Here is a 142,985-nt window from a genome sequence, read left to right on the forward strand (position 1 = left end):
TTTGGTATGTTACATTCTGTTATAAAGTCATCACGCGATATTCTTATTATTGAAGTGTTCTGTGTCATAGAAATAACTTTATTTGCTCGTCAATTGCACCATAATGAACTCTCATATTGATGGGGTTTTGGAATATAGGTGAGGTTCTGTGGGGTGAGGTCTCGAGCCAACAACTAAGAAAGAATTCTTGAGATGTCTTTGGTGAAAAACTGGTTTTATTAAAGCACGGGGACAGGACCCATGCAAAGAAAGCTGCTGCACCAGGGTTGTGAGGGGTGGCTGATTATATACTTGGGAGTTGGGGGAAAGTAAGGAAAAGGGAAGTTTCAAAAGAAGTTTCATATGCTAAAGACGACGGATCTACAAGATACCTACAAGATACCGCAGGCCTTGCCATTGTCAAGTTAAGGTTGTTTTCCCCTCTAGCAAGGTATTAACATTAAGATAGTTTTGAGATCCCTGGAAGAATGTCACACAAGTTCCACCCAGGAGTGGGGGTGGGGGGTGGGGGGAGGTTGCAGGGTGTCAGCTGATGCTTTGTCTTCAGCTAGCCTTCTGCTCCCTCATCAATGTCACATCATTAACAATGTCCATTTCTGAGTTTTTGTCATTTATAAGTGTTCTGATGCTCTTATAAAACATGTTTCATCTTCAGGGCGCCTGGGTGGCTCAGTTGGTTAAGCAACTGCCTTCGGCTCAGGTCATGATCCTGGAGTCCCGGAATCGAGTCCCGCATCGGGCTCTCTGCTCGGCAGGGAGCCTGCTTCTCCCTCTGACCCTCCCCCCTCTCATGTGCTCTCTCTCATTCTCGCTCTCTCAAATAAATAAATAAATCTTTTTAAAAAAAAAAAAACAAAAAAAACATGTTTCATCTTCAAGGAGATTCATAAAAAGGACTTTTAGGACAAATACAGGTATTTGATATCTTTAAGATCATAAAACTGAAATGGGTAAGAATTTCCAGAACTAAAAAGCTGCACTCAAACTAAATAAGAATTAGTAACATGGGACTAAATGAATTGTGAAATATGATTATAGTTTTTGTGACTCTTGTTTAAAATATTGCTGGTTCTCTAATGTTCTTCCAGATTGAGGAAACTTTCTCTTAAGATATCTATGACTTAGAAAAATATGATAAAATCTTCCTTGGTGAACAAACTGAGGCATTTAACTTTTCTCTCTACCAGAACCCTCTGAAATTCAAAGTCTTAGTAAGTATGCTTTCTTCCATGGCAATCATAGTCATTTGCATAAGTTCAATAAGAATCCGTGCTCCTTGTAACACGACACCTTTGGAAACATTGATTATTACCAAGGCTTTCACTGGAATGTCATATTTGAGAGAGACATGCATAGACTCAGATATGGCCAGACAGCTTTTAAGGAATTGAGTTTGACTTTATGAAAAATGGAGCCATAAAGCCCCTTGGAAATGTTGGCCTGAGACCTTGCTTACAGAGTTCCCAGCAGCCTCACCAGGTGAGTAAAGAATGTCACTTCCTGGTAGGTGCAGGAACCTCAGGATACTTTGGGGACCTCGAGAAGAGGAATTCACCCAAATCTACAGGTATTGCAGGCATGTCTGATGGCAACTACTTGGCTTGGCTTCTGGCCTTGAGAGACTATGAAAAGTTCCATCTAGATTCCTTATGAAAAGTTCCAGCAAAGCCGATTTTGAAAAATCTGCATGGCCAATTGCTATTGTTGCTGAACTTATGTAAATAATTAGGCCATGTTTGTTAAAATTGGACTTGTTTTTCAAACAAATTAGTCTTGATTTGGCTATCTCTGGAATTAGAGATGATTATAGAGAGAAAGAATTATGTTTCAATAACACACCTCTGTGGCTGTTAAGTTCTAGTTCTGATTGTGTTTAACCACTGTTTGCCCAAGCTAGACAACTTGAGGTAACCTAGCACCTTGACCAATTCTGTATGACTGGAATGACAATATCATTCCCTAAAAGCCAGAGTGTACCCCACTCCATGGGGGTAACTATGGACTTGCGGAGATAATGGATGACCCCACTTTCCTTATGATTGGATTAGATGATGCACTTGGGGCCCTTATCTCCTGAGACAAGTCTTCTCCCACTTGCCAGTGATTTCTCCTAATTAGGATATTGTTGAGGCTAGACCTAAAACAAAGAGGGCTTCTTGATGGTTTTATCCCTTGGCCATATTTGTCCTAGGAACTACCTCTATTGATGTAAAATTGCAAATAGAGGCTTTAGCCAAGCATACAACAGCCCTCCTGGTAGAAGAAGCCTCAAACCTTGCTATGGGACAGTTCCTGACAGTGATGACTCCGCATCAGGTTCAGGGTGTCTTAGAGACCAAAAGCCACCAATGGATGATGGGAGGCTGACTTATTAAATACCAGGCTATGCTCTTAGATACACCTGAAATAATACTTAAAACTTGTCAAACTTTAAACCCAGCTACCTTTATGCCCAGGCCTGACCATCGCATTTCCATGTTAGAACATGACTGCTCAGAGATTATTGATCTTGTTGATTCTAGCAGACCAGATTTAAAAGATTCCCCTATTGAAAATGCAGATGACAGTTGGTTTACTGATGGCAGTGGTTTCATGGAAAAGGGGATAAGAAAAGCTGGGTACTCTATAAGTCAGTCTAATTCAGACTGTTGAGGCCAAAGCCCTCCCAGTATACATGTCTGCCCAAAAAGCAGAGTTAGTAGTGCTCATTCATGCTTTACAATTAGCAAAGCCCTCAAAATTAATATCTATACTAACTCTAAATATGCCTTCCTAGTCCTATAGGCCCATGGAGCAATTTGGAAGGAAAGGGGATTGAGGAGCCATAACTCCCCAGTCAAATATGGGCCTGAAATTATGACTCTTCTTGAGGCTGTACACCAACTAAGGAGGTGGCTATAATTCAGCTCAAAGGACAGCAAAGGATATGACCTTAGAATCTGAAGGCAACAATTTGGCAGACTGTGCTGCTAAGTAGGCAGCACAAAATAAACAAATTTTTTAAAATTGGTGTCCTTATATATATATTTTTAAGATTTTATCTATTTATTTGCCAGAGAGAGAGAGAGAGAGCATGAGAGGGAACACAAGCAGAGGGAGCGGCAGGCAGAGGGAGAAGCAGACTCCCCGCTGAGCAAGGAGCCCCATGTGGGGCTCCATCCCAGGACACTGGGATCATGACCTGAGCCAAAGGCGGCTGCTTAACCGATGAGCCACCCCGGCGTCCCAAAATAAACAAATTTTAAGTCTTTTTGTTGTTGTTGTTAAAGATTTTATTTATTTATTTTGACAGAGAGAGAGAGACTGCAAGAGAGGGAACACAAGCAGGGGGGAATGGGAGAGGGAGAAGTAGGCTTCCTGCTGAGCAGAGAGCCCGATGTGGGGCTCCATCCCAGGACCCTGGGATCGTGACCTGAGCCGAAGGCAGACGCTTAATGACTGAGCCACCCAGGCGCCCCACAAATTTTAAGTCTTATACCAGTCTTACCTCCAATAAAGTCCATAACTCCAGTCTGTTCAGACCAAGAAATTCACATAGCCCAGGAATGAGGATATTAAAAAAATGCACAGGACTGGCTTCTTGATAATGAGAGAAAAACCTTTACACCCACAAATAACTAATGGAAGGTAATCACCAGGATACCCATTTGGGTAAAAAGGCCCTGGAACAAATGGTTAAAAACACATTTATGGAATTAGCTCAACCGGGACCATTAAACAGGTCTGTCAATCATGTGCTATTTGCACACAAGCAAATCCAGAGGGTGCAACTCACCCCCACCCTTTTTTAAGGCCAGTCCAAAGGCGGAAGCCGTATCCTGCAGAGGACTGGCTATTAGATTTTACACAAATCCCACCTTGTAAAGGATATAAGTAATTATTGGTTTATGTAGACACCTTTACTGGATGGATAGAGGCCTTTCCTTATAAAACAGAAAAGATCACTGAGGTGACAAAAAACTTTGCTAAGAAATATTGTCCAAAAATTTGAACTCCCTCTGTCCATACAAAGTGACAACGGACCATCTTTTATTGCACAAATAACCCAGCAAATAGCTCAGGCCTTAAAGATTAATTACTATTTACATTGGGACTGGCATCCACAATCCTCTGGAAAGGTGCCCCTCCAAAACCAAATAGCCTTGAACTCCTGACTGCAGTTCAAGGAGGCCCAGAATTAAGATAGCTGGCTCCTAACAGGACCCAGCAGCTATGCGACTCTGACTCATGGCCATGGCTTTCCCCAGGCTGGATAGGCCACTGTACTCTGGGTTTTGCCTGGATGCATAGACACATTATTAAAACCATTACCAACTCAGCCAACCTTCCAAATTTAAAACAACGGTGGACACGTTCTGTGTTTCATTGGTATGACCACCTAGCATCCATCTTTGTTCCCTCTTTGGCACTGGAGAATGTCGTTTGGCGTATGGAAGCTCTTAATAAGTAAGCAGTCAAAGCCCTCAATGACACTCAACATAGCATTTGCCTATTAAATACTGAAGTAACACAAATGAGTAAAGCAGTTTTACAAGCTAGAATGGCATTAGATGTTTTAACTGCTGCACAAGGTTGAATGTGCGCTGTCATAAAAACGGAATGTTGGGTGTACGTTACGTTCCAGATTATCACAAAAACATTTCTGGGTTTCTAACTGACGTGAATACTCAAATTGGCACTTTAAGCGATCCGATCCCTCTCTTTCCTTAAATGATCGGTTCAACTCCAGGACTCAAGAGGATTTTTGTCAACTATCGAAGGACTTCTATTTGGGCTTCTTTTTTTCTGTTATTCTAATCATGTTTTGCTGTTTTCTCCCATGCCTCTCCACCTGGTGCCGAGACTCCTTTACTGCCATAACCTCAAGCCAACAGATGCTCCTTTCTACTCCGGAAGATCCATACGTGTGGTCTCCCTTGAATTCAGCTGCCTCTGCCTTCCATAACTCCTATATATATATAAGCCCCCAACTGACCAGTGTTGACCCACAGCTAGGGACATTTCCATGCCCCTGTTCATCAGAAGGAAGTTACAGAAGATAAGACCTTCCACCCTCAGCAACCTTAAAGATTTAAGGGTCAAAATTATTAAGGGGGAATGATGCAGGAAACAAAGGCAAAAGAAAAATTAAATTTCCTTACTACTTACAGCCCATTGACAAGTCTTTTGAAGAGGCAGAGTGACCTTCCTCTGGGAGCTCAGCTGCCTCAATATTGACACTTTGCTAAGCACAAAAGGAAATCTTAGCCTGACACCCCCCGCCCCCCAGGATCCTGTGAGTCTACTTTAAACATATAGAAATTCCTTTGGAAACTTCCTTTATGTCTACCCCCCAAGATACATGTTAGCAATCACCCTCTAAGCATATGGCCCTCTGATATACATCTGAACGGTCTCATGACTGAGTTTTCACTTAACAGTAATAAAGAACCTTTTCCAAACAATAGCTAGCCCCCTCAGGATCCTGTAAACCTTGTTTTCCAAAACACCTTGGAGGTTTGTGCTGTCCCTAACCCCCTCCCAACTTAAAAGTATACAATTGGCCACTTTCTCATGACCCCAGTGCAGCTCTTTGTGCCCATGGGTCCTGTCCCTGTGCTTTCATAAAACCACCTTTTTGCACTGAAGACATTCTCAAGGATTCTTTCTTGACCATTTGCTCTGAACCCCAATATTTCCACATCACAAGAGACCCAAGGCTTTAGCTAAAGCTGTTAAGGTGCATATAAATTTTTTCCTTTTGTCTTGTTCTATGTCCTAAGAGCTTGGCTTTGTGACCAATGAGAATATTCTCTTTGGTCTCCATCATCTAGAGGGTGTACTTACCAGCGTATAACTTGGTGGCCAGTCAAAACAACTGGGGATCTCACTCTGACTCTCTCTCTCTCTCCCCAACCTTTCATCCTGGGCCTTGCCACCTCTCAGTGGTGTTTGTCATGAGAGGTTCTAGACCATAGGAACCTTTGTCCTCTCAACCTTCATTGCTTATGAATGATGGAAAGTTCCATTTCAATAGCACCTGCCTAGTGCCACAGATTAGCGGTCTGTGAATGGAGGTGTCTTATGATTTTGTGGGAGACCAGAGACACCATTTTCAGTACACCATCCTTACTGCCTGTGCAGTGAAGACCTTTTCTTTCTTAGACTAATCTTGGGAGTAAACTTTTGGATCATGGGGGCTGCATCATCTATGACCTCCTTGAATGCCTCTTGTGTCTTTGGTTAAGCCATTAAAAGGCTTATTAGTTTGAGTTGCTGTTAAGAGATCCTACTCCTCAATGGCCAGATGATGGATCCTTTAAATTGGCTATATTTAAAAGAAAAATATTCTTTATAGAGAGTTCTCAATTGTCTTATTAGTATAACAGATAGCCTTAGGGATTCCTTTGACAAGATGAAAGAACAGAAATTAGACTTAAGACAAAAATAAATGTTCACATCCATTGCAAATTTTCCTAAAATCTGCTTGTTTTAACTTCCCTTTCCGTACAAGATGTACGGGGAGCATCCAGCCTATTCTCTAGGTTCAAAGTATGCAAGTTGCTTATGTAAATGCTGAATGCCAGGAAATGAACTTAATAAAAGCACCCAAGATTGGCAGTGAGGCTGGCTTTGATCCTACCTCCCGGGGCTCTATAATCAGTATCTGCCAGCTCTAGGCTTTCCTTGCCAGGTCCTTTACAGGTGTGTCCTAGATCCCCCACTGCAGAAGAATTCTTTTGCCTGGACAGCAGCAGATCTTTTAAATTATAAAGGCTTCCCCCCCCCCAAAAAAATCCTACCAAATTTAGAGAGAAATTGGTTGATGACTATTCATAACCTCCCTTCCACAGAGGATACAGGACCAAAATTTCTCCAAGGCCCTCCTACAAATGATCTCAAAAGGCTAATATTCGGGGACTAATAGAAGCCAAGGTTAAATTGTGTACCTAGAAAAAAAAGGCTTTTGTTGAAATGCTTTATACAGACTTTACAAAGGCATAAGTCTTTTGATTCCCATTTTACTTAAAAATCCTCCTGATATAAAGAAGCAAATTTAGTTTAAAAAGCAGCCAGTCCCCTGATATTCAGGCTGTAATCCAGTTCTTTGGGGGAATTAGAAACAACTGTCTTTGTCTTACAAATCTCTAAAAAACCAGAAATGCAACTCTAAAAATAAAAGTCAAAACCCACCCATCTTTATCAATCCCCAAACCTCACCTATTCCTCTCAAAATGTTTGTAGATATAAACACAATATCAGAACAAAATTCCCCTGTATTAAAAAAAAAAAAAAGTAAATTTTTGATAGCAATTACCCCGAAATTCAAGGGGAAAAACATTTTGCATTCTTTCTCTGTCCCTTGAAATTATAAATATTATCATGTCTTTAAAAGGTAAATACAGCCCACCATCACCTGAGACTGAAGGGAAGAAAAAGGAGGGTGGAAGCCTTTTTAAAATAAAAACTGCTAAAAGGGCTCTCATGCCCAGACTCCAGCACCTCTGATAATAGGCAGATACGTTCCCAATCTCCACCTCGGAGAGAACTTGGATACTTACTCTGAGCCCGTGTGATGCAAATTTTCTACCCCCATCTTCCCTAGTACCTAAGAGCCATTCTTTGAAATACAAACTTGAGAGTTTTCCATCAAAATAAATAAATGGAGGTATTTAAAAATTGGGTCTTTCTGTCTTGTCCACAAATATTAGTAAAAATAAAAGCTCTAAGATTTTATTTTTCTCGAGTGTGTGTCCATATATGTTGTAAATATGAGGTATTTTCTCTACCTCCAGGTGGTATTGCTAAAATTAATTTGCCAAAGAGCTCTTTTAAGTTGGTTTTAAGGCAAGCATTTGTAAAACCTGGACATTCTTAAGCTCAGAAAGAGAAACTAACCCAAATGTTTTTCCAGTTCACATGATCTTGGAAAATATTCAGTATTAAAAAGCTAATTTGGGGGCGCCTGGGTGGCTCAGTCGTTAAGCGTCTGCCTTCGGCTCAGGTCATGATCCCAGGGTCCTGGGATCGAGCCCCCCATCGGGCTCCCTGCTCGGCGGGAAGCCTGCTTCTCCCTCTCCCACGCCCACTGCTTGTGTTCCCTCTCTCGCTGTCTCTCTCTCTGTCAAATAAATAAATAAAATCTTTAAAAAAAATAAAAATAAAAAGCTAATTTGAAGTTGTTAGTTTAATTAAAATAGACATATCTTTAGAGTTATCAGCATTAAATGTAAAATTTTTATTCTGCCTATATTTACTGAAAGTCAAATAAGTTCATGCTGTATCAGTTGCAGAATTTGCCAAAAGAAAAAAAAAATCTTCAAATAATCATTGACTTTGTCTAATGCCTCATGTCTTGTGGGTAATCTAAACACAATTGTTAAGAACAAGTAAATTAAATAGATGTAAATAAGATAAAAGGTTTGTAGGTAAACTTTTAAATAGCTTCCAAAATCTTTCATAACCTGAAACTTTATAAAGTTTTGCTAAATTAAATTTGTTGAATATCTCCATCATTTCCAAATAAGATAAAATAATAAAACATTAAGTACTGAACATTGGTTTATTTACTTTTGTTTAATTACAGAGAAACTAACGTAAATTCAGGTCTGCTAGTAAAGATGATTTGTGCTTTATTGAAAGGTTGTACTATGAAAAAGCATACATTTCTGGAAATTTTAAAATGTATTCATAAATTTGCCAACCGAAAGAATACTGGTATAACAGTTCACAAATTGCTTACTAGAGTTTTCATTAGAAATTAAGGTTTCTAAGAGAAAATTTTTAATAAATGTAATTAAGACTACTGAAAATAATAAAGGAAATAACTTTGTATCCAAGGAAAGTAAGATGTGTGTCTGGGAATAAAAAAAAAAGAAGAAGAAGAAGAAGCATGAGGAATGGGAACACATTTTTGTTGAGGGAAAAGAAAGTAATTTTGCCCTAAAGTGAGGCTGGTTATTTAAAGAGGGAAAACTTAGGACAAAATCCGAGTGTAAAAATGTTGCAGGTTTATGGAAAAGGAATCTGGAAAGGATTTTTTTTTTTAAAGATATCTTTTATTTATCTATTTGACAGAGAGATAGCACAAGTAGGCAGAGTGGCAGGCAGAGGGAGAGGGAGAAGCAGGCTCTCCGCTGAGCAGGGAGCCCGATGCGGGCCTCCATCCCAGGACCCTGGAATCATGACCTGAGCTGAAGGCAGCTGCTTAACCAACTGAGCCACCCAGGTGCCCCGAATCTGGAAAGGATTTTATGTGTAGTTGGTACTGGCTAAGATTAGAGTCAATTTAAGTAAGTAAATGAGTTTTAATATTAAAAATACACTGAGGCAAAATTAAAATTTTGTCTTTCTCTTTGGTAAAAGGACAAATTTTCTTGAACTATTGGTCTGCTCTTAATAAAAAGTTGCAAACAAAAGTTTTCTTCACCTTTAAAGTTATCTGCCTGGAAAACAAGCATTCTGTGTTTTGCCAAAATAATTTCCTACATTTATCAAGTCTGGTTACTTAAGAAAACTGAGTCTTTATATTTAAAAGGCTAAATTTTGCTAACAACTATTTAACCTCCTGTATTTGCCTTTGAAATCTTTTATTGCCAATTTGGTTAAATACATAATTAAATATTGTTTCATAATAATTTATGATCCCAAAATGAAATTCTAAAATGAAATCTTTTGACCACACTCTAACTGACATGTTCCCAAGCACTCCTGGAACATTTCATAGATTTTGTGAGAAATTAAATTAAGTAGGCTTATTTGGCATGTTAAATTACATGGGAAGCATTGTCAAGTAAGTGATACTAAAGCCCTCGGGTTATATTTATGCAGATATCTTATTAAACTAAGTGTTCTAAAAATTGTATGAAACTCCTAGAAATCTGATGTCCCGGTATGTTATTATCTTGGACTGTTGTCTGTCACAGCAATAACCAAATTTCTTTGTCAATTGCATTGTAATGAAGTCTAATCAGATCTTTAACTGTGGTCATTTGTAAGTCTTGTCATTTACAGTTACTGTTTTACTTCAATGCTATTGCAAATGTGTTTCACCTTACGTGGGACTCATAGAAAAAAACTGAGTACAGGTTTCTGATAATCTTAGGATCATAAAATTGAACTAGGTAAGAATTTCCAAAACTACTGGAAAAACTGGATTCAAAGAATTAACAACTTGGGACTGAATGAAGAGGATAATTATCATTTTTATGACTTTTTGTTTTAAACATTGCTGACATTTTTAAATGTTTCATTTTTCCATATTTCAGGAACTTTTTCTCTTAAGCTGACTGACCTATAGCAGTGTGATAAATTATACCTTTGTAAGCAGAATTGGAACATTTATCTTTTCCTCCCTACCTTGTCCCTCCAGAATTTAAAAACTCTCAGTGAGTATTCTTATATTTTCATGGCAATATATTTATTATCCCAGTTCAATAAGAAACTGTTCTCCTTATAACAAGACACAGTTGGAAACATTGGTTATATTACCAAGACTTTTGACTGGAATTTCCTATTTTAGGGAGACATACATAGACTCAGATATGGCCAGACAGCTTTAAAGAACTAAGGCTGACTTTATGGAGCCAACAAAGTCCCTTGGAAATATCAGCCTGGTACCTTGCTTTCAGAGTTCCCAGCAGCCTATGCAGTGAGGAAAGTCACTTTGTGGCAGGTACAGGAATCTCAGGATATTTTGGGGACCTCAGGAAGAGAGGAGTTAACCCCAAATCCACAGGTATTACAGGCAAAATCTGATGGCAAGTATTTAACTTGGCCTCTGGCCTCAAGAGACTGTTAAGAATTCAGTCTAGATACACCTTATGAAAACTTTCAGCAAAGCAGGTTTTTATTTATTTTTTTTAAGTTTTATTTATTGAAGAATCTCTACACCCCACATGGGACTCAAACCCATGACCCTGAGATCAAGAGTTGCAGTCTTCCGACTGACCCAGCCAGGTGCCCCAAAGCAGGTTTTTGAAAAGCCTATACGGCCAACCGCTATTCTTTCGGCACTTATGTAAATAATCAGGCCGTGTGTTTTTTGTTTGTTTGCTTGCTTGTTTTTTTTAAGATTTTATTTGACAGAGAGAGAGCACAAGCAGGGTGAGTGGCAGGCAGAGGGAGAGGGAGAAGCAGGCTTCCCGCTGAGCAGGGAGCCCGATGTGGGGCTCGATCCCAGGACCCCAGGATCATGACCTGAGCCAAAGGCAGTCGTTTAACCAACTGAGCCACCCAGGCGCCCCTGCTTGCTTGTTTTTGAAACTAGACTTATTTTGCAAACAAAATATTAATCTGGCTATCTTTGGTAGAAATGGGGGTGATTATAGAGAGAAAATAGAGTTCAACAACAGACCTGAGTAAATATTAGATTCCGATACTGTTCACTGTAAACTAGACTAGATCCGGACTTCTAATGTCCTCCAATGCCTGACTACAACCCTCCAAACTAATGTTTTTGATTTTTCTCTCACTTCCTGAGGTGGATTCATTTGAGAACTAAAATGCCCTTTTTCCTGAAGCCCTGCAAACTAAGTATGAACAACCTGATGTAAACTTCAGAGAAATCACCACAACAGCTCACATATAGGCCATCTTCATGCCTGCTGCTTTGTGGGCAGAAATATCACCAAAGACATTCACACCACAAACGAGGAAAATCTGTCACTGGCTGTTTTCACACTATCTGAAGATACTTCAAGCTTGACAGCTAGAAATTTTCTCTACTGTCTACCCTCAGAGCTCAGAAACCGGTTTATAACTTGATCCAATCATTAACTATTGTTTTTCTTTCGTTTCCATAGAAATGCCTCTTATTTAATACCTCATTGTTTAAACCACAGGCCTAACTTTGAGGACACACCTGAATTACCACCTCCTGAAATGAGTTTAACTAAACTGACCTATTGCCAGGACTGATTCAATGAGCTGAAACAATCTACCAGCTCAACTTTTAATGTGTCAGGGAAGTTTCAGAGGAGGGAACCGCAGACTGCCCCAAGATGGGCCACTATGGCATGAACATTATCTTGAATTAAAAGCTGTCAAAACCCAGCAGATTCAGGTAAAGCTCTTTATCTTCCCCTCAACTGCCTGCTTATACCCAGAAGAGAGCTATAGATGTGATTCCTCTTTACTTAAGAAACTTATCTGCATAATAGGACAATCTTTGTTTTCCAAACATCTCCTTTCACCCTCCTGCTAATGTTTCCCCCCATCCTTTGTATCCTCAGAACCCTGTCTCCTTAGCTCATATAAGCCTCATGTTGCCTCACTGTCTTTGGAATCCATGTCTGTGTGGATTCCCCATATGTACAAAACTAAACTTGATTTTCTCCCATTAATCTGTCTTTTCTCAATTTGATGATTAGTCCAGCTAGAATGACTTTGAAGAGCAGAGGAAATTCTTCCCACCCTCCACAGCCTCCACCATAGACTTCTATCATATCACTAGTAGATCTTTATACATTTCGTTTACTTCCCCTGAAGAAATTCCAGGACTTAGAAAGCATTTTATTTGCTTTTCATTCATGGGACCTGACCCATAGTAAGTACTAAATAAATGTTAGCAGGTGAAATCTCCCCTCAGCCATCATATGGCATGTATGTCTCTTTTCCTCCTTCCTACTTAGCCCTTTTGGGGGCTGTCTGTGGCCAGGCTGCTGGGTTTCATTGTGTGAAGGTGGATGAGGCAGTCTGACCTCTGCTATCAATAACCATGGTCAAGAATGTTTTGTCGACACCTAAGGCCTAGTTTCCCAGTGTTCCCAGAGCTCTGTGCCACTTCTGGGGTTGCCAGATTAAACACAGAATGCCCAGTTAAACCTGAATTTCAGATAAACAATGAATACTGTTTTAGTATAAGTATATCCCATTTAGTTGTAGGGAAGGAAATTTTACCACCCCAAGATATGTCTTTTTGGCACACTGATTATTCTAAGTTGGTTATTTTTAATAAACCACGGGCATAAGAGAAGCTCTGAAAACCAAGTAGCAGTTACCTTTTTGTAAGAGACATTTACATGTATGAGGGAAAAATCTCCATTTGTAAGGGTGTATCCCTCAGTACCAGGAGGAAGGAGGTGACTCTAATTCTCTAGAAACTGTTATCAGTGGAGAAAGCAGAAACCCCAGATGTTAAATCTGCATAACAACCTTACACTTGAGTACTGTGCTTTTCCTGGTAACTTCTCATACCTGACTCCCCACCCACAACATCTTTTGTTTTTAGCTGGAGACGGTATTTCAGGGGTAGCTTCAGCCTTTTTAGGGCGTTAGTTTTCCTGGATCTCTCCCATGTATATAGGAGGCATACATGTTATTAAATTTTTGTTTTGACTTTCTCCTGTTAATCTGTCTTATGTCAATTTGATTCTTAGACCAGCTAGAGAACCTTAAAAGGCAGAGGAAAAATTTTCCTCCCTAACACAATAGTTGAGTTATACATAGTCCCAAAATGTATTTTTTGTTTATATATATATCCATGGTTTATATATATTTGTTGATTATATATATCCTAAAAAATGTATTCTGCAATTCAAATTTAACTGGGTGTCCTGTATTTTTTTTTTAAAGATTTTATTTATTTATTTGACAGAGAGAGTGAGAGAGAGAGAGAGAGAGAGAGCATAAGCAGGGGGAATGGCAGGCAGGCAGAGGGAGAGGCAGGCTCTGTGCTGAGCAAGGAGCCCAATGTGGGACTTGATCCCAGGACCCCGGGATCATGACCTGAGCCGAAGGCAGACACTTAACGACTAAGCCACCCAGGCTCCCCTGGTGTCCTGTATTTCTATTTGCTAATCTGGCAAACCTGCTTCCCATCAAAGGGAAGTGGCTTCTCTCTAATGCTGAAGGCATGGGCACCCTAAAGAAACCCACCCAGCTGAGGCTGCCATGCCACCTTGATGTGCTTCCTGAAAGCTGGACTTAATAACCAAGAAAAAACACAAGATGGGCCAAAGCCCAAATGTGTGAGCTATGTGGTGGCCTTGCTGGAGTCAGCCATCTGAGCTGTGTGGGTCTCTTCCACTGCTCCTCGTGTGCTACCTGTGTTTTACCAAAGTTGCCAGGGAGTAACTTTTTCACTACTGTAGGTGGGCCCTATCTCTCCTTCATACTCAGATGCAAATCCATGGGAGTTAGGCCAAAGGAAAAACCTGAAAAACTGCAACTACAGCATGTTTAGAATTGTCTCTGCCCCACTCCCACTGAGGGACAGGGATCAGACCATGCTCTGGGCCTCATCAAGTACCTGTTCTTTCCCAAGAGGCTCTTGGCTGTCCCACACAAATGGATTCCAGGTAGTCTGCCCCAACAGTCTCCTGGCCACAGACCATATGTGACAGGTGAGGACAGGACAACATACACAGGGCAGTTTATCCTATTCCTAGTCCATTTTCCCCGATCTTGAGATTCCATTAGTTAGAAAAGATGAGAAAAATCTGTCCATTAGGAGTGAGGTCATGCAGAAGAGTTGACAAAGAACTTCTCCCCCACACCTCATTAGATAAACACAGGAGAGGTAAAAGAAAGGAGGGAATGTGGAGGAATCTGTGTTATTGGATAAAATGATATAAAGTGGTGGTCGTGTCCATAGCGTGGAACAAATCTTGGCAGCCATGGCGCAGACTGAGTTCCTAAAAAGTCAGACCTGAGAAACTGGATTGGGATGGTTGGGAAAGGTAAAGAGAAAGGGAGAATTTTATGCATCCTAATATGCTAAGATCCTTTCCTGTTTCAGCATGTTAGCGGTGTTTTCCCAGGGAAGGGAGAATCTCCAAAATGAAAGGGTTCACCCACCTTTTACTCTGAGGTCTTCCCACTCTTCCCCTGGTAGGATTAATTTTCAAAAAGAAGAGACCACTTACCAAAGCTACTAAACAGGCCTGAAAAGCCCCACAGCTGCTGCTGCCTCAGAATTGACAGATGCACCTTTCACGATCCACATCTTATGCCAGATGCATGGAAATTCCTCTTTGGCTACCTCTCCTCACAGTTTTGCCACCCACTATTAGTCCTATCAGATCTGGCCCATCCCTCATGGTCCCTTTCACATTCAGTGTCCTGCTCTTCTCACGTTGCTACTTCTTGACCCATTTATTCAGGTGAGAATGATCAAATCAGAACTTTGGCTGGGCTGGGACATGTGCCTCCAGCTGAAAGGGACCCACTCTGAGTTTGTGAAAACTGCCAGGTTGTGTTTAGGTATTTCACTGAAAGCCTATGCTAAAGTGTACATGGTTGATGCATTACAAGGGATTGCCAGCATGAAGGAGTGGAGCGAACAGCTAGCTTCGTTGCCATGGCAGTGAAAGGAACTTTACTTGAATAGCGAAAATATGACTCAAAACAATTGCTAGGTGAAACATTCATATTTCCTTTTGTCTTATTTATTTATTTATTTTTACTTTGTTGAGAACCACTAGAAGAGGAGTAGGGAGTGGGGCTGAAGGTTCTAACCAGAATGCTGAATCCCAGTGATTTCCCTGGATTAAATCAAGCTGCAGAAAGATAGCAATTTTCTCACTGTTGCAGCACCTCAGAAACACTAATAAAACAGCCAAGTTCACTGAATGCCTATTTTGGAGCAGGGCTAGGGGGATATGCAAAGAGACAAAGATAAAAAGATCCAGTCCACATCTTCTAGGAGCTTATAAGCTAATGAGAGAACCAGGCATGAAGATATGGACATACCATGGATCAATGTTTCTTACATAATTTGGTCAAAGTATGGCACAAACGCATCCCTGAGGCCCTCTTGGGGGTTTGAAAGGTCCACTATTTTCATAATCATACTAAGACATTATTTGCCTTTTTTCTTATTCTTTCATAAGTTTTCTAGAAGCTACAGGTTTTGTGATAATACGAAGCTTATACTTATCTATTCTTGAGTTGAAAAAAAAATTCTCACTCTTGGGTGACTGGCTGGCTCAGTTGGTAGAGCATGGAACACTTGATCTCAGGGTCGTGAGTTCAAGCCCCATATTAGGCATAGAGCTTACTTAAAAAAAATTCTCGGGATGCCTGGGTGGCTCAGTCGGTTAAGCGTCTGCCTTCGGCTCAGGTCATGATCCCAGGGTCCTGGGATCGAGTCCCGCATCGGGCTCCCTGCTCCGCGGGGAGCCTGCTTCTCCCTCTGTCTCTGTCTCTCTCTCTGTCTCTCATGAATAAATAAATAAAATCTTAAAAAAAAAAATTCTCAGTCCTAATTTCTTTTAGAGGGACCTCCACTTATTTTTTTTAAATTATTTTTTAAGTAGTCTCTACACCCAACCTGGGGCTTGAACTCATGACCCCGAGATCAAAAGTCGCATGCTGTACCAACTGAGCCAGCCAGGCGCCCCCTCAGTCTCAATTTCTAATACATCAATATCAATAGTAAAAGCCACATATAGGCACACTTAATTTTATTGCATTTTGCTTTATTGTGCTTTGCAGATACTGTGTTTTTTTATAAATGGAGGGTTTACAGCAGCCCTGCTATCGGCAACGTTGCTCACTTTGGGTCTCTGTTACACTTGGGTAATTCTCCCAATATTTCAAACTTTTTCATTATTATATTTGTTATGGTCTGTGATCAGCAATCTTTGACGTTACTATTGTAATTGTTTTGGGGCCCCACAAACTGTACCCGTGTGAGATGGCAAAATTAATCAATAAATAGTGTTCCGACTCCTCACCAACTGGCTGTTGCCTCATCTCTCTCCCTCCCCTCAGGCCTCTCTATTCCCCAAGACACGACAATATTGAAATTAGGCCAACCAATCACCCTACAATGGCCTCTAAGTGTTCAAGGGAAAGGAAGAGGCCCCATCTCTCACTCTAAATCATAAGCCAGAAATGATTAACCTTAGTGAAGAAGGTGTGTCAAAAGCCAAGGTAGGCTGAAAGTGTTTGTGTGCCAGCTGACCCGGATGTGAATTCAAGGGAAAAGTTCTTGACAGAAATTGACAATGCCACTTTAGTGAACGCCCAAGTGATAAGAAAGCAAAATGGCCTTATTACTGATATGAAGAACCTTTGAGTGGTCTGGATAGAAGTTCAAACAGCCATAACCTTCCCTTAAGCTAAAGCCTGATCTAGAGCAAGGCCCTAAGTCTCTTCAATTCTATGAAGGCTGAGAGGTGAGGAAGCTGCAGAAGGAGCAGAGGTTAGTTGATAAAGTTTAAGAAGCCGTCTCTATAACCTAAAACTTCAAGGGGAAGCAGCAAGTTACCCCGAAGATCTAGCTAAGATAATTATTGAAGGTGGCTACACTAAACAACAGATTTTCTATGTAGACAAAACAGCTTTCTATTGGAAGAAGATGCCATCTAGGACTTTCACAGCTAAAGAGGAAAAGTCCATGCCCGGCTTCAAAGCTTCAAAGGACAAGCTAAACTCTCTTGTTCAGGGCTAATGCTGCTGGTGACTTTAAGTTGAAGCCAGTGCTCATTTACCATTCTGAAAACCCTAGGGTCTTTAAGAATGATGCTAAATCTACTCTCCCTGTGCTCTAGCATTGGAACAACAAAGCCTGGATGACAGCACAGCCATTTACAGAATATCTTAAGTCCACTGTTGAAAACTACTGCTCAGAAAAAAATTATTTTCAAGATATTACTGTTCATTGACAGTGCACCTGGTCACCCAAGGGGCTCTTATGGAGGTGTGTAATTAGATTAATGTTGTTTTCATGTTTGCTAACACAACATCCATTCTGCAGCCCATGGATCAAGGAGTAATTTTGACTTTCAAGTGTTTTTACTTAAGAAATACATTTTGGGGCACCTGGGTGGCCCAGTCGGTTAAGCATCTGCCTTTGGCTCAGGTGATGATCCCAGGGTCCTGGAATCAAGCCCCACATTGGGCTCCCTGCTCAGGGGGAAGCCTGCTTCTCCCTCTGCCCCGCCCCTTCCCCCGCCTGTGCTGTCTCTCTCTCTCCCCCGCCTTAAATAAATAAATAAAATCTTTTTTAAAAAAAAAGAAATACATTTCATAAAGTTATAGCTGCCATAGATAGTGATTCCTCCGATGAATCTGGGCAAAGTAAATTGAAAGCCTCCTGGAAAGAACTCAACATTCTAGTGCCATTAAGAACATTCATGATTCATGGAAAAATGTTCAAATATTAACATTAACAGGAATTTGGAAGATGGTGATTCTGACCCTCATGGATGACTTTGAGGGATTCAAGGCTTCAGTGGAGGAAGTAACAGCAGATGTGGTGGACATAGCAAGAGAACCAGAATTAGCAGTGGAGCCTGAAGATATGGGTGAATTGCTTCAATCTCATGAGAATACTTAATGGATGAGGAGTTGCTTGTTATGGGTGAGCAAAGAAAGTGGTTTCCTAAGAAGTAATTTATTACTGGTGAAGATGCTGTGAAGATTTTTGAAATAACAACAGAAGATTTAGAATATTGCATAAACTTAGTTGATAAAGCAGCATCAGGGTTTGAGAGGCTTGACTCCAATTTTTGAAAGAAGTTCTACTGTGGGTAAAATGCCATCAGACAGGGAATCAATCAATGTGACAAACTTTACTCTTGTCTTATTTTAAGAAATTGCCACAGCCACCCAACCATCAGCAACCACCACCCTGATCTGTCAGCAGCCATCAGCATTGAGGGAAGACCCTCCACCAGCAAAAAGATGAAAACTAGCTAAAAACACAGAGTGGTTAGCATTTTTTAGCAATAAAGTATTTTTAAATTAAAGTATAGATATTTTAAAGACATAATGCTATTGCACACTAAAAAGATTATAGTATAGTGTGAACCTAGCTTTTACATGCACTGGGAAACCCAAAAACTTCACTGGACTCAACTTTATTGTAATATTTGCTTTATGGTGGGGATCTGGAACTGAACCCGCAATATCTCCAAAGTATGCCTCTAGGCAAAAATGGAGAGCCTCAATAATTTTTAAGATTGTAAAGGAAGGAACCCTGAGACCAAAAATTTTGAGAACTGCTAAGACTTAATATATCATCTACCGTTACCCGGTATTCTCATTTCTCATAAATGCATTTTACTGGTTAAAAATTATTTCATCTATTTCATTAAATTTCTTATTGAATGCTTTCTCTATCCTTATTTTCTAGCACAATAACTAATTATTAAAATGTCTGTGTTTTTTTATGTGCCTGTTTGTGTCTAAATGGGTCTTTTGAGCAGCACAATGTGGACTTCATTTTTTAGTTCAGCCAACAATCAGCAATAGTTGATGCATTTGTTTTATGTTCTATCACCTGCAGTTTGTCTTACTCGTTGTTATTTTTGCTTTCTTTAAATCTATGCTTTCTGTAGTGCACCTTAAAGTCTTTTTTTTTTTTTTTTAAGATTTTATTTATTTATTTGACAGAGAGAGAGACAGCGAGAGAGGGAACACAAGCAGGGGGAGTGGGAGAGGGAGAAGCAGGCTTCCCGCTGAGCCGGAAGCCTGATTCGGGGCTCTATCCCAGGACCCCGGGATCATGACCTGAGCTGAAGGCAGACGCTTAACGACTGAGACACCCAGGCACCCTAAAGTCTTTTTTTTCCCTAAAGTCTTTTTTAATCAGATAATAAACTTCCCTCCTCTGTCCATCTTTCTCCATTTCAGCAGCATCATATTTTAAAGCAACTTTTCATTGTTTTCTGTAATTTTGCTATGAATAGGATAGTACTAAGAAAATAAAACTTTAAATTTCCTTCCCTCTGGAGATGAAAATGGGGTCTAGTCTGTAACATGTCTTAGCAGCATAAAGCCCCTTATAAGATTTTGCATATATATCTTGTAGTTCTGTCAGGATGTAATGTCATTTCCCACTTGAATTTTCTTTCTTTTTTTTTTTTTCTTCTATTTTGTCCTCCATAAACCTTGAGCTCTAGCTAGCCCTCAACTGTTGTCAAATCTCCATTGTTTCCTGGAAGTGAACTTCACAGCTATGAGCCTTTGTTGACAAATTATTTCATCTCCTCTGGGTCTTAAATTATTTTCCCCTTACTCTGAAGTGAAAACTCAGTGAGTGTTTCCATATACTGTACTTGGGGTCATAACTCAATTTCTCTTAATCTTCTGTGAACCCCCTAACCCCCACCCTCAACCCACATTCCTCCTCCCAAAACACGGGTATCCATTCTTATCCTAACATTTCAATGGTTTTCCTCAATTCTACCGATAATTTGCAGAATTCTGTATTTGCTCTGTGTTGTGGGAATTTTTATGGTTGGTTAGTTGGTTTGAAGTTGAAAAACTTAACAATAATGTATCTTAAATTCTTTTTTTGAGGACTGTTCCTTACTGAATTCTTGCTACAAACATACCGAAGTGGTTATTTCTATATTTCTGTGATACATTCTAAATTACTAGGGGTTTCCCCCTCTGGCCCTTTGATTGTTAATCAGTCTTTAGCTGGATGTGGGCTTTGGGGGCTAATTTGCTTCAATGGTGTTAGTTCTTTTTGCTTCTGGACCAGATCTCCTCTTCCTTCCATCTTCATGTGTCTTGTTCCTCTATAACATTTACAAGACCCAGTTTAATAGCTTAGTGCCTTTTTTTTTTTTGGCACTCACTATTTCTTCTTTATTTGCTGTTAAAGTAATAAGTGTATGTTCCATTGCACTTGCCTGAGAGTCTTGAACCGGTCTTGGGTTTCCCGCCATCTGGGTTCTGGCTGGCTTGCATTCCCCTTTGATGTTGTAATACTTGTTCATTGAACTTGAGTGTGGGGCTTATAGGGCTTGTTTGCTTTTTCCCCCCCCCAAAAAATGTGCACATTTTTTCCTTCAGCTTATTTTTCTGTTTTGTGCTGTTATTTTTAATTGCTTCCGACTGGGAGGTGGGGCCAAGAGATTTGGCTTGAATTTGGCTTGAATTTGCTATTACTCACATTTCCCCAGAAGCCCCGCACACACTTTCTGTCTGCCTTTGACATACCACTTTTGAAAGGCCGTTGATTCTTGGCATAAGTGGTGTTAAGAGGAAGATGGGCTCTGGGTAGGGATGTTCAGGAATCCAGTCCTGTACAGTCATGAGCTTGGCCATCTGGAAGTCTCTTCTTGCTCAATGAAATGGAGTAAACATTGTCCATTATGAAATCCACCACACAGGCTGCCAGGGACGAATGGGATCCCACCCAAAGCCAATTGCCGCTCTGACAGGGAAATTGGCTAGCACTGCCTGAGACTACTCCAGCCTCCCCCGTCCCTGATGTCACAATTCAGAGGCTGCTGCCTGCCTAGGAGGTTGTAGAAGGCTCTGTAGGTTCTCTCTGTGTGTCCTACAGGGCTCCTCGGGCCAGGTCTCTGTCTGATGGCTTTTATGAAAAAATATCTCCCACCCATTCTGGTGTTCTTCTTGGCCTATCACTACTATTCTGCAAATGAGGAATTCAGACCAGGTAAGTACCAATGTATCTAATTTTTGAGGAATAGATAAAAAACACAGGGGTGGCTGGAGTATTTCTGAGTATCCAGATGAGTTCCTGATCCCCAAAGTTGCTGAACAAGAGGAACCCTGAGGTGGGACTGTATTTCTGTGTCTTCCAGACATGGGCTACGGGTAATAGCGGTGTGGGGAGGGGTAATCATGTAGCCAGCAGATTGCCAAATAGTCCATGCTTTATTTGGCACCCTCAATGGAAAGCAATTTCAGATTCCCTACAAAAATGAGGGTAATTCCAAAATTTACAGCACAGCCAGATAATCGGGCTCTAAGGAGAGACTGATAAGTGGGAGACAAGAAAGGACTCTGGAGTTGATGACTAAATAGAAGTGAGGGAAAATCTCTGGAATCGCTATGAGCACATGTGTTTTGATGACTTTTTGAGTTTTATTTCAATTGAGTAAAAGTGGATAGTCGAGAAATGTCTGGAACTCCAGTGTCTTAGCTGAAGCCTCTGTCTATGGACATTTTTACGAAGGACAGCAAGAAGGCTTGTTTTGAACAGTCAAGCTAAGCCTCCCTTTCAGAGCATGTTTATGAAAGACTTGAACCATTCCTTCATTGATTTATGCAGTTTGAGAATAGTTGATCTAGGCTCATAACCTTTAGACATTGAGATAAGTTTGTCCACATCCAGAGTGGAAGGAAGACTACTGCTGAGGTGGGTGTGGTCCTCACTTCCTTTTGGGTTTCACAGAGATGCTCCAGGGAAAGAAAGTGATTGTCACAGGGGCCAGCAAGGGGATCGGAGAACAGATGGCCTATCATCTGGCGAAAATGGGAGCCCATGTGGTGGTGACGGCAAGGTCTAAAGAAACTCTAAAGAAGGTGAGGGTTCTGTGCCCACAGACACTTGTACCCCCTTATGTCACATACACACACCAACACACGGAAGCTGGCACATCCATACACAGATGCAAACACACACACACAGGTTCAAACACCCACAAGAATATAAAAGTACGGCATTTAAGCATTCATTCCTATGCACACACACATCTATATATCTATATCTATCTATCCATCTATCCATACTCATAGACATGCCTATGTACACACATTTACACATGGAATCATGGATATATAGATATGTGCTTGGATACCAAAATTCCGGTACCTACTCATGAATTCATATTCTCATCCCCATTCAGACTCTCAGACATATACTCAGACTTACAAACCGAAGGATGCAAACATTCACAAACTTAGGGCTACTCACACAGAAGCTAGCATCCATACCAATAATGAATTCAGATACATCTATTCACAGAAACTCATAAGCATGAGTCATGAACTTAAACCCCAGCACAGTGACGATTTCTTTATTTACACCTTACCTGAAATACTTCAGACAGAGGACAAAGATCGTGTCAGGTTGCATTTAGCAACACACACACACACACACATTCACTGAACTCACGCTCACGCGCACATATCCCACCATTTTTCTCAAAACAGGGTTGTGAGCAAGTTCTCATTTAAACCCCCATTACTTCTGAGATTGCCCCCAAATTCTGCAGCCGATGCTGACGCCATTTCTGCTATGTCCCTGCAGGTGGTATCCCACTGCCTGGAGCTTGGAGCAGCCTCAGCGCACTACATTGCTGGCTCCATGGAGAATGTGACCTTCACAGAGCAATTTGTTGCCCAAGCTGGAAAGCTCATGGGTGAGGCCGCTTCTCCTGCCTCCTCTTCTGGACTCTGCTCTAAGGGTCCACCAGGGAGCTTTGGGGAGGGGGAGAATGAGAGGAGAGGTAGCCCCCCCCAGATGGTTTCTCTCAACACAGCCATCTCTTGCAGGGGGACTAGACATGCTCATTCTCAACCACATCACCAACACTTCTATGAATCTATTTAGTGGTGATATCCACCTTGTGCGCAGAAGCATGGAAGTCAACTTCCTCAGTTACGTGGTCCTGAGCGTTGCCGCCTTGCCCATGCTGAAGCAGAGCAACGGGAGCATTGTTGTCGTCTCCTCGAAGGCTGGTGAGTGGGGCAGGGAGCAGTATGGAAGGCAGGAGTGGGAGACATGCCAGGGATGGTGTTGGGGGCTCTGCAGTGAATGTGAATTTTTATCAGTTCCATGCAGAGAAGTAATGCAATATATACCAGCATTTTAAATATTCACAGTGAAAAATCAACCAGTCATTCTTCCCAGTGACATTAAGCAAAAACTGATTCACAGCTTGCCCCTGTGCATGAAGAGGCAGGCGTAGGAATGTGCAGCTTGGGTTTGTCAACTCAATGAGAAGCATGCATGCTGAGTGAAAGAGACCCTGTTAAGAACAAGTGGGACCATAAGAAATAAGGGGCTGTTCAAGGTAGATGGGCTGCAAGATCCCTGGAAGTAACAGAGAAAGAGCAGTAATTCAGAGTACCCACGAGAAACTTGGTGGTTTGTGATCTACAAATGGAAGTCTAAAGGGACATGGAGAGATTGTGGAGATACAGCTCATCCTGATTCTAAGGGAGAGACCTGGTCACGATGGATAAAAATGATTTTGCTTCTGCCATGACCAAAAGCTATAGGCTGATGAAGTTAGCTGATGCAAAGGTAGAACTGAGAAGTGGAATTTCTTTTTTTTTTTAAAGATTTTATTTATTTATTTGACAGAGAGAGACACAGCAAGAGAGGGAATACAAGCAGGGGGAATGGGAGAGGGAGAAGCAGGCTTCCCGTGGAGCAGGGAGCCCAATGCGGGGCTCGATCCCAGGACCCTGGGATCACAACCTGAGCTGAAGGCAGACGCTTAACGACTGAGCTACCCAGGCGCCCCAGAAGTGGAATATTGTAACATACCACGTGTCTGATACGTGCATTAGGCTAAGGCAAAATGAAATGAAGAACAGAAATAAATACACCGTATTAGCAGACCTGCCTAAATTGGGAGTGTTCTCCAAAACCTGAACTTATTACCTTAAAGTCCTATTGAAACACCAATGGGGTAGGGAGAGAGTGTGTACAGAGTTAGATTCATGAAGAGAACACTGTGTGACCAAGAAAGGTCGTTGACTCTTTGGATGGTGGTAGTATCAGAAGTTATCACCAATGAAGAGCTAGAGAGTTTCCAGCTAAAACGGGGGATTCGTTTTGTCATGGGTCCAGAGAGACGTCCCACACCTATTTGTTGATTAGTCAGAAGGATGTGGCAAACACTGGGATTAAAATCTGCAATCTAAATGTGGTTCTTGGCAATGTAAAAACAAATAACCTGAAGACTTTGTAACTCTTAGGTATTTCGCAAACTATTACGAGCTATTACTGTAACTAAGAACACCATCTATGTTGTAAAGAATTCTATTTCCTGGACAGGAAAGGCCTGCATAGTGATGGGATAAAAGGGCAGTGTGTCTGTGCTACCCGCCAAACAGAGTGATTGATATGCATCCCTGTGCTTCCCAGACAACACAGACTCCCCACCCCTCCCCAGACACAGCCTCTCTCCAGGCTGAAAGGAAGGGAGAGCTTCCGGATGCATACTGAGTGGGAGGGTGCTGGGCACATCCCCAATCCATCCTAGGCATTGGCCAAAACCCTCACATCAGTCATGGTGTAGGTGGCTTTAATGATTTAAGTTGATTAAATAATATATCCACTCTAGGCAAAGAGTGTGCTTCATCTTTGGCTAGAGAAACGTAACTTTCTATAATGTACACGGTGTCTTAATGGTCTCAGAAGGAACAAGAATTACTGTAGAAGTCCAAGGGCCTGATGGAAAGTCTGATAACCCCTGCTTCCACACATCTTCTACACCTACCAAAAGTCGCTTCATAATGTGTGTGGACTCAGAGATGGAAATCTAGTTCAACAACTATCCTTCACATCTGCTATTTGTATAGCCCAAAGAGTTCAGCCGGTTTGCTTTGAAACATGTCTGTGAACTTGCAAGGTACAGACACTGCTTTCTCTCCCTAGCTGATGAAGTCTTCTGTTCTATGCTATATTTTTTAAACATTCAGTAAGCGTTAACATTCGTTAATCCTTCATCCTTAAAATCTGAATTCCACAAATGCGGGATGCTAATCCTCAAATTGATCCTAAGGTCAGCCAAAGAGTATTGGGATGGATTTTTAGTCATTCCTTCCAGGGAATGCATTAAGTCATTTATTGAATTATGGCGATAAGCAATTGTTTTTTATCCCCAGTGCATTTCCAGGCATTGCATTACATAGAAATCCTATACTTTTAATACATTCTTTAAAGCCTCAGCTTTAAATATGCTTCAGCATTGAGGCACTATTGCTGCCTCTGGGAGTTTCCTTACCGTACACATCCACCCATGTTTAGGGCACCTACTGATCAAGTTTCTATGTATATATAATATCTAGTTACATTGATTAGTCTCCCCTCCTTCCACCATGTGCTAGTTTGGCTATGAGTTGAGCTACTATAACAAACACCCACATTTACACTGGCTTACACAAATAAAAATCTATTTTTCTCTCATAAAGCCGCCTGGAGTAAGCAGTCCAAGACTGATAATGGTAGTTCTGTCCCAGGAAGTTGTCCAGGAACCTCTCTGTCTCAGACCCGCCATCCCTGGGGCGTTATCCTCACCTGTATGTCCAGTATGGTTCATTATTAGCACGAATCAGAATTCTAGCTACAGAAAATGGAGAAAGAAGGATACAACCTGAAAGCTGTAGACTCCTCTTCTGCCACAGCTGGTGGCTGTCGTGGTCTTTATTCAAAGTGGATTTGTGTCCAGCTGAAAACCAGGGGTTCTAGTTCTGCGAAAGACACCGATGTTGATAAATAACTAGGGGTGTCTCCCGCCAGGCCACCCCATGTGCCTTCTGCACACCCTACACTCACACTCCAGACTTGATCTTTCCAGATTCAAGGTCCGTCATACAAACAAAACCCCTTCCATCAGGCAGCAGTGCGGTACACAGTGGGGCGAGGGGAAGTACAAAAAGAGGATGCCTAGATGGTATTTGTGAAACAAACGGAGACAGAGATATTACTACTCCAATGTGACTGGAAAAGAAATCACTTTGAATTGGGCAAAGAACAGTTGAAAACATCTGGAAAAAGTTTATCGGCCATTAATCAAAATGGGTCATCTTGACTTAGGTTCAATTTTCAAAAAGTAAAGGTCACTGCATTTTCATACCCCTTGGCTCTGTGAACCCTGTAACCGGGGGCCATCACATCAGTCACATGCATGACAGCCAGAATCCAACTTCTAAGGCTGCTTCTCTACCCCTCCGGACTCCTGGACAAAGCCTGCAATCCTCTCTCCCCCTTCTCCTCTCCGGGACCTCACCTCCCGTGAAGTCCTTGTCAGTTCTCGCCAGACCCTTTCCTTTTCCTCTTATCCAATACATTTTGGAAAATTACCTTTAAAATTCTACTTCCTCCCCCTCTCTCTTTTTTAGCTTTATTGGTGATACAGATACTACTAACAACAATTATAATACAAAGGCTAACCGAACCGGGCCAGCATTAAGTGTAGGGATACTGATTCTTCCGTATCAAGAAAAACGTAAGACATATTTTGAAGTGCAACCGCACATAATAAAATCCTGGGTTTCTTTAAATATTCAAAATGAAAAACTAAAGGAGTAAGAGAACCTTGCCAGTCGCCTCGGAATGCCCAGAGCTCTCTTTCTGAGCTCCGTAAGTGTCTCCGGTTACCTATTCATTATTTTCCAAGTAAATCCTCTTCTGAAAAGATCAACTTTCTGTATGAACTTTTTAAAGTCTTATTCAAATGTATTCCTTTTCTGGTTTACTCATTTCCAGCATTGCTTCATACATTTTTTTTACGTAGTTGTATAATATTTCAGGCGTATTATGAGATGACTAGCCAGGGGCAAATACCTCATAAGACAATGCTTTCGTGGGAAAACTCAAACCAGTGTATGAAGTCACTTGTTGGACCTTAACCTGTTTGTGGGTTACGGGCTGCCTGTGTGGTCTAAACCTACTTCAAGAATTCAACATTATAAAGAGGCGGGGGGGGGGGGGGGGGGGGAATAAAACAGGTTTCTCAACTACACATATCAACTAAATTCCAAAGGATTTGGAATACCCGTAATGGTGTTTTGCATCAAGACAAGAATATACAGATGTTAATCTCATCCCTGCCTTCAGCTCTGCATACCCACTTTTTCCTGAAAGGCAGATAATGCCTCAATGTATGGATATGCCTTGGAGTGCGGTGGGGAGAGGAGGGGTCAAGGTCAAGGTCTTGGATGCAAAGGGGCCTGGGAGAGTAGGAAGGGGTGATTTATCCCCTCACCCAATCGTTTTATATTTTTCTAAGATGAATCTTTGCCCTTAAATCCAATAACCTCAGAAGTAATTTTCAGGAACCACACTTTCCAAGGTGAGTGGAAATGTTTATACATGTGAATAGAGGTATTTACATGGGCAGGACGCAGGTGCTGCTGCAGACTTGGACTATTTTGGGGAGAATGGGGGGAGACAGGGGGAGATAGGTATGTGCATTTATAGATATGTCACCTACAGGGTCTGGAAGAAGGCCAAAAAAGAGATTCAAGGAAGAATCAACAACCTGTGCATAAAAATTTCAGGAGCCATGGTTGCCTAAATTCAAGAGGTTGTGTTTAGGCAAACCTAAAGGATTGAGACAGAACCTGTTGGACTCATCTTCAGGTTCATTGTTGTACCAGCCCTGCAAAGGGGCAAGTGGAGATTTGCAAGGGGGATAGATGACTCCTTACTGAAGACAGTAACAATTTAGTACAGGTTGAGAACAAGATAATGCTATCCATAACAACCATTGGTCCACCTTTTCCCCTTGAAAGGCTGGTTAGAGCTTAAGTCATCATGTCTACTTAACCCCGCTAGACTATTGATTTTGTTCCAGTGCATTTCTTGGTGAAAATAGGAGGGTTCTACCATCATGTCTTTACATTTACTTACTGAGGAGTTTGAGAAGGCTGAGAACAAATACACTCTATTTGCAATATACAAATAGAAAACTAGATCTTAAGAAAAGAAGAATATAAGACCTGCTGAATCACTATGTTGTACACCTGAAACTAATGTAACGTTTTGTGTCAACTACAATAAACCCAAAAAACAAAAAAAAAAGTATTTAAAAATGCCAAAATTAGACTCTACGTAGATTCAGTGCTTAAGTTTCCAAATTTGCCTCTTGAATTTTTTTTTTTTGAAGATTTTATTTATTTATTTGACAGAGAGCGAGACAGTGAGAGAGGGAACACAAGCAGGGGGAGTGGGAGAGGGAGAAGCAGACTTCTCGCTGAGCAGGGAGCCCGATGCGGGACTTGATCCCAGGACCCTGGGATCATGACCTGAGCCGAAGGCAGACACTTAACGACTGAGCCACCCAGGCACCCCGCCTCTTGAATTTTTTTTTAAAGATTTTATTTATTTGACAGAGAGAAAGAGAGCACGAGTCAGGTGGGGGCAGAGGGAGAGGGAAAAGCAAAGCAGACTGCCCGCTGAGCAGGGAGCCCAATGCAGGACTCGCTCCCAGGACCCCAGGATCGTGACCTGAGCTAAAGGTAGATGCTTAACCAACTGAACTACCCAGGTGCCCCATACCTCTTGAACTTTCTTAACAAAAAAAAAAAAAAAGAAGAAGAGGGTCAGTATACAGATAAGATTCTATTCAAAAGAGGGAGGTACTATAGGAAGCAAATAATATCTGAAATAAATTTCTCATAAAAGACTGTGAAGTACATGCACAAAGTAATGAAAAGAGCAATGCCCCCAACAACTTTCTTAAATGTTTCCATAAGTTGAAAATTCACACACACACACACACACACACTCTATGAATATCTGAAAAAAGAAGAAAAGTATAAAACTGAAAGTAAAAATCATCCATAACCACGCCAATATTTTGGAGAATTTCTTTCCAGATAGAGATATAAAACAATTATTTTCCTATTGCCAGACATTTAGGTTCCTTTCAATGTTTTGCTATTTTAGAAATCCTGTAATAAATGTCTTCTATGTAAATGTGTGGCTGAGATGATGATTATTTCCTTGATAAATTCTTAGTACTAGATTTACTGGGTGAAATGATAGAAACGTTTTTTGTTTTGTTTTGTTTTGTTTTTTGATTTTATTTATTTGCAAGAGAGACAATGAGAGACAGAGAGCATGAGAGGGAGGAGGGTCAGAGGGAGAAGCAGACTCCCTGCTGAGCAGGGAGCCCAATGTGGGACTCGATCCCGGGACTCCAGGATCATGACCTGAGCCGATGGCAGTCGCTTAACCAACTGAGCCACCCAGGCGCCCCGATAGAAACGTTTTGAAGGCTTTTGGTACATATTTCCAAACTGCTTTAGATAAAAGGAAAAATAAAAGACTAGGCTATTTTTTTTTAAGATTTTATTTATTTATTTATTCGACAGAGAGAGACACAGCGAGAGAGGGAACACAAGCAGGGGGAGTGGGAGAGGGAGAAGCAGACTCCCCACTGAGCAGGGAGCCCGATGCGGGGCTCGATCCCAGGACCCTGGGATCATGACCTGAGCCGAAGGCAGACACTTAACGACTGAGACACCCAGGTGCCCCAAAAAGACTAGACTTTGAAGGCAGACGCTTAACGACTGAGACACCCAGGTGCCCCAAAAGACTAGACTTTTTAAATATGCAAAAATAAAAACAAATTTAGATGAATATGAGCATCATGCCCCATTCCCACCCTAAGTATAGACATGAGTGTTCCTTTCACACCTACTTTGCAGAGTTCACAAAGTTTTCGGCAATTGACAAGTTTGTAGGTACAAGAAAAAGGTGTTTAGTAGTCATAATTTTAATTTATTTTTTTTATTTGTGACATGGAATGTGAGGTCCCTGTCCCTTTGAGAGCAGTGGTGTTCTATTTTTTATTCCATTATATCTTATTTCCTACAGCAGCACATGGCCTATAGTGGATATTTAATAAAAGTCAGGCCAATAGTGAAGTAATTACATTTTCATGTGTTTATGGGATATTAATATTTTCTATTCTGTGAATTGTTTTCCCATGCCCCTGCCCATTGAGATGTTAGCAAAACTTTTCTAATAATAAATACACCTAATTGATTTCATATGCAGGTTCTTGTTGCAAATGTTGACAAAGGCATATCTTTTAAACTCAGCTAAGTATAAAATTAATAAAGTGAAAAGTGAATTTGACAAGGTATGAATATAGACCTTTAGACCGTTGGTTTGAACCAAGGGGAATTCCTGCTGAAATAAGTATTGATTTAAGTAAGTAGAGGTCCATTTAAGATATTTCAAGATGAGGAAGGCCTGGGGAGAGAGAGCATAACTTTACATCTGAGAAATTTATTCTATGCATAAACTTGCAAAAGCGTTCGCGAAATATAGTCATTCATTTATTCAAAAAAATATGAATCGCGGGTCCACTCTGAGCCGCACACAGTGCCAGATGCCAAGGCTATGGCAGGGAACAAGGAAGGCAAGGCAAGGGGCATCATTGTGGAGCCCCCATTCCAGTGTAAATGATCGTTCCATTGCTTATAGTTATTAAAAAACTGAAAGAAATCTGAATATCCACCACTAGCAATAGGTTTCTAAATTACTTTAGAAGTGAAATACTATGTAAGTTTTTACACATACTGACTATAAAAATAATGTTTGAAAGAAAAGTAATTTAGAGAACAGTATATATAGTATGAACCCAACTGTGTTTAAAGAAAGGGGCTTTTGGGCGCCTGGGTGGCTCAGTTGGTTAAGCGACTGCCTTCGGCTCAGGTCATGATCCTGGAGTCCCTGGATCGAGTCCCGCATTGGGCTCCCTGCTCGGCAGGGAGTCTGCTTCTCCCTCTGACCCTCCCCCCTCTCATGTGCTCTCTCTCATTCTCTCTCTCTCTCTCAAATAAATAAAATCTTTAAAAAAAAAAAAAAGAAAGGGGCTTTTACCTTTCATTTTATAGACTTCAGAGCTGTTTATTACACAGTGAGCTTGGGATAATTAGAAAAATTAGAATAATTTTTTAAAACAAAAAGTAAGGGATTGGGCTCTATATGGTAACTGGAACCAAAATATTTCTCCTCCCATAATGGTGGACTTGGTGGGGAGGGGAGACAGAGATTGTGCTCCATCTCACAAGTAAACAAGCAAATTCAAGTGACTGAAACTGCTGCATTACCAAATTCAAACTACTAAATGCCATGGTGGGAGTGGAGTGTTGATTTTTGTTGTTTTGTTTGGGTGTTTGTTTGCCTACAAAATTGTCAATTGCTGAGAACTGTGTTCCCTCCACAGAGTAGCTGTGAGCTGGACATTCTCATATACTCCTGGTGGGGAAGAGTATGTTTTGTTTTGTTTTGTTTTAAATGGTTTCCACCACTGATCTTTAAAAGTCTAGTCCCTCGTTCATTTTGTCTAAAGCAATTTGGCAATATGTATCAATAGCCTCTGAAGTGCTTCCATCATTTCATTCAGCAGACATAATGTTGAGAATCTATCAAGATATAACCATCAATCCAGTCACAGATGTATGTAGGAAAACATTTCCTGGAGGAGTTTTTCCAGGTTGTCTACCAATCTGCGAGCAAAGCTACCAACACTGAAAACAGCCCACTGATGTGTGCCTGAAATCGGCCATCACAGCCAACTGAAAGTTCAGGATCCAATGAATGCATAGTCCATTTTATTATACAGGTTTTAAATTATTTGCTATTTCCCCACAAAGTTGTCTGGTTCAGGAACTCCCATGTAATAGGTGCATATAATAAATCCTTTTTTCTAGCATTAGAAAAGCAAGTAACATTAAATAAAGGTTAAACAATATTTAAAGAATATTATTTTGAAGGGGGGCCGGATCACTGGCCCTCATTGGACATACACCTGTCTCAGCCCATCCCTGGGGAGGTAGCTGGCCTTATGGCAACTGTAGCTGAGACACTGCCAGGCAATCCGGCCAGGCCAGGCTCTCCCCGAGATAGCATGGTTCTGCCATACCTGCTTGTCTCAGCACACCTGCTCCCCTTTCTTCTCCCGCCATTAGCCTCTGCTTCATTTGGCACCTGCTTCAACCTGGCTGCCACAGCCCTTTTCTCAGCCTAACGGCTCTTGTTATGCTTTGAACTTCTGCCACAGGGCCAGCCCTTCTGGTCTCTCAATCTCCCAACTCCAAATCCCCCCCCCTCCAAAAGAAGAGGTATCTAATTGGCTCAGCTGAATATTATAAGTCAATCTGCAACCTGGAACCATTGGAACATTCAAATAAATAATGACAATAACAGATTATAACCTGTAAGATACAATAAAAATCCATGATGAGATAAATAAATGCATGAACAAATGGGGAGTGGAGAAGGCATTTCCATATAATGGAAAGCTAAATGAGAAATATAGGAGTGATGAAAGTAGAAATAATTAGTAATAATTTAAAAAATTAGTAATAATTCAGCCAGAAAGCATCAGTGGATGCCAAAACTAGTAGGTAAAGGTTTAATAAGAACACGGTATTTATACAGTCTTAAGTGCCACTCTACTCAACAACATAAACACAATGATTCAAAAATGAACAAAGGACTTGAATAGACATTTCTCCAAAGAAGACATACAAATGGCCAATGGGTATATGAAAAGATGCTAGACATCACTAATTATCCGAGAAATGTAGATCCAAACCACAATGAGATAGCACCTAACAACTGTTGGGGTGGTCATTATCGAAAATAAAAACAAAACAAAACTAAACTAAATAAAAACCAAAACACCCTACCACCCTACAAAATATTGTAGTAGGTTGAATGGTGACCCTCAAAAAGATGCGTCTATGTCCTAACTCCCTGAACCTATATATGTGACGTTATTCGGAAAAATGGTCTTTGCAGCTGTAATTAAGTTAAGGATTTTGAGATGAGGTCATCCTGGATGACCTGGGTGGGCTCTAAATCCAATGGTAAGTGTCCTTAGACAGAAGAGAAGACATGGACAGAAGGAGAGAGCTGTGTGAAGAGAGAGGCAGAGTTTGGAGTGATATAGCCATGAGGAATGCTGACAGCCACTAGAAGCTAGAGGAAGCAAGGGAGGATTCTCTCTCCCCTAGAACCTTTGGAGGGCATGAAGCCCTTCCAACACCTTGATTTCAGACTTCTGGTCTCCAGAACTGTGAAAGAATAAATTTGTGTTCTCTTAAGGCAGCCAGCTTGTAGTAATTTGTTACGGCAGGTCTAGGAAACCAACAAATTACGTTCCACATTTTGATAGTTGCGTTGTGGTTTTGTCTGAGAATGTCCCTCCATGTAGGAAATGCACGCTAACATATTGAGGGCCATAGGACATTGGGTCAGCAATTACCTCAATTACAGCAATTACTCCCAAATGGTTCAGGAAGGGGAAGGGAGAGGTCCTTTGTACTATTCTTGCAACTCTTTAAGTTTGAAATTATTTCAAAAGAAAAAAAAAATCCTGGGATCTAGTGACTTGGAAGAGGTATGAGGGTGGATTTTGTGGGGGCTTTCTCATGGGGTCCTTGGAGATCTCCTGTAGGAGATGTGCTAATACTTCCTCCAGCTCACTCCCTTTGGCCTCTTCCTCAGCTCCAAGGCTTTGGTCAGCCCATCCCGCTTGGCCCAGTCCACCCCACCATCCCTGGGCAGGTGACCCCAGGCCAGCTCCTCTCCACGGGCTCCACATTTGGTTTCTGAGAAGCCTGATGCTTATCAATATACTTGATCCCACAGTGCACTCAACTAGTTCCCAAACTCCAGTGGACACTTGCAAAGGTCTCCAAATAATCTTAAAGGCTCTTTTGTGATGGGAATGCAAATGCCTCCCTGACCCCCAGTGGATGAACACACATGATAATGACAACTCTCCTTTCTCCAAGCACAACTATTTAGGCTGGATGTGGGTGATGAGGTAATGCTAGTGGAACTAGTAGGGCCCACCCTTCAACTGGGGGGGCTCTTGAAATCTACTCTTTTATTCTCATCTTGGGAGATGTGTTCATGCTCAGGACAATAGGAGGAACCACATTTCATGGCCTTGTACCTGCACAGAAAAGCTTTTGTCTTGCAAAACCTAGTTAACAGGTTTTATCTTACTTATCTCTGCTGCATTTTGCACTGTTTCAACACCATACACTCCTCTTTTGTGTTCTGCCAACCCCCCCCACCCCTGGCACCGGGTGTCATGTCCTCTGGCCACCCTGAATGCCTTGTCTCAGTTCTTCATCCCAAAGTCTTACTGTGGGTTTCCTTAAGATTCTTTCCATCCTGAGTCCTCTTCCCTTCTCACTCAACATACTCTCTCTGGGCATCGCCATTCATTCCCATTGCTTCAATTACCACTGGGCTGTGGGTTGTCTCACTACTTACAATGACACCCCAGGTTCTCCAAAGCCTGGAGTAGAAAGATGGATTTATCTTTAGAACCCGATTCAACCCAAACAACTGAAGAGGTTAGACCCTGAGGGGCCAAGCTCAGGACATTTTTTTAGGAAGAGCTGGATAAAAGCGGCCAAATCCAGGATGAGTTCCCAGCCTCGAAGCCACCAGGGCATGGTGAACCCCAATTTGGGGCCCGCTCAGTAGAAGACGTGGCACATTTGCCTGGGGTCACTCTGAAAGTCTGAAGGCAGGCAGAAATGAAGCTTTTCCATCCTGCACACTTTCTTTGGAGCTCTCAATTCAAGCAGTTTAAAATCTGCCTTTGAAATGGAAATACTGTAATTTCAAAATCTCAGCGGGGCAGTTGGGGATGGAGGGTGTGGAGTGGATGAACAAAAGCACTGAGGCCTGCTTTTGACCTCCTCTTCTCAGCTAACAAGCTCCAGCACACAGCTAAGCTGCCAGCCCTCTGGCTCTTGCTGTTCCTACAGTGGCGAAGTCCCAGCGTTTCTGGGACAGAGCTAATTGCAAACAGTATGTCCCATTCATCACCAAGTCTGCACTCTTACTTGTCAGACTCCATGTCCCATATTTTGCTTCAGAAAATACGATAGCCAGAGCTCTGTTTCTCTGCGGTCTAAAACTTCCCAGGAGAGAAATGGAGCTGACATAGATCTGTTCTGCCCTGATGACTCCATTTCCCCCCACCCCCACCCCCCGCAAATAAAACTTAACCTTGGGCAGAAGCACTCAGGCTTCTACCCCCTCACTTTCATGACAGTTTCCTGCAAATTAGTACATTTATTTACTTGTTCATTTGATTTCATTAAGCTCATACTCTGGCATGTTTTCTAACGGGTAGTTGAACAAGTGAATCTTGTGGGTTGCAATCGGAAAACAATATTCTTTTCCGCAGATCATTTATGGGTTAGCTCATCCCTGAACCTGGATGTGATGGCAGTGCTCTAGGATCATAAAAGATCCTCTGGCTGCCTCTAGTCTCAAGAAAGGTCTCACTTCAATAACTAAAATGTCCGGTCACAAGTAATTTCACTAAAGCTTCTCCCCTGATCAAGCTTGAGCCTGCCTCTAGGAAAGAGATGGGTTCAGCTAGGGGCGCCTGGGTGGCTCAGTTGGGGGGCGCCTGGGTGACTCAGTTGGTTAAGCGACTGCCTTCGGCTCAGGTCATGATCCTGGAGTCCCTGGATCGAGTCCCGCATCGGGCTCCCTGCCCAGCAGGGAGCCTGCTTCTCCCTCTGACCCTCCCCCCTCTCATGTGCTCTCTCTCTCTCTCTCTCTCTCATTCTCTCTGTCTCAAATAAATAAATAAAATCTTTAAAAAAAAAAAAGAGATGGGTTCAGCTTTTCCTCCCGTTCCCTATCTCCTCCTCACTTACCAAGCTCCCTCTAGCCCCTCTTGTTTGAAAGAAAAGAGGGGGGCACAGGGAAGAAGGGAGGTTCAGGATAGGTAAGGCCTTACTTGGCTGGCACCCGGCTAATCTACCACTGAGCTCTGACCACAGGCAATGTCCAAAGCTCATGCTCTCTGAACCCAACTCTTGCATGGGGTGTTTTTGTGGGTTCTTTAGGAAACCCTCTGCTGGAACACTGCTAGTCCTCTTGTGATTTGGGCAGCAGGTGCTTATGTGATATCTTTCCCTCAGAGGCCCTGGGAGTTCAGTGGGAATACAGGGGGATACACTCACCATTTGGGGCTGTCCTTTGGGACAGGATTGGAAATGACTCTGGGGAAGAAGGGACGAGCGCTAGGACAAAGCCCCTAGGGTGGTGGCAAGCCGAGTCGTGGGCCCGGTGGAAGCCTTCCTTCCCTTCTGTATGACACAGTTTGGCACCCGCTCTGTAGTGGCCTTGCCTCTCGGGTTGGGTCAAACCCCAGTCCTTGGTGCCCCTCAAACTCCTCGGGACAAGCTCTCCATGAGGTGCCCTTGGAGCTTCTCTCACAGGCATGGACAGGAGGGGAAGGCCCACCCTTTCTCCTTGGAAGGTCACTGAGACACGGCTCATTTCCTCTCCCTACTCCATTCCCTCTGGCCTCTGCGCCTTCAGGCCCTTTCTTCCCTCGGGGTGGTTGAGGGTCTACATGCTGCAAACACATTTTTGGTTTTGGGGTTTTTCAGGTTTTTGCTTCTCTGTGTTACCACCTACTGTGTAAGTGCGCAGGCAGCCTGGAAGCTCCCTTCAGAAGATGGAGGCATTTGCCAGTTTGCTCTCAGCCTTTGAACGTCTGCTAAAACTAGAGCAGGAGAAGTCAATTTTTAACATCCTGTTACATGTTATTTATTCCATCTTGGCCAGGGCCCCTTAACTCACAGAACCTTTCTAAAAAATAAAAATCTGGGTTTTTAGAGGGGCCTTGCCCTTTTCTGTTTTCTGAAACTTCTAATTATATTTTACATATAGCAGAATGCAGAGGTTCCCTCACACAAGCGAATCAGCATAATATGGGAAAATGTTTAAGAACAGCTCCGTGAATAGAAAACAGACTTGAATGAAATGCGCCAGGGTTGTTTTTGGAAGAGCAAGCACCTAGGAGTGTTTCTCCCTTCTTATCTCTTTTTTCTACTTTTTGATATGTTTCAGCTTTTCTTTAGTGAGCCTAGACTGGTTTGCAAAATCCTTTATCTGCAACTCCAAAATCCAAAAAGCTATGGGCTGGGGGTCAGGGTTGGTGGCGGGGGGGGGGGGGGGGGCTCGGAACACTAAGGATTTTTTACCCATAATTAATTCTCTATAGTTAATTTAACTTGAACTGAAGGGAAGCTACTTAAAGCTTTTATCTCAGTGTGAACTTTCAAATATTTTAGTGCAGAAATAATAATATGTTTGCTTACAGCATGCCTCCCCAGACTCTACTAGGAGTGTTATGTAATATACTGTATAAACCCCATATCACCTCCTAAAATCCAAAAATAATTCTGAATTCCTTAACAAATCAGGCCCTATGGCTTTTGGACAAGTGCTTATTAGCCTATACTTTCGAAGAGGAGAAAATATAATGAACTGTGTTATTATTTTTACTGTTCTACTAGCTTCTCATTGGAACTAACTCATCCCCACCTCTAGTCTTTGTACAAGCCATCCCCACTTCCCTGGCCCTTCTGTACCTTCTGTCGCCAAAGCAGAGTTCACAACCTACCTCCTGAAGGTGAAGTCTGAAGTTTCCTGGCTAGTCCAATATCTTTCTTCACCTAAATATCCAGTTTAGATTTGGGACACATGGTTTCCCAGGTCACACTAGTTTGGGCTTTAAAGAGACACAATAACTCATAATTTAATGATAGCTCACCCAGCTGCTATCACAAGACTTCAGCCCCTTCCAAAGACCTTCCCTCCCCCTTTCCTCTGGGAGTTCCTAGATCAGGTTCAATGAGTTTATGTCACCATGCATCTCCTGCTCCCACATCCACCCTCAAAGCCCACCATAAATATGTTTTATGGATAAAGACCTTCAACGCAGCCCTCACCCCAGAATACAGACTAGAAGACTCGGGGAGGGGAATAGACTCAAATCTGCAGGTTCTTTCCATATTTGGGTTTGTTTGGGTTTTTTTAAGATTTTATTATTTTTAAGTAATCTCTATACCCAACCTGGAGCTTGAATTTACAACCCTGAGATCAAGAATTGCGTGCTCTACCAACTGAGCAGGCCAGGTGCCCCATCTCTCCATATTTAAATATGAGAATTACTGGTTTAACGGTTTGCAGATCAATGGCAGGTCACAAAATCTAAGAGATAAAATTTGGTTATAATGAATGTCAATGACAGTTGCAGTGTACCTCATGCATAGTTTTCATAGTAAAGGTTAAAGAGTTTTCAACAGTCTTTGTCCAGTCTTGACCCTTGTCCAATAATTCAGTATTTTTCTTCACCATTTAAAAATATTTTTTTAGGGGTGCCTGGGTGGCTCAGTCGGTTCAGTGTCTACCTTCAGCTCAGGTCATGATCCTGGGGTCCTGGGATGGAGCCCTGCATCAGGCTCTCTGCTCAGTAGGGAGTCTGCTTCTCCCTCTCCCTTTGCCCCTCTACCCACTTGTGGTCTCTCTCTCTCTTTCTCTCTCTCTTTCAAATAAATAAATAAAATCTTTAAAAAATATTTTTTTAAACCATGCATCTATCTGGTGAATTTTTCAGGAAATTTTCTGCCATGTCCTGCTGTTTCTCTACCTCTCTCCTCTCTTCCTCTTTCCCTTTCCCTCTTCTCTCACCCTCCTCTCTGGAACAAAAAACAAACAAAACACCACCACCAACAAAAATCTCTCCTCTTCTTGTGCAAAACAATTCAAGATCTTTTTTGTGCTTTGAGATAACCTAAGGCATAATTAAAGACAGAAAGTGGGATACACTAAGTTCCCATAGTGGGACAAAAATCACTGCTAGAGGAATTCAGACTATAGGTTAACATGGTCTCTTGCTTCTGCATCCCTGTTGCTACCTGGACAGATACATAAAATACCACAAACAATATCTTTATTATCATCTAGAAGGGCATAGTGAGCTGATATGTCAACATGGAACCTGTGAATATGATCTTATATGAAAAAAGGTCTTTACAGATGTAATAAAGGTAAGGATCTCAAGATGAGATCATCCCAGGTTATATAGGTGGGCCTAAATCCAATGGCAAGCATCCTAATAAGAAAAGTAAGACACAGACAAAATTGCAGAAGGCCATGTGAAGATGGAGGCAGAGATTGGAGTGATGCATCAATAAGCCAAGGAATGCCTAAGACTGGGAGCAGCCATCAGAAGCTTGCAGAAACAAGGAAGGATTCTCCTTTGAGCCTTTGGAGAGAACATGGTCCTGCTGATACCTTGGTTTTGAACTTAGAGTCTCCAGAACTGTGAGAGAATAAATTTTTGTCTCCTCAAGCCACCAAGTTTATGGTAATTTTGTATGGCAGCCCTAGGAAACTAACACAAAGGGACTAGTAGTGAGTAGCCCTATGGGTAGCCTCATCTGTCAGCTTAGAAGTGAAAATAATAACACTATTCATAAGTTTTGCCTATTTGGGGGCTTAATTGTCAAGCAGAGAGAATCTTCACCAACTCAGGAATGGCTGGATTTAACACATGGCTTCTGAAAAATACTCAAAGAAGAGTGGCTTCTGACTGAGTGATGTATACAATTGTTGAATCACTATATTGGACACCTGAAACTAATATAACACTGTACGTTAGCTATACTGGAATTAAAATAAAATAAAATAAAGAACAGTGGCTTCTGGGGCGCCTGAGTGGCTCAGTCGTTAAGCGTCTGCCTTCGGCTCGGGTCATGATCCCAGGGTCCTGGGATCGAGTCCTGCATCAGGCTCCCTGCTCAGTGGGGAGCCTGCTTCTCCCTCTCCCACTCCCCCTGCTTGTGTTCCCTCTCTCGCTGTCTCTCTCTGTCAAATAAATAAATAAAATCTTTAAAAAAAACAAACAAACAGTAGCTTCTATTGAGAAAATAGCCCTACTGTTTGAAATTGTGGGCCACTAGAGTTAAATTTGAATCATGATTTGACTCCTGGTTCTCCTACTCATTAACTATGCAACTTTAGGCAATTATTTAGCCTTGAGACTAGCACATAAGAGCTAAGTAAATGTTAGCTCCTATTTAGCTCCAATTTTTGTGATTATTTTGTTTGCTCCATATGGCTGCTTTTCTGTTTGCTTATCCTTTTCCATGGCTGGAAATGTCTACCCCAGTCCCAACCTTACATGACTTTTTAGTTCAAAATCCAACAGCAGCTAATTAGAATCCTTGCATCACTTATTTCAATATCTTGAGAGAGACCACGATGTATGTTCAAGCCATTGTGCATATTAGCTATCACTAGCCTGACCTTCTATGGCTGGGAAGGCAAAATCTTTTTGAAGGGTATGTGTGTAGGAAGGCAATGGTGAGCATTTCCAGAACTCTGAAGCCTTTTAAATTTTATATATTTGAACCTACTTACATATTCTTTCATAATCTATGCCTTTGATTTCATGCTTTAAAAAGTATCTCTTACCTTGAGATATATGTTGACCCTCATTTTTTTACTTTACTTTCCACATATACTATCTAATATAATCTGAATTTTTTTTTAAGATTTTATTTATTTATTTGTCAGAGAGAGAGAGGGAGAGAGCACAAGCAGGGAGAGTGGCAGGCAGAGAGAGAGGGAGAAGCAGGCTCCCCGCTGAGCAGGGAGCCCAATGCGGGACTCGATCCCAGGACCCTGGGATCATGACCTGAGCCGAAGGCAGACGCTTAACCGACTGAGCCACCCAGGCGTCCCTAATTTGAATTTTCTTATTAGAAGGGCACTTTTCTCCAAATAGCCTCTTTGTCCCAACATAACCTTTTGAATAGCTCATACTATTCTCACCAATTAGAAACATGAATACTAATAACGATTGCACTTACTAAATACTTTCTATGTGCCAGAGTTTGCACTAAGTGTATTACATGGATTATTTCAGCTTAGTAGTAATACTACTAATTCCACATATGACAGCTAAGAAATGGCATACTTGGGATTCACACTCAGGTCATCTAACTGTAGAACTCATACTTTTTTTTTTTTTTAATTTTATTTATTCATTTGACAGAGAGAGACACAGCGAGAGAGGGAACACAAGCAGGGGGAGTGGGAGAGGGAGAAGCAGTCTTCCTGCGGAGCAGGGAGCCTGATGCGGGGCTCGATCCCAGGACCCTGGGATCATGACCTGAGCCGAAGGCAGAAGCTCAATGACTGAGCCACCCAGGCGCCCCTAGAACTCATACTTTTAACCATTATCCTACTCTTATAAATAATTTGGGTCTATTTTTAGCTTAAATAATAGAAAACATTTTTGACATAACTGGAAGTCCAGATTTAAGGTTGACTTGGCTCGAGCTCAATGTCCCCATGATTTTCTTGGCTCCGCTCCCTTCCATGTGTGACTTCATCCCCAGGTTGATAGTGAGATAGCTGCAGTAATTCTAGCCCCCATACCCATGTACAAAAATGTCCAGTAGAAGAGAAACAAAATGACTACTTTAAGAAACTCTCCCAGAAGAATAAAGAATTTTCTCAGACTCTCCAACAAAATTCTCCTCAAGACATTGGTCCAAAATGGAACACATGCTCATTCCTGTGTCAATTATGGGCCAGGAGATTGGATTAAATCAATTATACAAACCCACCCCTAGTGTTAGAGATAGTATCAACTTTCCTTTGGAACATGGGCAGCATCAAAGTAAGAAGGACTATCAGTAAGGATTAGGTTCAGCGCTCTAATGCAGAAAACTTAAAATAGCAGGAGATTAAATAAGTTAAAAGGTAAATCAATCTGGAGGTAGGCAGTACCCTGGAGGTAGGGCCAGGATGGAGGCTCCATGGTCACCCAGTTTCCCTCCTCTCTCAATGCTCTGCCATTCTCAACATGTGGCTTTTACTTCATGGTCCTAGATAATTCTGGAGCCATCATATCCACCTTCAGGCACCAAGAAGGAGGAAGGAGTGGAAGGAAGAGACTGATTTCTTCTTTTAAGGACATATCCCAGAAATCACATGATACATTCCTGTTTACAACCCATTGGACAGCATTTAGTCATTTGGCAACATCTGGCTCAAAGAAGCTGAGAAATGTGGACTTTATCCCAGATAATTATTTGCCCAGACCACATCAGAGATTCCACTACTAAAGAAGAAGAGCAAAAGATATATTGAGAGCATGCTAGCAGTCTCTACAACAGGTGGAAACATGAATTCAACTGGGGTTCAGTTACAGGGGAAGAAAGGGGAACTAAATTCTGGTTAGGCAACCAACAATGTGTCCTGAAGCCCTGAGTCTTTGGTCCAGTCCTAGACTAGTGAACAACCCAGTGGTATCAGATACTCTGGTTGGACATCTTGTGCCACACACCCATTCCTGGAACTTGACTGTAGAGTCATTCCAAGCCAAAACTCATGATTGAGAATGGAGTTGGAGTGGTTCCCTAAAGAGATTTGTTTGCATTTTTCTTGAAGAGTTAATACATTAAGAATTGAAGTTCAGATTGAAGATATTAAGCTTTTGTTACAAATTGTTTTCTAGTTTATCATTTACCCTTTACCTTTTTTTTAATTTTAATTATTTTATTTTATTTTATTTTTTTAAAAGATTTTATTTATTTATTTGAGACAGAGAGAATGAGAGAGAGAGAGCACATGAGAGGGGGGAGGGTCAGAGGGAGAAGCAGACTCCCTGCCGAGCAGGGAGCCCAATGTGGGACTCGATCCAGGGACTCCAGGATCATGACCTGAGCCGAAGGCAGTCGCTTAACCAACTGAGCCACCCAGGCGCCCTATTTTTTATTTTTTACAAGATTTTATTTATTTATTTATTTGACAGACACACAGCGAGAGAGGGAACACAAGCAGGGGGAGTGGGAGAGGGAGAAGCAGGCCTCCCGCGGAGCAGGGAGCCTGATGCGGGGCTCGATCCCAGGACCCTGGGATCACAACCTGAGCCGAAGGCAGACGCTTAACGACTGAGCCACCCAGGCACCCCATACCCTCTACCTTTATAGTGATATTATTATAGCTATTGCTTTCACATACAGAAGTTTTACATTTTATATCATCAAATATTCTGTGCCTTTAATATTTTTTTTTACTTTTCTGTTAGAATGATCTTTCATAACCAAGGATCTGATAAATATTCACCTGTATTATCTTCTTTCCTGTTGAATTATTTTTTATCAGTCAGAAGATGCATTCTGCTGCACATATAACAAAAACTCCACTTAAAATCGCTTAACATTAAATAGGGCTTCCTTTTTCTCAGGGAATAAGTTCAGGGTTGGTTTGGTGGACTTACTATATCTTCAAGAATCCAAGCTCATTCCACATTTCTGTGCTATAATCCTTAATATGTAGCTTTTCCTCCAGTTCACAAATGACCACTGCAATTCTAGGCATCACATCTGGAGTACATTTAGGATGAAAGAAGAGAGGCAAAATGTAAAAACTGCATGCCACCTGAATCCACCTATTTCATCAGGAAATTAATAACTTTCCTGGAGACCCCCTCTGTTAGATTTCTCATTAGCTGGAACTAGATCACTTGGCCACACAAAAGAGCGAGGGAATCTTGAGGAAATAAATATTTTTATCTGAACACGCTGATGTCCTTAGAAAAAATCATATTCTATTATTAAAAAGTGGGAAATGGATATTGGGTAGACAATAACATCTGCCATACTTTCCATCTAGAATTTTTTGGATATATGATATAGAACAAGGAGCTAATAATTTTTTCCAATGAGTTAACCAACTTTCCCAGCATCTTTATTGAATAAGTCATTTTTTTTCATTGATTTGGCAAGCAACTTCATTTAAGAACTTACAGAGTTTCCAATTCCGTTAATGGCAGAGTGGCACCTAACAGATCAGCCTGCCCCAGATCAAACTTTGGACAAAATATAGAAAGAAACCATTGAAAGCACTGGAGAGAAAAAGCAAAAGCTGACAAAAACTGGAGAGTTGTTGACACTTGAAAAGGGGAAAAGGGGAACTGACACTAGGTGAGTTTCCCAGTTTTATAGCTTATGCCTAGGGGCAGTCCACAATCAACACCATATCTGGGATAGACATCTGCCGTCTTACTACCTTAAAGAACCAGAAAGAAGAGTTTAGGTTTCTGTAGCAGCCAGAAAGTGGAGGGGGAACATCCTGGAAAGGCAAGAGCCACAGTGGAAGAGTACCAAATTTTATATATAAACTCTTCCAGAATCTGTTTTTCCCTCAAATTACTCATGGGTAATGTAGATACCAAGAAGTCAATTAGGATTAAATAATTCAACAGTGATTTTAGCTGGAACCTACTGCAAGAGACACAGTGTTTCAGCCAAGTTAAATGCTCACCTGAAAAACAAAAACAAAAACAAAAATCAATACTCTTTGGAGGAATATGACAGAATCCAGAGACTCTACAATGTATCATTCACAATATCAAGAATACATTGCAAAATTATTCCACATACAAGAATAGGAAATATGACTGATACTCAGGAGGAAAGGCAATCAATGGAGATCAATCTTTAAATGACCCATATTTTAGAATTAGCTGACAAGAATTTTAAAGTAGCGGGCACCTGGGTGGCTCAGTTGGTTAAGTGACTGCCTTCGGCTCAGGTCATGATCCCAGAGTCCTGGGATCAAGTCCCACATCAGGCTCCCAGCTCAGCAGGGAGCCTGCTTCTCTCTCTGACTCTCTCCCCTCTCATGTTGTTTCTCTCTCTCTCTCTCACTCTCAAATAAATAAATAAATAAAATCTTAAAAAAAAAAAAGAATTTTAAAGTAGCTATTATAACTCTTTGCTCAGCAAAGAGTCTAAGGTCTCAGGCCCATTCTAATCCCTCGTCTTGGAAAGGTTATAATGAATAGGTCACCCTATTAGGCATATGTCCACATGTCCTCCCCCAAACTGGCTGAGAATTAACCAGAATGATGAAAGTAAGAAAAGCAGTTTTAAGCAGAAAAGCAAAGACAAGGATTTTCATTTCCCTTGTATAGAAAGACAATCAATAATAGGTTGCTGTGTTGGCAGAGAGCTCTTGCCAAACCCTCAGATCTCCGCTGTCTTGGGTCAGAGGTAACAGAGTTAGCAGCTGTGGGATTACATGGCTCTTTTGTAGTCCCACTTATTTACCACCCTTACTAAAATCTAACCAATCTTTCCTCAGTGAAGCCTTTCCTGCAGCCCACCCCACCTCCCACCCCAGTCTCTTCAAGGGAAGTTTCTTTGATACCTTAATAGTCTTTTTTTCTTTCAGAAATTCAACATAGCATGATAATCTCTGTAAGAGTAAAGAGAAACTATGCCTCAAAGGGTAAAAGGGGTTACAAATCCTACTACAGATAAAGCAAAGATCATCTCTGTAGAAGCTAAAATGGGTCACCTTCTTAACCCATTTCCTTATTATTTAGGGAAAATGGCTAGTCCACTTGTTGCACCCTATTCTGCAAGCAAGTTTGCTCTGGATGGGTTTTTCTCCTCTGTCAGGATGGAACATACAGTGACCAAGGTCAATGTCTCGATCACTCTCTGTATCCTCGGCCTCATAAACACAGGTAAGGTGAAGAGAGTGGAATAAACAGCCTGCAGATGATTGCCTGCCTTACCATTGTGGGTAAAGAAGGCGTTGAACTCCTTGACTCATGTGCAATGCACTAAAAGCCAGTGAGAACACCAGTCTCCACTTAATGAAGCACTTCTGTCACTAGGAGAGCCTCTGACTATCCTTTGACACTTCTTTTCATTCTGACCACCAAGGGTGCCGAGTGACACCAGACTCATCACTTAACCCTATTCTGAACCCTTCACATCCTCAGGAACACTCAATGGCCATTACTTTCCTCTTTGAGGCTTATCAAGTACAAGTTTGTTACTCTTAATACCATCACCAGTAATAAGAACTATTGATCTCATGAACCTTCTTTTTTTTTCATAAGTAATCTCCATATCCAAGAAGAACTGTCACAGATTGGAGAGAAAATAAGAAGAAATGACTGCTAAGTATAATCCTGGCTAAGGTCCTGGAACATAAAAAGGATGTTAGTGAAAAAAATAAGGTCTGTGTTTTAGTTAGTAAAATTGCCCTAATTATAGTGTACCTTGACAATTGTACAGTGGTTATGTGTGACGTTATAATTAGGGGAAGCAGGGTGAAGGCTACAAGGGAATATTCTGCACAAGTTTTACGACTTTTCTGTAAGTCCAAATGCAAGTTTATCTAGAATAGGTACAAGAAGAAAACTTTATTGAGAGAGTAATTGAGTAAATTGAGTAGTAGTTACAGAACAAGAGAGAAAGAAAGACACGCAGTGAAACACGGATAGAAAGAGAAAAAGAAGCTGTGCCAGAAGGACATGGAAATTTGGAAGAGATAAAGTAACTTCCCTTCCAAAATCAAAGTGGTTCGTGTTGACAGCAAAGGCCTGGATTCTTGTCCATTTCTTCCTTTACAAATTAGTAAATTGTTATCATACAGCATTTGGCTTTGCCCACTGACACTTTCCATTAGCTACTGTGTCTTGATATAACTTCTATCCTCATTCTGCTCCCCCATATGACTCCCTCACCCCCACCAAAATACTCAAGAGAGAAGCATGATTTAAATCTCTCAATCACCTCTAACTGCCTTCCCCCAGCCCCAAATCTTCATCCAGGAAGACAGGGCCCACATTAACTCTAAGCCTCTCTTTGCACAGCAAACCCTAAATGTACCCAGTCTTCTGAGAGGGCCCGTGGGCCTTGTAGAGCAAGCACTGGAAAACAGCCCCTAACAGCTAAGCTGTTACTGTCTGCAGACTTTCCACCTTGTAGACTCTACTGGTCTTGGATAACCCCACTCTTTTTCTCTCATGATTCTACAGACACAGCCATTAAGGCCGTTACTGGGATACTCAACATCGATGCATCTCCGAAGGAAGAATGTGCCCTGGAGATCATCAAAGGGGGAGCTCTGCGTCAAGAGGAAGTATACTATGACAACTCAGTCTGGACAGAGCTCCTGCTGGGAAATCCAGGGAGGAAGATCCTGGAATTCTTGTTCTTAAGAAGTTATAGTTTGGACAAATTTATAAACAACTAAGCACTTCCTTAAGGTGGGGCATGGTAAGGGAGCTTTGGGACTGTTCTTCCTGATATTTATCTGAGCTCCATCCCTGAAGGCATCTCCAAGGAGAGACAAATGGGTGTCCCCAGAGAGTTGTAAGTCACACATCACATCTCACAATTTGAAGGAGTTCCTCTTAACACTTGCACAGTGGAAACGTAACTATAATGAATGTCATGAACCACTGCAACCTGCAGTTGTGAAATTGATAGTAACCATAGGTATAAGTAAAAGGTAGTTCTATCAAATTTACCTCATATATAATATTATGAGTAATATAATATTAATTATAATAAAGGTCATATCAATGTTGTAAATTCATGGTTAGTAGCTCTAAGTTCAGTTCATTCAGTATGGTCCTTTAAAACCATAACCTATACGAGTGAAAATTTTCAGTGTTCATTTCGTATTTTGTGGTCTGAACCTTTTCTCTGTTCTTGAGTTGAAGAAATCACCCTACTCTTCATTTAATGGCCATCATGTCCATACCATATTGTATATTTCAGATACTCTTTATATTATTTTATATTGCTCCTCTGGGAAGGAGGATACCTGGGTGGGTATAAATCACCATGTACGTGGAAGTCCCTGGGAACTTGAGCCACAGAATGGACACATGTTTATCGCCCTCAGACTGCATCAGGTGTCTCCACTTTATGTGTGAACTCTCAACTGTGTGTTAGAAGCCTGGAGAGAAGGGAATGGAGTTCCATCCTGCCACTTACACATTCCGTCATTTATTCATTCAACAAACATTTATCAAACAGTTGCCAGGCATCACCTGACTACAACCAAACAGGAAACAGAAATCAGCTATATTAACAACTCAGCAAAGCCCTGTATTGGTTAGGTCCCCAATAGGTTAGGCTTTAATAAAAAGGGGGTTGTTTACAAAAGTGTGGACAAGGTCATAGGGCAATCACAAGGGATAAGGAAGTATCTTGGGGCTAGTCCCACCTTAGGGACAAAAAGAACGATTATGAGAATCCAGAGATAGAAACTGTTTGGAGAGCATCACAGAACAGGAACTATGACATTCAGTTATGGGATGCCACCAGCCCAGCTAGGACCATGCAGGAGGGATCTGGGGAAATAAACACCCCAGCCTCACTCTCTTCCCTCCCTCCAACTTCTTGCTAATATTTTATATTAGCTAACCAGAGGGGCAGGGGAGCAGACTGATATAAACCACACACGTCAGCTTCCTCATGGACAGAAGCATAGGAAAGAATGGAGAGTGTTCTGGAGGGACAGATGGGATATATCCAGCAGGAACTCAACATCCCCAAATGCAGGGCTTCCATGGTAAGAGATACTAGGACACGAGACATGGGCTTGGACGCACAAGGGAAATTTCCTTTTCCCATCACTTAATCTAAGTGACCAGGCAGCAGAACAGACTGGAATCCATTGAGCCTGCCGACCACCCAGACAAGGAGCTAGATCTGAGGGTGACTATGACTGGGCTTTTCTTAGAAAGAGATTCTTCCCAGCCTGCTCAGTGCAAGGGAGCAGGAAAGATCTGACTGCACCTGTGTGCAAGAAAATAGATCCGAGATGTGAAGTCAGATTTCTGACCATACAGCACAACACACAGGCACACCAGTGCAAAATCAGAGAAGATCACGAAGTGTCTGGGTGCAGGTGATAAACTGTTGTGCTAGTCTGTGTGCATGCATCACAAATGGGGCAAGAAGCCAGGTTTGCAACAGGATGAGGGCATAAGAGGCTGACCAGGAGGAAAGGAGGTAAATGCTGAGAGAGGAGCATGATCAGATGACAAATTTACAGTCAGAGTCAGCTTCAAATTAGTTTTGCCTTCAACCTGAACTTTTAGGGTTTTCTTTAGGCTTAAAGACACATTAAGACTTCAGCCTATGTTTAGTATAAATCAGCTGCTCCCTGATTCTGTTCACTTACCGGGGAAAGCAAGAGAGGGTATGTAACAATTTTTATGCAACTAATAAACTAAACCTTTGGTCTTTCCAAGGGTGTCTTGGTAAATGTTTAACAACTGGCTCTCCAGAAAAAAGAGAGAGAGAGAAAAAGAAACATGCCCCCATTTGTAAATGTAAATTTAGTATTACATGGTGTAAATACTCTCACCCTGGTTGATTTCAGGCCACCGGGTCACATTGCTGAATGTGTAATAGAAGAGAAATGCACCATCAGCTCTCTCAAACCTGTATAGCCTGCTCCAGCACACCGCCCTGACTTTCCCATTCCACATTCTTGACAGAATTAGTTATTCTTAAAGGCCCAGCTCAATGCCTCTCCCCTCCTCCAAGGACTTGAAAGTAAGAGACAGCTTCTTTCTACTGGGGAGGTTGGGGGAACAAGGGCTCCCAAAGACAGGGTGCTCACATTCTTGAACTCTCAGGGCATCAGTATTTTGCATGAAGTCAACAGCCTTAACTGGGTGCGAGTCCCGAAATTGACCTTCATGTTCACTAGTACTGTATTCCCCTGGGAGTAACAGAAAAACCCACTGACGGTGGGTAGAAATTACTTTTCCTCCCCTAACAAAAAGTCTAGGAGGGGCAGACCAGGGCCTCAGGAAGCCAGGCTCCTTCTGTTTTTCCACTCAACTACCCATCCTCCTCTGTGTCACTGTGCAGTCACAAGATAGTGGCTCTAGCTCAGCATCGTCCTGCGTTTCAGGGAAGGCAAAGGGGAAGGTGAAGGGCAAAGGATGCGCACCAGCTGAATCTGCCCCCTGATAAAGAGCAAACTGGGAAGCCCCATCCAAGGACTTCAGCTCACATCCTGAGGGCTAGAGTCATGTTGTGTGACCACCCCTCCCTTCAAGAGAGGTTGAGAAATGGAGATTTCAGCTGAGCCCATGCTAACCCCAGGCGACCAGAAGTGTTTGTCACAAATGTAAATCACGACAGAAACAAAGAAATACACAGAGCAGAAGGACACCGTTCCTAAGATGCCAGGTTCCTGACCAAGGTGACAGAATCCAGTCCCACTGACCATCTGCAAGGTCTAATTTAGTCCCAGCTCCCGCCCATGCTGAAGAACATCCAAGGCTCCCGCCTCTCCAAACTTCCCTCTAAGAAATTATGATTCCCTCTCCTCAGTTAAGAGTGTAATGGGAGACCCTAGATAAGAGGTAGCAGGAAGCCCCGAGGTGTCCTCAGCGGCAGTGACTCCCCCCACCTGCTGTTCCTGGAGAGGCCCCTCTCAGGGACAGTTAATTCTCACCTCGCCACCACATCTGTTCACACAGGTTGGGCCCTTCTCCTTGGCTGGACTGTGCTAGGACAGTGTCGCAAACCCACCCCCAGAGTCCATGGCAAGCTTCAAAGATTCTCCAGAGTAGTGGCTGCCAAAACTTTGGATCACATACTTCATTATTAAAAAAAAATGATTAGGCGTATAGATTTCTAACAGATATACAGTTACTATTTATATAATATATGCACGTAATACTTACTAACATAAAGCATAGACAAAAACAGAAGATAAGATAAATAGAAATTGCAACATCTTCTGCCCACATCCAGTGGTTCCTCTGACATGCCGTCGAGCACCGAGCACAGCTCTGAAGCTGTGTCAGAGGAAGAAGTCAGCATGTGTGATGCTTCCAGCCAGCCCTTGGTGAGAGCGTCAGCAGGCACCCAGGGGTTCAGGGTGAGCCCCCATTCCCCTCTCTAGGGGCGCCACATGTAGGATAGCATTCTCCCCCCTCCCCCACCCCGCATTGCCTCTGTCCAAGGAATTTGCCAAGGACCCACATTCTTCTCCATTAGTGCCTAGTCTCCAGCACTAGGGAACATATGCTAATCAAGTCCCAGACGCATCCCTTAATTTCTCCAGGGAAGTATGTAAACCAAACTAATTTGCAGTATTAAGGGAACAGAAAAAACACATTGCCCGCCTTGATACAGGGCTCATACTGTCTCACGATGTCTCCAGCAACTCTGCTTCGCTGTCAGCATCTCAGCACTCTTAGATCTCCATCCCATGCCAGAGGGTCACCAGGTCATGGAGAATGTTCAGGAAAATCAGGATATCCCGTACATGCTAGATCCTCCCCCCTCAGCAATTCTCAACCTAACTTCTCTTAGTTGTTAGACTTAGAAGTTTTCTAGTTAGACTTAGAATGTGTCTAAATTCTCTAGTTTTTAAGGAGAGGGAGGGGGAACAGGGATGGGAACTGAGCCAATGTGAAAAGAAAAGGCAGATGAGAAAAGAGAATTTTCAAAAAAGGTCAAACAGGACTGAGGATGCCAATGCCCACAGGCATAAAAGCCAGGAGAAGCAGAATTAAGTCTGCAGAGATCAAGAACACATGGGGTAAGGACAGGAACCTAGAGCAAAAGGTAAAGCCACAGGAGGGGGGGTGGGGGCTGGGAAATGAATTCTTAAAAAAATAGGAAAGCGCCAGATAAACAACCAGCTTGAGTTGCGGAGGCTTTGGAGATTGGAGTTTCTGGGAGGAGGATAAAGAAACAGCAGCCAAAGGGGAGGGCACACTGGCATGTCGCATGACCCGGAACCAGAGGGTTTCAAAAGACCCACACGGGTGAGAGCTGAGGTCAGTGGTGTCAGGGTCTCTCTCTGTGCTGTGATTGGCTGCCCTGGGACTGTTGGGTTGACGTGCTTCGGGACCTCACACTGTCCTCGAACAGTCCTGTGGCACCCTGAACTCCGGGTAACGGAGGGCACAAAAAGCTACCCCACCCCAAGACCAAAGAGCCAGGCCATCCTAACCAAAGGCTGCTTTTCACAAGCCTCCGTTTTTGCCGTCGAGAGGGGCAGCGCCACCCAGTGGCTGACTGTTGGTGGTGTACGGCACTTCACCACAATTTCTTCCCACTGCCCCCGGTCGCGCCCACATCCTGCGAGAGCTACCACCAGCTCGGCACTGAGCGCCTTCTCATGAGTCACCAATTAGGGCGGATGAACAGACCTTACTGGAGGCGGGGCAGGACTCAGGCATCTGGTGGGGCCGCCTGGTCCTAGCAGCCAGGTTAGGCCCTAAACCATTGGTTTTTAGCTAGATCTGCTCAATAGCGACAGCTAGTGGTCACCCTTAAAAGCAAGGTGTTGTGAGCCTCCCAGGGAAAGAACTGTCAAGGTGAAATGGGGAAATCAAGGCAGATTCTTGGCTGCCACTGGAGGCTAGCATATATCCAAAGCCATCCTTGAGGAAATAGTACAAAGAAAACCCAAATTTTTTAAAATGATGTCCAAGGACCTTGGCTACTTCCATAGCCACATCTCAGGCCACCAGTCCTGCTTTTGATTCCCCAAGGACAAGGAACTGGTGGTCCTCTGAAGGCACCCTTCTGTTCCCATTGGGCCTTTGCCCATGCTATCTCCTCTGCCCTGAATGCTCTTCACTCTCCTATTGTCTGCTTAACTCCTACCTGTCCTTTAAGACTCAGCTCCACCATGACCTCCTCTGGGACAAGTGTCTTCCCTTCCACCAAGGCCTATCCTCAATGCTGGGATGGGTGCTCTCCCACCCCTACCCCATGCCTCCATAATTTTCTGTATCCGTCAATCACTTTAGTTCACTAGGCTTTAAATTTACCTTTAAAATTGTCTTATGTAATTACTTGAAGGTATTTATTTTCTTTTACTCAGTGTTGTATCCCTAATACTGAACACAGATCTTAGTATCTATAAGGTATTTGATTAATGTTTGAGAAATAAAGGACTCCTAGACCCTGATACTGGAAAAGGCTTAATATGGGGACAAAACAACTTCATTTCAAGGAAAAGGTGTAGATGGATCTAAAAGTCATTTCATCAGATTCCAGCCCATTATTCCTTTCCCCACACCACCCTGTTTTTGCCTGTCTACAAACAGCCCGCAGCTCTGCAGTAGGTGGGAGAGCCCCTCACCTCCCAGCAGTTCCCTGTACCTTGCCATCTCCAGCATTGCCCTAAACTCCAGCTCTGTTCCTTCCTGCCCACTTCCTGCAAAACGTCCTCATCAGAACTAGACTGCTTCTTCATGAAACTACTCCAGCATACCCACACCTGGATTTTATCCTCAAGGAAATAGTTGAAAGGAAGAAAAACACAGAATTGCCTGCCTGAAGATGCTCATTTGCAGTATTATTTGTAAATGTATAAAAATCAGAAATGACAAAAATCTCCATATAAATAAAAATAAATCCCTCCCTATAATCTCCATATGAATCAAATAATCAATTACATCATGCAGAAACTAAGAAGAGTCTCACCACATTGTGACAATTTGTTTTTTCACTTCACTTTATCAGCAAACATAGGACTTACTATGTTCAGGCACTATTCTATTGCATGAATATGAACTCATTTATATCCCCAAGACAGCCCTACGAGGTAGGTGCTATTGTGTGTTCCCATTATTTATTTCAGAACACACTTGCTTCGGTCTGACATAAAATAAAAGTTAAATGGCCTATAAGACACTTATTTGAAGGAACACCATGTCAAATGTTTTTCTCCCATATACAGTTGTGTGATACCTATTTATAAAAGAGCATGGTCAGTTGACTTGAGTTGGGTGAGTTTAAAAACTTACATATTTTAACTTTTCCCATCATTCCATGCGTGGAGAAGTTCCTATGTTTATTAATTTTTCAAAGTGATGATTTTAAATGTTTTTTGGCCTCTGGATATACTTATGAAATGATATCGGATAAAACACACTGTTGCACTGAAACTACTTCATTTTCATGCAACAGTAGGTCCGATCGAGGGTCTGTTTGGTTATAACCACTAATAAGTCACAAGGGCAGATGCTCCAAATTGCAGATGTTACTATGACAGTAGTACAGCTAGAATTTATTGAGCACGTCACGAGTGTTATGCCACGAATCCTAAAATAATCACGTCGAGTAGGTATGATCATCATTGCCGCCTTACAGAGGAGGAACCAGAGATGCAAAAACATTAAGTAATTTACGAAACTGAAACAGGAAGTGAATGGTAAAGCCAGGCTTCCAATCCAGGCCGCCCTCCTTCTGAGTGCTCCTGCTGATCTACCGCCCCAGGCTGCAGCTCAGGCAGTATGCTTCAGAGCAGGCGACAGATGTGATATACAAAGTAATCCTGGTATAAGGTTGAAAGTTATCACAGCTCTGAATTAATGATTGCAACTAGAGAAAATTATGATAAGTCAGACTCATTTTTCTTACGGCTATTAAATTGTATCTACCAGGGGTTAATAATTATCCTGAGCAATGTCAGCTAGACATGGCTACTATTCAATAATAAGGAAATTATTAAACAGATTGTGGTACATTAACATTATGAAAAATCATGACAACACTAAAAGGTAAAAATACGAGAAAAAGTAAAAATCTGAAAAAAAATTATGGTAGTAAGTGGAAAAACAAACACATAATTGTAGGTTCACTACACTTGAAATATGTAAATAAAAAAAAGAGTGCATATAGACAAAAACTAGAAGGGAATGTGAAAAATATGAAACTAATTTGTGTTTATGGAGTAGGATTAAGGTGTTTACTTTTCTACTTTAAAACTTATTTAAAAAATAAAAATAAAAAAGGGGCACCTGGGTGGCTCAGTAGGTTAAGCATCCAACTCTTGATCTCAGCTCAGGTCTTGATCTCAGGGTTGTGAGTTCGAGCCCCACATTGGGCTTCACACTGGCTGTGGAACCTACTTTAAAAAAATAAATAAATACAAATAAAAAATACAAGTTATTTTAATGGTATCATATTACAATTTTTACGAAGCTGAAAAAAGAAAATCTGAATGCTTTCTGACCCATCTCTCCATCAATCTGTTTTATTAGTCTTCAGAACGTGCTCCTAAAATGCTCTCTGCACAGCAGGCTGACAGCAATCTGTCAGTACTTTGATGAGATCAGTTTTGGTTCAATTTTACTGCATCAATTTAAATATTCTCTGTTATGAACAATAGATTGTTCTGAGTATAAAACAGATCAGAGGGGCGCCTGGGTGGCTCAGTCGGTTAAGCATCTGCCTTTGGCTCAGGTCATGATCCCAGGGTCCTGGGATCGAGCCCCACATCGGGCTCCCTGCTCGGCGGGAAGACTGCTTCTCCCTCTCCCACTCTCCCTGCTTGTGTTCCTTCTCTCGCTGTGTCTCTCTCTGTCAAATAAATAAAATCTTTTAAAAAATAAATAAATACAAAATTAAAAAAATAGATCAGAAAGGAAGGGTGCCTGGCTGGCTCAGGCAGGAGAGCATGTGACTCTTGATCTCAGGGTCATGAGTTCGAGCCCCATGTTGGGTGTAGAGTTTACTTTAAAAAATTTAAAAATTTAAAAAGGTAAGAAAGGTAAGTATAGAAATGTATAAAATGTATAGAAAAGGCTCTGGAGGATATTTCAGTTTGGAATATGAGGCCATCTGTGAAATAGCTGAGATAGTTTAACCAAGGCTGTGGCAAGAAATGACAGTTTAAACCAGGAAGGAAAATTGCCAGTTTCAGAAAGAAGATAAGACTATTAAATAAGCTAATTTTACTAGGGAGCAAATATCTCCAGAAATAGAGTGTTAGTGAATACAGTTAGTGTTGTTTAGGCTCTCAGAATTCTTGGCTGAAAGCAAAGGTAATCATCTTACCTTTCATGTGATCATCAGTGTGGTATCCCATTGAGTGCATCCTAAAAAGGATTTTGATCTTCATACACATTTCTTTCTGATTTTTAATGGAGTCCAAATAGTTGGTCCATAGGAATTCCTGTTACAATCTTTATACTCGAGTGCCCTGAACCACCAGAACCCTCTCACGCATCCATGCCAATAAAAATTTCTTATGCCGCCATAACCTCTCTATCCTCTACTCACTCTCATCTCCACATGTCAGGCTCCAGGATCTTGAGCTCTTGTCGCTCATCCTGAGGGAACATTGTTTGCCTTCAGCTCTAGTGCTTAAGAATCCATCCTCTGTGCTTTTCCCTGCCCCACTCCTTGTCCTTTTCCTCCTCAGAGAATGGGGGAAGTAGTAGGCACTGGAGAACATTGTGACCTACTCCCCACATGTTAGTAAGTGTTATCACAGCTATCTAAAAGTCTCATTATACCCTTCACATGTGTCAAGCCTTAGAATTCATAGAAGCCGGGTGCCTGAGTGGCTCAGTTGGTTAAGCGACTGCCTTCGGCTCAGGTCATGATCCTGGAGTCCCGGGATCGAGTCCCGCATCGGGCTCCCTGCTCAACGGGGAGTCTGCTTCTCCCCCTCCCTCTGCTTCTCCCCCTGCTCATGCTCTCTCTCTCTCTCTCTCTGTATCTCTCTCGAATGAATAAATAAAAAAATCTTAAAAAAAAAAGGGGGCGCCTGGGTGGCTCAGTTGGTTAAGCGACTGCCTTCGGCTCAGGTCATGATCCTGGAGTCCCAGGATCGAGTCCCACATCGGGCTCCCTGCTCGGCGGGGAGTCTGCTTTTCCCTCTGATCCTCTTCCCTCTCATGCTCTCTGTCTCTCATTCTTTCTCTCTCAAATAAATAAATAAAATTTAAAAAAAAAGAAAATCCTTAAAAAAAAAAAAAAAGAATTCATAGAAGCCCTATTAAGTGGACTGCTCAGACAAGGTTTACTGCACCCGCTTACAAAGCTACTTAGTTAGTTTGTCCTAATACAGTTCCCTCTCCAACTTCTTATCCTGAACTGCTTGTGAATTTCCTGACAATATCATTTGCAATAGTTTCTTTTTAATGTACAGACATCAGTTCTTTCTAGTTTTCTCCCAAATTTCCTAGTCAATTGGAAATTTTTTTTGAGACTCTTTCTGCTATTGCTCCTATCATTCCCTAGCCACCCCCCATCACCTTTTCACACCCCCTCCCCCACATCACTTCAGAAAGGAGCAAATTTGGAGCTGGCCTCATTCCAGAATTATGAAAAAGATACCAGGTACTTTGGAAGAGCAGAAACTCTTTTTTTTTTTTTAAAGATTTTATTTATTTATTCATGAGAGACAGAGAGAGAGGCAGAGGGAGAAGCAGGCTCCCAAGGAGCAGGGAGCCCGATGCGGGACTTGATCCCAGGACCCTGGAATCATGACCTGAGCCGAAGGCAGACGCTCAACCATCTGAGCCACCCAGGCGCCCGAGCAGAAACTCTTCATAACTCTTTAAGATTGGGAAGAGGTAACCAGAGGAAAGAAAATCTTCTTTTTTTTTTTTTTTTTTTAAAGATTTTATTTATTTATTTGAGACAGAGAGAATGAGAGAGACAGAGAGCACATGAGAGGGGGGAGGGTCAGAGGGAGAAGCAGGCTCCCTGCCGAGCAGGGAGCCCGATGTGGGACTCGATCCCGGGACTCCAGGATCATGACCTGAGCCGAAGGCAGTCGCTTAACCAACTGAGCCACCCGGGCGCCCGGAAAGAAAATCTTTATACAGACAGCTACCTGATATACATGAAAACCTATACTGGGAACGTCTCTTCTAGGTCAGAAAGGTATTTTCCTCCTTATAGAAACTGCAAGGTTTGGATGTGACCTAGAGTCCCATCCTTGTCTACTTTTAGAAGGGGGTCTGGATTTGAAACCAACTGAGAGCTCACACCAATCCACTAGCCAGAGACAGGGTGGCTGGGGTGCCCAAAGATGGGAGGAGCTCCTGTGCCCAGCCCCAGAGGCCTCAAGGGCTTAGAGGCCCACTCAGATTGTGCCCAAGAGTGAGAGAGAGGAACTGGGGTGAGCAAGCACTGTGGCTTTGTCTGTTTCCTGTTTCAGCAAGGTTGCTGTGCAAAAAGAAAGACAGTACGAAGAAGAGAAATGCTAAGGGGGCCCAGAGCCATGGATTGAAAGCTTGCACTTTACTCAGCTGCTGTCCTGCCCCATCTGAGACCAGAGCCAAGATCTGCCCAGGAGCTGGAATGCTGTCCTGAGCTGCTTGGTTTGGAGCCTGGGACCCAAGGTAACTGATGAGGAGGATGCTGTTGTGTCCAGGTTAGGCACCTCCGACTCTGGAGTGGGGAAGATGATCTGTCACCCCAGCTTCCCTAGGCTCAAGGGGGAGACACAGAAACAGATGTGTTAATTTAAGAGTGTTGGGGGTGGGGTAATCAAGAAAGCATCCTGCGCTGGTTCCCGGAGGCACTAGCCACGGCCCAGGGGCGCAGCTCCGAACGCTCCTCTGCTCTGTCCGTTAGAGTACATTAGGAGTGAGTCAGACGAGTTAGGGTGCCAGCTACCCAGTGATGGGCAGGAATTAAATGACTTTTTACGGTTGCCTTCAAAGCAGGAGTTCCCAAAACAACAAGCTGCCTGTCCACAGCTTAGGTGCAGGCCCTTCTCCCCTCAGCTCACACTGGGAGCTCCGCATCGGATGGCCCGACCTCTGAGGGAAGCCATCCGCTGCACACGACAGGCAGGAAGCAGGAACCCACTTGGAAAGGCAGCAACGAACCACTGTCAGGTGAGGGCCACACCCTGACCTCTCCCTGTGGCAGGACGCCCTGTGGCTGTATCACCTCCTCCCCAAGCTCCACATAGGCCCTGTCATGCTGCCAGATGCCAGAAAGCCTGGGCAGTGGCCCAGTGACCTCTCTTTGAACTAAACAGGGACCAGTTCCCTATTCGTCTGCAGCCCATCCCTGTCAGTCAGCCATCCCACATGGCTTCTTGTGTTTAAGCAAATCAGACCGCTCAAGACATCCTTGAAAGCTGGATGGGATGCCACTCAGCTGTGTGCACCTAATCCTACAGGGGTGGGGGTGGGGGTGGGGGTTAGGGAATGCTCCCTTCTGTAAGGAGCCTCTGTACTGCGAGTCCCTGCTTGGGTAACAGGTCCCAGGGTCTGCCCCTCAGGAAGCAGAGCGAGGCTGCCCCGCGTGTCTGGGGTCTTGTGCCCTGGCGATCGCGGCCTGGCAGGGTCCGGGGGGACCTTATCTCGGGCTCTGGCTCCTCCCGGCAGGAAGGTAGGATTTTCCATAATCACAGGCTTTGCCTCCTCTACAAAGCCCTCAGATTTCCTGGAGCCAAACAGGGAGGGGACCCAGCGACCCATGTTTTAATGGTGGGATGCAGACAGGCTGGACACCGATTCTTCACCCCACCTCTTCTTTGCCTTTCTGCTGGACCTAATTGTGTCCAGATCACAGAGAAGTCCTTTATCATCATAGCCCACACCCAGAGGTCAGATGAACCAGAGCAGTAAATATGATTTCAACCTCCATGTAGTAAACAGCACCCCCTTCAAAGAGAGGAGGGTGGGGGACAGAAGGATGAGGCATTCTTGATCCTGGAGGGCTAGTATAGCTGGAGGCCTTGGTCTTACAGCACCAAGTCTTTAAGAACCAAGATCAGCAAGACGGGGGTAATAATCCTAGTTTAGTATTGTAAAAAGCTAACGTTTATTGTGTGGTATGTGCCAGATGCTTAATGGGCCTTTTTTTTCTTTAATTCTTATAACCTTACAAGGGGGGTTGTAGTCCCATTTTATAATGAAAAAAACTAAGACTTAGAGATGTTTAATAGTTTGTCCGAAAGCACAGAGGTCGTAGATGACAGAGCCGGGAGCCAGGGCTCTCTGCCTCCCCGATCAAGGCAGAAGAGCCAGGGGCTGTAGCTTAAGCTACTACAAGGGTAGATTCTAGACATGGAGCTCACCTGTACATAATCCTGAGTCTCCTCCATTCAGTCATTTATAATTCAATATGAATGGGCCTTTTAGATCCTGTTCTGTTTTTAAATAACAGAAGTGGCAGGTGGGAAATCAGGGAACCCTACAGAGTAGGAATGCGGAGAAAAGCCTAAAGAAAGGGAAGAGCTACCCAGGGATGAGATGAGAGAAAAGCATTTACAACTTCACAGTTCTGCCTGGGGTCTGCACTGCCCAAGACCAGAGTATGCCCCTCCACGCCTCGCGCGTCAGGCATTTGAGAGCATGCCTGGCTTGACCTTGCAAGACCCCTCTCCTGGAGTGAGACAGCCCCACCCATGACTGACCCCCGGGAATGAGTGGTATGATCAGAGACAGAGTAAGAATCCTGCAGAGCATTCTGGGCTGAGCCAGATGGGCAACAAATTTCCAAGGAAAGGACAGAGAGGCTGCTACCTGTTGAGTCTGTTTGGCCTACAAATAAACTCAAGGGGCCAGAGCTGCCAATTGCCTGCTGGTCAGTGAAGCTGAGATGCCCTCTCTGACCTATCCAGGAACTGGATTCCCCGGGTGGTGGGTAATGACATTGTGGGACAGAGAGGAGAAGCTGAAGCTGGAAGGGGAAGTCCCTCTTCCTTCATCATCCACTGGGCTTGACTCCAGTGATCAGTGGAAGCAGGGCCCAGAATTTCCAGTGATCAGAATCTGGCTCAGCCAAGTCCAGCCCCAATTCAGCCAAGCTACTAGAGAGTTCTAGGAGAATAAACAAATTTGCAGAAGGTAGGTGAGGGAGAGTGGGAGAGAGGGGGGGCGCACAGAGAAGGAAGAAGAGGTTAGAGTTGGGGGTTCTAAGAATAGCAGGTAAGACTGTGTAAAGAGGCAGCAAGTATGGTTTGTACACCAAGCCTGGTTCCCTGGGGACTTGGGGTGACTGTTTTCATCTGTTTCATTTTTGTTTATAATAGCCTTATTGAGGTATCATTCATGTGGTTGCTGGTTTTGATGGCACGATCTCTGTTTGCGCTAAGGAGAGCAGACCTGGCAGCATACTTAGCCCTAACAGGAAGGAGATTCTAAAGCATGGAACCTTCAGCTTGGAGAGTTATTGAGCTGGAAGCTCTGAAATGGGTTTCGGTCAACACTGGGCAGACGGCAGGTCCTCAGCCAATACTGGTTTGAGTTGATGTGCTCCTGAGGGTGAGAGCCCAGTCCTGGGCCAGGAGTGGAAACCAACAGGCCAATGTCAGGATTCCATGACTAGAGGAGTTAGCATGAGGTTTCCCTCCTAAACCACACCGAGGACCAGACTCAGAAGCTAGTTACTAAGGGCTAAGAAGACGGCAATGTGTGGTGGTCACAGGACTGGCCCTCATTTGGGAGGTCTGGTTATCCTTCCAGGCCTTGAGAAGAGTCACTCACCTATCTTAGCATCGACTTGGGCCAAGAGAGCAGTAAAGATGCTGGCTTTCCTTTTAGATTGGAGAACAGGGAGCCAATTTACCTGGTTCTCTAGAAGTCTCTGGAAAATGAACACATCCCTATCTGCCATCCAAAAGGCTATATGCTCATGATGATTTTCATGAATTATTTCTCAGGTTCCCCTGACGTAGAGGCAGGGTGAGGTCAAGGAAGGTCAAGGAAGAAGTGGTAGCCAAAGAGATCTTTCCACTTTGCAGAAGGGGAAACATAGGCCAGAGGAAAGCAAAAGTTAGTATAGAGCCTGGACACAGGAGTCCTGACTCCCAGCTCAACACCATCACCTCATCAGTTTTCATCCCACATGTATGGGACACTGTGCTATTTCTGCCCCCTGGTCCAGGGAGACAGTCATTTTTCTGCCCATCTCCTGACCCCTCCCCTTCTCCTCCCTCCTGGCATTTGGCAGACCCAGGCAGCTATTCCAGGAACTGGAAGCCAAGCACAACAGGTGCTCAGGAGGTCATCATGATCAGCCCAGACCCCAGGCCTTCCCCTGGCTTGGCCCGGTGGGCTGAGAGCTATGAGGCCAAATGTGAGCGCCGGCAAGAGACCCGTGAGAGCCGCCGCTGCCGCCCCAATGTGACCACTTGCCGCCAGGTGGGGAAGGCACTGAGGATCCAGCAGAGAGAGCAGCTCCAGAGAGCACGGCAACAGGAGTTCTTCAGGAGGAGGAACTTGGAGGTGGAGGAGAAAGGCAAGGCCCAGAGCCCCAGGGCCAAGGAGCGAGGTCCCTCTAGGAGGCCAGGCCAGCCAACTGACCTCAAGGAACCCCTGTCTTGGGCCCACAGGATCTCCTCCCCCCAACAGCAGGTGGGTCATGTCAGGGGACACGCTGCTCTGGACAGGGGCAGAGGTACAATGGCATGTGAGTGGGCTCAGACTCACTAAAAAGCAATTTAAATTAAGTTCCTGCTTCCTCAGTAATATAGTCGCCTCCCTTAGCCACTTAAACTCATTCAGAGATTTTTGTTGTTTGGGTTTTTGTTTGTTTGTTCAGCTATTTTTTTTATTTTGCACTTGCCTTTTAAGGAAGAAGAAAAAAATTTAAACAATTCCATTGCTAATGCCTAGTTATCAGTTCAAATTTGGGCAGTCTATACATACCTCATTCAACAAATATTTATGGAGTGCTTACTGTATGCCAGGTACACAGGCCCATCTTCTTGGTGCCCCCTCTCAGGAACACAAACACACACACACACACACACACACACAAAACCCTCTGCTCTTCTGTGAGGCTGTTGTACCTACCTACCTTTTCTCTTTCACTTGGACCATTCCATTTGTACTAGATTCATTCAGCGAAGGTTTTATCTGGTCCAGTAAGCTTTTCCTGGCTTCTCTAGGCCACCTCTGCTCTCTGTGGTCCTAATGAGGTTCTAAAGCCTCTAAGATTGTGTAATAATACTTAGAGAACCCATCGTTCTGGCCTGGGAAGAAGCAGTGCTGCAGAAATCAGGGTGTGCTGAGATGATCTCAGCCAGCAAACCATCTGTGTCTTCTATCCATGTTATGAGCCTGTGGACAGTGGGGACGGGTCCATTGTATTCCCTGGAAGTACCTGGCCTGGTTCCATACCCAGCCTAGAAGTTCAATCAGGGCTTCTTACCTAGTGGATCTGTCATCCGCAATAGAAGGTGCTGTTCAGAAAAACGATCCTTGAGCCCGATTGTGAAATAAAACCAACTGTGTACTTTCTATGGCAAGAAGGTTTCTGAACGCTTTTGGTTTAAAAAAAAATTTTTTTAAGGAGAAAAAGAACAAAAATGCATTTAATTAGAGAACTTCCTCTAAGCCTATCAGTTATTGAAGTTTTACTGAGATCAAGTCAGTCTGCATGATTGGCTACCACAGGCATTCCTTCGCCTTTTGGTGTTCTGTTACAACCATAGAATTTTTGAGTATGTATGAAGAAAATATATTAAAAAGATGGGGCGCCTGGGTGGCTCAGTTGGTTAAGCGACTGCCTTCGGCTCAGGTCATGATCCTGAAGTCCCGGGATCGAGTCCCGCATCAGGCTCCCTGCTCAGCAGGGAGCCTGCTTCTCCCTCTGACCCTCCCCCCTCTCATGTGCTCTCTGTCTCTCTCTGTCTCAAATAAATAAATAAAATCTTTAAAAAAAATAAATAAATAAAAATAAAAAAAAATAAAATAAAAAATAAAAAGAGAGCGGACTAGATGGTGACAACTGCTACTACACCCCTCCCTACACAACCCTGCTCTACATGCTCGTCACACAAAACCTCAGCAGTATTCCAGCCATCACTGAGAGGAAGGAACCACCTCTCGGATATGGAAGGGACCTCAGAGACCATCTACATCACACAGACTCATGACGCGGACAGGAGACTGAGACCTCGTAGAAAAGGCAGGGTCTGACCCGACGCCCTCTCTCTCAGACCAGTTCTTTCTCCACAGCACCATGCTGGCTGTGTGAGGGGCTGAAACCAAACAAGTTAGACCTGGGATTCTAGAGAAAGTCAGGAGATTCAAATCCAGCTCCCCCTTTGCCTGGCCTGGGAAGGACCATTCCCACCAGCCAGGATAAGGGAGGGCAGGAGCAGGGACAACTTTGTAGTTTTCAAGGTTTGAATGGGTTACTTTGGTTTTCTGGACCAGAAACTTGATCACTGGTTCATCTCTCTGCAGTCAGCTGGAGAATCATGCTCTAAGAGGCTCTAGCTCTCAGCATCTCCCCCTTGCTTTCCAGGTGTCAGGGACCAGCTCTGAGGTCTTTCCAACCCAGCGTCATCCTCCCTCAGGCACCCGGAGGGATCTGGCTGACCGCCCCTCCCAGGCCGGGGACATTTCACCAAAGGACTCTCCCACCAAAAAGCCACCCCAACAGCATCGTGGTAAGAGCAGAGCCTCCCTCACTCACTGGGGCCTGCAGGCTCAGCTTGCTGGTAGTGGACAGTTCCTGTCCCTTCCCACTTCCTCTTCTGTGGGTTCTGAATCATCTTATCCTCTATCACTCAGGCACTCAGACAAAGGCAGAAACAGCCCAGCCAACGATTAAGAATGATGCCAGTCAGCAAACCAAGTGAGTACCTTCCATGTTCCTGCCCCCAGCTTCCTTACATACCATCCGTTCCTCTCTTCTAAGCTTTGCTTGAACCCTCACCCCGTATGTGGAGAAGGAACACAATGAACTTCCATGTCCACATTAACAGAGAAAGGAAGACCTGACCCACCCTTTTGGCTCTTCAGAAGAGATCAGAGAAGGAAATGACCTACCATCTCCTGATGTGCTTGTTTCTCTGATCCATTGTCATTTCTGTTTTTATTTCTTCTCTTCCCAGTTATGGAGTTGCAGTTCTAGATAAGGTAAGAAAATCCTCACTTTGAAGAGGTTGACTCAGATGGTATCTCAGGTCCTCCAAGCTCTGACATTCTGGAATTCCATGGTAAACACAGCTGGAATGGAGGGGCACCTTCCTGGATGAGCACAGACACGGGGACCTGGAGGGACTCTGTCTGAGCCAAGGAAGAAAATTTACTTGACACAACCTAGTCCTGGCTCTGGTTCTGTGTTCCAGGATTTCAGGGGACCCAGAGTCTTCTTGAATATCTTTTTTCTTTCTCTCTAGGAAATCATCCAGCTTTCTGAGTACCTCAAAGTAAGTAACATGTGAACTCTCCTCTCAGCTCCTTCCCCATCTACTCCCTCCTCCTCCAGTTTAATCGTACCTTCTTGCATTTTGCCCCCAGGAGGCCCTACAAAGGGAGCTGGTTCTAAAACAGAAAATGGTGATTCTCCAAGACCTACTGTCCACTCTGATAAGGGCCTCTGACAGCTCTTGGAAGGTAAGGGAATGAAATCTTTGAACAAAGCTCGCAGGCTTCTATTCTTCTTTCCATACTATCCCAGCAAGAGAAGGGTTTTCTCACTATTGAAGAGGCGAGGTAGGGGGTGCTAAGACCTAGAGGTCAGACATGTCACAGTAAATATATGGGAAAGCTCAGCTAAATCTAGAGTCATTAGCTGGGGTCATGCTGTTCCACACCCAGGGAAGACCCAGAACCAAAATTGGCAAGAATTCCTATTTCTCAATTTGTTGGAAGAAAAGAAGGAAGATCCCAATACATTTGCTATTACTGACTGTGGTAAATGTCAAGTTTTTTTGCACGGGATTCACTCTAGTATTAACTGGAAGCCATCATGCACCTACTATTCAGCTTTGACATCAATGTCAAAGTGAGAAGGGATTTTAGAGATCATGTAGTCTAAGTTTTCTTATTTCACCAGTGAGGAAACTGAGTGTCAGAGAGGTCAAGTGACTTGCCCAAAGTCACATTGCTAGTTAGAGGCAGAACTGGAACTAAAATCCAGACCTCCTTTTTTTAGTCCATTCATTCCACAAATATTCATAGATCATGTTCTTTGCATTGAGCCCTGGAAATCATGAGATTAATTAGTCAGGGTTCCTGCTTTTAGAGAGCTTGTGGTTTTGTCACAGAGACCGATGCCTAAACAATGCAGGGATATGAGAAATGAAATAAGAGAAATGTTTTCAGGATAAAATAGTACCCAAGAAGGAAGGAATGACTCCAGAGAAGAGGAGAACCAGGGAAATATTTCTAATTACATAAGTATTTTCCAGACTAATATGGAAGCAGGAACTATATTCTAGGCTGGGGATACAGCACAGGAAAAGACCTAGAGGCGTGATATAGTCTAACATAATGGGTTTCCAACTTTTTAATCTCAAGACTGCTTCATCCTCTTAAAAAAGTTTATTGAAAACCCCAAAGAACTTTTTATATTTACCGCATTAGGATTTACCATATTAGAAACGAAAATGGGAATCTTAAAATGTGTATAAATTTTAAAATAACAATAGTAAACCCATTACACGTGAACCTAAATTACATATTTTTATGAAAAATAAGTTCTATTTTTCCAAAAAAATAGTGAGGGGTGTAGCACTGTTTTACACTTTGGCAAATCTTTCTAAAGTCTGAACAGAAGACAGCTAGATTCTCATATTTCCATCCGTTGTAATACATTGTTTTGGTTGAAGCATATGAAGGAAAATCCAGCCTCACACAGATACATAGCTGGGAAAGGAAAGGCCTCATAGAACTTGTGAAAGGGTCTCAGGGACTCCCAGGGGTCCTCGGACCCCACGGTGAAGCCCCCTAGACTATGCTATTCAGGCAGCTACTGCCACTGGAGCAAAGAGCACCCCGTACAAAGAGAACGCACCACCTCGCAGGCCGCCATGAACATCTAATCCTGCAGTATAGATGGCTTGTATTTAGACAGAGAGATGGGCTGGGAGGGTGTGGAACAAGACTGAGAAGTTTACAGTGATGTAAAAGAGACTTCCTTAGCTCAGTCCTCCTTCCTCACATGTCATTGTACCGGGATTCAGTGTCTATGTTCAGGGCTTCTGATTGTCAAGGAAGTTGTTTTCATCAGCAGAGCAGGAGCCTGGGACAGACAGCTGTGCATGCCAGGTGGTTTCCGGTGCTGAACTAATTTGAGATCATCTCATTCATTTATTCAGCAGACATTTGATAAGTTTCAGCTCTGTGCAGAGCCCCGTGCTACAGGGGCAAAAAGAAGTAGGGCTCTTGCTCTTGAGGAGCTCACATATCAACCAGGAAGAGAGAGACGTGTACTAAATAACCCGCATGCAGCGTGGTAAAGCTGTAACAGTGGTTTCTAAAATGGGACGCAGAGGAAAGAGAAGGAAACAATTATTCCGCCTGAAGCGGAACGGGGTAGGCTCCAAAGAAGAGGGACCACTTGAGCTGGGTCGGGAAGGATGCGTCGTTTACCGATTACAGCGGTAGAAATGATGAGGGGGAAGAAAAAACAGAAAGGAAAGGGTGTTGAAGGTAAAGGAATCAGAATGATTACAGGCCTCTGTGTCACGAACAATTGGGTGTAGCAGAGTGTGGCTGAAATGAAGCGATTGTGGCAGAGGAGTTCCAAAAGTAAGACCAGGGAGGGCTTCAGACACGTCTCTGGAATTATGAGGCTTAAAATTGTTCTGTTGGACACGGGATCTCAAACTTAAATAACATAGAGACTCTTTCCTAAATGAAAGGCATATGTATCACAGATCCCTGAGAATACATGCTATCCCCAGAAACACTGCTCCAGGCAATCGGCAGGGGAGCAATGGGAGGACACTGTATTTGGGTTTGAAGTCGTATACTTAGCAACGTTTGGCCCATCCTCCCAAGGAGCTCCGTCAGTAGCGCTCGGGCAGCACGCGCGCTGAAACAGTTGCGGAAGTGAGTCGAAAATGAATGATCACATCTGTGTTTTGAAATTATCTACGACAACAGTGAGGACTGTGGCTCTGGGTGGGTGTGGAAGTGGCCTGTGGTAACATCCCGGGTAAGGCACACTCAGAGCTCAAGTCATGGCAAGCTTGGCGGGTACAGGAGACATTTCCAAGGTCACCTCTGGAGGCAGTTTGACTCCACAGTGCGCATGTGAGCGGAAGTCCCTCTGGTTGTGGTTTTCTCCCTCCCTTCTTCCCACCCCTCCCTATACTCACCCTTCTTTTCTTCCTCTTCCCCACCAACCCCCCAGCTTCCTGTTTTTCACAAAAATAGATTTTTCAGTTAAGAGTTCTTGCTTCCCCCAAAACAAAATTATCCAACCCTCCACCCCTGCCATGGAAGCCTCAACTTCAGTGGAAGGACAGCCCCAGACTGTGGTATTGGGAAAACTAATTGGAAGAATGTGACCAAAACAGGGACTGACATTCAGCCCAGTTTCAGGCCTTTATTTTTTTTCCATTTGGCCCCTGTGATTTGAATCTCTAACTTCACATGCAGGGAAGCTCACCACAAACTCTGCGAGAACCCCAAGAATGAGCTCCCTCCATTGCCTCCACCTCAAAGCTGACTCTGGGCCTATTGGAGGGGACGGCGCCTGGGGCACTGCTGAGACTCAGGGCTGGGTCCAACCTTCAGAGCAGAAACAAGCTGGGCAGTGGCGAAAGCAAGCTGTCAGTGTTGGGCAATACAAAACAGGAGCAGGGCACACTTGGGTTTTAAGTTCTGCAAAGTGGAAACGAGATCTTGAGATGACAGCACAGCGAGGGATTGGCTGTGAGCCCTAAGCAACCTCTGCTAGAGCAGAGATGAGCTGTGGGCTGGCCCTTATGCGGTGAGGTGGTAGTGTTTCTGGAGAACAGATCAGAGGCTGGGGAAAGCCAAGCAGAAGCCGGAGCTGAAGCCCTCAGACCAGCACCAGGTGTGTATGGCCTTCATCTTGCTCCCTTTTCCAACCAGGGGTACTGTGCTCTCTGAGCCCTGGGCTCCCGGGGGTCAAATGCCAAAAAAAAAGGTCCACAGTAGGCTTGTAAAGAGTGCTTCTTCCCACATACTGTACCACTGGGCTTAATGGGGGCTGGGGCTCAGACCAGGAAACTATATGCCCCATTTGCAACAACTTGGCTACAATTTTCTTCCCTGCCTCAGGGAGTCTGGGAAGGTGGAGATGTGGACAAGAGATTTTTTTCAAGCCCCAGACTTGGGTGGTCCTTCATCCCCACTGAAGGGGCTCTCCTGAACTGTCTTCTATTGCCTCATGAATGGAAAAGTAATCTGGGGTACGGCTAAAATACAAAAACAGTCGGGAGAGGCAAAATATTGGATTAAAACCACAGTAAGGAAGGAGAAAGGAGCTACCCCAAAAGGGTAGGAGACAGGGGAAAAATGTAAGGATATTGCTTTGGGCTTGTCTGTTTTCTTCTCAAACTACAGCAAGATAAACCTTAAACTCAGTGGGTTTGATTACATTCTGCCATACCAAGAGTTTAGGCACAAGGAAAATGCAGAGATCTGAACCAGGAAATGGGGGTGCAGAAGGAGTTGATTTCAGGACCCATGGATTAATAGTGAATAGGCCACTCAGGGGAATGCAGCTCTTTTACCAGTTAGTCCAAAACCCAGAACAATGAAAGTCTTTGTCCATCTCTTTTATCTGTCCCAAAGCCCTGGGGCTACTGGAGATGCCAAATCCTGGACTCTCAGCTCTCACACGAGACATTATGAAAAACATTAATAGCAGGAGGCACTTTGAAAAATTATTTTTGGCAAAGCTTTTTACTTTTGCAAAGCCCAGCTGAGTAATACAGGAAGCAGAAAGGGTGGGGGCGCCCCCTGGCTCCCAGGGTTAGAAGAATCAGCCAAACAAGATCAAAACAGGAGCTGTGAGATACCACTTCCTGCCTCCCCCAGGTGCCCTGAAATTCAGTGAAGGGGACAGACCTCAAAACAGAGTTCCCTCCTCTGCACCCAGGCCATTGTAGACCAGAAACGTTTCATAATGTTGGGTTCCAAACACCCAAGCCGCCTGACTGAAAGGGGATATGGCATCTCAGGCTTGGAGAGAAATGTAGTATGTAAACCTCACAAGTGTCTCAAAGGGCCTGGTTGGAAAAAGCCAGAGAAAGGATATGAAAATCGGTTCTTGCTAGAGACCCACAGCCTTTCCTCTGGAAAACCGGCTCTCATTGATGGCACTCTCCCCTCTCCCCAACCCCCTCACACACACAACCTTAAGTCAGACTCAGGGCTGGAAAAACAAAACCCTGCCCTGGGAAAAAGGGAGACCACTACAGGTGGAGGAAAGAACAAAGCAGCAAGGAGGTTGTTAGCTACTCAGCTGAAAGACTGAAAAACTGAGAAACAGATTAAGGCTCTTCCAGCCTGCCTTTCTCCATCCTCACCCTTGAGATTAGCGTCTTTCTTGGAATGTCCAAAATGGCATTAAACCGACCCTGCTTATGACTACATAGAACATGGCTTTCTGGGAAGCCCTTTTACCACCACCACCACTCCTCACACACACACACCCTGCCTTGATACCTCTCCTCCATTTCCTGCTTTCTTAAAGAATTTCTCATCTTTTTTTTTTTAGGGTTATTTACTTATTTATTTGAGAGAGAGCACGCACGAAAGAGAGCACGAGCAGGGGGAGGGGGAGAGGCAGAGGGAGAAGCAGACTCCCCGCTGAGGAAGGAGCCCAATGCTGGGCTCGATCCCAGGACCCCAAGATCATGACCTGAGCCGAAGGCAGACGCTCAACCAACTGAGCCACCCAGGCGCTCCACTCTCATCTTGAATCCAGTGTGTGTGTGTGTTGGGGGAAGGTGGGGGAGGCAAGGAGGGGAAGTATTAGTTTGTTAGGGCTGCTATAACAAAACACTACAGTCTGGGTGGCTTAACCAAACAGAAATTTATTTTCTCACAATTCTGGAAGCTAGAAGTCTAAAATCAAGGTGTTGACAGGGTTGGTTTCTCCTGAGGCCTCTCTCCCTGGCTTGCAGATGGTTGTCTTCTTTGTCTTCACGTGGTGTTCTGTTCCCTTATGAGGACACCAGTCACATTGGATTAGAGCCCACCCTAATGACCTCATTTTAACTTAATTATCTTTTTTTTTTTAAGAGAGGGAAAGAGATGGGGCGCCTGGGTGGCTCAGTTGTTGGGCATCTGCCTTCGGCTCGGGTCATGATCCCAGGGTCCTGGGATCAAGTCCCGCATCAGGCTCCCTGCTCCGCGGGAGGCCTGCTTCTCCCTCTCCCACTCCCCCTGCTTGTGTTCCCTCTCTTGCTGTGTCTCTCTCTGTCAAATAAATAAATAAAATCTTTAAAAAAAAGAAAAACAAGATTTAAAAAAAAAGAGAGAGGGAAAGAGAAAGAGCGGGGCGGGGGGGGAGAGGAGGGAGAGAGAGAATCTCAAGTTGACTCCATGTTGAGCAGGGAGCCTGACACCAGGCTTGATCCCACAACCCCAAGATCATGACCTGAGCCAAAATCAAGAGCCAGACACTCAACAGATTGAGCCACCAGGTGCCCCTTAACTTAATTATCTCTTTAAAGACCTTATTTCCAAATACAGTCACATTCTGAGGTGCTGTAAGTTAGGATGTTAACATATAAACTTGCGGGGGAGAGGAATGGGGGGGGACACAATTCAGCCCATGACAGGGGATAAGGAAGGGAATGTGGAGACTCCTTTAGTCTTACTGGCCTATACTTTATAAGTAAAGGTCCACGTACAAAACTGAAAGGAGATGAGGAATATAGAAGTGCCTAGACAGACAAGGGAGAGAGGTAAGGAGGAAAGAAAAAGAGAGCTTAGAAGATTTCCTTCAGGTGAACTCCTACTATGATATCCTGAACCACTGGATAGAGAACCTTGAGGTACAGAGAGGACTTGGGGCCAGTCTGATTCTTCCTTCTCCTATTCCAGAGAAAGAGGAAAAGATCCTCTTCTATTTCTTTGTCATCTTTCCTCCTCCCTACCTCCTGAAAGAGTTCAGTTCCACAAACATTGCTTGAGCACAGACCATGTTCTAGGAAGTAAGCTGGAAAAACAGAAGAAAACTCTGCATGCTACATTTTGGCCCAAACTCATTAACTCACCCCATTTGCTCCAGGGCCAGCTTAACGAAGACAAATTGAAAGGCAAACTGAGATCTTTAGAAAACCAGCTGTACACCTGTACCCAGGTAAGCATTCTGGAAGACACTTCCAGCCCAGAAATCTAGAATTGAAGGAGAATGCCTGAACCTCGGTCCTACTCTCTAGAAATGATACCTGATAGAGATGAATGCACCCATTTCTACTCACTTGGTTCTAGCTTTGCCATTTTCACTTTGGTCCCCAACCCACCCTCTTCTCCTTTTTCCTGATGGTCTTCCCTTTGCACCCTGAGAAGGAACCCCAGCATCAAGGTCTTTGCCAGCTCCAGGGGAATTTAAGGAATACCTGGAACTGTAGGGAGAGGCCCTAGGTAAAGATTCTCACCACCCAGATAGACCTTCATAGGTCCCAATCTTTGAAGAGATAAATTGGATATTATAATAAAGTCCTACAAAATGATTTCCATTCCGTGGGCAACTTTAGTCTAGCAGCAATCCCTGGGAGCAAGTAAAAAAGGCCATGACTCTTGGCTTTTCTATGGCCTTGTTATCCATCTTCAGTAAACTCTCGATTGGCTTGATCTTGGATTAAGATCAAGAGATAGAAAGAGATAGAAAGAAATCAGCTTTCACACTTGAGAAGTGATGGATTTCTGACAAGTGGTGAGATGTCAGATAAGAGAATGAGGTGAAGCATGTGGAGTTAGGGAGAGAAGATGGACCTGGCTGCACAGTTGAGGTCTTATGGGGGAACAGAGTTTACATACAGGTTTGCTGATCCACAACTTTTATTTCTTTAGTATGGCCTGTTTTAACTAAATAATGCCAACCATGCTCATAAAATACCAACATATAATCCAGAATGCCAGTCTATTTATTTTCAGTGGGGGGTAAAGCTGGCCAGCATGAGTAAGTCCACTAACTGGGATATACCCATGTATGACCTCAGCCAGTAGCTCCTGGATCTGGCTTCTAATGAAAATTCCAAGAACATAAGACCCACTCACACTTAAATCCAAATTTTTAGATGATTCCAAATCGAAATGGAAATGATTTCATATTGATCCTTAGATGTGCATTATCTGGACTACTGTTTATTCAGTGGGATAACCCAGAGTTGACAGTAAAAGTTGCCTGCCTTCTCCAGAATCAAAGGGTAAAAAGATGAAAGGGATAGGGAAGGGAAGACCCTAAGTGAATTTGCAAAGCTGTTCTTTTCTTAATTCCTGAAGCCAAGACAATTTCTTTAATGCAAATATATGAATTTAAAAACATTGAGAGTACTGGAGATTGCTTAGATCTCTGAAGCTACAAAGATTTAAAAAAAAAAAGCATGCTCTCTACCCTGAAGTTTACAATCCCATAAGGGACACAGATGAGTCAATAGAGTGGGAAGATAGAGACTTACAGAGGATGCTATGTGAACACTAAGAAAAGCTACCTAATCCATAATGAGTTGGGGGATAGGGGTGACTGGTCAAGATTTATCAGAATTTACATGATCCTTGGACTGAAACTTGAGCATGAGTAGAAGTTAACCAGGTGAAAAGGGTAGGTGATGATGCTCTAGGCAGAAGCTATATGGACAAAGGCAAATGCCAAAATGCACAGTGCTTAGGGGATCTGCAAACAGTTCAGCTTGGGTGGAAGTAGCATAGAATCAAAGTCTGAGCTTATAAGTAGGAGCCATGCCAAGGAATTTGGACCTGATCCTTAGTCACCAAGAGATTTAAACAGGGAGTGACATGATCAGATTTACATTTCAGAAAGTACCCTCTAGCTTCAAGTCTTGAAGATAAGAGAAAATATTGCATTGACCCATATAATAGTATTATTGGAGTCTGAACTAAGGAGATGACAGGAAGTATGGAGAAGAGACAGATATGAGTTGTTAAAGAGGTTGATTTGACAACGCTCCATGAACAACTGATTAGTAGGAGAAAGTGAGAGAAATCAAGGATGACTCCCTGGTCTCTGGCTTGGGAGACTGAGTGGGTGATGATGCTGGTCACTGAGATAAGAAGCCCAGGAGAAAGGAACAGGTTGAGAAAGATGACTTGGCTTTGGAAATGTTGAATTTGAAGTGCCCTTGGAAGGCCCGGGGCATGCCCAATATGCCTAGAGCATTGTGTTAACCCCGCTTACCTCCCTCATCACCTGGGACCCTCTCCCTGCCCACCTTGAGCCTGGAAGAAGACCCACCAGATTACTGGTATCTCTGCTCCGGGGGCAAGGAGAAAATTCTTTTCCTTTCTGTATCCCAGCTCAGGGGTTGGCACACAGAAGCTCAATATGTGTTTGTTGAATTGCATCAAATTTACAGAACTACTCGCCTTGGGGAATGAAAAAGGTGTTATTGGAGATGGAAGACCAGAAAAACAGCTATGAGCAGAAGGCCAAGGAGTCACTGCAGAAAGTGCTGGAGGAGAAAATGAGCACGGAGCAGCAACTGCAGAGCACACAGGTGCAGGGATGCTGCATAATCCTTGGGGCTGGGACCCCGGGGTGGCTTTGGGCAGCATGGGAGCCAGCTGCACAACTCCCTGGAACCCCCAAGGCACCCTCCTCTTGTCTGACCACCCCCTCAGCGGTCCCTGGTTCTGGCTGAGCAGAAGTGTGAAGAGTGGAGGAGCCAGTACGAGGCTCTGAAGGAGGACTGGAGGAAGCTGGGAACCCAGCATAGAGAGCTGGAGAGCCAACTCCATGTGCTTCAGTCCAAACTGCAGGTACCAGGCCCTGGGGTGGCGACATGGGGAGAGAAGGCAGGGCTTATGGGACGGGGGCAGTGACAGCAGCGAGGACAGAAACTGCTGCTGGGATGGGGGTTCCAAAGGCAGCCTGAGAGCATCTGGCTTTCAGTTCCTCACTTACTGCCCATTTTGTACCTGACTCACTGTTTGGGCCCTTAAATCTAATTGTGAGTTCAGCAGGGATGTCTCATGCAAATGAACTAAGTGTTCACCAAACGACACCATCCACATGCAAAGGGCTGGACTGGAATATTCATCAGTCTACTGCCATACTCCAACCCACTCTCTGCACTCCAACCCAGCAGAGCATTCAGCTCAGAAACGCCCACCACTGGCATGGAACAAGCATCACTAACTTAGAGGTTGAATATTGACTAACATCCTGCCAATGTGATTTTTAAGCAATTAATGTAGACCCTTGGCATTCTCAAGGGTTCCATCGTTTCCAACTGGTGTTACCTTGTCAAAGTTAACTAATCTCCTAAGCCTCAGTTTCCCCATCTCCAAAAGGAGGCTAATAGTAGTACCTACACCATAGGATTGTTGTAGCATTGAGGTAATCCATTACAAAGCACGTAGCACAATGCCTGGCACAGACCAGCCTCCCATACATATTAGCTTTTTCTCTTCACAGATTTTACTTGATTTGAAACTTTGAGGACCCACATCAAAAATTGACCTCTACCATTTTCCTGAAGCAAGAACCTGAGTAGCCAAATTAATAGGCCAGCGCGTCTGAGTCTTATCAAAGGAGTGAACCCAGCTGACCCGTACAATACAGCCACATGCTCTCATGAAGGCCTTTTTCTTTTGAACCTTAATTTCTTGAGAAAAATGACCCTACCAAAGGAAAAAAACCTGACAGTGTTAGAAGGAGACGTAAAGACAATGTGAAGACACCGAGAAAAGTGATGGTTTGGTATTCTTTAATTTGGGCCTGACTCAAATGAGCCCCTTGTGAAATATCAAAAAGTCTAACGCGTTAAATGTGAGGAATAGAGCAGAGGGAAGAAACAAAAAATCCCAGTGTTTCCATTTCCTTAATACTCCATCTCTAAAATTCTAGTCTTCCTCTTCCGTGGGATCTGTTCCCAACCTCCGCCCCAGCACTGACCTGCTTCTGTGTCGGGCCCCCCTCCTTACAGGGAGCAGACAGTAGAGACCTACAGATGAACCAAGCTCTGCGACTTCTGGAGAATGAGCACCAGGAACTGCAGGCCAAGATTGAACACCTGCAGGGGGACAGAGACCTGTACAGCTCGGATACCCAGCACCTTCAAGGTACTCTTCTCCTCGGAAGCCTCTGGCTGAGCAAGCCGAGAAAGGAAGCTGGGTGGAGGAGAAGGCCTCAGTCTTTGGTTGGGTTTGTGATTTCATTTTACCTCGAGGGAAAGGTGGGGCTGCTTTAATCATCCAAGCCTGAAGAGGAATTGTGCTGCACTAGCGGGTCTGGTAGTATTGGCCTGCTTTTCCAGCCAGTCCCTCTGAGCCAGGTCACGGCTCCCACTTCAGTCACACGTGGCAAGGCTGCATTTCTAATCTGGAAGGGAAAGGTCAGTTGAAACATAAGGCACAGGGAATGTGTCCCATCACAGCCTCTGTGTCAGCCATGATGACCAAATCACGGGCAAATACAACTTTTTTTTTTTTTAAAAGATTTATTTATTTGAGAGAGCGAGAATGAGAGAGAGAGAGAGTACATGAGTGGGGGAGGGCAGAGGGAGAAGCAGGCTCCTCGCTGAGCAGGGAGCCCAATGCGGGACTCGATCCCGGGACTCCGGGATCATGACCTGAGTCGAAGGCAGTCGCTTAACCAACTGAGCCACCCAGGCACCCACGGGCAAATACAACTCTTGATTCAACCTGATGTTGTTGAGGCCGATGACATCCCAGGTATTTGGGATCTGGTTTACTGCTCCAGATCGGGGACGAGTAGAAGAGAGAGGAACTTCCACTTGGCACACATCAGAGGCCATAGACAAGACAGCACCTACTACTAACTCCCCTTCTCGGGTGTCGGGTTCATTAAGTCTTAGGTTCGTCTATTTCAGATTGCATTATTTCATTTTCAGATCAACTGAAGAGGTCAGAGGAGGAGAAACTCGCCCTGGTGGCCAAAGTACAGCAGCTGCAGAGTAAGTTCTCTTCCAGATTCTCAAAAGTAGCACAGCTGGCTCTTTGGTGTTCCCGGGGTTCGTGCCCCACAAAAGGCATCCAAAGGAGGGCTCTGGGGCCCGGTCTTTGATATCCTCTACCTCTGCATGTTTTCAGACCTTCTTGGAAAGTGAAGTCATTTACACAGCTCTTCACAAGTTAATATTAGCCCGTTTTTTTTTTTTTTCTTTTCTACTTCTCTCCTTCCATGCCAGTGACAACCACCCAAATTTCCCCCAGAACTGCCATTTCCCCTAGGTTTTCAGATTTTAAAAAACATTGGGTTTTCTAAGGCAGTTATTTTATATATTGACATTCATTACATACATGAGTATGTCCTATAGACTTCTGTCTTTAGGAATGGTTCAGAAAATCAGCTCACACTACATATGCTTCAGTCCACTTCAAAACTACCCGTAGAGGCCAAAGAGGAAAAGGGACTTTTCATTAAAAAGTAGGCAATTGCCTACTAGGAGAACCTAATTTGATTAATAGCTCTGCTGGGTGCCCACCACCTTAAACTCTGACACCTCAACAGAAGAAGTTTCGTGCAATGAATATTAAGAGTAAGGCAGCCGGGCGCCTGGGTGGCTCAGTTGGTTGGGCGACTGCCTTCGGCTCAGGTCATGATCCTGGAGTCCCGGGGTCGAGTCCCGCATCTGGCTCCCTGCTCTGTGGGGAGTCTGCTTCTCCCTCTGACCCTCCCCACTCTCATGCTCTCTCTATCTCATTCTCTCAAATAAATAAATAAAATCTTAAAAAAAAAAAAAAAAAGAGTAAGGCAGCCACCAGCAGACTATGAGCACCTACAGGGCAGGAGCTGAATGGGCCAGGAGTCACTTCAAAAATGGTGCTTTTATTTATTCCCGTACCAAGTGCCAGGCACTTTAGATATACACACTGAGGATACAGTGCTGAACGGAACTGACACAGCTTCTTCCCTAATGAAGCTTACATTCTAAGTTAGCTCTACAATAAAGTAGGGAGCTTCTATGAACAATTAAGTATGTGTCAGGTAGTAATAACTGTCATGGAGAAAAATAAAGCAGGTTAAAGGGAAAACGGTTGCTATTTCATACAGGGTCATCCGGGGGAGTCTTTCTTCTAAGGTAACGGTTAAGCAGAGACTTAAAGGTAAAGACATGGTAGGAAGAGATACAAGGACGATGTATTCATTAACAAAATACCACACACTGGGTGACTTAAAAAACAGAAATTTATTTTGTTCTGGAGGCTACAAGTCCAAGGTCAAGGTGTGGGCAGGGCTGATTCCTTCTGACGGTTTTGAAGACAGGAGGTGTTCCAGGCCACTTTCCTTGGCTTGTAGATGGCTTTCTTCTCCTTATGTTTCTTCAGATGTCTTCTATCTAGTTCTGTGTTGAAATTTCCCCTTCTCGTAAGGACACCAGTCATATGAGATTAGGGCCCACTCTAACGTTCTAAAATACTTGGTTACCTCTGTAAAGAACCTATCTCCAAATAAGGTCACATTCTGAAATACTAGGGGTTAGGACTTCCTATGAGTTTGGCGGGGAGGGACACAATTCAACCAATAACAGATGGGAACATCTTGAATAATTAAGGTTTGAAGCAAAGTTCTGAAAAGACACTGTTTGCAGTAGATACACTAGTACAGACAAGTTCCTTGTGTTTTCCCACAGGTCTGCTCCAGAATCAATCCTTACAGCTTCAAGAACAGGAGAAACTCTTAACAAAGAAAGGTCAGCAAATTTACTTCCACAAACTCTAAGCTAGTGATCTTTCCTTGCCTGCCTAGAAGCAGGGGATGGACTACATGACCTCTTGGGAGTCCCAGAAAGTTCTAGGAGTCTGTTAAGGCAGGGATCCAGGGGAGCTTTTTAAGGACTGATCATTGGCTTTGAGAACACTTTAACCAGTTAGCCTCCTATCCTGAGAGGTATATAAACTGTGAAAAGAATTTCTACTCTCTCTGAAAACCAATGTCTGTGTTGAACATTTCAATAAATTGATTTTGAACTCAGGATTTAATGTCAATTTTTATACTTGACTTTCCAAGTCACATCCAACTCCCCAAGTCCACACCATGTTGCATGCAACAGTCACCTCACTCTTAGCCCTCAAGAATCTGCTGCCTCAGCTCCCTGAGAAGAATTCATCATGTATGGGGGTTAGAGGGGGAAGTTCCTCACTTATGCACTCCATGTGCATAAGAAACTTTCTTTTCATGTGCATAACAAAAGAAAACTTTTGTTTTCTCATCACAATCACTATGTAAAAGATAAGGCAGGAATTATGATACCCACATAGAATGGGCAAGAAAATGAAAGTCTACGGTCATAAGAATTAAGGATACAGCTAAGACAACAATCCAGAATTTCTGACTCCTAGTTCAGTGCTCTCTTCACCAAGACTAAGGCTGCCACGTGGCTCAGAGCCATCTTTAACCACAGGAAGATGAATTCTAGGATAGGACGGCCATTCTTAAGACTGAAATGAGGCCAGAAGGGAGAAGGGGTTAGTTATATTGAAGCAACCAGCAAACCTACTAGAAATACCACAAAAGAAAATGAATTAGTAAGTATTCTCTAGAAATATATGCCATTAAACAGGACTAGGGATACAAAGAAAAGTAAGATGCCAACCTTGCCTGCAAGGGGCTCGATTTCCAGCTCTGTGTCAAAACTGAGCAGGGTCCCAGTGGGAGGAAGTGAGAGAATTCTACTCTGCAGTCTCGTCAGGGACAGGTCCTCCCTTGTTCCCTCTCCTCCCTTCCCCTCACTCCAGAGTTTTCTCAGTGATAGGGCCCTCCCTCAGAGGTATGGACCTTACCATCACTGAGAATCTGGCTGCTTTTTTAGATCAGGCTTTGCCTGTGTGGAGTCCAAAGCCCTCCCATAATGAAGTGGAACCTGAGGGTACAGGGAAGGAGAAAGAATGGGATTTCAGAGACCAGCTGCAAAAGAAGACTTTGCAGCTCCAGGCCAAGGAAAAAGAGGTGAGATGGTGACCTCAAGATACTGAGGGGATCGGGGCGCCTGGGTGGCTCATCGTTAAGCATCTGCCTTCAGCTCAGGTCATGTTCCCAGGGTCCTGGGATTGAGCCCTGCATCGGGCTCCCTGCTCAGCGGGGAGCCTGCTTCTCCCTCTTCCACTCCCCCTGCTTGTGTTCCCTCTCTTGCTGTGTCTCTGTCAAATAAATAAAATCTTAAAAAAAAGATAGTGAGGGGATCATCCCACAATGGTAGGGAAAACTGCTGGGAGGCAGCCAGAGAGCAAAGATTTCAAAGTTTAAATCGTGACTGGATGCCAGCAGCTATTCATCTGCCTTTATAAAATGTCTTTGCTTGTGGGATAATTTGTCAATCTTTTCCCTTCTTCATTTATACCAACTGCTACTCAAGGTTTTATCAAATAGTTACTCTTTTGTAAAGTCAACCTAAACTCAAACACATTTAATAAACATATTAACCCCTCAAACTTTGTCCTACAGTTATCTTAAAACTTTATACATATAGTATCTTTTAAATAATAAAACTCTTTCCATCTACAGACTCAGAAACATACATATCCCCAGAAGTATTCACATGCAACTCAACTATATCCTGGTGAAGATGCTTGTACTAAGATCACCCCCAGGTCTTTTGTGCTAGAAGAACTTCATTTTTTGGTGCCCCCATTTACAAAGCTCTTGCACATTCACAATCACGTGAGAGCACTGACATGTATAATATGTAATATTATAATATGCATTATAATCAATCATTTAAATGAACACATTCCAGACAAACTAGGTAAGACAGTCAAAAGGCAAACTGAAACCTCTGAGAAAGGCTGGGAAGGGTGGATGGTGGTAAAAATTCCAAACGAATGAAGGGGTAACTCACACAGGGCCCTCGCCCTGACCTGGTCTCTGTCCCAGAAGGAACTGGTAGTGATGACGTTGGTGGTATTCTCCCCCCAGTGCAGAGAACTGCATTCGGAGTTAGACAACCTCAGTGACGAGTATCTGTCCTGCCTACGTAAGCTGCAGCACTGTCGAGAAGAGCTGAACCAGAGCCAACAGTCGCCTCCCAGAGTAAGAGGGTCAATCCTCCCGTATCGCCCTGGATGATGGTGGGACAGTTCCTCCTTTGGCCAAATCTTGCAGATAAAGTTTATCAGCCTGTGCCAACATCTGGCCAGCCTGTTCCATTCAACTTGGTTTATATAACTTGACAGTATAGCAAGTGTCAGCAAACACTGGCTTATGCATCCAAGCCTAATTTTCATGGAACTCTAGAGCCTACAGGGAAAGACTATTAGCTAAAGTACGAAGTGGTGTTGTTTTAGCCTATTATGAGCTAGTGGCAAGAGTGAGGAGAGCAAAAGTACTAAGGAATACGAATAGAGAATAATATAATTTTGCTGCGTTATTTTTCATCCTTGATTATTCTTATCAGTATTTAAGTATTTGGCCCTTGCTGGGTATCGTTCCCTAAGCCAGTGATCCTGGCTTAGGGGCCAGTGATCCTGGCTTAGGGGCCAGTGACCAGCAGTAGAGTGGTTTTATCCCAAAGGAAGTGACCAAGTGAGACAGACAGTGATATAAAAAGCTTTTTCTCCTTTTATGACCCAAGGTTTTCCACCGGGCTAGGATGGGAAGAAGGAAGATAATTTTTCCCTGTACCTTCTCCAAACAACCCATGGCCTCTTTCTCTCCCCCACCCCCTCCTCACAGAGGCAATGTGGCCGATGGCTCTCGATGCTGATGGTAATGATTGCTATCGCACTGGCAGTGTTCCTGGCCAACAAGGACAGCCTGATGATCTGACTCACTTGTGACAGCTGCTTGGGTGAAAATCTGAAGCAAGAAACTCAATAAAAAACTCAGCAGGCTGACATACTTTAAAGTGTGGGTTTTCCCACCTGAGATTTCTGACTTTATTTTTTTAACCTACTGTAAAATAAACAAACTTCACCTAATAGTCTCTGTTCCTCAGAACTCTTAGTGTACCCCTGAATGACATGTCACATCACAAACATAAGACATTTGGGCATCCTGGTCTCCTCTCCCTAGTCCAATTCAGCTGGTGGTATATAAACATGCGGTAAAACCTACCTAGTCCTCTACTTCCTGGCAGACACTACCCACGAGGGCAGGTATATTTACAGCTACCAAACAAGAGTATACACTTGTCCTCCACCACCCTTCTCCACAATCTCTTTTCTTCTACCTCCTCTCCAGTGAAAAATCAACAGATATCTCAGCAAAGAGGACTCCCTAGCATAGAAATGGCAAATAAGTACGACCAACGCCACCACCACTACTCCCATGCCCGCTGCGATGCGGACAACTGGTAACAGCATTTTTCCCTAGTGTTCTCAAGATGCTCTGAGTTGGTACTTGCAATGCCATCGCTGAGCTAGAGCTGATCATTTACTGAGTACCTTCTACATGAGAGAAGAGTTAAAGTCAGAGAGCCACTGCTGGCAGCGTGACTATCTCAGAGGAGACGCTCAGGTCAGCAAAGTCATTCTGAGTCCTACATCGAGTTCTAAGGTCCTTCTCCCAAGTATTCAGAATCTCCCTCAGGGCTGGGAACAAGCTCTCTGGGACACTAAAGGAATAGAGCAAGACTGGGGGATGACCACACAGCCATGAGATCCGGGCAGTGAACACCCGGAGTGGGGTCAGGGCTAAGCAGTTGTCATCTCCCCGGTTCAGATGAAAGGTATACGGAACAGGATAGCCCAGGAGGATCCCAAACACAGTACAGAGATTCCAGTTTGAGGAACGAAGTCTGCTGCAGGAGACTGCCATGGATAGGTCCCTCTGCAGCCCTTGCAAATGCATGATGATCTCAGCCACTAGGGCCTTCAAATCCTGAAGCTGGTCCAGGGAGCAAATAGAAGGGTGAGGCTGGGAGCCGGAAACATCCACAAAGGCTATGGTACCAAGCAGCACCTGCTTCAAGTGCGGACATACGTGTTCAGGACTGACAATCAAGCTGTTTTCTCCAATCTCAAGGATGTGAAGTCCCTGGGTCAAGAAGCCCAGGCCCCGCAGTTCCTCCAGATAGCTCTGGAGCTCTGATGCCCCTGCACAACTGCAATCATAGAGCAGAGCTGGCTTCAGTCCCCGGGCCACAGCCAGCACCTCTCCAGCAAGGTGAAGGCAGACGGCTCGGGGTGGGCACCGTCTCTTTCCCATGCCCAGGGTCTGCTGAGCCGCTGCCACCAGCATCTGAGGACTCGGTGCTGACATGGGATCTGGAAGCAACAGCAAGCACGGCCTCCTGACCTAGCTACAGTTCCCTCCCCTGGGCCGCATCTCTGAGCTCTAGACACTTGAGGAAGGGCCTAAAAACAAAGCAGTAGCAGGGGATTATTAACACTAGTCAGTGACATACCAGGAAACCCGCCAACAGCCTTCCCCTAAGTTTTACAGCATCTTCCAAAGATCTTTTTGTCCCTCCCTCTGCTTTGAAATGCTAACCCAGATCAGACAGAGATGGGATCGCCAATGCTGCCTGATTTCTATGGTTGACTTAGTCTCCATTAGTCCCAAATTCATGTGTCTTTCAGGTCTTATGGCTAGGTTTACATTCTCTCTGATTTCTTCTAAATTTTACCTGTTGTAAACTACTTTCTCGGATTCGAACCTTAAGGAGTTTGGGGAAGAGTAGTGGAAGGGCTATCTTCGGCAAAATTCTAGGCATTTTACCTAAAACTGCCCTTCTGAGGCAGAATTCTAGGTTCCAAACGCCCTCTTTCCACTGCCAACTTCCCCTTATCTTCCCGCCAATAGCTGTAAGAATAGCGATCTGATTAATATATACTAGAATATGGACTTAGAACCACTGCATCCTGGGACATAAGGGTAATTAATAAAATCTGTTATAACTGCAGGAGGGCTGTATTTTACTTTTGCCGGCCCCGCCTTCCCCTTCTGGCCGACATCTACGGACCTTCGGAAGATGGGCTCACTCCAATCCCCACACCCAGTGCTGAACATATTATAGTGATTTGTTCAATGAATCAGAGGTCTCTCTCTCACACATACTTTCTGCTTCCACTTCCGCCGTCGGTTCGCGGGCTCAGAAGCGCCTTCCCGCTTCCCGTGGGCTGCCGAGAAGACGCCGAAGTCTGTACGCTCCGCCACAACACTGGAAATCCCTTGAAACGCGCCGGGCTTCAGGTGGGCGAAACCGGCCTACTGCGCATGTCCAACACAAGCCCTCCCGCCGCTTTCCGTGACGTCATCCAGTCCGCTCGCGCGCCTCGCGTTAGAACCTCCGGCCAGGAGGTGCCGGAAGTGTGGGCGCCTGCGGCCCCGCCCCTTCCGGCCAGACGGAAGCCGGCCCTTCCGGTCTGCGTCGGGACGGGGAGGGACGGAAGTGCCCGAAAGAAGGCGGGATCTGGGAAACTAATAGGCTGCCGCTGCGCTCACGTGGCTTCCCGTCGTGTTACTAAGTTGGGGAAGCCGAAGAAGGGCACGTAGCGCAAAAACACCCTTTGCTTTGTGTCTGGGAAAATGCGCTTTCTTCTACAAATGAAGCATATCTCGAGACAAGGGACATATTTTGCAGAGTGTCCTCACCTGTGAGTGGCCTTACAAAGTTAGTTGTCTATTTACTTTCACCTGCCTAAATCCTAAGTTTAAGGCTCAATTCCTAGAGGTGGGTGCACAAATGCTGTCCAGTCCAAGATTTGTCATCTCTAAGTAGGGTGTGAAGGGCATGAGCATTATTCACTCGGAATAAATGTGTGCCAGGCATGGTTCTAGGCGCCGGCGGTATTACAACGTACAAAATAGACAAAAACCCCACCCTCGTCGTGCTCAGGTTCGAGGAATTCAGTTTTCTGACTTCACATGAGAAATGAGCAGAGAGGCAGAAGCTTTTCAATCAGGCCAGTAAGAAGGAAGTGTTATTTCACTGAAGGGTTAACACCTCTAAACTGCCAGCTATAGGGTAGGAATTTTTTGAGAAAGCTCATCTGAGGAAGTGGCCCAAATGTATTGCTACGCGGGCAGGACAGAGGCAAAGGGAACTGTGGGCTCCTATACTGGAGGTTTCACTCCTGGCTCTACCTTGGTGGTATCTTCAGAAGGTGAAAATAGACAAGTATGGAGTAAAGATGGGGCCAGCCTGGAAGGAGGATCAGTGTGTGGGAGCTCCCAGGCTAACAATGGCTCTTAGCTCAGAGGGAGTCAGAAGCAGAGACAGAAACTACTTTTAGGATTTTTTCCTTCCCCGTATTTATTGTATTTTCCCGTGGTCGTTAGCAATAAATCTGTAAAACGAAAGACTTATTTAGTTCATTCATTTATTCTAACAACGAATACAGTTGACCCTTGAACAACGCGGGTGGTAGGAGGTGACCCACACAGTAGAAACTCTGAATATAACTTTTAACTCCCCCAAAACTTTACTAATAGCCTTCTATTGGCCAGAAGCTTTCCAATAATATAAACAGTCAACACATATGTTTACAGCAACATTATATACTGTATTCTTAAAATAAAGTAATCTAGAGGAAAAAATGCTAAAAAAAATCATAAGAAAATACATTTATCATACTGTACTAATCAAAAACCAATCTGAGTACAAGTGGGCCTGTGCAGTTCAAACCTGTGTTGTTCAAGGATCAGTTCTATTTGAGAACATAGTATGTACCAGACACTGGCAACAGAGTCCAAGACAAACAGTCCCTACCTTCAGCAAGTTTGTAGTCACATAGGACACAGATGCTGAGGGAATTATTTTGAAAAAAGAAGTATAGGATGATAGGGGAACATATACATGTAACCAGAGACCTAATTATATGGGGAAGGAATAAGCCCAGATCCAACACTTGCCCTCCCAATTTACCTATAGTGTTTTGTTTTGTTTAACTTTGAGCTAATCCAGTTTGGCGGGGTGGACAGAGAACAAAAAGAAGAGCTAGTGACACCATCTAATTCCCCTTCCTCTCTTAAACAAGGTGGAGGCAAGAAAGTAGACCACACCAAGAGAGTGTGTGGTGTAGCCACCAAAGGAAGTAACAGTCTCCAAGAAAGAAAGGGCACCTGGTATCTATCTGTCCATCAGGACCAGAGAAGGAGCACTGAGGGAGATCAGTGAACAGCCCTGCATGCATTCACCCAGCACTTTTTTTTTTTTAAAGATTTTATTTATTTATTTGACAGAGAGAGACACAGCGAGAGAGGGAACACAAGCAGGGGGGGTGGGAGAGGGAGAAGCAGGCTTCCAATAGAGCAGGGAGCCCGATGCGGGGCTCGATCCCAGCACCCTGGGATCATGACCTGAGCCGAAGGCAGACGCTTAACAACTGAGCCACCCAGGCGCCCCTCTTTTTTTTTTCTTAAGATGTATTTATTATTTGAAAGAGAGAGCAGGTGAGTGGGGGAGGTGGGGTAGGGAGTGGGCAGACGAAGAAGGAAAAAGAGAATCTCAAGTAGACTCCGCACTGAGCATGGAGCCCAATGTGGGGCTCAATGTCATGACTCTGAGGTCATGACCTGAGCTGGAATCAAGAGTCCAACACTTAACCAACTGAACCACCCAGGCGCTCCTCTCCCAGGATTCTGAAAACAATAAAAAAATGTGAGAGAAACTGGGCTCTCTGGTTAAGACTACATAAAACCACTCATCCACTCCTCTGGCATCTTTGTAATCTTTTCATTACAGTCACATACAACAAGTTTGATCCTTCTTGGCCCTTCAGAACAATCGTCATCACCTTTTGCCAGCTCATATTATCTCGGTCCCTGTCCAGATGGACAGCCTGGCTATTAGCTTCTCACAGCATAAGGGAAAAGGACTACCCAGATCTAGCAGTTGTCCTCCCAATTTACCTACAGTGGGTTCTTCTTAACTTTGAGCTGTGCAGTTACAGAGTTAGCCAGACACCAAAACCAAATCCTTCACATTACCCACTCAACAAAATGACCAAAAAATATAGTTTCTATACCTTGTATGTTTCCTGGTCTCTAGAAGCCCAACTTCTGCTCACAGCTACACCTGACATTTACTCAGATTTTTCTTGGTCATACTTTAATAACAGCAGATCCCATTACGTCCCTTAGAGACCCCAAAACCACAGTTTCAGCATTCTAAATAAGTCCCACTGCCACCCGTAACTGAACTGAGCTTATGGCTTTCGAAGCTACCTGACTTTTTGGCTAGCTCAACTTCAGTAGCAAATAGGGGATGGCCTAGTTTAAGGGTAGCACACTAGACATGGATTTTCTTATAACAGCCTGGCACAGAGAGGCATCAGTATTCAAGAGCATTAGGGGCCTGCAATCAAAGATTAACATCTTGCTTTCCATTTAGGTCTTGGAGTTTAAATTGTACTTTTTTTTTGTTTTTTAAGGTTGGGGTAGGGCAAAAAGATCAGAGACGGATCAAAAGTTAATAGATAAGACCAGTTTGTGGAAGCCATAGCTACAATGTTCTACACCACTCTTCACCAAGTAGTCCACACCCAGCTCCCTCCACAAGAAGGGAGACAAGCACGTTTGGGCCAGATGAGCCTTTTACAGAAGAGCACTGCCCCGTCCTCCTTCACCCTGAACACCCCATTTTTTCAAATGCAAAAAATGCAAATGATAGTAAGACTGTAAAAGTTTCCAAAGAAGAAGGAACTGTTGCTTTTTTTTTTTTTTTTTTAAAGATTTTATTTATTTATTTGAGAGAGAGAGAATGAGAGAAAGCATATGAGAGGGGGGAGGGTCAGAGGGAGAAGCAGACTCCCCGCCGAGCAGGGAGCCCGATGCGGGACTCGATCCCGGGACTCCAGGACCATGACCTGAGCTGAAGGCAGTCGCTTAACCAACTGAGCCACCCAGGCGCCCCTGTTGCTTTTTTAGTAAGGAGTTTGTCCTAGATGCCCAGCTCACTCCCAGCTCTTCCTCAAAGAATTAAAAAGAAAAAGAGCTCTATCCTCTCTGAAAGGTACCACTGAGTCATACTCTCATCTAGCACACATACAGTGTTATTTTGAGTGGTGGCAAGGTAAATACCCGACAACCAACTGTGCAGAATCCCTACGCCTTCTGTTGACAGATTCCCTTGAGGAGCTCAGTTTATGAGCTTTTACTCCACAGACCAGGTGACTTTCACTTTGGCACCTATTTCTGTTTAGATATCAAGCTTGGTTCCTAAGCAACCAGCCAGCTCCCCTCCCTCTCACTTATCCCGTCAGGGAGCCAGCTTACTATACTAGCAGAACAGGTCAAACGGAGATCAATCTTGGACAAATCAGTGCTTGAGGGAACTTTAATGAAAGCAAGAAAAAAATGTGGTGCAAGAACAATGCAGAAGGGTTCTGTTCCAGGCAGTTCTGCCTTGTAGAATGAAGTCATCAGGTCAGAGTTTTAACTGGCATTATTTCAGGCATTATTCCAACCCCTTCGTTTTACAGTAATGAATCTGAAGCCTAGAGGTTAAATGACTTGGTGGTTCAAGGTCACACCACTGAAGCAAAGCTGCAGCTAGAACGCTGCTGTCCAAAGTCCCAGGCCAAATCTCCCTCTACTACATTAACACTAACATTGCGAGGTTTAAAAAAGAAAGGGGGAATAAGAAGGGTGATTTTTCCATAAATTAAATCAACTTTAAAAGCCAGGCATATGTGGAGAATTGGAGGCCACTAACATTGTTAGAAAGAAGAAGTTTAAAAGCTGGTTAAATCTGAGTAATAAAAAATACCGATATGTACAATATTGTAAAAAAGATGGCATTCATGATTACTGGGCTGGCAGGGCAGGGGGTAGTTCCATGCTGGGGGTGGGCTGCATGGGCTGCCAGCTTTCCTGGGTTTGGAGGATGCGGTACAGCTGCTTCAGTTGAGCAACGATGTTATCTTTGATGTCTGGAGTTGATATCTGCAGGCGGACACTGCCACTGTCAAAGGACCGTGTAAAATCACCAGAAAACATCTCGTAGATCATCCGAGCTACCACTGGAATGACCTGTTCAGGACACAGAGCACACAGGTATCCACTGAAGAGAAGGTATTTTTAAATAGCAGGAGGGACTCAAGATGATAGAAGGGACCAGTGAGGCCCTGGGGAAGCCCCCAACCCTTATGTCTAGATACAGGGTATGCCTTCTTCTCTCTGGACCATCCTGCTAAGGTTCACTCTAGAACTTGGTTCAAATGAAGGTGAAGAACCTATATGTCTCATCACATCACATGTCTAAATAAACAGCTGCTTCTTTAGTAAGACTTTTACCCACATTTCATCTGTTGACTATCTTTTTTACAAATCCAGGGACCAAACCCAAGTGGTCTTGCTGCCACTTACTAGAATAAGGTTACATTCTTAAAAGTAACTCAAAAGGTTTTTCTTAAAGAGCTGGAAAGGACCATATACTGTTAGGTTTCAGCAAGACTCTAATGTCAGCAAGAGAATGCAAGGTAAGGTCTTCACTAAACCAGTCATCCACTTTGAGGACCCTGTGTGCTCCAGCTTGGTCCTATTTTGATAGGACCTACTTGGTTCTTACAATAAACAAAGCTTGAGTCTGCTATTCTATCTGATGGGAATAAAGTGCACATAGGCTGATGGACCTTTGCTCAGCATAACCCTAGTCCTAGGGGCTAAAGCACTGGTGAAAAGGCAAAGAGTGGTTGACACGTCCTTATATCCTCACCTGAACCAAGATGAGTTTTCTTTCCAGGGGTTTCCCATCTGGCCATTCTTCCCCAAAGCATAAGTAGATCTCAAATGGTGGCTGCTTCTCTATCTGTCCTTTCTGGTGGGCAATGAGATCTGTAGAAGGTGGAAGAGCAAGTTTGGTGTACTGGGCCATTCCATATCCACTCAGTAAATACCATCTTCTATGCTGTCCAATATGGTGGTCACTAGCCACATGTGGCTATTACATTTAAATTAATTAAAATTAATTAGTTCCTTAGTCATATGAGTCACATTTATGTGCTCAACTGTCCCATGTGGGCTACTTTGGACAACACAAATATAGAACACTTTTACCATTTAAGGGAGTTTTATTGGACATCACTAAACTGGACCTGGGGTTCAAATTATACTGTAAAATCCACATCTCAGTGTTCTCCCTAAATGTGTCTGCTTGAATTTGCCATTCAGATATTTCCCGAATGAGAAGAATATGTTTTGCTAATTATGATAAAGTCAACTTCCAACATTAAGGTGGCATTGGTGGCATTTGGCCATAATGACAAGGCTGTCTCCCTCTTCTGCCACTAAAGGAGCCACAGCCAACCTAAAAATAGCTTCCAAGTACATAGCTTTGGAGTGGAATGCCCTTCTTTGTTGCCCAGGCCACTTTCATTTCTCAGAATTAAGGTTCTCGGGGCGCCTGAGTGGCTCAGTCGGTTAAGCGTCTGCCTTTGGCTCAGGTCATGATCCCAGGGTCCTGGGATCAAGCCCCACATTGGGCTCCCTGCTCGGCGGGAAGCCTGCTTCTCCCTCTCCCACTCCTCCTGTTTGTGTTCCCTCTCTCACTGTCTTTCTGTCAAATAAATAAATAAAATCTTAAAAAAAAAAAAAAAAGAACTAAGGTTCTCTTCTACCTTCACTTCCTCCAGGAGTTTTTTGTTAAGATCTTTGCAGAGCCAGGAGAGGGGGTAGGGAAGGTGGTAAACCTACTTCCAGGAAGAAGTTCCCAACCACCAACCTTCTGAAAAAAGACTTACCACTAAGGAACGTTTCCAGGCAAAACAGTTTGACCTTCTTTTGTCTCTCAATCAGGTTGGGGGCAACAAGTGATGGGGCACATGGCCCAGACCAGTACACCTTGCATTGGCACAGCCTGATGGCATAAATGGCATGACCGCTGACCTCCAGGATCAGTCCTCTGTCCATGACGTCTAGCAGCTTACTGGTGAACAGCTTCTGCTTCTCATTGGTGATATGCTCTGGACCTGGGAACTTGACCTGTTCCAGGCTGACAGGACCAAAGAGCTCCTCTTGGTCAGGCATGGGACCCAGGTCCCCATAGAAGAGCCGGCAGCCCTGGGGGTTGCTCACGGTCATGGTCTGCCCATATTCCTTCCCACGGTACTGAAACTTGATGTCCAGGTCAGTCACTGCAAGGTGAGAGAGGACAGTGAGAGTCCTGCTCTAATGCTCTGCCTATCTCTGAGACTCATGCAAGTCCATCGAGATGAAGCCACCTTTCAACCAGCATTCAGGAAGGTCACTACCACAGTTATCCTTCCTGCAACAAAGGAAGACATCATCCTATCCCTGGAATATTCACTCAAAAGGCTGCCTTAAAAGCAGACAGTTCAAGGTCCATGTATACTATCTCTGTTTAATCATTACACCCTAAGGGCTAGAATTTCTCCAAGCAAACTTCTGGGTCCAGTCTCCTCATTTATACTGAGTCTTCCGGTTGCCTGGGTGGCTCAGTCGTTAAGCGTCTGCCTTCGGCTCAGGTCATGGTCCCAGGGTCCTGGGATCGAGCCCCACATTGGGCTCCCTCCTCGGCAGGAAGCCTGCTCTCCCTCTCCCACTCCTGCTGCTTGTGTTCCTGCTCTCGCTATCTCTGTCTCTGTCAAATAAATAAATAAAATCATTAAAAAAAATAAATAAAGATATACTGACTGAGTCTTCACATTAGTAGGCATTGGAAGGAGCTAAAGACTAAGGTACCTGGTTTGTGTCTCATTTTTGGCTCATTTTTAAAGAAACCAGAAGAATAAGAAAAAAATACCAAGCTTGTCTTTCTGAAAAATGATACACACGAGCACACTCTGTGGATCTGTTCTAATAATTTACCATAAAAGGACACAGTTCATGGCAGAGTAAATTTTCACTCATCAAGCCTCAATTAAACCCTATAGGTCTTATCAAAGCTATTAGCCTCTTGGACAAAATACTAGCCCTCACATCCCCACCCCCCACCCCATCCCCACTACCATCATGTGTAGTGTGAAAGGGAGATGGGGCAGTGACATTGATTCTTCATTGAGATCAATTTGTGTTCAACTCAGAAAGATTTTCTCCCTTCCAAAAGCCCCTCAAAATCCAAGAACCTTCTTGATCAAATCCATGGCCATTAATCTTCCTATCCCTCAACTGGCCTTATGCCCAGATCCCCTAGCCAAACTGATTAACCCAGGCTTTCCACCCACCTAAGAGGTGTGTAACCTCGAGCTGCAACTGATCAGAGCATCCCCATGGGCAGATAAATATGAACTAATGTTTCTTTACTTCTTCCCTGATGACTCATTAGCCAGCCAGGAACCAGACATAGAGGCTGCCTACATGGCAAAGAAATGGAGGCAGAAGGTAGGGCGGGGAAGGGACTATAATAGGAGCTGAAGACCCAGCTAGAAAGATCAAGTCTCACTTACTTGGGAGAGAGCTGATCCACAGCTCTGGAGAGCTATAGAAGGGCTGTATAGGTGCCTGGGGTACATCTATTTCCAGAGGTTCAGTTTTGGGCCACACTGCTTCGGGGCTGCAGTTGCCCACACTGGCTGGTGCCATGGGAGAACCTAGAACAGAAAGATGTGGGTGAGCAGGCATGGGGGCACCACATATGTACATCACCTGGCTTGGGGCTCTAAAACCTAACAAGGTCAACAGACAAGAGTCAAACACTGTACTATGACTCAGTGCGGCAGCCCTTCAATGATTCCCACAATTAACACAATAAGAAACACAGTTCCCCTACTTCTACTTCCTAGTCATATTAGTTCTCCCATAAACTCATAGTTCTGAAGACGTGCGTTTGCTGAAGATTACCAGACATGTGAGTTTTCTCTGGGGTTAAATTAGAATGAGCATGGATGAAAGGTTCCCTGTTGCAGATTTTCACCCCAGCAATTACATAGGAGTTGATTGTCTTCTATAAAATGAACTCAATTGAGTTAGCTGATTAGCTTTGAGTGTTTACAAATTCCATTAAAAACATACTTTCACATGCAGGAAACATCTGGAAGGATACCCAAAAATCTGAAAGGATCAGTTTCTTCCAGGGAAACCGAACAGGGGGCTCAGAGACAGGAAGGAAGGAAAAACTTTCAATTGATTATCTTTTTGTACCATTATGAATTTTAAACCATGGAAGACCAGTATTTATTCAAAAGAATACAATTAAAGCTTTTAAGAAAGAAAATGAAATACCCATCCTATTTTCTTGCTATTCTCAAAGTTGGTTCACTCCAAAGTCTACAGATTTCTCCTCCTAGCCTCACCTCTTAGGCATCTATTCTTCAACAATTCTTCTTCCTCTGCCCCAACAGCTCTGAAATCATAGAAGTTAATGTTTCTTTGACCCTTCGTGCAAAAGTCTGGTTTAAACCTATGTACCCATTTTACTTTTTTTTTTTTATTTTTAAAGATTTATTTATTTGAGAAAGAGCAAGTGCACAAATGGGGGAAGGGCAAAGGGAGAGAGAGAGAGTGGATCCTCAAATAGACTCCCCACTGAGCAGAGAGCCCAACTTGGGGCTCAATCCCAGGACCCTGAGATCATGACCTGAGTGGAAATCAACAGTCAGACATCCAACCAACTAAGCCACCCAGGTGCCCCTACTTTTTAAATAGATGTCCCACATCTTCCCCAAAAGAATCCAAAGCAACCCCTAACATAAGGCCACACAATATTTGCTTTGGTAAAATATGAACAGAAATAGGAAATCAGGATCCTGGAAATAGGTTGCATCCTTTTAAGGGGTGAAAACAACAGAATGAGCCAGCCAAGGATTTGGGAAAGGATCTCATATTTCCAGATATCCAACTCAAATCACTAAGTGGGAATGTAACATGTGGCAATATTGACCTGAAAGAGCTCAATGTTATTTTTCTTTACTCATCACTTGGTTGTAAAGATATAAATGGTAGGTTAAGTGAAGGAGGGAAGTGGACAGATAATAAGAGTCATTTCCTGATTCTCAAAGGTAAGGGAATCACCTAAAGTAGGGGACTCCAAAATCCCAAAGGAATCATCTTGATAAATTTTCTAAGTGGCACGAGGACCTCATTTGACCCATAGCAGTGTGATGGAACTAGAAAACACAGTGAGGAGCTTCTCAACTAAATGCATGGCATTAGACTAGGAGCATTTCAGTGGACAGTTCAAGTGAAGATGCCGAAGAGCACTTCACCTTGTGTTTGAGCATCCTCCAAATGTGCGCTGGAAGAGTCAGTACCTGCTCTGTCACAGTGATCTTCCAACCTCTCAACTCATTTTTCCTAGGAAGCTGAATTCAAAAAGTCCATAAAAGAAGCAAAAAGTCTCTTGCAGATAACTTCTATCAAAGCCTAGTATTAAGAGCTGTAGAAACCATCAGTTTCCCATGACCTAGCCTTAGCAGAGTAGATCCTGCTAAGAAAGTGACACAAAATTTATACCAAGGGAAATAGTGGAAGAGTTTGCCTATAATTCGTCAAAATGATATCTACACTTGGCCTCAAGGAAATCAGTGAAATTTGTAACAATGATGCTTTGTATGTGGGATTGAGAATGAATTTGTTTAATTTCTTAGAATTATCTGTAAGATTCAGAAGATGTTCTCTATGCCTGGAAGCTGCCCACTGGGATAACTGGGCCAGCAGAGTTCCCCTGTCTGTGACCCCTACTTGCTAATAGACCAGCAGCTTGGCCACAGGGCCTTGTCACTGCTCCCAGTGCAGCGGGGGCTGAGGGGGGCCAGTAGCTGTTAATCAAAGCCCGTTCCATCCTCTTCATTCTTCTGTACCCCCTACCACCCCCACTCACCATTGATGTTCAGGAAGGGGAAGGTGTCCTGGATGGGAACATGGTGCTGTGACTGATCAAGCTCATCTTCCTCATCTTCTTCATCTACATCATTATCCTTCTCATCCCAAGGAGCAGATCCAGTGGATCCTAACCAAGAAACAGACACGTAAGCCCTCGAGTGAGTCACTGGGGTTGCACTGTCATCTTTGCAGCTGATCCACTGTACATGCTAGGTACTACCAGCTCCCGGGGTTCAGTGTGCACCCCTAATGCCCTAGCCAAAAAGATTGAGAACCAAAGGTATATGAACCTCTGGCTCTAACTCCTCCTACTGAGCTCTAATGTAAACTCTCTTCCCCTCCCCTACCCAGGAGCTGCAGACCCTATCCCCTTTCCTAGAAATCTCTTAATTCCCACTTTAAACCTCTTGCCACACCTCAGCATCCCTTTTAAGGACTCAAGGACACCAACTTTTCCCCTTTGTAAGCTTAATGTGAGGACAGACCCTTCTCTCTGGGCAGGGCCTCACTAGATCCATTGGAGGACAAGTCTAAATTTTCCGGTTCTTGGTACTTGCTGAGCATTGGGGAAATAGGAGGATCGGGTGGTATTCTTTTAGGAAAAGTATCCTACAAGTTAAATAATCACTCATCCAACATTTACAAAGGGAACTTAATAGCTTTTAAATGTCATGTCAATTGAGTCTTAAAATAGTCTTTAAAGTAGGAGGGAAGGTGAGAGCCCAGATTTTACCACTAAAGAAACTGAGGCTCAAAGGTCAAATGACTTGATTCCATGTCCCACAAGGAGCAAAGTGATAAGAGCCAGGTTCAGAACTCAAACCTCCTAAGTTTTAATTCCTCCATCTTCAAAACTACCTGACCTCTCCTCTCAGCGTTGAGTCTCAAGGGAAGCTCTTCCTACAGTAGGACTCTATACTCCCTGTGCTTTCTCATGCTTTAAGCAGTCACGCCAGTAACTATTCCCCTAAATGAACAAGAAGATTTTGCTGACTTTAGATCTTTTGTTCTCTGGGTCCTTCCTAGGGAAAGGCTTTCTTGCTTTGTAACTAAACTTTGTAAGCAATATTCAAGTCAACTATCTCTTTAAAAGTCCAGCCCAGAACCTGGCTTACTGTCCACCTGTCCCACCAGCAGCTGGGGCCTCACCTGGGTTAATGATTGATCCCTGAGGCTGCGGGATGTCACACACTTGATATATCTTCACCGGGTTCATGGGTACTTCCTTGGTGCCATCGTACATCAGGTTGAATTCCCTGCTCTTGTTGAGAGCACAGCGGAGCTGGGCCTTCCATTTAGCTGGGTCAGGGTCATCCACCCCTTCCTGGTACTTCCCTGTCTCCACAGCCCAGGCCTGAGGAACAGGAAACCGCAGTGAATGCCTGCCGTTGCCCAGAAACACTGCCAAGTGTGCGCACCCTCTCTCATACACACATGCGCGTACACCCCTGCCTGACTGCCCTGCCGTCCGGATCCCCACTTACAGAGCCTGCAGCAAGCAGCACCACCCTCAGGACCAGGCCAGGCAGGGCCTGAGGGAAATTAAGCCATATGCAAACACAATCTTTTGAAAGGAGGAGCCTTATCTCAACTGTGGTGCCAGCACCACCTGTCAAGAGTGGCTATAATAAGGGTTGGAAATAAAGAAAAGTCTGGAAAAAATACAGTTCACCCTTGAACAATACAGGGGTCAGGAATACCGATCCCCTGCACCATCAAAAATCCACATATTTAATTTTTGACTCCCCCAAACTTAACTATCTTACTGGTAACAGTTGATTAACACGTATTTTGTATTATAGACTATATTCTTACAATAAAGCAAGCTAAAGAAAATGCTATTAAGAAAATCCTAAGGAAGAGAAAATATAATTTATAGTACAGTATTTATTGAGAAAAAAAAAAAATCTGCACATAAGTGGACTGGTGCAGGGGTGCCTAGCTGGCTCGGTCCGAAAAGCATGCGGCTCTTGATCTCCAGGTCGTGAGTTTGGGCCCCACGTTGGGTGTAGAGATTCCTTAAATAAATAAGCTTAAAAAAAATAAAGAAAGAAGTGAACCCGTGCAGTTCCAACTCATGTTGTTCAAGCATCTACTGTATACACCACAATGCTAATGGTAACTTTGGATAGCAGGACTTCAGGTAAATTTTTTATTTTGGCTTATTTGTTTTTGACACTAATTACTTAGGTAATAAGACAAAGGGAGCTGGCATGTGATATGAAGAATTTGGCCTTGCTGTTCCCTCCCCATACATTCTTCAATCTGATGCATAAATAATTGTAGAAAACAAGTGCCCCTAGGAGTAACAGCCTGTAGGGGGGCAAGGTAGCATACTCTGGGAGTTCAGCTGGAGGCGGAGGGCCTCATTCAGGTGGCCCCATGTCCGAGTAAACCCACACCCCCTGTCCTTCCCTAGTTCCTCAAAGTCCCACTTCACTGGAAATACTTTGCTGCAAACACCAGGTGCTGGTGGCATGAGCTAAAACCACTTTGGCTCCTCCTTGCTGGTTTTCAGTTTCTGGGTCCCAAAGCATGTATGTTTCTGCTCACGGGATATCCACTCTCCCTCACTGCTAACATATTCTCAGATCTCTATGCTTTCTTCAGGATGTTATGTTCTGATGCAGAAAAGGGGGATGTCATTAGCAGAGTCCTCAAAACCAGGAAGCACACCCCAGCTTGTTCACACGGACAGGGCCCGTGTCCAATACCAACTCCCTGCCTCTGCTTCTGACCTCGAGCTGAAATGGAAATTTTCCGCCCCATCCTTTGACATCTCTGATCTCCCTCAGTCACTCCCCCGTCAGAGCCTGATGATCACGGATCACGAGGAAGTTTCTTCCGGTACAAATTTAAATCCTTCTCTTCTAATTCAGGCTCACTTCTTACCACCTCCTCAGACTTGGGGGCACCTGCATTTGTTTTGCAGTACAGGATGCAGAGGTCTGATAGAGGGGTGCTGCCCGAGATGGCTGTGCTCGAAAAAATACAGTTCACTGGGTCCCTCCAGGGGATTCCGACGTCACTGGTCCACAGTATCTGAGAAGCACATCTCCAGTTGTGCCTGGTGGTACCTGACTGCTACCTCACCACATTCTCCTCTCCGTTTATTTGATTCCCTGTGCCCACTCCCACTCTAGCCCCACCCAGCTGGCTTGGGCTGTGCTCACTTTGGCAAAGGCCTACAGAGTTCCTTGGCTCCCTAAATCCCTGCCCCTCCATGGAGAGCAGCCAGACTAAGCCAAAACCACAGCCCCAGCCTTCCTGCTCACAACACAGCCGTTGCTCCTCAGGGCCCACTCAGATGGTGCAGAGGGCCCAAGGCTGATGCAGCAGAGGGTAGTAACCACCACGTGGCAATCACTGTGATTTATAAATGTGACTTACTCAGACCCATTCTGAGCTTTGCTTCTGACACTCAGGTCACTGTGCAGGTCCCTACTCCTCCTCCAGAAATGGAAGTAACTTCTTTATTTTAATGGTAATTCACTAGTCCCTCCCCACACGTTATTTCACTCAATTCTCACAACAGTCCTGTGAGGCAGGCAAGACTGGTTTCATCCCCATTTTACTGAAGGGGAAGCTAAAGCCCAAAGAGATTATGTGACTTGCTCAAGACCATACACGCCATTGATAGCAGTAGGATTTGACCCAGGTCTTCCAATTCCTGGTCAGAATGGGGTATATGGTAATGGGGGAGCAGATAGGCTTGGGTTCAAATTCTGGCCACACCCCTTATTGGCTGCCTGATTTGGGCAAGTTGTTTAGCTCCTCGGAGACTCGGCCTCTGCATCTACAACATGAGAGTAATACCTCCCTTACAGAGTTGCTGAGAATTAAATGAGATAATGGACAGGGGATACAGAGCGGGCACCCATTTAATGCTAGTGCCCCCCTGCCCCCTTCCCGCCCCCACATATCCTACCCAAGGCCTGTCAGAGCTTGGGATCTGTGAAAGCACCCTCACTCTTCTCCTGACTTCCAAGGCCCTCCCTTAGCATTCTGCAAACAGAGATACAGATATAAATAAGACAAGCTTTCTGCAGCCACCTTTTTCTCAAGCCCTGAACACATAGATCACTCTCCTGCATCGGGCTTTCAGGAACCAGCCTCTTCCGCCATGGCCAGCCACCCCCAGCCACCAACGGCAAATCCAGTTTCAAACCAAGGCCACAACCAGAGGCCAGCTGGGCCAGGGCAGGCCCATCCCCCTCTCGATGCCAACTTCAGTAACTGGGGCTGGTTTACAGATGTTTTTCCTATCATTTCCGTATCATTATTTTTTAAATTAAAAGCACTCATTTACTTTCTTTCTAAGTGCTCTCAGGCCAATTTTCCCTCTACCTCTTGTATCTTATACCTGATATAACTGAGTTGGGTGGGAAACATCTCTAGGATGGCTCTCTCCGAGGGGTGAGCCCACTTCTTCTGATCCAATCTCAGCAAGAACCTGGGGCCATCAATCTTGAGAGGCCCAGGGTAGGGACTGGATTTCACTTCTGACTTCCAGCTTATAGAAGGAAGAAAAGGCTAAACTCACTTCTCCGTGTCTTGGGGATGCAGGAACTAAAGCAACTCATGAGATGGAAGGCTGACCAGCACAGAGAAGTTGGTCTGAAGCAGAGGCACAGGGTCCAGAGTTATAAACCACATAACACCCCTCCCCATGACCAGCTTCCCACCTACTTCTGTCTTAAAGCCAAGCTTTGGCTTCATTAAATTTTGTAAAATGCCATCTGATTAAATCTTGTTTTCAGTTAAGTAAAACAACTGTCACATCAGAGCTATTTTTTATTTAAGAAAACATACTTGTATAATAAAAACTTGTACTAAATCACCATTAATTTTTAAGCAGAGGTTATGGATAGGGCAAGATATTTTAATATCAAAAGAACACCTTGCAGAGGGCCCTCTACGCCCATCCTACAGGCTATGTTAGGAGCCTGCTAACACTCAGTAGTTCTGTCCTGGTCTCAAGAGTCATTCCCAGGCCCAAGCACCTCTCTTCATAGCAAGAGCCCTGAGTGAATGAAGAGGAAGAGTCATTTGCTGACCCTCGGGAGCTTTTGGAACAACCACACCAATACGATCACTTGCAGTTAGCCAACTGCACCTGGGATCTTTTGGGATGTGAATTGAGTACCTTCAACCAATGGGAAAGAATAAACAGACTCAAACATTATAGATGTGCCCCAGCAAGAGAAATTACTATGCCTAAGTTTGGGCACTCCCTTCATAAACATTCTCTCTGATGCATCAGCATTTTGGATCTACTGTATTCCTCACGCCAAAAGAAAAAACAGAACAAAACAACAACAACCAAAAAACTCAGAAAGCTCTGACAGAACTAGAAAACATTTTAAGTCAGATGGTGCAAGAAGTCCTTTCTTTACCTTGAAAATGGTATTTTCCTCCTCTTGTTGGGGGCTATGCCGGGTAGCATGTTTCCAGGGAATCTGGAAGCGTTTGGAGTCCCTGTGTAGCCAGATGAGCCCAGGGTACAGGCCACTATCCACCTGGGCCACCAGCCAGGGCTTCAGCCGAACTCTGCGGGGGTGGAGGGCCATGATCTGTAAGGGGTTGCGGGGGGAGGGTAAAGAGTAGGGAGAGCAGGAGAATTAGGCCAGCCTCTGGGAACTTTTCCCAGCCACTGTTCCCGTATGATAGAGCTACAGTTTCATTAGATTACAGCAAAGAAACTAAATATGGGAATAAACTGTGCCAGGTGGGGAAGAAAAGAAAAGAGGTTAAAAGGTTCTTTTGATTCTTATTCCAAAGCCATTTATACTTCATGTTCTAGCCAAATCAGACTTATCATGTAAGTAGATCACATTTCTTCTATTTAAATCCTGAAGCAGAAAAATAAAAAAAAAGATGACATCATCCCTGCTGGAACACAGTCCTTCCTGAAGAATCAAGGGCTTTGAAAAAGAAGTGAAATTGCTCATTTCAATCTCATCTCAGGAGACGGGAGGAAAAAAGGTATGGAAAGAGCAAAGACAGGGGCAAGAATCTGAAGCACACTTTCTTTTTAGACAAGACAACTAAAGGTGATTGGGAATATTTTAGTTAAGAAATGGCACCATCGTGGTGAGAGAGAAGGCGGCAAGGGTGGGTCCTGGTTCCCAAGTCCACACTTACAGAGATGAGCAGGCAGCGTATCCACGGGGATCCCAAGAGCTGGGCCTCAAGTCAGCTCTCCTTGCTCTGGGCCAGCCAAAGACTCTGTACCAAGAAAAAGGGGTCTTGAGTTGGTTATCCACAAGACAATCCAGTGGCTGGGAGAAGACTTGGGAACATGGGAGACAGAGGCTCTGAGGACCCTTCTTGCAAAGTCCAGGAACCCAAGAATAATCAAATGCTACGGCTCCTCACCCTAGACTGCTAAAAACAATCATAAGACAAGCTCTGCTCTGCTCAGATGGCCTCCTCCACCTGGGTCTGTTTATCTCCCCACAGAGGCTACAGTGAACTCATTAGTTGCAGGAGCTGGCCTGGGTAAAGTCTGCAATTGATTCTCATAAAAATACACGGGCAGAGCAGATAACATTCGGCAACAGCCAGCACTCAGAGCAGGAAACAAAGGCCTGCCCAGACTGGGTGTCTTTAGGAAAAACTGGCCACTAGAGAAATGTTTGCCTGGGATGTTGTGTTTAGATTTTTTTTTTTTAAAGATTTTATTTATTTATTTGAGACAGAGAGAATGAGAGACAGAAAGCATGAGAGGGAGGAGGGTCAGAGGGAGAAGCAGACTCCCTGCCGAGCAGGGAGCCCGATGCGGGACTCGATCCCAGGACTCCAGGATCATGACCTGAGCCGAAGGCAGTCGCTTAACCAACTGAGCCACCCAGGTGCCCTGTTTAGATTTTTTTTTTAGTGTTCTCCTTTTACTTTGTTTTTACTTAAGGTGAGGCCTGCAAAATCGCATTCACTCAACAAATATGTGTTCATTGGCTACTGTGAGTCCAGCACTATGTGGGTGAGAAAGGGCATCGTTTTCATCAGCCTCCCTGAAGAAATCCCCACTGGAACTGCTCAAGCCCCACAATGGCCTGAGGAAAGGAAGATAAATAAGTCACCTTCATACCCAGGAAGGTCCCCACCTGGATCATAGTTCAGAAACCAAACCAGTTGAGTCAGCTGAAGGCTCCCACTCACAGGAGCTTAGTTGAGGGGGCGGCCCCTAACACCACTTCCTTCCCCAGCCAGACTCCCAACAAACAGGGAAAACCCAAACCCCACTAAGCTTCTGGCACTTTAAGAGCAAGGCAGGACCTGCTCTTACCTGAGCCTTCTGACCCAATTAACAAGTCCTGCAACTGAAACCTTCCCCCTGGGAGCACAGCTCACAGTGGGCAGGTGAGGGTGGCATGCAATATTCAACTGTACCCCCACTCCACCCCCATGTTCTTGGCCTTGTTTAGGTTGTTTTGTAGGGCAGCAAGTCAAGCCATCAAACGGCGGGGGGGGGGGACACATTTACCTTTTAAGGAGGAGAGAATGCATATTCTCCTAAAGTTCTACCTTCTCCTCCTCAGTCCCAGCCTACTGGAAAGGGGATGACGGGAAGGACAATAGGGAAATGGGCAGCACATTGGTCAACCTCGTGAGGGACTTTTGAGAATTTCTATTGCAGTACCCATAAGTCCTGTGTCTACGCTTGTCAGACATGTGAAATCCAGTTCTTGACGGACCACAGACTTTGAAGAAAAGGGCTTATCCTAGTTGATCGACAGCTCATCAAGAAAAATTAAAGCAACCAAGTCAACACAGAGAACTGCACATAGTGATAGGGAAGGAGAAGCAATCTCAGAGATTGATTGTTAAGATCTAGAGTCCTGGGTTCTCAGCATTCTCTCGAGATGGCACTATACATGAGCAAACCCCCCCGCCCGCCTTCATGCCTCACTTGCATCGCTAACCCCCTCCACCTTCTGAACGCCAGCCAACATCCCCCCAACCTGACACCCAGTAACTAGAGCTGCAAAAACCGGCAGAGAGGGAAAAGTTGGAAGCAACCAAAATAACCGAGGCAAATGGCTAATTACATATTCACAGGCTGCACTATTAAGCAACCATTAACAACGGGGTGTCTGAAGAATTTTTATTGGATTTGGAGAAATGTTTACAACATGAAGGGAGAAAATACACCATACAATATTGACTTACAGTAGTATCTCCATCCTGTAACATAACATGCACTTGCACATACATACATATAATTTAAAAAAGGAAAAGAAATAATACACCAGTGTAACAAGACATCCATAATCGTTACCTGATAATAGGATTATGGGTGAATTTTATACTTGTCTATATACTTTTGTATATGATTCACATTTTCCTACAATGACATGTTTCAATTTATAATAAAATGAAAAAAAAAAAAAACCACACACAAAAAACCAGGGCGCCTGGGTGGCTCTGTCAGTTAAGCATCTGCCTTCGCTCAGGTCATGATCTCAGGGTCCTGGGATCGAGCCCTGCATCGGGCCCCCCGCTCAGCAGGAAGCCTGCCTCTCCCTCTGCCTGCTTCTCCCCCTGCTTGTGCTGTCTCTCTCTCTCTGTCAAATAAATAAATAAATAAATCTTTTTTAAAAAATGAAAAAAAACAAGTAGTATTTTTTTAACCACAGAAAGCTACGGCCTTTCTTGGCCACTGGAAGGTATAAAAGATGATGCCCTTCAGCTGCTGAGACCATGATACCAACGATCCTTCATACCTACATAGGCTTTACAGTTTTTTACATGCACTTTTATTTAATGTGTTTGATTTCATCCTCATGATCTGGAAGTAGTACTATTATCATCCCCATTTTATAGCTGGGTTAACTGAGACACAGAAAAGTGCCTCATCTGGGGCCTGGACCCAACACTCCTGAGTCAGAGTATGCCATAGTACTGAATCCTGCCACGATACCCTGCCTTCCAAGTCCCTCCTTTTGTACACTAAGAGAGTAAACCAAAATACTGACAAGATCCCAGCAGCATGAAGGGCCAAGGAAGTGGTTAAGGAGGAGACTGGATGACACCCACCCCCAAACACACCTAACTCAGAGTTCTCTTTCAAAACACTCACATCACTCAAATCTCAATGCCCACAGAACCTCAGCCTAGCTGAACTCAACCCTGGTATCTCTAGCTGCCATCACAATGAAATTCAAAGCCTGTGTGTCCAACAGGTATTCACCCAGCCAAAAAACAAAGATGCTAACCCACTCCCCTCACACTGGGCATTGAGCCGGGATACTTTCAACCTCCCCAAGGCACTAACCATCCTCTCTCACACACCCATTCCAGGGAGCAGGTCCTCTATAAACACCCCCCACTGCCACCTCTGCAGCCCCTGCCCAGCCTAGTTTCCAGGGGCACCACTACCTCAAAGCTGAGATTCGAGACTGGGCCGCCAATGGTTTGGCTCAGAGTAAAACACACTTGCCAGGTAGTCCCGCTTTTTCCCTTCCCCTGGAGCGAACTGAAGGCCATATTGCAAGTTCCCCAATCTTACCTCCATTTAGTTTAGCCCTGCTTAAGGGTAAACTCTATGCCTCTCACCATAATTCCCATGCCCTTCCTCCCTGCTGGATTGAAGTTGGGGGCTGGTGAGAGGGAGCTACAGGGTACTGGGTGCTGCTGCCATGCATTATGCACACCCTAAACTACTCTCCTAGGTCAGCACCAGCTTTCACCAACTCCTACTCAAGCACCTTCTCCCTCTCCCTTCCCTGGATTCCACTTTTGACATGCACTAGGAAAGCAGGGTTGGGACAGAGATGACCCTTTTACTACAAAGCAGGCTCCGTGTAAAGAGTGGCACCCCGGGTCTCCTTTCCAGTCAGGCCTGGGACACTTTCCCCATTTTTCCACACCCACCCTCCATCCCCTTCAGGCGAAGTGGGCCTCACCCCCAGAGCAACCACACCCAGCGCCACCCTCCCCAACACCAAGCTTGGCTACTTGGAAATCCATGGGTGTCTCCCAGGCCCCAAGTAGGGGCCTGACTGCCAAACAAATTCAAGGAGAAAAAACAAACTGGCTAAAGCTCCTGACCGCCCCCATCCCCATTTCCCCAAACACCCACTAAGACCAAAGGCCTGCAGGCCTGGGAAATCCCCTCTTTGGGACACTGGGCCCAGCGAGCTGGTAAGACCGGAGGGGCGGAGGCGCCGTAGCTCTAGCCTATGGTGGGTGGGTAGGGGCCGAGAGCGGCACACTCCGGTAGGGCAGGGAGGGAAAGGGAGTAGAGAGAAGTGTGGGCTCGGGAGGGGCCCCGTGCTCCTGGGCTAGGACCGCCCAGAAGCTACCTAAAGCAGGGCGACAGGCACCCAGTCCCAGAAGGTCTCCCCAAACAAACAGATGTTCTCAAGCAAGGTTCCTAACCCCACAAACGCTGGGGCGGGTGGGTCCCCACCGCCCCACCCCCTTCCAAAGCTAGTGTTCAAAAGTTAGCGTCCTCACCTTTTCTCAATCCGGCGACCAGAAGCGGACGTCCCTCCGAACCACGTCCCCAGTTAAGATCACCCGTCGCCACCGCTCTTCTTCACCGGTCGGGTAAGCAACACCTGGTTTTGCGCAGGTAGAGTCTTCGAGCTCCGCTCCCGGTCCCGCACCGGCCCTTACCTGCCCGACCCAGGTGCGCCGAACTCACGTCACCGCCTCGCCCTGGGACGCCGCAGCCCCCTCCGTCGTCCGGCCACGCCTCCCAGGTATGGCCACGCCCTCTCGCGTTCAGGATTGGCGGGTTGCTAGAAATAGGAGACTCTGTGTTCCTGGGCGGCCCAGCGCCGCCCAGCCCCTTCAAGCCACCTCACTCTCCTGCTTCTAACCCCGGCTGAGAAAATTCCCAGACTCGCGTCTGGGCCTTATGCCTCGGGGCTGGTGGTCTTGGAAACTGGGAAGTCAGATCTAAAGTGGAGAGGGTGCCTCCCCTTTCCTCTTGTCCCATAGTTGCCCTGCGGTATGGAGACAGTTAACCACAAATAAGGGTTTAGAGATTCTGGGCTGGCCCCACTACCCGTGGGCCTGTTTAAGTGAGTGGAATATGGAAAAGGGAGTTAGGACACTTGGTCCCTTGGAGGGGGGAGCCCTATGGCTTCCAGGGCAGGAATTCTGCCTTTATTCTGCCCCTCACCCCCAGTGACTGTAAATTACTTGGCTTCTTGGTTTCACTTTTCTCGTCTATTCAAGAATATTTGCTGCCTTTTCCAGTCACTATCCGGTAATGATTAAAAGTATGGCCTCTGGAGCTATTAGGATTCAATTTTTTTTTTTTTTAAGATTTTATTTATTTGCGAGAGAGAGAATGATAGACAGAGAGCATGAGAGGGAGGAGGGTCAGAGGGAGAAGCAGACTCCCTGCTGAGCAGGGAGCCCAATGTGGGACTCGATCCTGGGACCCCAGGATCATGACCTGAGTCGAAGGCAGTCGCTTAACCAACTGAGCCACCCAGGCACCCTGGAGCTATTAGGATTCAAACCCCAACTGCATCAGTTACTACAGACTTGGGAAAGTTTCTTAAGCTCTCTGGGCCTCAGTTTCTTATCTATACAACGAGGTAAATAATAGTACCCACCTCAAAGCGGTGTTGTGGGGGTCCGATAAATTGCTTCATAAAAAGCATTTGGAGCAGTACTTTGGCACTTACTGAGTGATATATAAATACTTGAAAATTTTTTTTTTAAAGATTTTATTTATTTATTTGAGAGAGAGAGAGAGAATGAGAGACAGAGAGCATGAGAAGGAGGAAGGTCAGAGGGAGAAGCAGACTCCCCACTGAGCAGGGAGCCCGATGCGGGACTCGATCCCGGGACTCCAGGATCATGACCTGAGCCGAAGGCAGTCGCTTAACCAACTGAGCCACCCAGGTGCCCAATACTTGAAATTTTTGTATAAGGATAAAAAGTATATAGACAGTGCCTCACAGAATGAGGTGACATCTCCTGTTATTACCTGACATTCAAGGCCAATATGTCCCCTAACAGGTGTTTGACGAGAGTTCCCTCTCCTTTCCCACTACAGTGAACCCCAGTCCTTATAGAGTACATGCTTACAGTGAGCTCTGTACCAGTACATGAGACCTGAAGCACTGAGCTGATACAGGTAGGAAGGGGCATAAGCAGGGTACTTAGGTTTTGGAGTTTAAAGCAATGTGTGAGAGACCATGAAGGAGTGGTGTTATGGTTGAATTGTGTCCCCCCCCCCCAAATTCAGATGTTGAAGTCCTACAGCCCCTAATACCTCAGGATGTGACCTTATTTGGACATAGAGTCTTGACAGAGGTGATCGAGTTAAAATGAGGTCATTAGGGTGGGCCCTAATCAACTATGACTGGTGTCCTTATTTAAAAAAGGGAAATTTGGACATAGAGGCAGACAGACACAGAGGGAAGATGAGGTAAAGAGACACAGGGAGAAAACAACCATCTACAAGCCAAGGAGAGAGGCCTGGAACAGACCCTTCCCTCAGAGCCCTTAGAAGGATCCAACCTTACGGACACCTTGATTTTGGACTTCCAGCCTGCAGAACTGTGAGACAAGACAGTTCTGTTGCTTAAGCTACCCAGGCTGTGGCACTTAGTTCCATTAGCCCCAGCAGACTAACACGGGTGTGTTGGAGAACTCCAGATTGGTAATTGTGTGAACTTGATTCTCGGTGCTAGTTTGGCTTAGGGACATATACAGCAAAGGCCTGGGAACATAGCAAGTCCCCAAGCCTGACTTAGCCAGCTTCTGGTTCAGCCACTGCTGGTGGCCACTCTTCCCTTCATGAAGGGAAGGACTATTTCATCAACACAGCCAGCTCTTTACTGCTGATGAGCTCACTGGACAAGCAGCGTCTCCCATTTGGCTCAGGGCTTGGCTCTTGAGACCAAGCAAACAGTCCACTGCAGGTGTGTGTGAGGGGTGGGGGGAAGACCACCAGGGAAGGATCATCTTATGGGGAGCCAAAAGCCCTATGTCATACAAGCATGAGCCCACAAGCAGGCATTCACTTGTGCACTGGCAGAAATCCCCATAACTAAGATGATTTCTTAAAGATTTTCTTTAGAAGACACATACTTTAAAATCGGAAAATTCAAGCTGGGCGGGCCCTTCCAATCCTCTAGTCTGAGGGTAAAACTGGCTTAGAGATGTTTGTTTGACCCACACAGTATTTTTTTTTTAAAGATTTTATTTATTTATTTGAGAGAGAGAGAATGAGAGACAGAGAGCACGAGAGGGAAGAGGGTCAGAGGGAGAAGCAGACCCCCTGCTGAGCAGGGAGCCCAATGTGGGACTCGATCCAGGGACTCCAGGATCATGACCTGAGCCGAAGGCAGGCGCTTAACCAACTGAGCCACCCAGGCGCCCAACCCACACAGTATTTTAAACACCAGGGGATTTCACATAAACATCCGGATTTTCAGCATCTCTTGAAGAGTCAAATGCTCTGGACAGCCTGGCTCAGCAGTTCCATCCAACACCAGCTGCTCATTTAGACAGAATCCATATGTTAAAGTCAGGACAACCCCATCCTATTGGATTCACTCATTTACTTTAATTACCTGAGCCTGTAGGCATATGAGTTTGCAACTTCTAGTCCAAATACTCCCTTTTCATAGATGAGAAAACTGAGGTCCAAGGAGGTCAAGTGATTTGCTCCAGGTCACATAGCAAATTAGGCACAAAGCCAAGACTAGAACCCAAACCCAGGGCCCCTTCCACTTGGGCCCTGCTTAGCATCCCAACCAGAGTCTATTCTGACTGGTGCTGCACTGGTTGTTAATTATTATTATTATTTTTTAAGATTTTATTTATTTATTTGACAGAGAGAGAGAGAGAGACAGCGAGAGAGGGAATACAAGCAGGAGGAGGGGGTGGGAGAGGGAGAAGCAGGCTTCCCACCGAGCAGGGAGCAGGATGCGGGGCGCGATCCCAGGACCCTGGGACCATGACCTAAGCCGAAGGCAGCCACTTAATGACTGAGCCACGCAGGCGCCCCTAATTATTATTTTTTTAATCACCCATGTATCTAAGCACTGTTGATGCTATGGTGAAGAAAACAAAGTCCCAACTCTGGAGTCACTCTACTGAAGAGTCAACGAAAGGGGATGAAACAGGAGGAATTAAGGTAGAGATCAGGAAGAACTTCCGGGCTCTTCAAACAATGAGGTCTGGCAATAGGCCACCCTGAAGTCTTCTTTTGCTGGAGATACACCTCATCTGTTTGGTCTGGGGAATAAGAACATCTTGTGAGCCCCTCCAAAGGCTTGGGAGGAGTCAGTTCTATGTTCTCAAAAGAGCACTCTTAGGATTCAGAGATCCCCAATGTGGCTTGGGCCTGTGATATTCCCATTGTTTTGCCTTCCATCCCCGTTCAGGTAAGGCATTGCTGACTCACTGGTGAGTCTGAGTTTCAGGCAGTTAGATGTCATTGATGTATAGCTACAAGGAATCTGGGAATTCCTCTCTCCTGCTCCCAGGCAGCTCTTACTTTGTGAGGATGGGTCTCTTTCACCACCCAGAAGCTTTAAGCTCTGCAGTATCAATCATATGACAATAAAGCCATGTGACCGAAATCCCACTTGTCTTGGCAGAGCAGAAGGCGTGGCAACTGGGACTGCTCCCAGTGGTTCAGTACAGTGGAGAACTTAGGGTCCCTGGTGTCAGTAATAGCAACAGACCGGGCTACTTGTCGGTGGGGCTGTTGAAGAGGCTGAACAATCCAATTCTGTGCTCTCTCAGAGAAACTCAGACCTTCTAGAAGGCATTTTGGAGCCCATCATGACTACCCCAAATCCTATCCTGATTTATATCTGGCTCCATCAAAGTGTTTCGAGGTCCTAGGGCTACAGATGAGCCTAACACATTGCCTAAACTGCAGCCTGAATTGTTGCCCTTCCTCTGTCCCCTTACCCCTTAAAGAGGCACCCCAGAGTGTGATCCAGATTCGAGGCTCATGGAGATTTCTACAGTGGAAGCTGCAGCAGAAATAAATTTATGAATGAATCTCACTTTCCAGCCCAGGCAATGAAACTGATTTCAGTTTGGGATTTTAGGTGGATTCCCCACTAAAGCGTTCAGAATTATTAGTTTCTGACTCTCTTTTATCCTTGAACTGAGCCAAGAACTGGTAAGCGTTCTCAAAGAAGCAAATTTCTTTATCCCAAACCTGGATCTATGGGGAGGAGGAGTAGGGGAAAAACAAGGCCCAGTAAATCTCTTAAAAGTAAGCTGTCTCCCTGGCGTCCTCCCCTTCTTCTCTCTCCCCTTCGGTGCAAATGCCAGAGTCCACTTCCACCTGCCCTGGCGAAAGAAGCTTCCACTGGCCCTGCAGACAAAAGAGCCAAATAAGAAACCACCATGAGTGTGAAGATTCACAGTCCTGATTTTAAATATGCTGCCCTGTCAAGACAGAGCAGTGTCCCGATTTTGACTCCATGGTCAGCACCAAACAATAGACCCTGTGATTGTATGCTGTTGTGGATCTGAAAGCTTTCTGAAATTGGTCAAGTGTGAATGGGAGGGATCGTCTCTGCGGTTATCTGCTCTTTGTTTTCTCATGTAAATCATTCTCTGGCCCCAGTCAAGTCCTCCAGGGCAGCAAGGCACAGGCCAGAGAGGAACTCTTGTGAGCCGGGAGCCGGTAGCCACAGGTCAGGCTCAGGGTAAGCTACGTGAGCACTGGACATGTGTTAACTTCAGAAAAACGAGTTATCTGGGGATACAGAATCTTATGGAGGACAGCGTGGTTAAGACATTGGACTTCTGTCCAATAGGGCTGAATGACCAAGTGTGTTTATCTCTTTTCCCTCCTCCGACCATTCTAGTACAACCACAAGGTTAAGAGAGGACAAAAAGCATGGGAGGGGGGATAAGAAGGGATGAAAGATTCCAACAGAAATATTAGGAGATGAGATATTATTTCAACAAAAATAGGGAGTGGGGACAGCTGATGTTTTGGTTTAAAGCTTTCAGTACTCTTTGATTTTTAAAGCAGATGAACGTAATATTTAAGAAAGATATTATCATCATGTACTTTCAAAGACAAAAGAAGCAGCATGTGGGAGCCAGGAGACCTGAGTGTGAGACCTTTCTTTGGCATTCAGTGACCGCCAAGCTGAACCCCTCACTGGAAGGAGCTAAACCAATCCTTCTATCACCTTCTAGTTCTAACAATTCCGTAGTTCAGTGATTAAATTCCAGAGGCAGCACTGATGGCCTCAGAAAACCAACCTATGCTTTGGAATTCGTCAAAACTTGTCTCGAATTTCCCTTCTCTCGATTTCTAGCCGTGTGAACTTGCGGGACCTCAGCTTACCCATCTCCTGCATGAGGGTACTGACTGTTTCACAGGATTGGCAAGAAGATCAAATTAAATAAATAAAACAGTAATAGGCCTATGCAAATGTTATTTTTCTCCACCATCTTTAAGCAAGGATCTGGCACAGTTCTGGGCACCAGGCATTCGCTTAATAGAAACCTGGAGAATTCAGAAATGAGCTACTATGTATTTATTCTTGGGTCAGGGAGGATACGAAGCACTTCATTTCTGTTGATTGGATTAGGGGCCAGGTCCCAGTGTGGATCTCAGAGCCTAGTGAATAATTCCTTTGAGGAGATGTAGCTAGCAAAAGGGCAGACCAGGGAGGGTATAAATGAGAGGTTCTTTGACCAAGCAGCTGCCCCACCTCGCACCCCACCACCCCTCCAGTGTGGGACTTTCTCTTAACACAGTCCACATACCCAGCCTCAACCTAGATCAGCCTCCTACCATTAACCAGTGGTTCTGCAGGAAAGGTGAAGATGACGTCCACAGGGATTTCCACGCTCTTGAGGGGCTCTGGGCTGGCACACTCATTTCTATACTACTAGCTCCCTTCCACGCTAATTTCTCAGCATCACCTAAAACTTTAGTTATATAGTATTCAAAAAGGTCATTCGATCTGGTCCCTGCCCCTAAAAACCTACAGCCTGAATCCCACCTCAATTCCTACAGCCTGAACCCCCATTTGTCTGAGCTAAACCAAGGCCTAAAAGGTGACTGCATGCCATGGAGGGTTAGCCCAGTCAAGAAAGGAAGGGAAAATGTACCTACAAATGTAAGAGTTCAGTGTTGAGCTCATGTAACTCCTGACCAGCAGAACCCCAGAGTCAAGAGCAAACAAGGCTCAGGTCTTTCCTAAGATAGACTCAGACCAGAGGCCTGAGCCCATCCCACATGAAAAACACAAGCATCATTCCTTCATTCATCAATCAGTAAATATTTATTGAACACCTACTATATGCTAGATAAATTCCCCGCCCTCATGAAACTTACCACCCCCTACTGTCTTCTTCTATTCGTACTGAAGCCCTCTGTTTAAACTTTCAATTATGCAGCCTTCTGCTATTGTGACTACATCCTCTCCGCAGCTTCCGGCCCCATTCTAATCTATCCTACAGCCCTCTGTGAGCTCTGGTCCATTCATTCTCCTGCTCAAAAACATTCTGTAAGATCCCAAGGTTTATTGAACCAAGAAACTGTATTCACTCATCCAACAGATGTTTATTGTGTATCTAATATGTGCCAGGCTCTGTTCTAGATTTTGGAGGATACAGCAGTGAGCAAGACAGAAAAGAACTTCTGTTCTCATAGTGCTTATATTTTAGTGGGAGAGACAGACAATAACCAAGATAAATGAGCAAAACAAGTAAAGCACGTTAGTTGGTGGTAACTTCCAAGAAGAACAATAAGTTAACAGAGATTAAGAAGGGGAGGGGGGCAGGGGAGAAGTAAAATTTTACATAGACTAATCAGGGAGAAGATGACATTTGAGTAGAGATCTAAGAAAGTGATGGATGGAGCCCTGTAGATAGCAGAGGGAAGATTGTTCCGGAAGGAGGGTCTGGCAAGTGAAAAGGCCCTGAGGTGAGCACATGCTTGCGCATTAAAGGATGGGCAGGGAGGTCAGAATGAAGTTCAGTGGGTGGAACAGAGCAAGGAGCAAGGGGAGAGTGTTGGGATATGAGGACTGAGAGATAATGACTTTAGCTTTTACTCTGAGGGAGATAGGGAGCCCCTAGGAGCTTTAGAGTGTAAGAGCAATATAGGGTGACTTACTTTGCAGCATCACTTTGCTGCTGTGTTTAAGATAGAAAGAAGGGAGGGAAAGGCCAAGCAGGGAGACTAGTTGGAAGGCCCCTCTCTCACCCTAGCCTGCTTTTCCAACCACATCTCTTACCCTACAGCCCTAGTAGACTCTTCCCAGAACACACACTGCAGCTGCTGGCCTCCCATTCTTGATGAAGTTGCTTCCACTTCAAATATTAATAATAGTACAACTGGAATAATAGCTGCTACTTACTAAGCATCCATAACTCCAATCAAATGTGTTGTTTTTTTTTTGAAGTATTGCCTAATTTCACTCACAGACATTATTTCATTTAATGTTGATATTTTGCCCTATGTATTGGGAAAGCTGAGGCTTTTTACAAAATGTCACCAATTGGAAGGTCTCTGGGCCCAACCATAAGATACAGAACAATTGCTCCCCCTTGGGTCTCTAAGGCAGCTTTTCCATCTTTGAGGGTCTCCAGCCCATGTGACTCTCTGGGCATTTCCTCACCAGAAGTCTGAACAAATATAGAGAGAAATGTTGGAGATGACCCTAAAAGATCAGTATCAATTTTCCAAATAGAAAAAATAGATGCAAAAGACATTTTGGGCAAAGAAAATAACATCGCAAATGTTCAGAGGTACCACGTGGGAAGGTCAGGAAACCGCAATTTGCTGGAGCTTTAGTATTTGTAGGGACGAATCAGTCAGGAAAGAGACGTAGAAGGCCTTGAATGCCGTATCAAAGAGTTGAGCTTTCTCCTCTTTATAGTTATGGAGCATGGAAAGGTTGTAAGTACACAAACAAAAATATTGTTGAAGCTTGAGCAAGATAAGAGTGTCTGGAAATGCTCTGTGGTGACCTGGAGAGAGAGAATACTTTCCTTTTATTTTTTATTTATTAATTTTTTAAAAATTTATTTATTTATTTACTTATGTATTTGACAGAGAAAGAGAGAGATAGCAAGAGCAGGATCACAAGCAGGGGGAGTGGGAGAGGGAGAATCAGGCCTCCCGCCGAGCAGGGAGCCCGATGCGGGACCCCAGGATCACGACCTGAGCTGAAGGCGGATGCTTAACGAGTGAGCCACCCAGGCTCCCCGCTTTCCTTTTAAAGGAAGCAGACCCTAAGCTCTGGCTGATGGTTGCCATCCAGAAAAACAGGCCCAGGTTTGCCACTGGGAAATCTAGATTTTTATGTAAAACTTTTTATATGTTTGCAACACATTTTAAGAAATGTTAATTCTGTGAGCCAGATAGAACAGCCCACAGGAGCTGTCATTTGGGGCCTTCTGCCCTGGAGTATAAATGAGCTCTAAGAGGACGGAGACTTTGTCTTGTTCCCACTCTATTCTCAGTGCGTGGCACAGGGCCTGGCACACAGTAAGTGTTCAATACATATTTGTTTGATGCATACATATGGGTTAGTAATTAGTATTCCTACTTACACTTTAAGAAACTGAGGCTCACAGAGGATAATAGATCACCCAGGAAGTGGCCATACTCTGGTTCAAGATCAAATCTCTGAACTTGAAATGAGACAAAATGACTCGCAAGAGAGACAGATTATGAGTAGAAACGGTTCTTCATCTGACCCTTACGCCACCCCCTATCCCCAGCTGTTCCCACTTGTTACCAAAGTCTTGTGGGAGGCTCTGCCTGGTTTTAACTCCCCTGGGATACTTCTGATCCTACACTGTGGGACTGTTTTTTCCCTTATTTTGTTTGGACCTAGGAATTAGAGATGAGGTAGCCCACACAGCACCTGTCCCTCCCCAGCACAGTAACATCTGCATAACGTGGGGCGGCTAGCAGCAGTTACTCCTGGGCCATTCAGATCCAAGGAAGGACCCACCAGGCCTTCACTGGCCAGGTGCCTGGCGGACAAATCCCTTAGTGTAGCCAAGTAGCTGCTCTGGTTCACTCATTACAAACCATTATCGGCAGAGCTGGGCATGACTGCTGCATAAATAGAAATGGAAGGTGGAAGGAAAATAGTAGAACCAGTGAGTGGGGATTTGGGGAGATAAAATACTAGTCTTTGAGGCTTCTAAAGTAAGATGCAGGAGTTTTTTTTTTTAAGATGCAGGATTTCTAATAAGATCTACTCAGTTGACATAAAATCTATTCTTGCTTCTGCCCTTTCTTCCCCTAATCAGACAGTAGGTTAGTTAGTCAGTCAATAAACATTTATTGTTCAGTGTCCAACACACTTCTGTAACTGCAGGTAATGATTTGAATGAGCCCATGAGCTGAGTGTGTCACACTTCATTCATATATTCTTGCTCTTTTAATTCATGAAGAGAAGGAAACATTAGCATGTTTTACCCACTATTACAATTCACAGGGGAAAGTTGTTCCTTCCCAATACAATTCTAAGAGTAATTTCCTAAGATCAGCCTTTCTGGAATCTGAAGGAACGGCTGTGGTTCTGTGCCCGGCCCACTGTCCGGGAATCCCCATTGCGGCGTTCTCAGCCCAGCCAGCCAGGTTCATCTTGCCCACATCCATTTTCCTTAAATGGCTTTATTTTCAAGCACATAGGGGAGACTTTTTAAAAATTTAGTTTGTAGAAGAGTCTCTTCCCCAAGGTCACTCAGCTGGTTCACGGTGAGTGGGAAGCTGACCCCGCCCCATCTGACTGACTCCATGCCCTTTCCATTAGGTCATAAACGGGAACCAAAGCTTCGGAATGTTAATCTTGCCCACAGGCCCGGAGTCATATTCCAGGATGTAGATGTGTGGGACCATCTGTCTGTCCTGGGGGCGTGAGGAAGGCAGCATGCTCCGTCCTTGACCCTGACTGACTGCGCCCAGGGGCTGGATCTGGAGCTTTCGGGGGCCTGGGAACCTCTCTCAGTGTGTCTGAGTCTGGAGGCCTTGAGAGTTTCGCTCTGTTTCAGAGCAAGCATCGCCACCTCCCAGTTACTATTCTGTGCTGTGGCAAGTGCCGGCTTGTCTTCCCTTCCCACCCAGCCCGGGAACCCAGCGGCATTTCTAGTTCAGGCCCAGACCCGTCCTGGCAGCCCGGATTCCACTGCTGAGGCTGGAAGCTCCTCTCAGCCCAGTGACCATCTCTCTCTGGTTTTGCTCACAGAGGAATTTCTATTCCCGCTGTTTGGGGAGGAGGGGTGGGCGGCCACAGATGTCTCCCTTAAACCACAGAGCGGTGGGGTGCCGGTCAGGGTGCAGAGAAGGAACGATGGCAGGGAGCGAAGGCAAGCTTTAGACATTCCACTCCTAGGCTGTTTCATCCCCAAATCCAAGGTAAATACAGGAGCTGGGGAGGCTGGCCTGCACCCAGCAGCCCAGCCCTGAGTTCTAGCCCTACAGAGAGCTGAAAGGAGGACTTTCTGGCATTCCCACACAGGGGTGGGAAAGAGGCTGGGTCTGGGCAGGTCTGAAGAGCCCTTGTTCCCTGTGGCCCCGGGGGGAACACGCTCCGATTTGCTGACCTCTCTGGTAGCAGTCTATCAGGTAGGAAGCCCAGCCTCTGATTGCTCACGGGCTGTGTGTGGGTGTGTGTAAGCAAATTGTGCAGTGCATTTGTGTGTCTATTGTTTATCTGAAATTCAGATTTATCAGGGTGTTCCGATATAGGGGGGTCAGGGTTCAGGAGAACCAGAGTGAGGCTGACGCTTCCATCCCTCTGCCCCTCCAGTTTCAATGAGGTGAGGGCCAGTTTCTGGAACATATCCCTGCTTTGACCTGCTCTCCACCCGAACACAAGAAAAATCCTTGGGCTTTGGCTTTCCAGGCCAGCTGCCGGTGCCCCAGCCCGTATAGCTAGGGCCCCTCTGCCTTCAGTTCTGAAACTCCAGAGACTTTCATGTCAAATGTTAATGTCCCATCCTGGAGCCCCTTTGAAGATGAAAAGCCCTCCTGAGAAGTGAAGGGCTCTGTTGTTGTAATTAACATAATTACAAGCAATTTTTCCCATAGCCCTGTAGAAAACTAGGGGACTTCACTTCTTGTAAGAAATATCTACCCCGCTCTCCCAGGAGACAGCCAACCTCTTCTCATCCAACCCTAAGGTAGATGTCCCTGCCAGCCCCCGTCTCCGTTCCCACCCGCCTAGACTTAGACTTGGTTTTGGTTTCTGTTTTACCTTTTCAGATGATTTGGCACCATGACAAGGCATCCAGCTCTCTGGGCACAGGAATTGCCACCCTCCCCTGGGGTATGGCTGTGCCTGCTTCCCTGGGTTGAAAACATCTGGTGAATGGTAAAGCCTCAAGCTGCCATTTCGAGCCTGGACAGGAGAGAAGGGATACCAGCTCCTGCCATTCCACCTCTCGAGCCAAATGCCCCAACTACTGGGAGCCAACTCTTCCCTGATTCCAAGAATCAGTTGCTGCTGTGCAGAGTGACCATGTGGGAGGACACATAAGCATTTCCCTCTGGAGGTGGCTGGTCACACAATGGTAGCCAGGGCAGCTAAAGGCCATGCCCAGAGGCCCTGCACAGAGTCTGTTGTCTTCATTGTTTCTAGGATTGCATCCTTCTGCTGTCCCCAGGGAGGGGATCTACTCTTCCACAGAAAGAGCCAAAGCATTTCCTTCCCTAAAGGTTTAGCAGAGAGGAGATGCTTAGCATTACTAATTGTTCCAAATTAATCTGTTTGTCATAGGCCAAAGAAGCATCTCTCTCTCTCTCTGGAATCCCAGGCCTCTAAACAGCTTTGGGGTTTTCTGGTATACCTAGAGTATGACTCGTATCTGGCCTGTTACATGATCATCAAAACTTACAGAAATGGGGCACCTGGGTGGCTCAGTTGGTTAAGCGACTGCCTTCGGCTTAGGTCATGATCCTGGAGTCCCAGGATCGAGTCCCGCATCGGGCTCCCTGCTCAGCGGGCAGTCTGCTTCTTCCTCTGACCTTCCCCCCTCTCATGCTCTCTCTATCTCATTCTCTCTCTCAAATAAATAAATAAAATCTTTAAAAAAAAAAAAAAACTTACAGAAATGTCCGATATGGTTACTGTTGACAGTGCAGACTGCCCAACTGCCCAAGCTGGCCAAAAGTTCAAGAATTTCAGACTGTAGACTGATGATGGCCAATTAATAAGAGGTTATAAAATTTCCCTGTCCCCTAAAATCAGTCTTTACTACCTTTGTATTGGTCTTACCCTAGGTTCTCTTAGGAAATCACAACACAGGAGAGTCCTGGACCCCAGAAGAATATGCGCCCAGGACCTGGTCCTTCCAACCTGCTCCTTTTCCCACAATACACGTGTGCACACGCATGCACGCACACACACACACATATGCATGTATTCATCTGGAAGCAGCAGAGCCAACTCCTCCTCACCCTTCCTGTTTCATTCAGTTTAATTTAATAGGAACTTACACTTAGAGAGTAAATAATGCTCAACAACTATAATAGCTCGTATTATTAGTGATCTAGTCTCTCTGAGATTCAGAGTTACCCAAACACATCAGATGAATTTAGGGCGCCCTAACAGAGGCTCAGTGACAGACAGTCGTGACTAGGCTGCTGAAATGACATTCACCATAAGATAGGGGAGATTCTGGATGGGTGTCCAAGGGCCTCAAGCCCATCAGAGGGGAGATCTGACTCTGGGAACAGCATGAGGCTGATGCTGGAGCCTCCTTCCAACCCAACCAGTTGACATTGTGGGACTGTCTGGGGAAATGGATATCAGCTGAAGGCCTGTACCAGTGGGAGCTAGTTCTGGCTTGGCGTGCCTGAGTCTGAGTGTGACAAATTGGAGGAGCCAAGGGAGGGGAAAGAGGGGAAGGGAGAATGTCTGCTCTTGCCCCCAGAACACAGCCAGTCTTCAGCAGTGATTGTTTAAGCTGAGTGTGACCTTTGGGCTGTGCCAGCATTGTTGAGAGATTTGGCCAAAACAGGGGGAAGGCTGTACTTCTGGCTAATGTATGCATGTGGGAGCCTGATGTCTTAGTCTGTCTGGGGTGTTATAACAGAATACCATAACTGGGTGGCTTATAAACAACAGAAATTTGTTTCTCACAGTTCTGAGGCGAGGAAGTCTAAGATCATGGCACTGGCAGATAGGGAGTTTGATGACAACCTGCTTCCTGGTTCTTAGAAGGCCATCGTCTTGCTGTGTCCTCACCTTGTGGAAGGGATGAGGGAGCTCTCTGGAGTCCCTTTTGTAAGGGCACAAATTCCACTCATGAGGGCTCCACCTTTATGACCTAATCACTTCCCAGAGGCCCCACTTCCAAATACTATTACCTTGAGGGTTAGGATTTCAACATATGAATTTTGGGGGAAGGACACACACACTCAGTCCATTGTACTCAGCATCATTGGGATTCCTATATCAGAAGACACTTATTCCTTTTAGTTAAAGGCTGAAGCACAGAGATAACTTTGAAGAATGACTATTCTTCAAGTAATATGCCCTACTTGGGAAACAAATGTATCTTCCCTGAGAAAAAAGGGTAGAGTTTTCTTCATTTTAAAATCAGGACTTCCTTTTCTTTTAATGATTTTCAAGGTCCTTTTGCTTTCTGGAGAACAAAGACTGATTTCAGAGTATATTCCTGGGTGGTTGAAAAAAATTTCCTCCTTGGATCCCAGCTGCCAATACTCAACCCTTACCCAAACTACCCACCTCTCCCTTTCCACTGGAGACCTGCCTTGTCCCAAGTCACCGTCATCCACACCAGCCACCAAAAGGATGGCTGTTACAGTTACTTTAGGACTGGAGGACACAGTGATCCAAACATTCATTGGGCATCCAAACCCCTAGCCCTGTCTTCGGGGAGAGCTGGAGAAGCTACCAGTTTGCAGAATAAGGGTAGTATACTCCACGGTGCTCCACACTGAGCTCCAAATAGCTCTGCCATCTGCCCTATGGAATTTTCAGTGCAAGACTTTATAATAAACTCATGAAAGGACATCTTTAGTTACAAATTTTATGTCTAAAATTTTCAGTTCTAACCAGGATGAATGCATCAAGAAGAAAGCAAGGAGAAATAAAATGTACAAGAAGATGCGAGAAATCTTGTTCATGAGAAATGTATGGCTGTTAAATCTCAGAAAGGCTGATGCTTACTGGGGCTTCCCTATTTGAAGAAAAAAATCTGCCCCCACCAAATGGAAGGTAAATTATTGCCCAAGGAAAAAGAGTCAGATCACTGAAGCCTACCACACCAGATGTGATAGGCTCCTTGGTTTAGCCTGCAGCATGGGGGCTACACGGGGGAGTCATTTGGTCATAGTCAAATGTGGGAGAACGTAAGAGCCACCGCTTTTGATTTGGGCTAATAGGCAATTGTGGATTTGATTTCATTCAAGACAGTAATTCTTCATTTTTCAAAAAGTAGGACCACGATCTATACCCACAATCTATACTTCTTCTCTCCAAAATAAAAAAAAATTCTCATAAATGGTCACATAGATTGGTTGGTAGGCCTCAGAAGTGTCACAGTTTTCTTGGGTAAGATGACACATAAAAGACAAATGAGGAAGAAATTCATCACCTTTAAGTCAGGCCATCGCAGGCTGGATTAATCACTCCCCCCTTCTGCTTTCTCAGTGCATGGCTCATACTTTCATTAAAGAATTGATCATGTCGTGATGTCACGGAGAATCATGGCTTCTAGCACTGTCTCTTCCCTCTGGACTGTGAGTTCCCTGAGCCCAGGGCTTTTGATTCTTCCGCATGAATGCCCTTGGCACTCATTATATGCCTGGAGTGCAGTGGTACACAATCAGTGATTACTCAACAAGCAAATACCCTCCTGGTCCTAGACTGGACCCAGTGACAGATATGAAGTGTAAACTCATTTAGTACTTAATGTGTGACGAAGATCTGAATCTGGATCCATCTGAGTCCAATACCCTCCGTCTTAACCTCTTTGTTAACCTACCTTTCCTGAGAAGGATCAGTCAGTAAATGGAAGAAAATATCCTCCCCCAATGTCTGATCCTTCTCAGTCACTTTGCTGGTTCTTCCTCAACTCCCCAGTCTCTTAAATTTGCAGGGCCCCAGGGCTGAGTTCTCAGGCCTCCTCTCTGTATTTATACTAGGTGATCTCATCATGTCTTATTCATATGCTGACCACTCCCAGATGTGCCTGGGCCTCCTGGCATCTGGGACCTCTCCCCTGAAGCCCAGATGTGCACACATCTGACTACCTCTTGGATCTCTCCCCTTGGGTGTCTAATAATATTCTCAAGCTCATGTGAATCAAATGATCTTTTTTGTTAGGCAGATGGATGCAGGATCTCTGAGGCTAGAAAGGGAGAACAGAAGAAGTTAACAGCTATAGGGAGCAAGTCCTTTAGGCTGGCCCACGGGATGCCCTCGTGTTGTAACCATGCCCTGCACAGGGACCAGTATGGAGGGTGTGGATTTCTTAAACTGAATTCACCATAGTCTCTACTTAGGATGATTCTATCAGGGACACTTGAGATGCTAGTTTCAAAAATGTTGAGAAGTGAAAAAAAAATGTTGAGAAGAAGGAAGCATTTGGTAAAAATATGAAAAAGTCTCCAAAGTCTTGGTGGGCAGCATGGGTACCAAACTAACTATTCAGGGGGGGCATCAAAAAGGGAGATTTAATAGCCTTGTTTCTTAGACCAGATATTATTAGGATTTCTCTAAAGTCCACATCTGATCACGTAACCCCATGGCCCAAAATCCTTTAGTGGCTTCTCACCTCATGTGGGGTTGGGCCTGAACCCCCCCAGCAAGGAATGCAAGGCCTTCAGTGGACGGCTTTCTCACCAGTTGGCCTCTCCAACCACGCCTCTCTCACCCATCCACCCCAGCAACATGGACTTGCCGTTTTCCAAACACATCTTTACACCTTTGCTGGTGCTATTCCCTCTCCATGGAATGTTCTCTCCCTAATGTTCACTAGGGAACCCCTGACTTGGTGTATCCTCTGTGCAGCTCCCCATTACCCTCACCCTCCCCTCCTCAGAAGAATGAGTTTCTTTATCCTCTGGGTTCCTAGAACCCCTTGTGCATCCTTCTAATACAGATCTTATTTTATTTTATTTTTTTAAAGCTTTATTTATTTAAGTCATCTCTAAATCCAACGTGGGGCTCAAACTCATTATTATCCCGAGATCAAGAGTCACATGCTCTTCCAACTGAGCCAGCCAGGCACTCCCAAATAGAGATTTTAGCCCATGACAGTGTAATTGTTTATTACTTGCTTTTGCCTCCCCAATTAGACTGTAAGATCTTCAAGGGCAAAGCCTGAGGTTGGAGCTTTAAAAATCCTTGATGCCTAGTGTCATGTCTTGAACACAGTGACTATTTAGTAAATGTCTGATAAATTTATGCATGCTGAGCCCTGCCCCAAAATATGAAAAGTAGAATATAATTATGCCAATGTTCCACTGGAGGGAGGGTTGTAAAGCTTTGTCCCCTCTAGCACAGCATTTTAGGCTCCGTCTCAATCAGATTAGTATAATTTGATAAAATATTTCATTTTTAGGCTTGACCTAATATAACTCAACCTCTGATAAACCTGAGGGAAACGTATTTCTTAAAAATCACGATATGCCAGGCTCTGGGTTTGACAATGGGTACTTCTTATGGGTCCAGATGAACAGAAAGTGTAGGAACTAGATATATTAATATTTTACTTTTCTATGTTATGTAGAGTGTACTGAAGTGCATTACAAAGCTTTTCCCTTTCTCAGAGTTTCATTTTCTAAAACATGCTCCACCTTGAAAATGTATTGCCCCACACACAATAAATGCCGTGGAATCCAATGACTACACAGCTTTCTAATTTCCTGTTGTCCTATATCTCTCATATCCTGTCTTGAACACACACACACACGCTGTTCATGAAGTCAGCTGAAACAACTCATACAGTCAAAGATCTAGAGCTAGATCAATTTGGAATTCAATCCTCATGTCCTACGAAAGTGACCGACTGATGAATGCTCAAGGGCACCCCATCCCTTCTACCCCAGCCCTAAAACAACAGTCCTGGCTGCTTCCTTGGCATTAGCATTTATGGGTTCGGCATTTATCCCAGCATATTGCGATAATTTGCATACTTGTCTACACCTAAACAAGACTGCAAACTCCTTTAAGAGGCCAGCATGAGTCTTATTCTTTCTCCTAGCCTCAGCTGCTAGCGTAACACCTGGCACACAGTGTTTACTATATGCATTTTTTAATGAATAAATAGAATCATTTCATTATAAGGGTAGCGAGATGCTGATTTCTACCAGCATTCTCAGGGAGGGGCTGGATCGCTTTGGGGTGTATAGAGACACGTCTGTATATGTATGGCGGGGGAGCTGGTCTTGGGTGTAAGAAACGGTCTGACCTCTGGAGGAGAGGAGACAAATGCGTGGGTGTGCATATAAGAACCTTCCCCAGAACCCTCCCAAATCAGTAGCTGAGGAGTCCAAACTTCCATTATTAGAGAGTCATACCTTTGGATTACATATGGCTCCCTGTCAATATATCTTGAACCCATGTGACCTTGTTATTATGTAAGTTATCACATTAGTTTCAGAACTCAAATATCTTCAATATCTGATCTATAGCTTCAAGTTGTACACCTGCCGACACGTCCCCATTCCCACCCTCCCCAAACATCCCCCTCTGCTGAGAATCTGAGATAGACTCCTGCCAACATTCTGTAGTTTGTATTATAAAGTGTTTTGTTTATTCATCTTTTCAAACATATAGCTGTACATCAAATAAGCTCTTTCAAACCATATACACCGTAATATTTGCAAGGGATGAAAACACATCAATTTGTAGAACTCCGTGAGTTCATAATGATACTAAAAACAAAAACAAAAACTTGAATGATCACCATTAGAAGAAAGCGAATGCAACCTCTAGTGAATTAATGAATTTAGACATTAAGCACCAGTGGCTGATAACATCACAAATAAAAGACAATCAGACATTATATGCCTCCTGTAGGAAGTACAAAATACCAACTATAATGAAGTCTGATCAAAGTTCTAGATCCAGCAAACTATTCACAAGAAATATAGAGAAGAGCAGATGACATTAAACCATCAAAGTGTAAAGAAAACAAAGATGACATTTATTAAACAATGAGAAATTTGAACACCAATTAGATACATGATGTTATTAAATAATTTATCATTTTTTAGGTGAAATAATGCCACTGTGGCTATTTTCAAGAAAGAATCCTTATCTTGTCAAAATGTGTACTAAAATATGTACAGATGAAATCATATGATGCCTGGGATTTGTTTCAAAAATAATGTGGGGCTGAGGGAGGTCACGGGAAATGGGTGGGTGTATTCGTGAAAAAAGATGGCCTTGTGTTGGCAATTGCTGAAGCTGAGTAATGGATACATGGGAGTGCATTATTCCATTTTGTCTACTTCTGTATTTCTCGACATTTTCCAAAGAAAGTTTTTCTCTTTTAAATTATTAACACTTCCTTATTATTCTGATATTCTTGTCCTAAGGGACAGCCATTTCTCTCCCATCTTTTGAGATCATTATCCTAGGGAATCTCCAGGGAATTGCAAATATCCTGGGAAAAGTTACATTAATTCATTAATATCTCTGCACACTAGTTAAAAGATTATTTCCTGGGCTGTCTTTACTCCTGAAAATACTGAGTGCCTGAGGATAAAAGTAGAAGAAAACCTTGGAGGAGGGAAAAGTAAGGGCTGGGTGTGAGAAAAAGAAAGGAAGAACAAATTTGGCCTTCATTACAGTTTTCCCAGGGCCTTCACTATTTGGCACATGCATCTTCTTTGTGTGGGTTTTACTAAGAGAATTTTCACTGAAGGCATGAAAAAAATGTTTAAATTCTGGATTCTCAGGTTAAAATTTTACACAGGGTTCCCTTTTGTGTTGTTAAAGGCTAATATAAATATTTTTTAGAAGAAGGACTCTTTTTTCATTGTCTAGTGAGCCAATGATGAGACTGCTGGGGTGGGGCTAAGGCACAGTTTTGCCTGAGCCTGAGAACCGTCTAGACCTGTCCACAAGACTACAAGGATGTGGAAACCAGGAGAGAATAAGGAGTCATCTCAAGTGCTCAAGAGTATAGCTTTCTACAGAAGATCTCTGGAAGAACACCAAGAAACTGGTTGCCTCTGGGGAGAGAAGCTGGAGCACTTGGGACATGGTGGGAGGAAAAATAAAGTATGACTTGATTGTTACAGCCAGATTATACTGCGGTTAGTGCCTTAAAATATATGATGACATTTTGCAAACAGCCTTTTGTTGACATAAATTAACCTTTTATCTTGAACTTAGACGAAGACAGATGTGTGTTTGTGTATGGTTTCCTTGGCTGGGCCAGCTGCTGACACCACTGGCTATTTGCATATTTTCTTGATAGTCCTTCCCCTGCATGCCCTACCCCACCCCAAGCTCCCAGAATCTAATTAGGAACAGTAGATGGTCACTAGACACAACAAGAATAGGATTCGAGTAGTTCTAGTGTAACTTCTCCATGGGTGACATGGCATTGGTCAAAGCTCAAATTTTCCCACAGAAGCACCCCTAATAGCCGAGCCAAGGGAACACTCTCTTTGAAGGCTCCTGTTTTACCTTAAATGTTCAGATGAATTCTGCAATCTATGATTTAGCACTTTGTTTTTATAGAACATGATATTAAGTTATTAGGGGGAAAAAGTTGCTGTGTTTATCCCGTGGACTCAAGAAGACCCACACACCTGTGCATATCCCTGAAATACTGAGTCTAGTTTTGTTTTGTGCTTTCTCCTCTTTATGTGTTGAGGTTATTATTTTGGTACATTAAAATTCACCAATTTTATTTTTATTTTTTAAAATATTTAATTTATGGGCGCCTGGGTGGCTCAGATGGTTAAGCGTCTGCCTTCGGCTCAGGTCATGATCTCAGGGTCCTGGGATCGAGCCCCGCATCAGGCTCCCTGCTCGGCGGCAAGCCTGCTTCTTCCTCTGCCTTTTTCTCTTGCTCTGTCTCTCATGATAAAAAAAAAAAAAAATCTTTAAAATATTTAATTTATTTATTTGACAGAGAGAGATAAAGAACACAAGCAGGTGGAGCAGCAGAGGGTGAGGGAGAACCAGGCTCTCTGCCGAGCAGAGAGCCCGAGGTGGGGCTCCATCCCAGGACCCTGGGATCATGACCTGAGCCGAAGGCAGACACTTAACCGACTGAGCCACCCAGGTGCCCCAAATTCACCAATTTTAAATGTACAGTTTAATTTTGGTAATTGTATATAAGATGTAACCACTGCCACCATCAAGATCTGGAACGATCACACCACTTTAAATTTAAAGTTTTTCCATCCCCCCTTCGTCCAAGTGCAGTTTTGAGACACTTAATTCAGTATTATGGCATTCTCTAACATTGACTCTGGGTGTTTTGGGGAAAGTCACTTTCCTTCTCTGGATGAGTTTCGGCTCTTGTAACATGACGAATGTAGGAGTAGATTTATTTCTAGGGGCTCTTCCATTACTTTCAGGAAATGAGGGAGTGGGGTGAGGACGGGTATCTCAGCCTGTGTCCCCATTCTTGATACAGCACACACAGGTGTTCGACCCTTGTGGGTAAAAGCTTATGGTCGCATCAGACAAAAGTTCCCATCCTCTCTTGCTAGTGTGTAAGGTTTTCCTTTTCTCTTTCTTTTCTTTTTCTTTTTTTAGTGTGCTATGTTTTCTAAGCATCAGTTTTCTCCTCTGCAATATTGCGCATATGAACAGGACCTCTTTGTATGTGTACTGCTGTGACAATGAAGTGAGATGTGCTGATACCCTTAAATATTGGTTGGTATTTTTATTATAGCACAACATAAAGTCAGGGCGTTCAACTTCACTACCACCCGTTTAAGCGGGAGGATTCCCATAGACCCAAACCGAAGCACAAAGTCAGCCCACCCGTCTAAGCACCCAGGCAGCCCCAAGCCTGCCCGCCCACGTTCTCGACCTCAGAGAACCAAAAGGCACGCGTGCATGAGCTTCCAAAGAGCTTCACTACAGGGGCGCCTGGGTGGCTCAGTCAGTTAAGCGTCTTCCTTCGGCTCAGGTTGTGATCCCAGGCTTCTGGGATCAGGCTCCCTGCTCAGCGGGGAGTCTGCTTCTCCCTCTGCTGTTCCCCCTGCTTGTATTTTCTCTGTGTCTGTCTCTCTCTGTCAAATAAAGAAATTTTAAAAATCTTAAAAAAAAAAAAAAAAAAAAAAAGCTTCACTAGAGGGCAGAATCGAGACCAGGAAGTTCTAAAGCCTGTGGTACAGCTACGACGTAAAACGGCTCTGCTTTATGGCAACCTGCTTCCGCCGTAAAGCATCGTGGGCGAGCCCGCGTGTGTGAGTTGACGAGACAACTTCCTGGTGGGAAACGCGTCTCTTGCAGGTGGGCTACCTTGACGTTTTTCCTATGGGAAAGCGCGGGAGCCGGAGCCAGAGCCAGCTGCTCACCACCCTGACTAAGAAGCAGAAGAAGCATCTTCGGGATTTCGGCGAGGAGCATCCCTTCTATGACAAGTATGGAGGGGCAGTGCCGGGGCCAGCGGTGCCCGTGGCTTTTCCCAACTTGGGCCCGCCGGTCTCCCTGGGGATCGGGGCAGGGCTGCTCCCCACTCTTCCCGCGCCTTCCCAGCGCGTTCGGCTTGGGGGGGTGCCGGTGGCATCCCGCCCGAGATGGGGTTCTTCGTGGGTTCTCCTGCTTTTGTTGAGCCCTTAGCTTTAAGCTAGACCGCACGCCCCCTGTGGGGGTGGGGTGCTGGTTTTTGCGCCGTCAGAGGTTTTCTAAGATTGTTTTTGTTTTTTGGTGTGTTTTTAAAGAATTGTCTCGGCCCTCAGACATCGCTGTTCTATCCAGTTACAATGAGGAAACCGGTGTATCGGTAATTGTGGGCTCCTCTCGAAGTGTCCAGACTCTCAGTTAGGGTCTTAGTGCTCACCCGCCACTCCACTTTGGGCCGCTTCATCAGCAATTAGGGGCATTATAATTAAGAAATGTGCTAGAAAAGGTCTTTTATTTGCTAAAGTGATACCTCTTTCCGATGAGAGCCAGTTAACTCTGTCATGTGACTTTGTTAAACTTTTCATTTGTCAGTTATTATCAGTTTGTTAGATTCTTAAATCCCTGTCCAAGTGCATATGTGGCTTTTACATGACTATACTTATAATGTATTTATAATAGTATACTCTGCTTTTTTTCCTTTAAAGTTATCATTAGACTTTTTACTAATTGCTACATGCTAGTAGTTAGAGTTTAACATTACCTGTTTCTTCTCAGGGTTTCTGGAAAGGAGGGAAAACCACAGATTTATCAACTGGTAATGCTTTATGTCTTTTTTTTTTTTTTATAATAGTTGGTTCTTGGTTGTTTAAGATTATATATAATGATAGTAAAGCCTGGCTACATTTCCACTCCTTTCGATTTTAGATGTAAGCTATTATTTTAGTAATATTGCTTAGTGTTGAATGCAGATGTCTGTTATAATGCCATTGGGATAACTAATATAGTAGCCAGAGTTTGAAACTCTCCTGAGAGATTAGCCTATTAGAACCTGTCAAGGAGGCTTACCAGAGGGCTCTTGGTGAATCCTAAAGGAGTATCTTGTTTACTCAACATAAAAGGAGCCACAAACAGTGCAAACTGAACAAAGGTCCTAATTCATTACAACAAACTAAAAAACCCCCTACATTCTTTTGTTGTATTGCAATTTTCCTATTGCTCCTTTCAGCATGCCAAATATCTGACACATAGATTAGATCTCCTTATAACCTCAAGCTCTGTTTTTAGTCCACTTTCTTCCCATATAGAACATAAGCAGTTCAAAGAAAATGAAAAGATTCTAAAATCATAGCTAGACTAGCTTTTTTGGGTTTTAGGTTTTGTCTTGTTTTGTTTTGTTTTTTTGAGAGCGAGAGAAAGCACACGCATGCATGGGGTAGGGAGGGGGAGAGAGAATTTTAAGCAGGCTCCACACCGAGCACAGAGCCCAACCTGGGGCTGGATCCCATGACCCTGAGATCATGACCTGAGCCAAAATCAAGAGTCAGACACTTAACTGACTGAGCCACTCAAGCATCCCACTAGACTAGCTTTTTAAAATAACTTTGTTGCTGTGCATCATTGAATAGATAAGATTGCATATTACAGAAAAGCTAATTTTTATTTATGAAAGTCTGAACCAGTTATATTTTTGGCCTAATGATAATCATGAGGTAGAAACAAGAATAATATGTTTGTTTTAAAATTTCCCATTTTCCAGGGTGCCTGGGTGTCTCAGTCAGTTAAGTGTCTGTCTTTGGCTCAGGTCATGATCCCGGGGTCCTGGAATCAAGCCCCATGTAGGGCTCCCTGCCCAGTGGGGAGCCTGCTTCTCCCTCTCCCCCTCCCACCACACATGCTCTCTCTTTCTCTCTCAAATAAGTAAATAAAATCTTTAAAAAGAAATAAAATAAAATTTTCCATTTTCCTTTTAGTCAGAGAGTTCAGATACTTCAAGTTCTGAAAGTGAAGCAGAGAGTGAACCAGAACAAGTTTCCGGGTACCACAAACTACTTGCCACATTAAGGAATGCTCCAGAAGAAGATGAGGAGGAGGAGGAGGAAGATGAAGAAGAGGAAGAAGACAGTGCTGTAGATGAGGCGGAAATGAACAGTGAAGATGGTGATAGTGATGTCAGTGTGGGGAAAGAGACAACAGGAGAGTCTACCAAAGTGCAGGAGAGTAAGTGTCTTTGGTGTGGGCTCATCATCTTTGTCAGGACAGGATGCCCCATGAGCACAGTGCCTTGTACTGTGTGAGTTGGATGAAAGCACATGGATCCAAAGCAGAGACTCTTAACCTTGTTGATTCAGTGATATCTTTGAGAATCTGTGAAAACACAGGACCCTATGGCCAGAAAAATGCAGAAGTAATATTTTTGCTTATGATTTCCAGGACTTCATCAATCCTAGGTAAAGATCCCTTGATTCAGAGGAAAGAGAACATAATGCTGTTTTTGACAGTCTCAATTAAAGAGATTACTGGCCTTTCCTTAGAGAAACCAAGTTTAATGGAAGACAGACAAAATACACAAAAATTTTCAACAGCAGATTTGTATGGAATAGCTAGTTATAAGGCGTTGAAGAGATTCCAGCTGGTTGCACATTATCAGAGTAAATGAGGGGGGCTTCAGAGAACAGCTGAGATTGAAAGTTTAAAGGAACTATATCTCACTCAGACTTCTAGGTGACTTAATTTTTAACTTTAAAACTAACTTTATGGAGGTATGATTTACATGCAATAAAGTGTACCTGTTTTGTTTTTTTTTTTTTTTTAAGATTTTATTTATTTATTTGAGAGAGAGAGAATGAGAGAGAGCGAGTACATGAGACGGGGGAGGGTCAGAGGGAGAAGCAGACTCCCTGCCGAGCAGGGAGCCTGACGCGGGACTCGATCCAGGGACTCCAGGATCATGACCTGAGCTGAAGGCAGCCGCTTAACCAACTGAGCCACCCAGGCACCCTAAAGTGTACCTGTTTTAAGTATACAATTAAATGAGTTTGACACATACATCTATGTTATTATCACTGAAATCAAGATTGAGAACATTTCCAATACTGCCAGAAGGTGTCTTCTTGTCCTTCTGTAGTTTCCCTTCTCTGGCATGAGGCAACCACTGACCTGCTTTCTTTCACTAAAGATTAGTTTTGTCTGTTCTAGAAATTCATATAAATGGAAGCATACAGTATGTACCCTTTTGTGTCTGGCTTCTTTGGCTCCTCACTTTTTTTGTGACTGATCCATGTTGTTCATGTATTAGTAATTCATGACTTTGTATTGCTGCAGTCGTATCTCATTGTCAATATGTCTGAGTAACTTTTTATATCATACTATTGTAATGCCTGTTTTCCTTGCAGCTGTATTTTTTCTCTATACTTTAAGGTGTCATACATCATTCTCAGTATTTCAATTCACCAGTTTTACAGGGATAAAAGTTCATTGCCTCAGACTTAAGGTTTGTTTTGTTTTGTTTGTTTTTTATTTCCTGTTTTGGATTTTTAGAAGTGAAAAGTTTGTGCTTTTTTTTTATTATAAAAGTAATATATACTTACCATAAAAATTTAAGAGGGTAGTGTAGTTAACCTGTATCTCCACCACCTTGGGATGAACACCTTTAACATTTTATATAACCTTCCATTACTTTTTGTGGATACATGTGTGAGTAAAAGTGTGTGTGTGTGTGTGTGTGCATAATGGGCTCATACACTTCTGTAACTTTTTTCTTTAATAGTATACCACAGATCTTTTCCATGTAAGTAATCATGGATTCATATTAGTTTCTTTTTTTTCTTTTTTTAAAGATTTTATTTGTTTGTTTGACAGAGAGAGACACAGCGAGAGAGGGAACACAAGCAGGGGGAGTGGGAGAGGGAGAAGCAGGCTTCCCGCGGAGCAGGGAGCCCGATGTGGGGCTCGATCCAAGGACCCTGGGATCATGACCTGAGCCAAAGGCAGACATTTAATGACTGAGCCACCCAGGTGCCCCTCATATTAGCTTCTTAATTACATGGTATTTCATTGTAAATGATATGTGGTAATTTAATTAGTACTCCATTGATAGAAAAGGATGAAATCAATTTTTCCAGTTATTCCTTGTCCTAATCATCAGTGCTGCTTTGAACATCCTTACATGTACATCTTAGTGTACTTTGTCTAGTTATCATCTTAAAATAAGTTTCTAGAAGTGGAACTGGGTCAACCATCAGGCTTAATTTTGAAACTTAAGTCTTCCACCTGAATTTGGTTAAAAGTAAATAATAGCAATAAACATCAGTGTTGATTTAGGCTAAGGAATTAAATTTTATTTGTCCACAGAAGTATAATTACATTTATGCATAAAGAATTTTACAAAATGTTTCTTAAAATCACAGGTACGGTTTTACCTGCTGACCCTGAAGGAAAAGGTGGGGATGGGCTGCTTGGCACATCACAAGAATCCCTTGAGGAGTTTACAGATGCAAAACACGAGTCACTCTTCAGCCTGGAAACCAATTTTCTTGAAGAGGAAAGTGGAAGCACATGTTCTCTGAAAGTATCACAAGGTCAGAGCAGTGTGTGTTCGCATTCACCAGGTGCTTAGTATGGGGGCTTGTGCACTAATACGTGTTAAATCTCCTATTACTGGAATGAGCAGCAATAGAAACAGTTTAGAACCTATATCTAGAACTGGGCAGAAATACTTCTCAGAACTATTTTGTGGCTTTCAGTGGTTAGGCTGTGCTGGGAGTCAGGAGGCTATTTAGTAAGACAGATGGCCTAAGAGTGATAGTAGGGAAGGCCAGTTCCGCAGACTTCGTATTTCCACAGTTGGGGTCAGGAGAAGACTTCTGATTTTCTCCCCAAGCAGGGAAGGAAGAGAAAGGAGGAAAATATTTTGTATTTTTCTTTCTACCCTTCACTTGCTCTTTGTTATTAGAGTAGGAATTTCCAGATTTGTAAGACTCAGGACTGGCTAATTTCATTGGTCCTCATTACCACGGAGCACCTTCGAAGCCAAAAAGTTCCATTCTGTCTCTCCAGTCTCTCTCAGCTTCTTGGTCATGCCTCTGTCCCAGTGGCAGTGACTTGGACAAGGCCTGCTTCTGTATGGTAGGTGTAGGCAGGTCTCTGCTCCCTCAGGTCCACTTTCTCAGCCTGTACCTGGAGGCCAAGTCAGGTTGGTCTCATTCTGTATTCTGATTGCTGTTTTTGGCCTCATTGCCCTTCTTCAACCCAGCTCTACCATTTTTTTTTTTTTTAAGATTTTATTTATTTATTTGACAGAGACAGCGAGAGAGGGAACACAAGCAGGGGGAGTGGGAGAGGGAGAAGCAGGCCTCCCGTTGAGCAGGGAGCCTGACGCGGGGCTCAATCCCAGGACCCTGGGACCATGACCTGAGCCGAAGGCAGATGCTTAACAACTGAGCCACCCAGGCACCCCAACCCAGCTCTACCATTAATGAAGCTGAGATTTTAATTCTTACTTGACTCATTTGGTTCTGTTGGCTGTTGTGCTGGAGAAAGAGAAGTAGCAGGTAGAATTTGGGCACTAACGCCATTCCAAACCATCAAAACTTTAATAACCTTGGAGGAGGGGTGCCTGGGTGGCTCAGTTGGTTAAGCGCCTGATTGTTGATTTCTGCTTAGGTCATGATCTCAGGTTGTGTGAGCCTGTTGTGGGCTCTGCTGCTGGGCGTGGAGCCTGCTTAAGATTCTCTCCCTCTTCCTCTGCCCCTCCCCACCCCTCATGCTCTCTCTCTCTTCCCTCCCTCCCTCTCTAAAAAAAATAAAAAATAAAAACCGTGGAGGAGACATTACTTGATTATCCTAAAATTCCTCTGGTGGTTTTGCCTGTACAGATATATCAGCACCTAGAATTCTTATGTCCATTGTTCACTCTTAAGTGTTTAGTACAAAGTGCACTGCATTTGAAGTTTTACCATTTGGATCATTGCATAGGCCATTTAACTTTTCTCTGCTTTTTAATGATGGGACTGGAAGGGAGGGTTGGGTGGCCAGCTCAGAGGACTGAAGATAACCCCGAGTGTAGGTACTACCATTTGGATCATTTGTTCACCCCAGTTGAGTATTGAGCATTTCTGTGTGTCCTGCAATACAAGAGAAATCAGGCATGGAACCTGCTCTCTGGGATCTTACAGTGTTGCGGGGGGTGGGTGGGGGCAGGGTGGGGGACTGTGGAGGATCCGAGGATAGCCTCTTAGTGGAACCAGCACTGCACCTGGCAGAGTAGGCTCTAGAGAAATATTTATTGTGAGTCAGGAGATAACATTAAACTGATAGTATTTGGACATACAAAAATGAGGTGAAGAGAAGGATAGAATTTTTAATTGAAGGAAGGAAATCCACAGAGGCAGAAGAATTTGAGGGCCATATAATTCAAAAAACTACGTTGGAGAGGTAGATTGGAGGTATACATCCTAGAGTGCCCCAAATTTCAGACTGAGAAGTTTCTTCAAGGGTTTTGAGCTGAGAAGTAATGTGATTAGAGAAATGCTTTAGGAAAAAGAACCTGTTAGAAACTTTTGAGCTGGGAGAGAGGATGGGGAAAGTAAATGGGAGAAAAGATGAGTTAACATTGTGAAAAAGAGTGTGCCATTTAGAGGGAAGACCAAAAAATGCCTGCTGTTTCCTCCCAAGTTATCTGACATTCTTGATTTCTGAATTAGATCCATTTCTACAACATGTGAACAAAGAACTGAAGGAAAAAGAAATTCAGGCTGTTGTCACAAATCCCAAAACTTCTCATCAGCTAAAAGTAAGTATTGCTTGGTCATCCCCGTCACAAACGAAGGGAAGCTCCAAGTAAAGCAATGGTCTTGGGTTTCGGCAGTCTCCTTGAATGTATGATAGACACCAGTGGTAGATGAGTTGATAGGGGAGATAGCATAGGAAGGCTGGAAGAGCCTAGTGGGGCACAGGTGTAGCCAGGAGAGGCTCTGGGAAGCTGGAGTGTGGGAGCCAGGGAAGAATGGCTTCAAAGACAGGTACACCAGGGTTTAGACCAGCATCTGAGAGGTGCTGTTACATGACCCAAGGCAAGTTAATCTACCTTTTTTTTTTTTTATCTTATTCTCATCTCTTAGAGGGGGGCAGTAATGCTTACCTCAAAATGAAGTAATTCAGTTTACTGACTGATACATAGAAAGTATTGAGTAAAACAGTAGCTACTGCTACTGTTGGTTTGTTTGAAAAATCTGAGGTAGGTTCACAACTAAGTTACTCAGATGTGGAACAGTTTTTTGCGTCTTTGTGTTTTTTGTTTTTTACCAGTGGATGCTGTTTTTAAGAGTTGATCATCCTTTTTTAATTGAAATTTTCATTAATATAATAATTATAGCTGCATTTTTAAGAAGTAACACAAAGACATCCCTTATGCCCTTTGCCCAGTTTCCCCCAGTGGTAGCATCTTGGCGAAACCATGCTACAGTATCGGGGCCAGGAAATTGACATTGACACACCCTTCTGTCTTACTCAGCTTTCATTAGTTTTGCTCCTACTCTTTTGTGTGTGTGTTTAGTTCTGTACTGTTTTATCAGGTGGAGGTTCCCTTTATCCACCCCAAAGTCATAATTCCCTGGAGATCCACCCCCAGTTCTTGGGGGCATATCAATAATCCATTTCTTTTTATTGCTGAGATCATCCTTTTTACCCCCTTGAGATCAGCAATTTTGTTACGATGCAAAAATTCCCAACTTGGTATTTCACAAAAATATACTGTATGATTTTAATAGCTATATCTCAAAAAAATGTATTCCATGCTCAAGTAAATTTGGAAAACTTGAGGTTAAATACCGTAGAATAGAGCTGTTGTCATAGGACTCATCAGAACCTTTTGTATCTAATATACATTGTGACTCTCCCTGAGGGGGATTAGCTTTTGTGATGTTTACCAAAGTTATTTGACCGTGGAGCCCTTTCTTTTCTAGAATGAATTTTGATTTCCTAGAACACATTCCACAGAATAATTTGGGACACACTGACATAGTGAAGAGCTCAGGTTATAGTCAGAAACCTTGGGCTCTAGCTCTCAGCTCTGTTCTCTCCTGGGTCAAATTTGTGTGAATCCTATAATCTCTCAGAACCTCTGCTTTCCTAAACTGTAAGATGAGCATTATAGTGTCCGCCTTGCAGGTTGTTGATGAGAATTAAATGAGGTGATCGCCTTGCAGGTTGTTGATGAGAATTAAATGAGGTGATCTGGCAAATCAGAGAGAGCTTGGTAAATTAGAAATTACTGTGTGAACGCAATGTATTATAATGAATTTCTAATTTAGGTCTTGATCTGTCTTTTCCCTAGTGGCCCATATTGGGCCAGCTTGTCTTTTCATCCAAGTTTCAGAAGTTGGACACATTTAAACCCTCAAAGGACATTGATTTAAAGTCACTTCATCTCCAGAAGCCTCTGGAATCCACCTGGACCAAGACCAACAGCCAGTTCCTCTCTGGTCTCCCAAAATCAAGTGGCCCCTTCACATCCCTCCAGAAAGAGCTCTTCTTAATTATGAATTCTTACCGGGACCTCTTCTACCCAGAAAGGACTGCCCTGAAGAATGGGGAGGAGATCCGCCACGTGTACTGCCTACATGTAATAAATCATGTCCTCAAAGCCAATGCGCAGGTGCTTGGTAACAATAGCAGACGCCGCAGCCAGAAACTTGGGGTGGGTGACGATGATGACTTCAGAGACCAAGGGCTAACAAGGCCCAAGGTGAGTGGCAGCAGGAGAGCTTTGTCCTCTAGTAGGAGGCTGCAAGTCCCTGCCATATAGGTGCCTGGCACTTGGCCGTGCTCAGGTATTTTAATGATATGAATACTGGAATAATGAATGAGCATGTTAGATGGGCCAGGTGGTGCCAGAGCAGTGCCGCAGACAACTCAGTGGACTGTTTCTAACCGTGGATTTAATTGGAAACTCATGAATCAGAGGTACCTCTGTGATAATTCTCTTTAAAGATAACCCTGAACATACATAAATGACAACTTCATTGTAAATCTCTTTTTTTTTTGATTCTCAGAAATGAATGGAACCTTAGGAAGCCTTTTATCCAATCCCTAAATATTATAGCTGTGGACAGAGACCCAGATTCGTAGAGGGCCTTGCTAAAGAGCCCCAGGGAAGGAGTAGCAGAGATGGAATTAGAGCTAAGGATTCTCTTTACTGAGCCACACCCATAAGTAAACCTTGGAAAACAGAAATTCCTATTTTTCCATTGTACAGTTACTATTGCTTAAAGTGATGATTACATTTATTTGGGCTCGTAAGCCTAAGTTCCAGTGGGTTTAGAGCTTTGGTAGAAAATGTCTTCTAATTGGGCCCACGTTATTCATGTTATGTGGCTACATCTTGTGTCGTCCCATTTCCCATTCCCCCGTAGCCTGTATCCCTCCATATTGAAGAAGTCTTATCTTTTTAGATTGTTTCACTGAGTTTCATAGGATTCTAGGGTTTAGTACTGATGTGGCTCTTAGACATTTCTTGGTCCAGCCCCTTATATGATAGCTGGGGAACCCGAAGCCTACATACTTCGTGTTGCAGCTGGGACGGTAACTTGGCCCTCTTCAGTCTTGGGCACTCAGTGCTGCACTGTACTAGGCTGACTAACTGCACCCCTCCAGCTGTGCTGGTTCCCTTTCTGGAAAACTGTCTCAGAGTCTTGAACATAAGGATTGTAAGTTATGTTTCCATTTAGAATTACAGAAAAGAATGAGTCAGAAGCACATTTAGAATTTGATGAATTGTGGAATCTGACAGAGGTTTTTTACATTGTTGATATTTACAGAAGGGTAGTTAGAAATTTATCATTGTTAAGCATATTCTATTTTCATTTTCACCAGTTGTAACTTTAAGCATTTTTGGAAATGTTTGGAAAACTGAGTCCTGCATTTCCCATTGAGAGATGATCTTATTTCAGAAATGCTTTCTCATCATTTCTGAAAAATGTACTAGGGAACATAATAGAAAAGTAGTGATGCATTAATCCTTTCTTTTCCTTACCAGCTTTATTTGTTCTCTACTTATTATACCTAATTCATTTATTTTATTTTTTGTTTTATTTTTTATTTTTTTTAAAGATTTTATTTATTTATTTGAGAGAGAGAGAATGAGAGACCGAGAGCATGAGAGGGAGGAGGGCCAGAGGGAGAAGCAGACTCCCCGCTGAGCAGGGAGCCCGATGCGGGACTCGATCCTAGGACTCCAGGATCATGACCTGAGCCAAAGGCAGTCGCTTAACCAACTGAGCCACCCAGGCGCCCTTTTTTGTTTTATTTTTAAAATTTTTTTCCTAATTCATTTATTTTTTTCAGCACATATTTATTCCTTGGGGCTTATGCATAAAAATACTGTACTAAGGTCTGTGGGAGACAGAAATGAGAGTAACATTCCTTGTATGTTTATATTGGATTTTTGCTAGTGGACACCTGTTAAAGGCATTGACCTAATCCTGAAAGATATTTCCACATTCTGGTTGAGAATTGCCTCCCGTAGGGCCATGAGATTAAAGTTCATAGGACACAGTGCTGTAGGTATGAGAGGTGCTCAGCTTCTAGTACTGAGCCAGGTCCTGTGCAAAGGGGGTGACCAAGATATGAGCCCTTCCAGGGCCTGCCGCTCTACAGAGGGTTCTTAAGTTCCATGTCCTCAGCAGGCTGCCCTGCAACAGCCAGTCCTTCCCCTGGTCCCACCAAGGCTGCCATGGCTTCCTCCACAGGTGCTGATAGTGGTGCCCTTCCGGGAGGCTGCTCTGCGAGTCGTACAGCTCTTCATCAGCCTCCTTGAGGGTGACAGTAAGAAGAAAATAATTGTGAGCAACAAAAAGAGGTTTAAGGGAGAGTATGGCTCAGATCCTGAGGAAAGACCACCCAACCTGAAGAGGCCTGAGGATTACGAAGCCGTGTTTGTCGGCAACATTGATGACCACTTTCGGATAGGTAATTCCCTCTCGTCAGAACTCAAACCCTGAGGGACCTACGGTGTGAGGTTCACATGGCAGGAGGCTAGAAGCCTGGAATTAGGCATTCTCTCAGTGGGGTAAAATGTCCTCCTACCAGGACTGGGGTGCATTTGAGACATTGTGTCTGCCAGGGGAGAGAGTCTTGCTTGGCTAACGGGGTGGATACTTGGCTCAGGGTGGAGCACCTCTGAAGCTGTATGTAAAGACACATGAACGTTTATGGCAGAAATGTCTTGGCACACCCATAGCTAGTAGTTGCTGCTACAGGGGGAGTTGGAAGTGACGGGCTGAGTGGGTCACTCTGGGGAGGCTGAATAAACTGAGTGTCTATGCATAATGGTGGACCTCCCTCCCACTGGCCATGTAGAGTGCCTACCCCAAAATTATCTCCACTCACAACTTACCGACTGCCACCCAACTTGTCACATCTTTGCTTGTCTCTCATTCAACTCCCGTATACTTGGTTGGTTGTATATTGATAGAGTAAAGTTCTTGGGAAAATGTCTTTTAGTCACATAAGCTCATTTGAAAAACATTTACTAAACATCTATTGTGTGCCAGGTACTGCTAAGAAGCTGAAGATATAGAAATAAAAGTTATGCTTCCTGCTGTTAAGGAAATCTGGCCTAATGGGAAAACACTACAGAATGATAAGTGCTGATCAGAGGATGCAGTGGATGTTCCAGGAGCGTTTAAAGCAATTTCTGTATTCAAAACGGGGATACGATAGTTAGGGAACGCATCCTAGTGGAGGTGCCATTTATAGAAAGTTGAGACCTGATTACGATTTAGTCTGTTACAAAGAGGGGTGGTCAGAGTGGAGGAAAAGGGTTCACACAGGGAACCGCACATGCAGAGGCATCAGGGTGATAACGTTGAGCATGATAAGGTGTACGTAGGCTTCAGCATGGCTGGAGTGTCAGGTGTGAGGGGACTAGAGTAGATGTTTAGTTTTAAACATTGTGCAGGTGTCCTGCAAGCTGCTGATACATGTCAGTTTTGGGTTCAGGAAAGAGATGTGGACTGGAAATACAGATCTTTGTGGAGGTGGTGTTATAGCCGTGGTTAGTGAATAAATTTACCCATTTATTACCCATAAACTTATATAGGGTGTGAGTAGAACTTAGAGCTGAACCAGGGACTTGTGGAAGAGCTGTTTGGATCTGGAAAGGTAGATATGGGCTGGCCAGGTCAGGGATAGAAACAGAAATGAGTGTTAAAGAAATGGAAACCACCAGGAAAAGAACATTTTGAGGAGGATGTGCTCAGTATACTGCTTTATGTGTTTATGAGTGTCCTTGAATTGGTGACCTTGGCAGGAGTCCTGAGATTCAGGCCAGATTGCAATGCACTGAGGAATGAGTGGGAGATTTCTAAGCAGAGACCACTCTGGAGAAGTTTGAGCCAAAAGGAAGAGAATGAGAGCTAGACAGGACCATAGAGGCAAGGGGGGGGGGTGATTATTTTAGGAAGGAAAACAACTGGAGCACGGTCACGTCCTCAGGAGAAAGATGGGAAGGTACAGCATGCACGGTGAGCGGGTGGAAGCTAATGGCTTGGTGGGAACTAATGAACGGCTGTGTACTTGGCTGTTTTGTGTAGGAGTGGCAATACTTCAGAGAAGCGTCCGACTCTATGCCCCCTTTTACTCCTCCGACATCCTCATTGCCTCCCCGCTGGGCTTGAGGACCATCATTGGTGCAGAAGGAGAGAAGAAGAGAGATTTTGACTTTTTGTCTTCCATTGAGCTTCTCATCATTGATCAAGCCGACATTTACCTGATGCAGAATTGGGAGCATGTCCTGGTAATGGTGGTCATTCACATTTAGAATGACAACATTCACATTTAGAGAGAGAAGAAGCTCAGTAATTTAAGTCTTAAAGGGTTATTTAAGTCCAAATGAGTACTCAGTTTGGGAATGGAAATATTTCACATTTTCCAATTTGAAAACGCCTTTTATCCCCTCTTCTACCCACATGTCGGCAATAATTATGCAGAGAAGTAAAAATTTTTACCAGTATTTTCAAATCTCCAGAAGAGATTTCTTCCCCCTTAAGGTCACCTCTGCTAATAGACCACTTTAGTGTGGCTGGTTGGTAGATTGGTTCCTCCTGACCAGGAATGTCTTTACCTAATATAATTCCTCCTACAGTTTATGCTCATTTTCTTTTGTTTGGCCTTCAGTGGAAATGGGAAAACAGTGCTCAAGATTTCTTAATGTGTGATCTTGTCTTACAGAGAAATGTAGGATGTCCTTATCCTCCTACTGTAGCTTGTGGCTGTAAATTTTTCCTCCTTCCCCACATACTCTGCAGTTTTGTCCATTTTAGGATTGGACAACTGTGCTTTGGAACAGTCCTTATCACAGAACCATAGATTTGTTTTTTTAAGGCATTTGAGAACTCACTTCTACAGTTCCAAGGCTTGTAGGGACCCAGGAAGATTGGGGCAAATAAAGGGGATACTTTAATTTATAAAGTATGGAATACATTTGTAGTACTCGTTATCCTTTAATACATATTTCAAAGTGAAAATATTATTAAGATAGAAAAGGCATGTTGATGGTTGAGTCATATTCTGTAATTTGAGGGAAAGGCATGTGTATAGTGGCTCTGGGGATATCCTCATGTTTTGAGAACCAGGTCAATGAAGAATAACAGTTTTCCATGTCATTTCCTTTCTTATCCAAGTCTGGGACTGAGGAACCCCTAGAGTGACTGGGGTGGCATTTCAGAAGTTCCTTTCAAAGGAATATTCCTGGAGGTACCATTTTGATTCTTTTTGAAAGGTCCAAGAGGTAGCCAGTTTTAGGTTACCTTACTGTCGGGGGTGTTCACCTAAGTGGGCAATTCACACCCATCTGAGCCTTGATTTTCTGGTGGAATTTGGAATTTGGCTCTATATACTCCATGGGGTTAGTAAGAAGACAGACTTGTAAAATGCTTAGTAATGCCCAACAGGTACATCCTCAATAAAAATTAATACTAGTGTTATTTCTGCTCAAAGCATTTGATGAACCATATGAACCTACTGCCCTTGGATTCTCATGGGGTGGACTTCTCTCGAGTGAGGATGTGGAACCTCAATAATTGGTCCAAGTACTATCGCCAGACCCTGCTTTTTGGAGCCCTACAGGATGCCCAGATCAACTCCGTGTTCAACAAGTACTGCGTCAATCTGCAAGGCCAGGTGGGCTCCTCCTCGTTTCTGTGGATCTTCATGAAGCATTGTGTACTGTTTGGGTCATGAGGCTTAAGGTCAGGATGGCTCACTTCCTAATGCTCTCATTGACTCCTGGCAGGTGGCTGTGAGGAGCGTCCCAACAACAGGCTCCATCAGCCATGTCCTGGTGCAGCTTCCACATGTCTTCCAGAGGATGGAAGCTGAAAACCTAGCTTCAGTGATTGATGCCAGGTACCTATCCCTCCCTAGTCCCTAGTCCCTGGGGGTCACAGAGAGGGATTTAGTTTCAGCATACAGATTTAAAATTGGATTCTGTGTTGATTTTACTGACTACCGTTTACCAAATGATATGAGATCATTGAACCCGGTCGTCACTGACAGAGGAGGAAACTGAAGCCCAGAGAGGTCCTAGTTCTCATAGCTAGTTAGTGGCAGCATTAGTACTGTAAATCAGGGATTCTTCCCACGAGATTGTGGCATTTCTTAATTACATTACACTGCTTAATGCTGCTAAGCGTTCCATGTCCACAACTTAATTGTAAGCCCTTCAGGGCAAGAACTAATGCCCAGAAGCAAACATTGCAACCTTTAAATATTCAACTATAAGCTCTTCACCTTTTGCTTGCTGCAAATACAAAGGTTCCAGTATTTCTAATTCTCTCTGTATTTTCCCTGTCTCTTCATTGTGTTTCATTGGGGGACCCATGGTAGGAGGAAGATGCTTTGCGTATGAGGGGTGTTCAGTAATTATTTGTTGATTAATTGACCACAGAATGAATGAATGAATGAGTGAATGAATGGTGTGCTTATCTACTTCTAGAATAATTCCCTGGAATACACTGACATCACATCTTTTTTTTACAGTGAATTGAGTTAGCACTTTTTTTTTTTTTTTTTAATCCTTACATAATCTCTTTGTGATGATGTAAACCAGATTGGCCTCTTTGGGGGAGGTAGAAGGAGATTGTGACTTGCCCAGGGTAACCCAGTTAGTGGTGACATTGTGGGCTAATTTCTAAATCATTGACTTTGCCCTTTGCTTTTCCAAATCAGGTTTAACTTTTTTGTGAACAAGATTTTGCCTCAGTATCGTGACGCCATCATGTCTCACACGCTCATCTATGTCCCCTCCTACTTTGACTTTGTGCGCCTCCGGAATTACTTCAAGAAGGAAGAACTGAATTTCACCCACATCTGCGAGTACACCCAGAAGTCTGGTATCTCCAGGGCCAGACACTTCTTCCTTCAAGGAGAGAAACAGTTCTTGCTCCTCACAGAACGCTTCCACTTCTACAAAAGGTAAAGTAGTGCTGGGTTTGGAGTGTCCTCTCAGGAGGGGAAGACGCAGTGCAAATTATGGCCTGCTTCTGAGTGTGTGGCAGTCTTTGCGGTGCTATAAGGTCCTCTTTCACTCTACTTTCTGTGGAGAAGCCAGAGGGTTTTATAACTCTTCTTGGTTGGTTGGTCTCTTCCCAAAATGGGTATTGTTGGAAAAGGTAAAGACAAGTGAGTGACTGTAGTGTGATCTGTGTGTAGATCTGGAGTGGGTCTACACTTGGAATACTTCCTGTAGTTGTGGTTGTACACCTCAAGAAAGTTTACTGAGTTGAACACTTCAAGGTAGGCACAACTGAAGTGAATCTAGGAAGGAGAGGGAACCGTCATGGAAGCACAGACAAAATAGCAGAGGCTATGTGGCCTGTGGAATTGGAGGCTGAGCACACGGTCAGTGTTCAGAGAGTTACGGTGTGTTTTGAGGAGGTGCACACCTACTTCCTCACAAGGAGACCAGGACCGAGGGGCCCCTTGTTTGTGGGGGGCAAAAGGGGAGGGGCTTAGAGTTGAATATTTAGTGATTTCAGTATTTGCTTAGCTTCCCCATTATGTGATTTTTGACAAAACAAATTGGATTTGCTTTTTATTTTTATTTTTTTTTTTTTATTTTTTTTTTTTTTA

General features: G+C 44.1%; 5 protein-coding genes across 6 annotated transcripts in view; 3 read left to right on the top strand and 2 right to left on the bottom strand.

Moving 5' to 3' along the window:
• Positions 1-21,208: 21,208 nt before the first annotated feature.
• On the top strand, positions 21,209-47,650 carry HSD11B1 (hydroxysteroid 11-beta dehydrogenase 1). Its single transcript, XM_021682524.2, has 6 exons — positions 21,209-21,343; positions 22,085-22,215; positions 22,943-23,054; positions 23,188-23,373; positions 45,639-45,782; positions 47,088-47,650. Exons 1-6 carry the CDS (start codon positions 21,256-21,258, stop codon positions 47,303-47,305), a joined length of 879 nt encoding a protein of 292 aa, XP_021538199.1. The 5' UTR covers positions 21,209-21,255; the 3' UTR covers positions 47,306-47,650.
• A 14,173-nt stretch (positions 47,651-61,823) lies between these two features.
• On the top strand, positions 61,824-81,586 carry TRAF3IP3 (TRAF3 interacting protein 3). Of its 2 annotated transcripts, none has more exons than XM_021682526.2 (15): positions 61,824-62,168; positions 64,069-64,213; positions 64,338-64,401; positions 64,661-64,685; positions 64,949-64,978; positions 65,070-65,165; positions 71,773-71,844; positions 74,081-74,221; positions 74,346-74,483; positions 75,653-75,788; positions 76,580-76,642; positions 78,323-78,382; positions 79,502-79,638; positions 80,605-80,718; positions 81,361-81,586. In XM_021682526.2, exons 1-15 carry the CDS (start codon positions 61,824-61,826, stop codon positions 81,451-81,453), a joined length of 1,659 nt encoding a protein of 552 aa, XP_021538201.1. In that variant the 3' UTR covers positions 81,454-81,586. The 2 variants fall into 2 exon arrangements, with proteins under 2 accessions (XP_021538201.1, XP_044772291.1); XM_044916356.1 differs by having other exon boundaries at positions 61,824-62,104; positions 64,065-64,213.
• Positions 81,587-82,081: 495 nt separating this feature from the next.
• Positions 82,082-83,039, bottom strand: C6H1orf74 (chromosome 6 C1orf74 homolog). Its single transcript, XM_021682527.1, has one exon. It carries the CDS (start codon positions 82,885-82,887, stop codon positions 82,096-82,098), a length of 792 nt encoding a protein of 263 aa, XP_021538202.1. The 5' UTR covers positions 82,888-83,039; the 3' UTR covers positions 82,082-82,095.
• Positions 83,040-87,418: 4,379 nt separating this feature from the next.
• Positions 87,419-105,033, bottom strand: IRF6 (interferon regulatory factor 6). Its single transcript, XM_021682748.1, has 9 exons — positions 104,812-105,033; positions 100,495-100,578; positions 99,747-99,923; positions 95,500-95,704; positions 94,349-94,477; positions 91,977-92,120; positions 90,312-90,704; positions 89,288-89,406; positions 87,419-88,602 (listed from the first exon to the last, which is right to left on the bottom strand). Exons 3-9 carry the CDS (start codon positions 99,918-99,920, stop codon positions 88,378-88,380), a joined length of 1,389 nt encoding a protein of 462 aa, XP_021538423.1. The 5' UTR covers positions 99,921-99,923; positions 100,495-100,578; positions 104,812-105,033; the 3' UTR covers positions 87,419-88,377.
• Positions 105,034-126,677: 21,644 nt separating this feature from the next.
• Positions 126,678-142,985, top strand: part of UTP25 (UTP25 small subunit processor component) — a 23,244-nt gene continuing 6,936 nt past the window's right edge. Inside the window, exons 1-11 of the mRNA XM_021682528.1 lie at positions 126,678-126,874; positions 127,632-127,671; positions 128,828-129,074; positions 131,264-131,434; positions 133,559-133,647; positions 135,190-135,600; positions 137,603-137,822; positions 139,448-139,650; positions 140,853-141,035; positions 141,148-141,260; positions 142,083-142,328. Coding sequence (XP_021538203.1) covers positions 126,768-126,874; positions 127,632-127,671; positions 128,828-129,074; positions 131,264-131,434; positions 133,559-133,647; positions 135,190-135,600; positions 137,603-137,822; positions 139,448-139,650; positions 140,853-141,035; positions 141,148-141,260; positions 142,083-142,328 — 2,030 coding nt within the window. The 5' untranslated portion in view covers positions 126,678-126,767. The remainder of the gene's footprint in view (positions 126,875-127,631; positions 127,672-128,827; positions 129,075-131,263; positions 131,435-133,558; positions 133,648-135,189; positions 135,601-137,602; positions 137,823-139,447; positions 139,651-140,852; positions 141,036-141,147; positions 141,261-142,082; positions 142,329-142,985) is intronic.

The sequence above is a fragment of the Neomonachus schauinslandi genome, chromosome 6 (genome assembly GCF_002201575.2).
Source record: "Neomonachus schauinslandi chromosome 6, ASM220157v2, whole genome shotgun sequence".
Lineage (NCBI taxonomy): Eukaryota > Metazoa > Chordata > Mammalia > Carnivora > Phocidae > Neomonachus > Neomonachus schauinslandi.

What these genes read in the sequence shown, in the direction of transcription:
- HSD11B1 (XM_021682524.2), top strand. Translation starts at nt 21,256, where the DNA reads ATGGCTTTTATGAAAAAATATCTCCCACCCATTCTGGTGTTCTTCTTG. An exon ending in CTAAAGAAACTCTAAAGAAG is followed by an intron (nt 22,216 to 22,942) that starts GTGAGGGTTCTG and finishes ATGTCCCTGCAG; the next exon opens with GTGGTATCCCACTGCCTGGA. An exon ending in TGTCGTCTCCTCGAAGGCTG is followed by an intron (nt 23,374 to 45,638) that starts GTGAGTGGGGCA and finishes CTTATTATTTAG; the next exon opens with GGAAAATGGCTAGTCCACTT.
- TRAF3IP3 (XM_021682526.2), top strand. Translation starts at nt 61,824, where the DNA reads ATGATCAGCCCAGACCCCAGGCCTTCCCCTGGCTTGGCCCGGTGGGCT. An exon ending in TCTCCTCCCCCCAACAGCAG is followed by an intron (nt 62,169 to 64,068) that starts GTGGGTCATGTC and finishes CTTGCTTTCCAG; the next exon opens with GTGTCAGGGACCAGCTCTGA. An exon ending in GCCAACAGTCGCCTCCCAGA is followed by an intron (nt 80,719 to 81,360) that starts GTAAGAGGGTCA and finishes CCCTCCTCACAG; the next exon opens with AGGCAATGTGGCCGATGGCT.
- C6H1orf74 (XM_021682527.1), bottom strand. Translation starts at nt 82,887, where the DNA reads ATGTCAGCACCGAGTCCTCAGATGCTGGTGGCAGCGGCTCAGCAGACC.
- IRF6 (XM_021682748.1), bottom strand. Translation starts at nt 99,920, where the DNA reads ATGGCCCTCCACCCCCGCAGAGTTCGGCTGAAGCCCTGGCTGGTGGCC. An exon ending in AGGAAAATACCATTTTCAAG is followed by an intron (nt 95,705 to 99,746) that starts GTAAAGAAAGGA and finishes CCTGTTCCTCAG; the next exon opens with GCCTGGGCTGTGGAGACAGG. An exon ending in GGGATCAATCATTAACCCAG is followed by an intron (nt 94,478 to 95,499) that starts GTGAGGCCCCAG and finishes TTTCTTGGTTAG; the next exon opens with GATCCACTGGATCTGCTCCT.